This window comes from Mesocricetus auratus, unplaced genomic scaffold, assembly GCF_017639785.1.
Source record: "Mesocricetus auratus isolate SY011 unplaced genomic scaffold, BCM_Maur_2.0 Super-Scaffold_15014, whole genome shotgun sequence".
In the NCBI taxonomy this organism is placed as follows: Eukaryota; Metazoa; Chordata; class Mammalia; order Rodentia; family Cricetidae; genus Mesocricetus; species Mesocricetus auratus.
In genome coordinates, this window is record NW_024429186.1 from 32,159,102 (window position 1) to 32,266,506 (window position 107,405).

Genomic DNA, 107,405 nt, shown 5'->3' on the forward strand with positions numbered 1-107,405 from the left:
GGAGAAAAAGCTCAATGGTTAAGAACACCAATTGCTCTTCAGAGGATAGTTCAATTCTCAGGCATCTTGTAACTTCAGCTCCAGGGAATCTGAGGCCTCTGGCTCCAACAGATATCTGCACTAACATGTACATAACCACACACACACACACACACACACACACACACACACACACACACACACACACACACACACACACACACACACAGAATTTTATAAAGATGCAGCTATTTTTAAAATTGAGACAAAATAATTAAAATCTGTAAAAAAAAATTGAGACAAGCCGGGCGGTGGTGGCGCACGCCTTTAATCCCAGCACTCGGGAGGCAGAGGCAGGCGGATCTCTGTGAGTTCGAGGCCAGGCTGGACCGATAGCCTCCGAAACAATACAGAGAAACCCTGTCTCGTAAAAACAACAAAAAAAAGAGACAAAATGTCACTAAAAAAAATTCAAAAAGTGTGTTTAATTAACTGACAACAGAGAAAACCGGTAAAGACAGGCGTGTGAATTTTGTTGAGTAAGGATTAGAATCGAGGCGCTCCATAATCATCTGGCATCCGTTCAATGTTGTATCTGATCAGGAAGAAAGGAGACACTGTTAAGAAAGAGATATGGTACAGAACCCATCTGAGTTACCCCCACCCTTTACTTTTGAACCTTATCAGTGGTAACTCTTAGAGGGACCCCACAATGAGTGACTTATGTCAAAATGTTGACCATGTTATCTTTGTTCTTCAAAGCTATGGCATGGGCAAGGGGCAGCTAGGACTTGGGTCCAGGTGATCCTAAGTCAGCCCATATTTTTATCAATATACTGTACTCTCCCTAAAAAGAAAATTTCTACTTAAAAGAACAAGCTTGACCTAAAATGATGCTTTGTATAAAGCAATACATGTACTTCTAATAATCTTATTGTACCACTTTGATGTTTCCTTCCTAAATTCTATATCTTCTGCCCTTATTCTTGCTATTTTTGCCTCATTTCTTCCAAGTTAAATGTAAACAGGACAGTGTAATTTCTTTGAAATCCTCTATAACTTTACAACCTGCTCTCACTTTAACTGATGAGCAACTATGTGCCTCTAGTCACTTTCCAACAGCAACTTCTCACCTATGGTTAGAAATGTACATGATAGGAACTCCAGGGATCTTCCGGATTCTTCTTTTGAGGTCCCGGTCAACTGTGGCCACAATGTAACACTTGTGCTGAAAGAGAAGCCCACGGATGCTGACAAAGGACTCAGTGTAAATGCACACGCACCACTGAATAGTCCCTCGTTTTCACAGTAACTAGCAAAGGGAAGGATGCTAATACCTAGGAGACAGTTATGTCATAAAATATGTAAGCTACCAGGCCTCAGTGTGGTCTTATGAATCTTGAGGGGAAGAAAGAAGTATTTAAGCTGCAAATTGTTTTCTGTCTCACACATGGGAGGGATTACCACAGTTAAGGCAGACAATTCCTTAGTTTTGGGAAAATGCCCTGACAGACTCCATGCAAATGCCTTATATTGGAGGGCACTGATCTTCCTTGCTCTGCTCTTACGGCTCTTATGGCTGAGGTTCTGTAGTGGTGTAAGTAGGCAGGTCCGGGACCAGGAGAAGGACCTCTAAGATTCAAAACCCCAGATTAGCTTAACATTATCAGCTGGAAGCTATTTTGTTATAGTTTACTTCACATGCAAATCTCCACTGAGTTTTATAAACTTTTGCCCCTGTGGTGGCAGCTGTGATGTGGCTCCATCTACAGATCAAGTTGCTAAAGGCAGAGTAGTCATTGAATGATGATGGTCCTCCTTAGCAAGGACCTTGCTCTTCCTCTCTTCCTTCCTTCCCATGGGTCAGGCTCTTTTCTTTCTTTTTTCCTCAGCGCTGTGGCTGGGGATCGAATCCAGGCAGTACCCTACCACTGAGCTACAACTCCAACCTGAGAAAGGTTCTTATGTGAGCAGCCAATAGCAGATGCTCTGTGTTGTCTGACGAGCAGTTCAGAATGGAGGAATTAAAAAAGGAATGAATCCAGGGTATGAGAGAGACAGCACCCTGGAAAATTCTCAGATTTAAGCCAAAAAACATTTCTGGAGTTAGGTATGGTGAAGAGGAATATCACTCGTGCATGGGGTGGAAATGGAACCTTATTTAAGGTTCATAGGGTGGTAGGATGTGGTATATTATTATAGCTACATGAATTCATTTAAAACACATTACAGGGGCAGGTGGATCTTTGAGTTGGAAGCTACCCTGGTCTACAGAGTTCCAGGCAGCCAAGCCTGTTACACAGAGAAACCCTGTCTCAAAAAACAAAAACACATTACAGGGGATTTGTGGAATAAAGACCCAGTCATTGTCCCAAATCACATCCAAAGCTACTGCAGATGTTGGAAGTGTTTTTTTTTTGTTTAAGGTAGACTATCACTGTGTAGCCATGAGTGACCTAGAACTCACTATGTGGATCAGGCTGGCCTTCAACCTTGAACAGATACCAGTTTGCCTTTGCCTCCAATGGACAAGGTGATGAAATGTGAAACCAGATTTCCTTCCCAAGCACAGCTCCTCCCATTGTAGCTAAAGCATAATTGCTTAAATCTACTTTTTCCAGTAAATGGAATCTATGCTGCTTATGAACAACTGCTAAATATACATTTTCATGTTTAATATAGGTATATATTAAGAAAAACCCACCCCAAATACCTTACTGAGCTTGAATATTCAGAAGACACTAATTTGTGCCCCCCCTTTGGGAGAGTGTCTCATTGTATAGCTGGAATTGGCTTTGTAGACCAGATTGGACTTAAACTTACAGAGATTCACCTGTCTTTGCCTCTAAGTGCTGGAATGAAACACAAGTGTGACCTCACTGAACTAGTGTCTTTTTTCCTTACCACAAAAAAAAAAGTCATTTATTTTTGTGTGCATGTGTGTGTTTAGTGTCATGGGTATGCACCATTTGTGTGCAGGTATCTGAAGAAGCCAGAAGAGGGCACCAGAAATGGAATTACAGGAGGTTGTGAGTCACTGTTGTGAGTGCTGGCATCTGAACCTGGGTCCTCAGCAAGAGCAGCAGGAGCTCTCGAGCTTCAGCTCCAGCTTGCCACTCCCCCCTTTTCTTTTGGTCTTTTTCAAGAAAAGTTTCTCTGTGTAACTTTGGTTGTCCTGAAACTTGCTCTGTAGATCAGGTTAGCCTCAAACTCACAGAGATCCACCTGACTCTACCTCCCAAGTGCTGGGATTAAAGGTGCGCGCCATCACCACCCAGTTTTTGTTTTTTTTTAAAAGCACAAAGTATACACTTAAAAAGTGATGCTGATACCTGAGTGACTCTCTGTACCAAGCAGTCATCAGCATAGGTTCCTTTGTGTGTGCACGGCAGTCGGTCAAATCGTGGATCCTTGGCAATCCTGCAGGATTATAAATAACAGTGGCTTAAAGAAAACATTCTCCATCCAACTAGCAAAGCAAAGGCAACTTGATCTATGTGGGGATTATGAGGCACCCTCTCTCCTCTGAAGCTTAGTTTCTCACTTTATGAGGAAGGGAATTACAGTCAGGAGCTGATAGTGTTTGGGCTCATTTACCTAGCACCAAACTCGAGTGAAGGTGTAAGATCCAATAAAAAAGATAGATAGGGATGAGCTTTCCTGGAACTTTCTAGATTTGCATTTACATAGAAAGTGATTTGTAAAAAAACACACATTCCTTTTCAGCTGTCATTGTTACATGAGAACAAGCAGTGTGATGTGGAGAAGGAGTTACAGGCAATTGTGAGTGTCCAACATGGGTGGTAGGAACTGAGCTGAGGTCCTCCTGAAAAGCACCAAGTGTTCTACTGCTCAGCCATCTCTCCAGCCTCTTTTTATCCCTCCTACCTTCTTCCCACATTCCTTTCTATTTAAACTAACTGGCCAGGAAATCTTTGATTAACAATGAGATGAAGTGTTCTAAAATATCTTCAGTATACTGAGGTACAATAAATCTAGATTACACTCTTCCTACCTTAGTGCTACTCGATACTTCTGTCCCAATTTCTCAATTTCAGCCATCACACAATCAGTTATACAAGGGATACCTGCAAGGAATAAACAAAACACAGCATAAAAAATTTGTAACAGAACTTGTAAACATATTCTCTGATATATATATATATATATATATATTTTGGTTCCCCCTCCCCCCCCCCCCCGAGATAGGGTTTCTCTGTATTGTTTTGGAGGCTGTCCTGGAACTTGCTCTGTAGACCAGGCTGGCCTCGAACTCACAGAGATCCTCCTGCCTCTGCTTCCCCAGTGCTGGGATTAAAGGCGCGTGCCACCATCTGATTTATATTTAATTCAATCTGTAAAAAACCCTGTAGACCTCTGCAATGACAGCAGACTGAGTCCATTGAAATGAGCAGTAAGAACTAAAAGAGAGTTAGGTATGTGGCAAAGGTTTGTAATCCTAGCTACTCCAGATGCTGATGCAGAAGGATTAAAAGTCCAAGGCCTGCATGGACCAGGAGGAGGAGCTCAAGGCCATCCTGGGGCTCTGTGTGGCCTTGCAAAAACATCATGCTGAATGAAAGAAAACCATATAAGAGGTTGTATTTTTTTTTTTTTTGAGACAGGGTTTCTCTGTATTGTTTTGGAGGCTGTCCTAAAACTCGCTCAGTAGACCAGGCTTGGTCTCGAACTCACAGAGATCTGCCTGCCTCTGCCTCCCGAGTGCTGGGTTCTATTTTTAATGAAATGTCAAGAATAGCAAATCTATGCAGACAGAACTAGATTAATGGCACTTAGGGGTGGAGAAAATGAGGAGCACTGCCCACTTGGAATGTCATAACTTCCCTACTCATTGCAGGCCCCTACGCTTTCACTGTTTCGTGGATGTGAAATTAGTCTTCTTCAAACATATATTCCCTTCTAGTTCCACAACCATCTAATCTCACTGACCCAGTATTGCCATTCCATTTTCTTTTACATTTATTTTGGTTTTTCTCCCCCCCCCGTCTTTCAAAAGCATTACTACATGTTTAAAATTTTAAATTATATTCATTTATTTGTTGGGGGGAGGGTTCGGATCACGTGTTGCATTGCATGTGTGAAGGTCAGAAGACATCTTGAAGGAATCTATTCTCTCCTTCCAAAACATGGGCTCCTGGGCTCAAACTCAGGAGGCTTGGTGGAAAGTGCCTTTTACCTGATGAGTCATCTTACTGGCCCCACTACACTTATTGTTTAGTATCTTCTAAAAATATTTACTTAATGTGTATGAATGTTTTGCCTGCATATATGTACAATTATGCGCATGCCTGATGCCTCTGGAGGTTAGACAAGGATGTTGGATCTTCTGGAATTGGGGTTGCGGGTGGTTGTATGCCACCTTGTGGGCACTGGGAACTGAACCTGGTCCTCTGTGAGAGTAACAAGTGCTCTTAACTGCTGAGCCCACTCTCCAGCACAACCTGCCACACCCAGAAGTTTTATTTTTTTAAAGAATCATTTTCCTGAACAGCCCATCTCATAAATGGTAGACTTAAAATGTCTACCAACCATACTGAAAATGGGCTTGTCTGTTTAGTTATGAAACCCATGCAGAGAGGATTTAGTATAACTCTTAAGAGGCCTAGGATTTTTTGGTGTGGTGGCGCAGAGCTGGCGAGCAAACCCGGTGATCATACGCATCATGCAAATGTCACACAGAGCTCTATTCTAGCTCCTACTCCTGCCTTCCCTTTTGGCTGAAGCTTCTTTGGCTTTGTTTTTTATGTGTGTGGTACTGGGAATTAGACTTGGGGCACCACATATGCTGGCATCACTGGCTCTCAGCTCTGGGTGCAACAGTCTCAGTATCTTCTCCAGCATAGGACGCTGTGTGTGCACTGAAGACTCTGCTGTGTAGTCCTCACTCATCAGTTCTTAGCTTGAGCCCCTGGAAGCCTACTACAGTTCCACACTAGCACTTGCTGCTGCACCTACTCCACACTCCTGAAGCCCATAACCAAACCCTTCAAGCTTCAATCTTTTGTTTGAGACAGGGTTTTTCTGTGTAACAGCCCTGCTATCCTGGAACTCACTTTGTAGACCAGGCTGGCCTCAAACTCACAGAGATATTCCTTCCTACTTCTGCCTCCCGAGTGTTGGGATTAAAGGCTTCCTTCTCAGCTTAACATACCCCCCTAAGCATAATAATTTCTAGGTCTTCAGTTCATATTTATGTCTCCTGACTTACAGGGAAAAGCATCTGATACTCCTTCCTACTGAACATCCAGAGGCCACTATAGGGAAACGTGCCTGATGGCAGTTTTTGTGTCTCGGGGAATAGGGAGGCCTAAGGGAAAAGGAGAGGGATGGATGGATAGCTAATTACTGGAATACTGCAATAGTAAGAAATTACACATTCAATCTGGAGAAATGACTCAGAGGTTAACAGCACTGGCTGCTCTTTCAGAGGACCCTGGTTTGATTTCCAACATCTACATGGAGGTTCACAATGGGTTCTCCAGTTCCAGGAGATCCAATGCCTTTTTCTGGTTTCTGAGGGCATGAGGCACACATATAGTACACAAAAATACATGCAGACAAAACACCCATACATTAAAAAAAAGTTACACGTTATTTGATGTTTGCTGTCTTACATTGGCTTAGTTTGTAGTGACCTAAAACAATTATAATAATAAACATCAAAACCACTGATTTCAGGGTATGGTGGTGTACTCCTTTAGTCCCAGCATTCAGGAGGCAGAGGCAGGTGGACCTCTGAGTTCGAGGTCGGCCTGGTCTTTAGAGTGAGTTCCAGGACAGCCAAGAACACACAAAGAAAACCTGTCTCAAAACTCCTCCCCACCAAAGAAACACTGATCAACATAAAGACAAAATGAAAAAGTTGAGGTGAGGAATGGTGGTGGGCATCTTTAATTCCATCACTTAGGAGGCAGAGGCAGATGTTACTTGTGAGTAGTTCAAGGACAGCCTGGTCTACATAGTGACTTCCAGGACAGCAAAAATTACATAGGGAGACCCCCTCCCTCAGCAAAAAACAACAAAAAACCTTCAAATATTCTGAGAACTATGAAAATACAATCAATACTTGAAATGACCACGTGCTGTTAAAGAAGGCAGAACTAAGCCAGGCGTTGGTGGCGCACGCCTTTAATCCCAGCACTTGGAGAGGTAGAGGCAGGCGGCTCTCTGTGAGTTCGAGGCCAGTCTGGTCTACAGAGCAAGTTCCAGGGCAGCCTCCAAAACAATACAGAGAAACCCTGTCTTGTAAAACAAAACAAAACGGCAGAACTGCAGAGGTGGCTCAGCAGTTAGGATTACAACAATCTAACTCTAGTTGTAGGGGAATCCAACACCTAGATACATGGAAAACACTCATACACATAAAATAATAAATCTAAACAAACAGGCTTGCTCCTAGCAGCATTGCCAGCTTTCTATTTGTAAAAAAAGAGCGTAGTGCATACGTGAGGCTTAATAAGACAAATCAGTCATGTATGCCCGAAGTATCTTCTTGAAAAGGAGGTGCAAAATTTCCCTGATTCCAGCAATTTATTCTATATGGCAAAGAACCAGCATGAATGCCATTTGTCCCTTTAGCAGAACAAGAAACTTATGAATAAAAACCTACAAATCACAAAATGCAACAGATCTTGCTTTGTTTTTCAAGATAGGGTTTCTCAGCCGGGCGTTGGTGGCATACGCCTTTAATCCCAGCACTCGGGAGGCAGAGGCAGGCGGATCTCTGTGAGTTCCAGGCCAGCCTGGTCTATAGAGTGAGTTCCAGGACAGCCTCCAAAGCCACAGAGAAACCCTGTCTCGAAAAACCAAAAAAAAAAAAAAAAAAAAAGACAGGGTTTCTCTGTGTAGTTCCTCCTGTCCTGGAACTCACTTTGTAGACCAGGCTGGTCCTGAATTTAAGAGATTGCCTGCTTCTGCTGAGTGCTGGGATTAAAGGTGAGGGTCACCACCAGGCTTTTTTGGTTTGTTTGTTGAGACACCAGGTTGTTGTTTGAGTGTTGTTTTGCAGTGCTGGGATTCTGGGCTTCCCAGATGCTAACAAGTGCTTCACTGAACCACTGAGCTACCTCCCTAATCCAAAAAATATAACATACCTAACTATTAGGAGCTGTACTCTTGGATATGGTTTAAGTTTCCTTTTCTGGATTTATTGAAAATTAAACGGTCAGTAGTTCATACAGTAAATCCTCACTTCCCTCTTTTCATGTATTTGGATAAATATGATTATTCTGTGCAGATGCAACAGAAACATAAGTGTGTGATACTCACACTTGGCGTACAGACAGTCCATCATTGACTGCACTAAGTCCAGTTTGGCTTTAATGGAAAAGTTGATAAAGTTGGTATCAACAAGGATGTGGTAAGGTGGACCCAGCTGTGTATTGTACTGGAAGAACAAGCAGGAAGGATGCTGGGGGCTGGAAAGAGACAGAAAATAAGATCACAAACTAAAGTCTATATTCATAATTTTGATGTTAATGAAACCAAAGATGAAGTATCTGCTTTTCAAAGTTCATTATAGGCAATTGTCCTTTCCCCTTGTTCATTGCAAATAAGTTTAAAAGAAGTCAGGAAGCTGGGCGTTGGTGGCGCACGCCTATAATCCCAGCACTCGGGAGGCAGAGGCAGGCGGATCTCTGTGAGTTCGAGGCCAGCCTGGTCTACAGAGCGAGTTCCAGGACAGCCTCCAAAGCCACAGAGAAACCCTGTCTCGAAAAAAACCAAAAAAAAAAAAAAAAAAAAAAAAAAAGTCAGGAAAAGGGGCTGAAGAGGCTCAGCAGGTAAAAGCATGTACTACTACTCTTGTAGAGGACCCAAATTCAGTAGTACCCACATTGGGTGTTCATAACTGCTGAATTCCAGCTTTAGGAGATCCTCCGCCTCTAGCCTCCACAGACACCCAAACTCATGTGCACATGCCCACAGACAGACATACACATGCCCACACACAGACACACACCCACACCTAATTAAAAAAAGAAAGAAAAAAAAGAAATCTTTAAAAAAGAAAGTTAGGTTGGGCATTGGTGGCTCACACCTTTAATTCCAACACTCGGGATGCAGAGGCAGGCAGATATCTATGAATTTGAGGCCAGCCTCGTCTACAGAGCGAGTTCTGGGACAACCTTCAAAGCAATACAGAAAAATCCTGTCTCAACTACCCCCGTCAAAAAAGAAAGTAAGTTAACGGCATGTTAATTTCAGGCCCACTAAAAAGCCGTGACACACTTTAAAACACAATTATCCCAAACCTAGCTCTTGATCTGGAGGACAGTCACAGGGCACAAAGACACAAATGTAGCTATCAGGATTACTTAAATGCTACAGCAAGTTTGCCATTCTCAATATCCTAAAAGGTTGTATGGAATGTAAATGATTGTCTAGCACTGGGATTACATATTATAGCATAGCTTGTTGCTCATTTAAAAATCCATGATGTTCAAACACTGGTGTCTGAACCAGTATCTACCTGTGACAACATCGCCTCTGTGAACCCAGAGCAAAATATGAAAAATGAGGGAAAACTTTCGTGAAGTTAAATATACTCATTTTAAAGGGATGACCTTCATCCAGAATATATAACCTTACCAATTTTTGGCAATAAAGCCCCTCTTTTGTGAAAATACACTGAGGCAATTATTTATTTCCTTTAGGGAAAAGTTTACTGCTCCATGGGATTCAAAAACCTCGACAGTATTATATGCTCATTAATACAACTTTCATGCCGGGTGGTGTCCACCTTTAATCCCAGCTTTCTGGGGAGGGGGGCAGAGACAGGCAGATCTCTGTGAGTTCAAGGCCAGCCTGGGCTACAGACCGAGTTCCAGGACAGGATCCAGAACTACACACAGAGAAAACCTGTCTTGAAAAACAAACAAACAAACAAAAAACCAACCAACCAACCAACCACTTTCATTTGTACACGTCCCAAAATTACTGGTAAATAACTTATTAGTAAATCAATCAGCTCACGGAAAGCCTGGATTCTTAACAGGTTTAGGATCTCTTAGTTTTAATGGAGAACTTGAAGTTTTTTAATACTCACACTTCTCTTTCTTTCAGCGCACTGGGATCTTTCTTTTCTTTCTTTTTAGGTTTTAATCTATCCTTTTCTTTACTGCAAAAAAGTAAATTCAGAGAAGAGGAAAAATATAGTTAAAATTTCATCTGGAGGGGTTCAAGATTCAGCTCAGTGGTAGAGCACTTGCCTAGCAAGCACAAGCCTGGGGTCAGTCCTCAGCTCTGGAAAAAAAATTTCATCTAAGTTTCAACTTGATGGGGATGTTACTCGGTGATAGAGCACTGGACTAGTATGTCTGAGGCTCTCACCTCAAGTTCTATTCTAATGTCTCTTTTTCTATTTATTTACATTTTTCGATTTAGGGTTTCTCTGTGTAACAGCCCTGACTTTCTAAAACTCCCTCTGTAGACCAGGCTTGCCTCGAACTCAGAGGTCTGCTTGCTTCTGCCTCTGTCTGCATCCTGAGCAGGAAGTAGCCTGAAAATATCAAAATTAACCAATAAGGTCAATAAACTCAAAAAATAGTTAATGGGCAAATTCCAATTATACTATTAACTTTTTTTCTTAGTATTTCTCTTATCTAATTTCAAGAGAATAATGGGGGTTTATTATCATCAAAAGACACATACTGGTTTAAAAATGTCATAATGAAACTTATTATGTATAATAAATATATGCTAATAAAAACCTACTTTTAAGAGGCCATGAAGAGGTTGATATTAATCTTCTGAATATCCCAAACTGAACATGGTAGCCTTCACAGATTCAGGGAAGCAGGGGCAGACAGAGTTCTGAGTCTGAGGTCTGGTCTATATAGCAAGTTCCAGGCTAGCCAAGACTACATAGTGACAGCCTGTCTCAATAAGCAAAAAAAAAAAAACAAAAAAAACAAACAAAAAAAAAACCAAAATAACAAAAACAAAACAAGATCCAGATCACCACGTATAGGAGAGAAGTTTACCCACATTCTTATATTTTTGGTTGTGAGCCTATCCTTTAATGGCTGAGCTGTCCTTCCAGTCACACTCCCCCCCCATTCTTTATAAAGGCTTGAGACATAACAAACATATAAAATTGAACCCTGGCCGGGCGGTGGCGGCGCACGCCTTTAATTCCAGCACTCGGGAGGCAGAGGCAGGCGGATCTCTGTGAGTTCGAGGTCGGGCTGGACCGATAGCCTCCGAAACAATACAGAGAAATCCTGTCTCGTAAAAACCAAAAAAAAAAAAAATTTTTTTTTGAACCACAAAGAAATTATCACTGGGACATCATTCCTTAAAGATATACAATAATAATCCACATCGGAAGCTGAGAATAATAATTGTGAAGGCTTTCACGACCATTCTTTTGTTCTAAGACTCACAAACACAACAAAGGCCAGTTAATAAACAGTTCGCCCAGCCTTTACTGGGGAACTGGGAAACTGGTTAGTTTTTTATAATGGGAAATAATATCATTCTAGTTTCTTCTTCCAAAGCTTTGAATTCTTATAATTTATACAAATGGAACTATCTTAGAGTTTTCCCATCCTCCCTTTTAAACTTGGGTGTCAGGAATTGGAAACTGGAGGCAAGCATGGTGTGGCCCTACCGGCTTTTCAACAACGAAACCCCCCCTCCCTGCCCTCCAGAATGAGTGACTATAATGCCATGCAATAGGCAAAACAACAATAACAAATTTTACTACTTAGCCCATCGTGATTCCTGTATCTCTGATCACTTTCGGAAACCAGTTGATTCTGGCCACTTACAGTCTCTCATCTCTGAGACTGAGCATTCGCTTCATCGTCGCAAATTTCCTTGTTTTCTTTTGCTTCCCCTTGAGACGGAAATTTTCGAGTTAAAAGAGTTGGAAACACAGCACATCTTTTAAAGTTCCCTTCTATTTTTCTTGCCGCTTCTCCTTTCCACAAACACCACCCTCCTCCCCCAATCCTTAAAAACATAGGTCCCTTCAAGCTGAGACCAGAATGAAGCAAAAACAAAACACAAGGGAAGCTCGGAGGCTACATCTGGCCAACAGCTGGGCTCCCACACGTCTGCAAGGCGCTCTGACAAAGTTCCTTCTCCCACTCTCCTCACCATGTTCACGCCGCACTCCTGTTTCTTCCGGAATCACTCGCAGCGCGACACTTTGACGTCATCCATATACTGCTTCCGGCAAAGGCCAACCCGGAGGCGGAAGTCACTTTGGGAAACGGAAAACCTCCGAGCCGGCTCTGAAGCGCCGGTTGAGACCGATACTGGGGACTCTTGGGGGGCGGGTGGAGGGCAGGTTTTGTGCTGGATGCGGCCCCTGCCTCCCCGGACCCCAAAGCTAGGACTTGACTACGCTGCAGCTCCAGTTCGGGTAACGTTTCCCTTCACGCCCCAGCCGGAGGCAGAGCCTAGCCGACCCGCAGGCACCAGAGTTCCAGGAGGAGAGCGAGAGAGGATGGCGGGGTCGGAATCCTGGGCTGGCCCGTAGTTTGCAAATACATTCTGTTTATCCTCCGGCGCACCGGAGCTCTGTAGTCCAGCCCGGAGCCTCTGGTTATTGCTTGGTTTTCCTCGCTGACATAGTACCTCGTGAGGCTGGGTGGACGATTCTTGGGAAGAGAGGGATGTAACAGCGCTTGAGGACCACCCCCTCCCCATCGTGTGTGTGTGTATACACGCGTGTACCCATCGTGTGTGTGCGCGTGTGTACACGCGTGTGTACAAGCACGAGCGTGCGGGTGACATTCAGAGCAGAAGCCAGAAGAAGCTGGTTTTCTTTATCTTGCTCCCCAATTTTTTTTAAGACTGCCTCACCAAACCTGAAACACCCCCTCCCAACTCCCTGCGTTTTTGCTAGATTGATTGGTCAGAAAGTCCCAGGATACTCCCATCTCTGCCTCCTAGCACTGGGGTGACAAACACTCGCCAGTACACCTAGCTTGTTTTTGGATGCCCACATTCGGGCAATCACTTATTCACTGAGCCAGCTAGCCCAGTCGCGGCAAGCCTTCTGTAGATGATCAAGGAAAACAGGTGCATAAGCGTGTATGTGCAACGCCTCGAATATGGTGGGGAACCGTTGGTATTTGTTATGAAGCATTGACGGGAGAGGCAGGATTTGTGAGAATGGGAAAGATAACTTCTGACATGTTTGTTTTTGTTTTCTTTTTTGCTTTTAGAACCTGCTATGTATTCTAGTTATTCTTAAACATTTGGAGGGATTTCTTTTACCCCTTGAAAGTGTGAAAAGCCAGGGACAGTTTTCCTGAAAGTGGATGTGTGTGTGCACGTACACACACTTTGACATGCAGCTTATGAGACTTCTAGACCATGTAAACTTCATTTACTTGACACTTTGACCTTTGATGTACTGATGTTGAAGCTGTGACCTAGATGCTCAGAGGTCTGTTTGGCTCTGAAGCTCGTATTTTTCTTAGTGCATGGCGTTGACCTGGTGTTGCTGGCTTAAAAAGATGCTCAAAGTGTAACACCGCAAGACGGTGCGTTGGTAATTGAACCTCAGAGTTTGACTGGCTTCAGTTTAAACCCTCTCTTAGTTGCTAACTTGCAGTATTACTTTGAGCCATCAGTTGGTGCCTCTGGTCTGTAAAGCTAAGATAATCATCATAGTATGTGTTTTACAGGGATGTCAATATGATCAGTAAGTCCCTAGAAAGCTTACCATTAAAGTAACTTTTAGCCTGACAGGGGTGCAGGTCTTTAATCCCTGCACTGGGGAGGCAGAGGCAGGTGGGTCTCTGTGAGTTTGAGGCCAATCTGGTCTACAAAGTGAGTGCCAGGACAGCCAGGGCTGTTATACAGAGAAACCTAGTCTTGAAGAACAAAAATAAAAAAGGAAAAAGAAAAAGTAACTCTTTTAAGTGTTTTCAGTCATTTAATGTTGTGTTTTTCCAACTTGAAATGTTATGCACTTGCATGTTAATATATTTTACTGTTTTGAAACTTGAGCATATTGGTTAACCTCAGAAAACTTACAAAATTTTCAGGTCTTTATAATGGGTCATTTTGAGTTGGTTTGGGTATAGAACTGGTGTCCTGCCTTCTGATCTTTTAGGCATACATTGCGTTCAGATCTCTTTGTAGTTCACATATCTGTGGGCTGCAAATTTTTAGTGTTGAAGTAATTTTATTCCTCTTACTTTACCCCCAGGAAGTTCCTAATCTTTTCAGAGCAGTCTGCCTCTGCCTAGCTGTCATTCGTGGGTAGAGTTAGCAGCAGCCTCATTTTTTTAAAAATTGAAATATGTTAGTGATTAGGCATTTAGACTTTTAAGTAAACATGGTCAGTTATTTATTTTTAAACCTTTGGAGACTGATTGAAAGTTTATGTGTGTGCGCTTACGCTTGTGTGTGCTTGATTGAGAGTACTTGAAGGGAAAATTGCAGCTAGATAATTTGTAATTTCCATTTAAATGCAGGCACAGACAAAAACCCTTTCCTCTAAGTTTGAAATTCATTAACTGTCTTTTTTTTTCTTATTTCATTTTAAGGTGATTTAGTTTCTGTTCTGAGGACTTTCTGATCCCTTGATTGTTAATACTTGGTAGGGAGCTAAATTAGTGTAGGAACACTGTGGGGGTTGAGGACATAGTTAGAAGTGTTTCTGCTGCATTGTACTTTTGTCATGATCTGAGATTCTAAAAGCCTATCATTAAAGTCCTCAGCTATTATGTAGCATTCTTTGAGAGGGGTGAAAGTAGCATGGTTCTGTGTTGGATGGGAGCAGAAGTAATTACTTTTGACTACACGCTTGTGAGGAAATGAATTGTTTTAGCCCTCCTCAATGGTTCAGAGGGCTGCTGTGTATTTTCTGCATTACTAAAAAGAAAGACTCTGAAGCCGTTGGGTCCACTGTTTGATACTGGACTTGGATTTCATTCTACTCACTTACTGGCCTAAATACATTTTTTTTTTGTTGTTTTTGTTTTTTGAGACAGGGTTTCTCTGTGGCTTTTGGATGCTGTCCTGGAACTCACTTTGTAGACCAGGCTGGCCTCGAACTCACAGAGATCCACCTGCCTCTGCCTCCTGAGTGCTGGGATTAAAGGCGTGCGCCACCACCGCCCGGCCCTAAATACATTTTTAATAAAATTATGCCTAGTGGAAGAGCCCCCCCAGGCAGGGTTTCTCTGTGGTTTTGGAGGCTGTCCTGGAACTAGCTCTTTGTAGACCAGGCTAGTCTAGAACTCACAGAGATCCGACTACCTCTGCCTCCCCAGTGCTGGGATTAAATGTGTGCGCCACCAACGCCCGGCTGATTTCTAGTTTCATGCTACAGTTTTACACTTATCTTTATGATTCATATGTTGTTTCCCCAGCAAACATTTGCTGCTGTCAAACACTTTTTAATTTAACTTGACTGCCTTTAAACGAGGTAGCAAGACTGGATAGATGAGTGGAGGTTAAGAGCACCAGCTGCTGTTCCAGTGCCCGGAATGATTCCCAGTGCCCACGTCTGACAGCTCACGATTGCCTATAACTTTAGGTCTAGGGGATTTGATAACTTCTTCTGGCCTTCATGAACTCTCTGAGAGCATTTGCAAATGCACGCACGCACGCACGCGCGCGCGCGCACACACACACACACACACAGACAGAGAGACAGAGAGAGACAGAGAGACAGAGAGAGAGAGAAAACATACACATAAATAAAATTTAAAATAATACAGCTAATACAGCATGTTTTCCTAGATTTTGATATTGGGTTGGTTTATATGACACTTATTCACATGACATTTATTGAGAGACCATTCTGTCTTAGACAATATGCTAGTTATTTAAAAAAAAAACTCAGACTTCGTTGAAGAATGACTTGTAAATAGTTAAATAGTATGGGATATGGCCAACTAGAGGTATGTAAATTCAAATATTTTTGGAGAAACTACTGTACCTGTTCATCCTTCTGGAAGGGTCCTGGTTAGAGTACTGTTGTGTTGTATTTATTTATTACAGTCAACATACCCTATAACAATTTGAGTTTTATAATGTTAGTGAGTTATAGTATATTATTTCTCTCTTCCCCCTCCCTCCCTCCCTCCCTCCCTCCCTCCCTCCCTCCCTCCCTCCCTCCCTCTCTCTCTCTCTCTCTCTCTCTCTCTCTCTCTTTCTGACAAGGTCTGGTGTATCACTAACTGGCTAGGCAGCTGAGGATAACCTAGAACTTTGTTTTGAGACAGGGTCTCTCTACATAGCCCTGACTGGCCTGGAACTTCCAGAGATCTGCCTGCCCCTGCCTCCTATACTGGGATTAAAGATATGCTCTACTATGCCTGAATACCTAGAATTTCTTAATCCTCCTTCTTCAACCCCTGAGTGCTAGGACACAGGTGTGCACCATCACACCCAGCTCATGCATTGCTGAGGGCCAGACCTCATGCTGGGCAAGCAACTCTACTAACTGAGCTACAATTTATCTTTTTTTTTTTTTTTTGGTTTTTCGAGACAGGGTTTCTCTGTGGCTTTGGAGGCTGTCCTGGAACTCGCTTGGTAGTCCAGGCTGGTCTCGAATTTACAGAGATCCACCTGCCTCTGCCTCCCGAGTGCTGGGATTAAAGGCGTGCGCCACCAACGCCCGGCTACAATTTATCTTTTAAATAGCTCCAGCCATTGAGTATCTTAGGGTTAAATTTAAGCTATTGTTCGTTGGTGCCATTTTCTTAGAAAGGTTATTAAGTGTTGAGCATTCATTATTTTTTTATAATAACATTTCCAAACTTTTGAGGTGGTTTACATAGTGTACCGCATAAGTGTACATGTGTGTGCATCTATGTGTATTTTTTTTATTTAAGTTAGAAATAAGCTTGTTTCTCATGTCAATCCCAGCTCTCTCTCCCTCCCCTCCTCCCCCTATGTGTATGTTTACAACTAGTACATTTGTTTTAGTGCAGTTTGCCTGTTATTGCTGAAATGTTGATATTAATTGCTTTTTGTGTTCATTGTACTTTCTGGCCAGAGGTAAGATAATTATAATTTAATAATAAGCAACATTATTTTATGTAATGTGGTAATAGTATTTACTAGCTCTTAATAGTTAATACAAGTCCCTCAGTTTTCGTCAGAGATCTAGCCCATGTTATTTTAACCCTCGTCCATTTTGCCAAGTTCAAATGCAAGGATAACCTCTGACGTAAATGGTAAAGCTATTTGAAAGAGAAAGCAACTGAGACCTCCCAAGTGTGGAGCAGTTTTTCACATTTTGGTAAAGAAGGCAATGCTGATGGGCAAATAGGATGTAGAAGGGAGTAGAAAAATATGTACCAGAGTGTTTTCACCTACACTGCTTAAGTTAGAGTAGTGATTAAGGAAGTAGCATCAGACTTGTAAGGGTCAGTGAGGATGTAAAATTAGCCAACTCTATCTAAGATAAAAAAAATAGTGGAGTAATCAATCATTTTAACTTCATAGAAGAGTTTTTAAGAAATACAGAGTGTTCATATCTGCTTCTCATCCAGCTTTTTCTAATGTTAACTTCTTACATAACCATGGTACATCTGTCACATCTAAGAATTTAACATTGGTAGAATATTATCTGCTAAACGGCAGACTCTTGAATATCACAGAAATGTCAACTTACCCTCTTTTTCTATGTAGAATTCAACCCAGAATAGCAGATTGCAGTCAAACTGTGTAATTAAAAAAAACACAATAAAACATGGTCTCGTTATGTAGCCCTTGTTAGCCTGGACCTTGCTAGCTGTAGCTTCACAGCCGTCAGGAATTTTGTTTTGAGTGTGTGAGTACTGAGCTTCTTTTTCATATTAAGTTGGGCACGATGGCAAAGGGCTGTCATGCCTGAATTCAGAAGATGGAGACAGGAGGAGAAGGAGCTTCAGGTCATCCTTAGCTATGTGATGAGCTTGAGGCCAACCTGGGCTACATGAAACCCTGCTACCTCAAGTGAAAAAAACAACTAACCAAGCAAACAATAAAAAGATTGTTCTTCCTTTCAGTTGAAAACTGGGGAGGTCTAGAGAAATGGCTCAGTGGTTGAGAGCAACTGTTCTTGCAGGGGACCCAGGCTCTGTTCCCAGCGCCCACACAACAGCTCACAACTGCAGTTCCAGAAGACTTAATACTTGCTCCTGGCCTCCAAGGGCACCAGGTATACAGATAGACATATAGATTCATGCAGGCAACACACACGCATAAAATAAAAGTAAATACATACTTTTTTGATGTTTGTTTTGAGACTGTGTCTTACTGTGTAACCGTTCTGGAGCTAATTATGTAGACCAGTCTGATGTTGACCTCACAGAGGTCTGCCTGCCTCTGCCTCTGTTAGTGAAGTAGTGGAGGGCCAGCATATGGCTCAGCAGGTTGAAAGTGCTTGTGACACAGCCTGGCAACTTGAATGTGACCCCTGGAACCTATAGTGGAAAGAGAACCAACTCCTGAAAATGGGGCATATTCATACCTGTGCGCACGTGCACATACTAACACCCCCACACACACCCACACACACACAATACTAACAAGTAAATAAAATGTTACTTCAAAAAAAGAGTGAACTTGAAAGTAGTGAATGGATCATAATAGAGGCAGAAATTTTAGCTTTTAATGTGTGTGTAACAATTGTAGTTCTACCCCGCAGAGCTGCACACCTGGCCATTTGCCTGCCCTTTCATGCACAGTTAATGAAATAACAACTCCTAGACTTATTGGGGGAGACGGCTTGTCAGATTCAGAGAATTACTTTTGAAATGTTCCTGCTATAGCCAAGCTTCAGTAGTTCAGGGTTTGCTGAGCATAAAAGCTGCTGTGAGCTGGGAACATGGCAGCCTGGCCTCGCTCATTCTGTGGACCTACATGGAAAAGTTCATTTTATAGACAGAAAACCGTCAGGAGAAGAGGAAGTGGGAAATCGAATTCATACTTTTTTTCCCCTTAAAAAATACTAAAAACAAATTTGTTGTTGATTTAGACATATTGTCATCTCCAACATTTTTGGAAATTGTTAATCTTTCTGAGCTGGATGTGGTTCCAGAAAATGGTCCCAGCAAGTGTACTGGATGGGATATTGAAAGAGGAAGCCAGGAGAAATAAAGTCTGGCACTAGGTGTGGTGGTATATGCCTATAATCTCATTAAAGGCCGAAAGGAGGACCAAGAGTTAGAAGCAACTTGTGTTACAGAGTGTGACCATATCTCAAAAAGATGTGCTGCATTTTGAAATGGTTCATTTCTGGTCATGTGGAACTCAGCCACTTGTCAGTACAATACCATCAGTTGGAGAAGTTAAAAGGAATGAGAGAAGCCCATTTAGGAAATGTTTGAAGCTCTAAACAAAGGGATGTGTATATATTTTTTTTTGTTTTGTTTTGTTTTGTTCGAGACAGGGTTTCTCTGTATTGTTTTGGAGGCTGTCCTGGAACTCACTCGGTAGACCAGGCTTGGTCTCGAACTCACAGAGATCCGCCTGCCTCTGCCTCCCGAGTGCTGGGATTAAAGGTGTGCGCCACCACTGCCTGCAGGGATGTATATTTTAAATATGTATATGCATGTGTATCAGTGTAACTATATGTACATGTGAATACCATTGCCCAATGAAGCCAGGAGAGGGCATCAGATCCCCTTGAACTGGAGTTACAGGGGGAAGTGAGCTCCTAACCACACTTGGGTCCTCTGCAGGAGCAGCACTTAGCTTAACTGCTGAGCTCTCTCACCAGCACAACTTGTAAAGCTTTAGCACTTTGTCAGCTACCTCTAAAGTTCAAATACTGAGTTTGAGGTCTCAGTCTTTCTACATATCCTATTGGGCAAATGTTTCTTGAACTCCATTCTGTTTCCCATCACTGCTAGGATTTTTGCCACATTCTTTTAGGATTTCTAAAATATGGTTTCTTCCATGTCTTGACTTGTGTACATGCCATATGGACTCAAGGGGGAGAATTCCATCTAACGCAGTATCACATAGTGTCACTCTGTATTTGGGGAGATACTGCTTGGGTAGTTCCTTCTAGATAGTAATGGTTATATTCCATTTCTCTCCCTGTTCTGACGGGTGTCAGTGCCTAATGAAGTTCCCTTAACAGTCACATAGTTAGAGATGAAGGATGTTAGGCTAAGATTGAAAAGTATTATTTTTAGCCACGCATGATGGCACATTGTCTGAAATCCAGACAGTGTTCTCAACTGTGGATCATGACACCTGGTGTGTGTGTGTGGGGGGGTCAAATGACCTTTTTGCAGGGTTCACATATCAGATAGAAAACATATCAGATATTTCTATTATGATTCATAGCTACCAAAATTACATCAGTGAAAATAATTTTGTGGTTGGGGTCACAACAGCGTGAGGAACTGTATTAAAGGGTGGCAGCATCAGGAAGATTGAGAACCACTTCTGTAATCCTATCCTTTGGGGAGTAGATAAAGGAGAGTCAGGAGTTAAAGGGCTTGTCTCAGAAAATCATACAGACTGTAGAAGGCTCAGTTGGTAAAGCTTTTAGAACCTGAGTCCAGACCCTCAGCACTCATGTAAAAAGTTGGATGTGGCAAGAGAGGTCTCTGATTCCAGCCTCAAGGAGGCAGAGACAAGAGGGTAGTGAGGTTTGATGGCCAGCCAGTCTAGCAGAATCACTGAGTTTCAGGTTCGGAGAGAGAACTTGCCTGGTTGGGGTGGGGAGGTAAACAGCCACCAAGGAAGATGCCTGGCATTTGACCTCTGGCCTCCACAAGTACACGTGTCTAAACAACACACATGCATCACACAAAACAAAGAAGCAAAGTATATTTTCAGGCCTATCCTATAGGTCATTCTGTAATCTCCAGATTTGGGAGGTGGGGCTAGCAGACTGGAATTTGGAATCCAGCCTGGGCCATACCATGAGTTGCAGAACAGCCTGGGCTACCTTTCAAAACAAACTCAAAATAATTTCATTTATTTGGTTAAAGTGATGAATACCAAGAAAAAAATCCACACAGAGCCCCTGTGGGCTCATAATTTTAGAATGTTTTCTGGGCTTAGGGGGAAAGAATACGACAGGGGCAGAGACAGGCCAGCTCTCTGTTTTTCTTAGATGTCCTACAGTACAAAGAGAGCAGTGACAGTCATTGCTTGCTCTCTCCGTTTTGTTCTTTCCCTACTCTGTCTGCACAGGACTCAGTGATTAGCAAACCAGTCAAGTGAAGTGCATCCCAGCTATCTTTCCATGTCTGCTACTTACTTCATTTGACTCTGGGAAGCTGTCTTGTTTTAAAGAGAATGATGCAAAGAGAATCAAAATAGAATAAAGGGATGTAGAATTACTTTGGCTCTGTTCATCTCAACCTTTATAAGACCAAATTAACTAATGAGGAGTATGGCTTTCTTCGGCCTCTTACAGGTGGGAGTGACTTGAATTAGAGAGAATGATCTTTCAGAATCTTCTCTTTCCCACCAGACTGTGTCCCAGGTTGTGTGTTCCAGGTTCTAAAAGTCCTCCTCAGAAACAGATTCAGAGCTGCAGAGATTGGGGTTTATCTGAAGACAGGGCAGGCATGAAAACCTTGGCTCCATTTAGCTATGCCACTTACTAGGTGGAAGGGGAAATCTGGTAAGGCAAGTCTTTTCCAGATTCAGAAATAGACTCTAATTTGAGTAGTGTTTAGTAGTGTGGGAGGACTCTAAATGGAACAGAAAGATGTTAAACCCCAGTAATTATGAGATAAGTGGAGTGCAGGGTTTTAATAAGATCTTGTTAAAATTTTTGACAAGAGTTTTTTTTTCCCTTATGAAACTTTTAGATAAACTTTAGAAGAAAATAGAAAAAGTCTTTGTGATCTTGAGTTAGGCAAAGACTTTAAAATTGTAGAACCGAGCAAACAGCTGAAGAAATGGCTCAGTGGTTAAGAGCTCTTACTGTTTTTGCAGAGTTCAAGTCCTGCTACCTAGTCAGGCAGTTCATGTGTGTAACTGCATGCTTTTCTAGCTGTAGGTGGGAGTGAGAATACACACACACACACAAACATACATTCTCTCTCTCTCTCTCTCTCTCTCTCTCTCTCTCTCTCTCTCTCTCTCAAAATAAAAAGAAACAAACTATAGATGATAGATTGAATTTCATCCAAGTTGGAAATGTTTACTCTTTTTAAAGGTTCAGTTTCCTACAGGGGTGGTGGTGCATACCTTTAATCCCAGCAGGCAGAGGCAGGAAGATCTCTGTGAGTATGAGGGCAGCCTGGCCTACAGAATGAGTTCCAGGACAGCCAGGGCTACACAGAGAAACCATAAGTTCAGTTTCCATTGAGAAAATGAAAAGGAGAGCAGGAGAGATGGCTCCACAGTTAAGAGCGTGTACTTCTTTTCCAGAGGACCTGAGTTCAGTTCCTAGCACCTGTTGAGCAGCTCACAACAGCCTGGAATTCCAGGTCCATGGAATCTGACACCTTCTTCTGGCTGTCACAGGCACCACACACATAGCGCACACACAAATATATACACAAACTAAAAACAAAAAATAAAAATAAAGCAAAGAGCAAACCTCAGAAAATACTTGGCTTAGGGACTTACATGGAGAGTCAGTCTGTAAAGAGCAAAGCTCAGTGGTAAGAAGATAGCATTTGGACAGGTGTTTACCAGAGAAACTGCAATAGATAATACAGACCTGAAAAGGTGCTCAGAATTCTTAGCCCTGGGAAAAATGCAAATTAAGCCAGGTGTGATGGTGCACACTTTTAGTCCCAGCAATTAGGAGACAAAGGTAGGTGGATCTCTGTGAGTTCTAGGCCAGCCAAGGCTACATCTTGAAATCCAGAGGTTGGGGTGCTATGAGAATGATTAAAGTTAAAGCCATTGACAGTACCAAGTGTTGGTAGAAGCAGAGCATCTAGACCTCCCATGTGTCGCTCCAAATGTAAAGTACCATCTCCTTGGAGAGCAGTGTGGCAGTGTAAGTTGGAATTCTGCTTCCATGTGAATGAGCAGTTCCACTCCAGGGTCACTCATTCATCCTGTTGCTTCCTACCGAGAACACAGAGGATGCTCTAGCCTCTCCCTCCTCTGTGTCATGACTAGTCTGACTAGTCTCTAACCATTTCTCCTCTTCATCCTTTCTCCTTTAATTTTTTCTGTGGTGTGGGGATTGAATCTAGACCCTAATGCGTGTGAGATAGGTGCTCAGCCACTGAGCTATACCTCCAACCATCCCACTTTTTAGTCCTTCCTTCCTTCCTTCCTTCCTTCCTTCCTTCCTTCCTTCCTTCCTTCCTCCCTCCCTCCCTCCCTCCCTCCCTCCCTCCCTCCCTCCCTCCCACCTCCCTCCCTTTCTTCCTTTCTTTTTTGGTTTTTCAAGACAGGCTTTCTCTTGGCTGTCCTGGAACTTGCTTTGTAGACCAGGCCTGCCTCTGCCTCCCGAGTGCTGGGATTAAAGGCGTGTGCCACCACCGCCCGACTTAATATTTTCTTAAACTTTCTATTTTGAGACAGAATTTTACAAATTCAGACTGGCCTTGAAGCCTTGAACTTTTGATTCTTTTGTCTCTGCCTCCTGCCACCAGGCTCAGTTTACTTCTTGGGACTTAGGGAGAATGTAGGATCTTACTGTCCAGCTCACGGTGACCTCAGACTTGGATCCTCCTACCTCAGCCTCCCAAGTGCTGGGATTGCAGGAGTTGGAAGTCTGTCTTTTCATTTTTGTTTACCTACAGAGTTACTTCTCTTCAAATCTGTTATCCTTTCTTCTTTAGCGGAAAAAAAAGACCTTAAATTTTTTTCTTGTTGTTTAAAGTCCAAAAAAAAAGTGAAGTAGTATTTCTTTAAAATTTCAAATTAAATATATAGTTTGTGCTCTCGTTCTGCCCATCTTCCAGGTACTGCTCTCCCTGGCCTGGAAGTGGGGATTCTTTTATATACATCAGAGTTCCTGGTTAATATCATAGGCTTTTGAATCAAATTGTCCGACTCCTTCAGCTGTCAAGTAGGTGGCGTTAACAACACTATTTTAGCTCTGTGTGTCTCTGTTTCCTAATCTAACAGAGTTTATAATATATATGCTTTAACGAGGGATAGAATGCAGATGAGATACTCCACGTAGTACCTGGCCCACAGTAAGTTCTCAGCAAAGCATTCAGTGTTTTGGATGGTTGCTGATTGTTTCCGCATGGAATCTCTAGAAAACCAGCAAATCCCTTGGGTAGAGTGTAGCCATCTTCCTCACTGTCAGGAGCTGCTGTGGCCTGACATAAAGCACCGTCATCCTGGCAGCCCCGCAGCCAGCTGGGTCTGGGATGTCCATTCTTTCCCTCTAGTCCAAGGCTTGCTCTTCTAGAGCAGCTGGAGTTCTTTTCTCAGCATGTCTCCACTTAGCAACTGAGAAGGAGTAGTAACTAGTCCAGGACCAGTCAGTGATTAGATTCATGTTCTTCTCATTTGAGACTGTACTTAGAAGCAGACACCCGGTCCCTGGTGGCCTTTCTAAGTCCTCTGCTTTTATAATGATGAAATCTGTCATCAAGCATTTGGGCTTGGTGTTTTTAGCTGTCTCTAGGATATCACACACACACCACCCCTTACCTTTGCAAGTATTTACTCATTCTTTAAAAACGTTTCATTTTTAATTATGTGTTTATTTGTGTGTGTGTGTGTGTGTGTGTGTGTGTGTGTGTGTGTGTGTGTGTGGAGTGTCCTTGAAAAATGCGGAGTCAGAAATTCTGGAGTTGGAGTTATAGCAGGTCGTGAGCTGCTTGATTGGTTGCTAGAAACCAAACTTGGGTCCTCTGCAGGAACAGTATGCACTCTTGACCACTGAGCCCCTCACACTCCTTCTCAGGTAATCGACTGTATTGCCTCGGTTGTGAAGATATCTTCTGTTTCGTAAGGCCAGGTTACCTCTCCTTCCTTGTCCTCCTCATCTGTTCATTCCTGTCACCACGCATCAAATACATCAAGGTTAACAAAGCCCCCATCTTCCCCCTTCCCTGAGGAACCATTAGTTAATGGTTGCTAGCAAGGGGAGTCATTTTCTTCCCTGATATAGCCACGGGTAATTTGCCTGCACTTCAGTGGATAACCCCCTACTCACTCTCATGCAAGCAACCCTGATTAAATTCAGTGGGTCAGAGGTCAACCGCAACAAAAAGACTTAAGAATAGGAGAGGGGCTTCTCGCTGCAAGGAAGCAAGGATTCAGCAGGAATGGAGGGGACTGAGAGGATAGTAGGGGGTAAAAATGACCAAAATGCGTTCTAGGCATTTATGCACTTATCAGGTAATTTGATGGTTTTGTTTTGTTTTAAAACAAAAGTACTGCTGTCTTGCTTGGGCAACATGGCACGTTTTAGGTCAGTCTGAGTACATGGTAAAGGCACTTTCAAAAAAACCAATGGCAGAGAGTTAGTTTTATGTGGTTCTGTGGTAGGACCTTGGGTAAGTATGTCTGAGGCCTTGAGCTTGACTTTGAACACAAAATAGCAAAAAGAAAATAAAGGAAAAAAGAAATGAGGAAAAGGAAGTGGGAGAATCCTGTCTTGTTTATCTTGTGCCCTGGGACTTCAGCTTTTAGGGGGTAGTCTGGTGGATGGATGCCCAAGAAGTGTGCAATGAAGAGTGAGTCGTGTAGAGGAACCGAAGGTGTTGGTTGTCAGTGAATTCAACGCTGAAATGTTCCTGTAGTTTTAGAAGATACATGTAACCAGAGGGAAAATAAAGCTCTCTAGAGATGGGAAATGGCAGCAAATTAACATTTGAAATGCGGTAATGGGAGGTACCCTGAGTGCAGGAGAAGTGTGTGCTTTCCAGGCTTGTATGCACAAGAGCTTTCAGGACTATGGCAGAGGCAGCAGCTGGCAGCCCAGCACCAAGGAGCCTCTGGTCTTAAGTATAAATATGTGTGACTGTTTTGAACACACCCATGTTTTAGCATTAGAAATTCAGGGAACTTTTGTTCTTTGTACTTATCTGCATATTTAACTTGAAAATACTTTTTCCTCTCTGCTCACTTTCTCCACCAGTAAGAGAGTTGTTTCAAGACATATATTATTTGTGCTCTGGGTTTTGGCTTGTTCTGCGTGCCCCAGTGCCCAGATCTGAGAGATAAGGAATGGGGTTTAGTCTAGTATGGCAGCACACCAGCTTTCTGTAATTTGGGGGGTTGTCTACTCAGAAGAATTATGTCATGGAACAGAAGAGGGTGAGCTCATCTTGTTCTGATTGACTGGGCTGTTCCTGGAAGACTGCAGTCAGTTGGAGGCACCTCATTACAAGAGTGCTGGGGACCAGTTGGAGAGAGTTCACAGGAGACCCACAGGAATGCTTAAAAGACTGAAGAGGCTGACTGATGAGGAAAGAGTATAAATGAAAACCCTAGAACTTGGCTGAACCAAGACAGCAGAAGTATACAACTGTATAAATATTTCAAGAATATAAACTTGATTGGGGAGGGTAGCTCTTTATGGTGAGGTTTGGGATGGGGAGAAAAAAAGATCCAAGAAAAAAATTAAGGCAGCATAATTATAAACCACAGTTCAAAGCATTTGCTAGGATACTTTATTTCTGGCAATCTTCTTAGTTAGATCACTCTACCCTGTAGACCTGTCCCAGATGATTTTTTTTTTTTTTTTTTTTTTGGTTTTTCTAGACAGGGTTTCTCTGTAGCTTTGGAGGCTGTCCTGGAACTTGCTCTGTAGAGCAGGCTGGTCTCGAACTCACCGAGATCCGCCTGCCTCTGCCTCCCGAGTGCTGGGATCAAAGGTGTGTGCCACCAATGCCCGGGAATTTTTTTTAAACATTGGAAAATACATTTTTCTTACATTCTGCCTTGGTTTGTGGAATCCAGTCAGTGTTAATAGAACTTTTGCATGCTATCACTGTCTCTAAATGTACCTGAAGTGAACCTTAACCTGAGTGTTTTCTTGATTTCTTAGAATAGCATTTTGAGTTCTGGAAGAATGGCTCTGTGGTTAAGAGCACTTGCTGTTCTTGAAGAAGACCTAGGTTTGGCTCCCAGCACCCAGCTGATGTCTCACAACCATTCGTGATTCCAGTTCCAGGGGATCCAGTGCCCTCTCCTGGCCTTCATCAAGCACACATGAGGTGCACATACATACATGCAGATACATTCAAACTCATAAAACAAATAAATCTTTAAAAAATGTTTCAATAGAATTTTGAAGACAGACTGAGTCTTTAGTATCAAAATAATTTTAGGAACGGTAATGTGTTTGATTCTTCAGGTATATTGTATAAAAAAAATCCCCGTGCTTAGTCCTTTGGAAATGATTGGATAAAATTCCTAGTTGTCCTATGAATATAGACATGAAGCTTTTAAATCAGTTGAAGTTAAGAGTCAGGAATGGTTGGGAAGCGGGGACAGGAGGAGGATGAGTTCAGGCTAGCCTGTGTATTAAGGGCCTGATTACCAACCTTGAGAGGGAAAAAGAACTGAAATGAGAAACCTTTGCATAATTCTGTGAGTTTCCTAGCTCTTTTCCTAGAAAGGGGGGTGGGGCAGTAGAATGGGAAGAGAATAATTTTTATGCTATCTATGATTTGTTATAGGAATGTATTCATATTTACAAAAGGCAACTATGTAACTTTAAGATACGAGACTTTTGGGCTAGTTGTAGTAGCACAAGGTTGTAAGCACAGCTTTTGGGAATTGGGGTAAGAGGATTTTGAGTTCAGGGTCATTTATGTCTAGAGATCCTGTCTAAAAGTCAGGCATCTGTAGGCTTTACCCCAGTAGGTGAGATAATATATACATACATCTCTTCTGCAGCCACTTGGCTCTGCCTTGCTGTGCAAAAACTGGGTATATATAGGCTGGGTATGTGAATGAATGAAATTGGCCATCTTCATTTTGTTTGTATTTTAAAAGCAAAGACCAAACAGGTGAATTTGGTCTCTTGCACTTGAAAGTGTAGTCTCTAAGACCAGCAACACAAGGATTATTGTAAGCATGTTAGGTCATGGGGAATATTGGGGGCCTGCTCTTCAGTTGAGGTGGTGCTTCGAAACACTGAAGTGAGTATGCAGAACTCACTTGAGGGACTTGTAAGAGAGTACAGACCCTGAGAGCCCAGGGCTGAACAACTTATTAACAACGGAAGGCAAAGGTGGCTAAGACACACTATGAATCCTCAGGGAACTACCATTTCTTACCACTTTACTGTTATGTGAACAGATTACTATAATGCAGACTAATAAATGCTGTAATAGATATATCTTTGAGTATGAATATCACAGGAAGGAAGTGATTGATTCTGTCTACCATGGGTAGAGATCCCAGCAAAGTCCGGGAGCTGGGCCAGAAAGGGGCATCAGCTTAGACTGAGTCTTAAAGCTCAATAGAGGTGCTGAAACATTGGGATAAGCATATTCATAATAAGGACAGATTATATTAGAACTAGGAGTTACTTGGTTTAATAGCCAAGTAGCTCATCACAGAATTGAAGAGCCACTAAAACCATAATGATTAGAAATAAAACTTCAGGGGCTGGAGAGATGGCTCAGAGGTTAAGAGCACTGGCTGCTCTTCCAAAGGTCCTGAGTTCAATTCCCAACAGCCACATGGTGGCTCACAATCATCTATAATGAGATCTGGTGCCCTCTTCTGGCCTGCAGGCAGAACACTGTAAACTTCAATATGTTTTATCTTAACTTCTTTATGCCATTTCACTATTTAAGTAAAGGTAATTTAAACCCAACAAGGTGGTGTTTTCTTATAATGCCAGCCCTGGGAGGTGGGGGCAGGAGGGAAAGTTCAAAGTCCTCCTTGACTATATAGTGAGTTTGAGGCCAAGCTGGGCTACATGAGACCCTGTCTCCAAAAGAAAAAAAAAAAAAAAAACACAAAAGATAATTTGCTTATTCTTTAGCCTCCATTCCTTTAAAGAAAATAGGTTCCCCAAATAAAATGTTCTTCAGAAATAGAAACGTTTTATTCTTTTTGTTTTGTTAAAAATTTGGAAAACCGGGGGTTGGGGGGGATGGGGAGGTAGGGGGGTTGGGGGGTGGCTGGAAAGAAGGCTCAGTGGTTAAGAGTGTGTACTGCCTTTCCAGAGGACCTGAGTTCAGTCTCCAGTACCTGTGTTGGGCAGCTTACAGCTGTCTATAATCCAGCTCCACAGGATTTGACCTCCTCCTCTGACTTCTGCAGGCACCTGCACTTAAATAAAATATTAAAAAAGAATTTAATAAACCAGGCATAGTGGCACATATCTAAATCCCAGAGCTTGGGATGTATAGGCAAGAAAACCAGGAGATCAAGGCCATCCTTGGCTACATGCTGAGTTTAGGGCCACTCTGAGCTACATGACATTCTATCTCAGCAGTTCTCAACCTGTATGTGTGCACCCATGGACACCGGAAAAGGGTGTCAGATTCCCTGAATCTGGGGTTACAGGTGATTGTGAGCTGCCCAGTGTGGGTGCTGGGTGCTCAAGTTAGGTCTTCTGCAAGAGCAACAGTCATTCTTAATCACCGAGGAATATCTCCAGCAGCCCTTTTATGATCATTATGTAATTATATAATGCTGTTTCTAAGATGGGGCTTGTATGAGCAATGTGCTTGCTTTTTCATTTCACGTTTTATTTGTGAGCATTTCCCAATCTGATGTTTTGTTACTCAAAAGTTTCATTTTTAAATTATCATATAACATTCTATCATGAAGATCTTTAATAGTTTACATAACTATTCCCTTGTTTGTAGATCCTTTAAACTGGTTCCAATTGCTGGTTGACCCATGTTTTGGCTCATGTACTTGGCAAGTCCAATGCCATGTGTTAAAATGCATGCATATACTTACTCATTTTTAATTATAAAAGTCTGCCAACTTATTTGATCTGCTGGCCTTCAGTCCTTCTGTTCTGGTTTGTTTAGCACTTTGTATTTTCTCCCTTGGTTTCCCTTAGCAGAAGGATAGGAGAATGTTCACTAAAAATGTGGGCTCTGGGGCCAGACTGTCTGCTGCTGTTTGTGAGTAACTGAAAATGTACCTTGCTCTTTATGTCCTGGACTGTAAACTCAGGATAAATAGTCCTGCATCTGTGTCTAAAGAGAACTGTATCTGCATTGTGATAGGAAGTGCTGATAGTGGTTTGTGCCACTGGTGAGACTGTCTCTTCCCACTTACTAGCTAGTAGCCCGTTTTCATTTGCCTTATGGTAACTCGTTGTGTGTGTGTATACCCATAAACCCCCCTCTGCTACATCCAGTCCCTGAATGTCTTTGAGAGTTATGAACTGACTTTACTTTGTAACTTTAGTTTGAAAGTTGATGGATTTCTCCCTTCCCTTACTTATAGGAGCAGATTTTATAGCTCTTCACTCCCTTTTTTGGTGTTGAATTCATGGTCCTCCTTCTTTAGCCTCCCAAGTGCTGGGATTATAGGCATGCACTATGACACCTATCCAGATTTTAAAATTTTAGCAATAGTGTCATTTAAAAAAATGTACACTGGGGTTTTGCCTGCATGTATGTCTGTGTGAGGATGCCACATACCCTGGACCTGGAGTTACAGACAGGTGTGAGCTGCTATGTGGGAATTGAACTGGGTCCTTTGGAAGAGTAACCAGAGTGGCCAATTCTTTTTGTTTGTTTGTTTGGTTTTTGTTTTGGTTTTTGTTTTTTTTTTTTTTTTTTTTTTTTTTTTGGTTTTTACGAGACAGGATTTCTCTGTATTGTTTCGGAGGCTATCGGTCCAGCCCGGCCTTGAACTCACAAAGATCCTCTTGCCTCTGCCTCCCGAGTGCTGGGATTAAAGGCATGTGCCACCACCGCCTGGCTTTGTTTTGTTTTTTTTTTTCAGATAGGGTTTCTCTGTATTGTTTTGGAGGCTGTAAAAGTGTGCACCACCAACACCCGGCTAAAAATGTGTAGTCCTGACTGGCCTTGAACTCCAGATCCTCCTGCCTCTGCCTCCTTCAGCAAATCCTACTGCCCTGCACCACCAGAGCCGGTGTGGCCAATTCTTCTACCATGCCTTGGAACTGTGTGCATGGATGCAGAGGAGGCGGCCTGCACAGGCAGATAGCTTGGGTTCTAGAGCTCTGCTGCTGCTGCTGCTTTCTAGCTGAGTATTGAGTCAACTCCATGCTTCTGCTGGGTTTCCATTCAGTTCTCTCCCCATGCTTCCCACGCCGTGGCCCAGCCCCGTTAATCTGCAGCTGGGCACAAGGCTGTGATGAGTTTCTCTCAATCTGCCCCCAGCTTACCTCTGCTGAAAGACCAGCACTTGAAGTGCTGGAGCTTCTGGGGAGTGACATGCTTGTAGGCAGTGAGCTGCCCTTGTGGAGTTAGAGTTGTCTTCCCACTATGCGTGGACTTTCTGTTGGAAAGCATGGTCAGAATTTGCCGACACTGGTTACTTTTAGAGTACTTACTGCATGATGTTGCTGGGTTGCTTTTTTTGGGGGGGGGTGTCAGAGGAGGTTATGGAATCTCAGAAACAAAAACTTATTGCACTTACTCTTTTTTTCTTTATAGGAGGACCCTGGTACATCAGAACAGATGCATCTTTTGTGGTTGATTTCATCTTACACGAAAGAAGTCCAGGGATGATATATTCTTGGGTTGTATTTCTTCACCTCAGAATTCAACCACTTCAGTGCACAAACCCTGCCTCTTTGCTTACTGGGACACATATAACCTCAATGAACATCTGCTGGACAGGTCCTTTCTGCTGAATTTTTGGCTCTTTTTTTTTTTATTTTTCCCCCCACATGTAAGTTAGAAGACAAGTGAGTCAAAAGTTACCTGCTTTGGTGAATAACTTGTTTCTTAGAACATGGGCCCTCGCTTAAAGGTAAGTATCATTAAGTTCACTGTGTCAGAAACATAGGCAAGCACCTTTCTACAATGTCAGTTGACTGGAGAACAGTAGACTCATATTGCACAGTGGTTTTATTGGTAGTGATTTTCCCAGTGGTCCCTCTTTCCTTGATAGCTGACCAAAACAAACACAGGTTCTCTTACTCCAGTCTTAATTACTAATATTTACTCTCGGGTTACACATTACACATCATGGAGTAAACTCTCTCTTGACACACACACATGCACGCAAACACTCAAACACTCACACACTGGGTAGTTGGATAACAGGTTACAGAGTTAGGCGTCTTCCTCTTTATGAAATTCAGGTTAGAGAGTTGCTCCCTTTGCTCAGTACCTTTCCTGGTGTCCCTTATAAACTCCTGTGTTTCCTAATAAGACTCAAACCCACACACGTGGTACTGTAGTCTAATTTACCCTGATAAACTTATAGGGCAGCACACCCTATAAGAAGTACTTTGAATAAGTTATATATTGGACTGTGTTTGTGACTGGTGCTGAACAGATTGTTGTCTACATGTCCATCAAGGTACAGCCATCCTTCACCCTCAAAATGGAGTTAACTAGAGAGTTTCTTAGGCAGGCCACAGACTAGAAATTCCAATCACTTCTTCTTGTTTGTTTTTCAAGACAGGTTTCTCTGTGTCGCTTTGTAGATCAGGTGGCCTTGAACTCACAGAGATATGCCTGCCTCTGCCTCCTAAGTGCTGGGATTAAAGGTGTGCGCCACCATCACCCTCTGGAAAACCTCTTTTAAGAAATAATAATTTATTTAACTTTATTTTATGTGCATTGGTGTAAAGGTGTCAGATCCCCTGGAAGTGGAGTTACAGACAGTTGTGAGCTGCCGTGTGGGTGCTGGCTCTTAACTGCTGAGCCATCTCTCCAGCCCCGGAAAACCACTTTTGTACATGGAATAATGGGACAGGACACAACCTGATCTCAACACTGACGTAATGTATCATGCTGAGATTCAGCTACTGGGATGTGAAACATGGACCAGTGACCAGATCCTCAGCCTCTTCCAGAGATGCAGGGGTGCTAATGTGATTTGATTGGCTCTGCCAGAACAGTTTTTAATATAAAGGAACTGATTCTCCATTTTTGAAAAATGACACTTTTAGACCTGATCTTCAATGGCGGGGCTTAAATTTATTAACTATTGCAAACTTTAAAATATGTATGTGTGTCAGCATTTTAGCATTTCCTGAAGATAGGTGTTTCAGCATTTCCTCCCTTTGGTGTGAGCTGAAGTGCTCTGGCAATCAGTAACTTGCCCAGGCCCCTGCAGTCAGTACGTGATATTTCTACACTAGATAACCAGCACTGCATTCCTCTTTTGGTTGCCATGCATTATTTTTACTCAAAAGATAACAAAAAAGCTGTAGGAGTTTGTAGTTCTAATTTTAGCTTTGCTGCGAGATTCCTTACAGTTAGATTGGGGGACTTTTTTCTATTTTAATATTTATTTGTATTCTTAAATCTTTTCCCCCCAAATACTTGGCTCTTTCTGTAGCTTCATTCTTTTTATGATTCAGCATTATGAGTTCAAAGTTGGGGAATTCAGTTAGATGTGGATCTGTTACTTAAACCATTGTGGGAGAGTCTCAGCAAGTTTGCCTTCCTTTCTTCCTTTTTTCCTTCCTTCCTTTTTTTTTTTTTTTAAGACAGAGTTTCTCTGTGTAGCCTTGGCTGTCTGGAACTCGCTCTATAGACCAGCCTGGCCTTGAACTCACAGAGATCAAGTTGCCTTTGCCTCCTAAGTGCTGGGATTAAAGGCATGCGCCACCACTGCCCTGCTGTAAATTTACTTTTCTCAACCCAGTTTTTTGGTTGTTTATTTGCTTTACCTGTGAAATGAGATTAATAGTGTTTATCTTGTGATCATAGTTAGGGTACTTAGGATAAGATATGTAAAGCCCACTGGACAATGGCTAACCTGAGTACTTAGTGTTGGCGAAGCCCTCATTCACTGGGAAAAGTCCAACTTTTTGATATTCAACCTGGTCATCTACAGAGGCCATACTCTACAACTGTGCAGTTGAGGAAAAATCTTATAATGCTTAAGTAGATTAAAGGTTTTGTGCAGGACCAAATTCAGAGTTTCCTGGGCAGCTTGTGGCCCACAAGCTGCAGGCTGTGCATGCCTATGAGTTAAGAGTTTATCAGTGCTCCTGTTATTCCCTGAGTTTAAAGTGTCATCGTTTGTGAGACCTTATAAGGGCAAAGGTAATGTAGAGAGGACTGTCAACTAACTGAGAGAAGTAAGGTTTGACGAATGCTTACCACATTACTTCATGCTTGTTAGAGTGGGGAGGTTCCAGTATAGTTTGGATAGAGAGGGAGCTGTAGATACAGACTGTTGTACAAAAGTATCATGTATGAAAGAGAGCCCATGGCCTGCCTCGTGATCACGTGATATACTTACTGAACTGAATTAAATTAGTAAGTTGGTATCTAAAAGAGCTTAAATGAATATATTGGTTCAAGTGAATATACTGGTAATTAAATAGATGTTTTAAAACTGTATTGAGGCTAAATGTGGTGGCACATGCCTTTAATCCTAGTACTTAGGAGGCCGAGGCAGGTGGATCTCTGTGTGTTTGAGGCCACTGAGTAAGTTCCAGGACAGCAGGAGCTGTTACATAGAGAAACCTGTCTCAAAAAAAAAAAAAAAAAAAGAGGATTAATTTTGTCAGGTATTAGGTACTTTGAAATTAAAAATAAAACAAGAATAAAAGGATATAAATGCCATAAAACAAAATTTTTAAAGCTGAATACAAATTTAGAGGTAGGAAGAGTTCGTAAATTGAAAATTAGAGATTTTAGGGAGTAAGAGGATAGGATTTTTCCCTAGAGCTTGAGATTAAGAGATAGTCCATGGATGAAAACTGAAAATGGGATGATGTATAGACAGTGGACATGACTTTAAAATTTTTTTATTGGTATATATTAATTAAATGTGTATATGTGATACATTTTACGTATATTTGCAGGAGCATAGGTACTTTACCAGTGGCTATGTCACTTAAGAAAGTATCTCCTGAAATATCATCTGTTAACTACCTATAAATCCTCTGGAAGAAGTGGGGCCTCATGAGTTCATCCCTTCTCCATGATAGGATATTAGCAGACTCCTCCTATGCAGGTCTTGTACAGTAATCACAGCTCCTGTGAGTTCTAAAGTGCAGTGGTCAAGTCATGTCTGGAAGACTGTATCCTACCACTTGACTCTGTCTTTGGCTCTTAAGTTCTTTGGCCTTCTCTTCTGCAGTGCTCCTTGAGCCTTGAAGAGAGTGATACAGATGTCCCCTTTATTGGTGAACATTTAAGTCACTGTTCTGATCAATTTGACTAGCTATGAGTCTACAGTTACCCCTGCCCACAGCACATAGAAAGTTCTGTAATAAGCACAGGTGACAATAGCAGTAACCTGTGAATATAAACATAGTTATTTAGAAGGCAATTTAACAGACACATTGTGTCCATTTAGCTCAACAATGTAGTAGCTTCTTTGTTGGGGTCTGTGACCTCAGTCATAGGTTTTTGACCAAATTTACTATATCAGGAGATGACTCTTGAAAAGCTTGGAGACAGGACATTTCAGGGTGTGTATGTATGAGTATGAAGGATTTGATCTGGACAACATCCAGATCAGATGGTGAAGGGAAATGATGAATAAATATATGAGATGTGATTAAGGACAGCAGTGTAGGGTGTAGCAGGACAGAGAGAACCCCTGATAGTCAAGGAGACAGTGTGACATCATTGAAGAGGAAGGAGAAAGAGAGAAGATGTAGAGGATTGTAAGTTCAGAATGTGACCTTGGGGAAAACTTGGAGAAGGGTAAATATTTTAGGGAAGGTTTTGAGCTCTGATGTTAGAGCAGTCAATGTTTTCTAAAGGTCCTCCCAATGGGTGAGGAAATGACAGAGCTGTTGTCTTACTCATATGTTCTAAGAGGAGGAGAGTCATTTGGGAAGAAGTAGTCATTGGTACTGGGTTGTAAGTTGTGGAGGGGATTGTGATAAAGATGAAGAAATGACTTACTCGAAAGATCTAGGTGAAGTTAAAGCCAGTACTAATAATTTGAAAGATAAGTGGATGGGGAGAAATAATGACTGAGGGCTCAGAAAGGCAAAGGTGATTATTGGTGGTGTCATGAGTTGATGTTACGTTTTGTGCTATTCTCCAGTACCTGACACATTAAACACCCAGTATTTGTTGGCTGGCTTTCTTTAGTAAGTTTTTAACTTCTTATAAAGATTTCAATCATCCACATTAGAATAGTGTGAGGAGCTCTCTTGAAGGGTTAGATTTGTTGGTTCAATGAGAAACCATGTCCTCTGTAAGTGTTAATACATTTCTCCTTGAAGAGCATTGGGGTCAGTAGAGGATCCCTGAATTTCCTGTCATCTCTGAAGCAAAGGTGTTGTGATGCTAGTTCTAGAGCTAAGCACCATGAAGAAGCGTCATTACTATGGGGAGTTATACAAAGTTATCCTAAAGGAGATGACACAGAAAGCACTGACTCTTAACTTGTTACAGCAGCAGAAGTTGTGACGCTCACAGAGGTGGTACAGTTAGTTATAGGTTGGGCCCTGCCTTCAGGCACTGGCTTACTCTTATGCCAGCTGCCTCATGGATGGAAGGTGGTAGCTGTCGGAGGTGGGTAAGTTTCCGTGCCCTGCATCTCACTCAAACTGTAGGTTTTGTCCGAGGCTTGAGATGACAAGTCTGTCATCAGCCACATGGGCTTCACTTTTGTCAGATGCTTCCCCAAAGACTGGAAGTTTCATGTCCAGCTTTGCTGGGTGGTCACCAGTACCTCAGACTCCTAAACTCCCAGTTTAATACCATGGAATCATCTCATATAGCCTGAAAGGTGCAGAGCTGTTTGTAAGTGATATGCTGACAACTTTTCTACATAGAGTCCCCAGAGATGAGCTACTGTCTGGAAGGAGGCTCAGTGATTGTAGTCTCAAGCTTTGAGTCCCTATGTCATCTCTATAGTGGATCTTCTGGGAATACCCGAGACTGCATGTGCTGACCGTTCCAGTCTAGCTGCATGTTAGACCCTGGTCTATAGGATCCCTGTGAAAGTTGAGATGGCCTTTCCTTAAGTTACCCACTCTGTAGGTTCCATTTAATATGTTATTAACAACGGAATTGGGAGGGGGCATTTTCTGCCTCTATTATTTGTATATATACATGTTTAGTGTGTCCATACATATGTGTATAGGTGCCCTTGTATGCAGGTGAGGCCAGAAGTTGACATTGGGTATCTTTCTCAGTGGTTCTTCATTTTATTTTTTGAGACAGCATCTTTAATTGATCCTTGGAGCTTGATTTTGCTCTACTGACTGGCCAGCAAGCTCCGGGAACCCTCTCATGTCTGCGCTGCCACACCTGTATAACAGGGCTCTGGAGGACCAAACCTAAGTCTTTATGCATATGTAGCAGGCACTTGGCCAACTCTGTCTCATCTAGCTCCATGGGCTTTGGTTTGATACAGGGTCTTGAACTGTTGGCAGTCATCCTGTCTCTGCCTCCCAAGTTCTTGAGTCACTTCTCTCTCTTAAAAACATGAAGCACAATCAGATATAAAAGCACACAGGTGTTTGTTTTCTTTTCCTCTTTTAAAAGTTATTTTGTGACCTCCAAGATCCGAGTCTAGAAATCTTTATATTTCTTGTCACTAACTAGTAAGTGCTGGGTGCTGGTACAGAAATGGAGGGTAGTAGGGGAAGCAAGTTGAGTAACTGAAAATTTCCCCTCAAACTTAGTGGACCCCACTAAGGATGAAGGTATGTACCATCCTCTCTCCTTTTGTCCCATCCCCCATCGTCCCGAGTGCGGGGGGGCTCCTCGCATGCACGCACGTGCCTTCTGTCGAACTCATCTTCCTGAGGGCCCATTAGTTTGTGTGATTTGGTAATGTCAGGAATGGCTTCTTCTCTATACCCACTACTTATTACCAGGATGACCCAGAGTTCAACACCAGCATGTCAGTAATGTTTAAAAAATCTTCAATTTATCTAGCTTATCTAGCTGTTTCTACTTAGATGGATTACTTTCAGAGGGCAAATAACATTCAGGGAAAGCATTCCATTGTCTTCTTTCTTGCATTAATTAGCACCACTTTGCATGGAAGAAGGAAATTGTCTTGGGAACCAAGAGTCTGAGAAGATGAAAACTGATGTCATTTTGTAATTAGCTAAAGCAAGAGGCTGCTTGTGGTGTTCCGAGAGTGGCTGCTAGATTCTAACCTTTGTGGGGAGTGCTATGACCTTGCTTTGTCTGACACGTGGCACGAGCCCCTATCAAGCTTGGCAGAGAGAACAGGGATAGTAAGGTACTAAACTAGAGCTGGTTGGCTTAAGCCGTGTGTTCTACTTTCTCTCCTGCCTCTGAGGTGGCTTTAGGAGAGTTGGAGAGACACTGAACAGATTTTGTTTTGCAGTTGCAGCTGTGAACCTCGGCTGTCTGTTGGCATTGAAGAGACCTGATGTTTTACGTTATTGGTATGTGATAGAAAGTTCTTTTTCTTGTCTTTTGGTTTTTTTTGTCTAGTTCCTATTTGTTTACTTATCTCTCCTCCTCCTCCTCCTCTTCCTCCTCCTCCTCCTCCTTCTCCTCCTTGAAAATGGAGCTAGAAATATTTTCACTTGTGCCAGAATGTACCTTCACACAGTTGGCAGAGAAGTTCATTCATTTGGGAAATATTTATTGAGTAATTGCACTCTGTGCCAGACAGTGTTTACTGTAAAGTCCAAATCAAGGCAAAACCTGCCTTTAAGGAGTTCACAACATGAAGAGGGAGGTGGGCGAGTAGGAAGAAGTTAATAGATACAGAAGTTTGAGGGGTCCAAGTGAAGGAACCTCTAACTGATGGGGCTTGTGGAAGGATTTGCCAAGTGGACGAGAGAACAAAAGGCTTCCGAATAGAGAGAACCAAAAAGCACATTGTTTTGACTGCTCCTGTGATAGCAGCACAGGCAGGAAGGTGGAGGGGGCATTGTATAGAATGGGGTCAGCAGGCTTTTTGTAAAAGGCAGGAGAGCAAATATGTTCCCATTTGAAAAACATGCAGTATTCTTCCAAATACTCAGCTCTGCCTGGGCAGTGTGCAAGCAGCTTTGGTTTGTTTAGGACAGGGTGAGGCGATGTCCCAGCATAACTTTATTTACAGAAAACTGGCAGTGTGTGGGATTTACCTACTCCTGGTCTACAAATTTCTCTTTCCCCGGCCTCGTGTTTGTTTTTACAGTCTTGCAGACTCATCTTGACTTCCTTAAGCTTTGTGAGCTGACGAGTATGTTTCTCTGTTACATAGGTGGAATCACAGTGTCTGTGGTTGCATTCTTCTTCACAATTAAGTTCCTCTTTGAGCTTGCCGCACGTGTAGTCAGCTTTCTTCAAAATGAAGACCGTGAGCGCCGTGGGGACCGGACTATTTATGACTACGTGCGGGGAAATTACCTGGATCCCCGGTCCTGCAAAGTGTCCTGGGATTGGAAGGACCCCTATGAGGTGGGCCACAGCATGGCCTTCCGAGTGCATGTAAGGGAATGTTTCTGTCTCCATACCCATCATGGTTTCTGAGTCATTTGCTTTCCAGAGCCCAGTGCTGTCTTGGTGGTGTAGGCTGGATATTAATATTTTCCCTTGATTTTCAGTCCCTCCCAGGAACTTGGGAATTGTTAATATCTGAAGAGCCTTAAATTTTCCTATCCTTTGGTTTACTGGGTACATAGCTTTGAAGTGGAAAGCCTAATGTTAGTTTTTCAAATAAGAAAAGCAATATTGAGGCTGGTTGGATTTGCACTACTGTGACGCCAGTACATGGGAGGCTGATGCCTGAGGATCAAGTTCAAGGTCCTACTTGTCTACATAGGGATTTCAAAGCCATCCTAAGCTGTATGAAACTCTGACTCAAAGAATAAAAAGCCCCAAACAAACAACTTTAATTCCAGCACTCAGGAGGCAGAGGCGGGCAGGTCTCTGTGAGTTCCAGGCCAGCATGATCTATGTAGTTCTAGGGATATGTTGTTGACCTTGTCTTAAAATGAGGTGGGAGAGGGGACAATAAAAGGGAGGAAGGAAATGTGGGAGGAGAGGTTGTAGATCAGGAGTTAGTAACTCTGGCCTGAAAACCCAAGCAAGCCCCCGTTCTGTTTCTGTACATGCCACCTCCTGCTCCTCCCTTCTCTCGCTCCTTGTTCTTCGCTATTGTTGTTTGAGGCAGAGTCTCACTGTGTGCTCTGGCTGTCCTGGAACTCTCCCTGTAGGCCAGGCGAGCTTCAGACTCATAGAGATCTGTCTGCCTCTGCCTCCCGAGTGCTGGATAAAAGGTGTGCACTGCTCTGACTGTCAGGCATTGTAAATGCCTTTTAATTGGAACACAGCCGTATTCATTTATCCTTCAACTACTCTCTCATTTACATTCTTAGGATAGTTGTATATGGTCCCCAAAGCTATAGACATTTACTCTTTGGCATTTTAAAGAGAAACTTTACAACCCACCTTTTCCACTAGGTAGCTTTGAGTTTGGTGTGAGCCTGAACCTCTCAACCTTTGCCTGGTGCTTCTTCCTGCTGTGCTGCTGGCTAACTGCCCTACATTTGGGCCAGCATTGGTTGTATAACAGTGCTGGGAACACTGAGGAGGCAGCATTTGTTGTTCAGAAACCAAGTTGAAATTGGTGTGTTCTTAACTCAGTGCTGTATGCTGGCCTGTCCTCCCAACAGGCAAAGGACTCGCCCATGATTTAACGTTTTCTTGGTTGTATGTATGAATTAACCTCTCACTGTGTTCCTAAGGGCAAAGTTGAAAGGAGTAGGTAGGCACTGGGTTTACCAGTGAGACCTTGGCCAGCTGCTTCCCCTGCCCCATACTCATCAGGTGGGAAGTGGTTCTTCCTCATTTTCACTGATTGGTGCCCACCCCTCTCCTCCCGTTGCAGTTGTTCTATAAGAATGGACAGCCTTTCCCTGCACATCGGCCCGTGGGACTGCGAGTTCACATCTCTCACGTCGAACTAGCAGTGGAAATTCCAGTGACCCAGGAAGTACTCCAAGAGCCAAATTCCAACGTGGTCAAGGTGGCCTTCACTGTGCGCAAGGCTGGGCGTTACGAGATCACTGTGAAGCTTGGTGGATTAAATGTGGCCTATAGTCCCTACTATAAAATTTTTCAGCCTGGTAGGTTCTCGGTTCATTCATTGTTTCTCCCTTTACTTTCTTCTCTTTTCTGGTAGGGTGTGGTGGAATCTGGGGTCCCATGCCAAGCATGTGCTCTGCCACCCAACAGGATTCCAGTTTTTCCTTTTGTTCACCTGCCACAAAATTCAACAATTTAAAATGTAGTAGACTGTAAAATTCTTTGTTCAGCAAGTATCACTGCATTTAGTTTTAGAGGATTTTCATTTTGGCGCCAAGAAACCCCGAACTCCCAATTATAGCCACTAGTCTCTTGCTATGGAATCGCCTTCTCTGGATGTTTCTATCAGCATAATCATAAAATAGGAGGCCTTTTTTGACTTGTCTGACCTAATGTAATACTTTCAGGTTCATCTATGCTGTTTCATATTTAGTTCTTCATTTCTTTTTTTTTTTTTTTTTTGGAGGGGGGGTTTCGAGACAGGGTTTCTCTGTGGCTTTGGAGGCTGTCCTGGAACTTGCTCTTGTAGACCAGGCTGGTCTCGAACTCACAGAGATCCACCTGCCTCTGCCTCCTGAGTGCTGGGATTAAAAGTGTGCCACTGCCCGGCCTAGTTTTTCATTTCTTTTATTGACAAATAGTGTGCCATGTATTGTTTGTCTTTTTGTAAATTGTGTGCATCCGGGTCGTTTCTTCCCATTCTACGACTTGAATAACAAGAGTAAGACTACTGTGAACATTTTCATACAGTTCTTTTCTGTCTGTCTGTCTACCTACCTGCCTATCCTTCCATCTGCTTACTGTGTGGGGGACATATCTAGGCCACAGTGTGCGTGGCGGCAGGGGACAACTTGTAGAGTCAGTTCTTTCCTTCTGACACGTGGGCTCTGGGGTCACACTTAGGTCAGCAGGCTTGCAGTCAATGTCTTCTTTTCAAATAAGAAAAATAGTACTGCTCTTGCGGTCTTTTTGGCGTCTGCATATGGGCCTCTGTGTGGGCATGTTTTTATTTCTCTAGGAATAGAATTGCTGAGCAATCAATCTGACCGAGCTCTTAAGCGCCAAAGATACCAGAATAGAAAGGAGATACATTTTTCTGATTTTTAAAAAAGATCTTTTCAAGTAAAAGCATCTTGGCCCAAATCCACTGGTACTGTCAATATGTATTTTACTTCACTCTGAAGAGTGTCTGCCTTTATCTAGGCCTTCTCTCTCCTTCATGCTTTATGCCAGATAACAAATACTATGCCCACTGGCATTGAGGTCTAGGCTGTAATTTCTGTCTCTTGACTCTTTGTTCTACAACATGAGTGCTGAATGTGTTGGAGTCCTACCTGCACTTTATGCTCTTCTGGCATTTTTTTTAAAGATGTCATTAAATATTGGCTAGTTTGGTATTCATAAAAATGATAGGATCTTGACTGACTTCGGGAGTCACATCGTAATGATTGGAGTTTTAAGGAAGATTACTGAGTCTTGCTTCTGGTTCCCAGCTCTCTTTGTCTAGAGCAAAGGAAGACTGAACAGGCTGTCTCTGCATTGGGCAGCCTCCTTTGCCTAAATGCCTCCCTCAGACTCTTTCCTCTGTTTTTTAACCTTTCTGATAAATGTGTATTGAATGTGCATTTTCCAAGTGGTTAAGGCTGATAAACATAGTTCGTGTATTCATTTGACAACTATATATCCTCTTTGGTGAAATAGCTTTTCATGATATTTGCATATTTTAAATTAGAAATTTTTGGCTGTTTACTGTTATATTTTGAGAGCCTTTTAAGGTAAATCCTATGCTCTAGTTCCTTGTCAAACATTTAAAATCTGGCTTTTCTTTTCATCCTAATAGGATCTCCCATGGTATAAAACATTTTTAATACTGATAAAGTTTACTTCTATCTTTTTTCTTTCCTTTTGTGATTATGCCTTTGATTTCTAAGATGTCTGGCTAATTCCAGATCCTAAAGATTTTTCTCCATTTTTTTTTGTTTTTTTTCTGAAAGTTTTTTCCATTTCATTTTTTAAGTTAAAGCCATCCTCCATTTTTAGCTAATTTTTATATGTGAGATTTATGTTAGGTTTGTTTGTTTGTTTATTTTCTTGAAGCTCTCTGGTTGCCCAAGGACCATGTGTTAAGAGGGTTGTCTTTTCTTCATGGATAGGGCTTTGACACCTTTGTCAAAAATCAGCTGGGTACATGTGTGGCAGTCTGTTTGGATTTCTGTACTGTAACATTGGTTGATGTATCAGAGCCTTGATTACTGACTGTACCTGTTATATCGCCTACACTGGCTCATCCCCATTTATTCCTCTTTTTCAAAATTGCTTTAGCTGATTGCAGTTCCTTTTCCTTTCTATACAGATTTTGGTATAATACCTAATTTATGAGTATTTTCCTAAGATTTTAGTAAGAATTGTGTTAAACCTGTATTTCAGCGTGGGCAAGTTGGCACTTCCTCTGTGTTGAATCATTTAATTCACAAGCATGCAGTATTTTATTTATTTGCATGTCCTTATACCCATGCACAGGGGGTAGCACTTATTGGACTTAGTGGGTTAAAAAGGAGGACATGAAGTTGGGAGGGGCATGTGGTGGTGATGACTGGGGTAGGGTGGGGGGTATGGGTGGATATGACCAAAATATATTGTGTGCATGTATGAAATTCTTAAGAATAAATTCTGTATTTTTAAATCAATTTTCTTTGTTCACAGCATTAATAGTGCTCAATATACAGTTCTTATATGTATTTTGTTAGATTTATACTTCTTTCATGCCCTACAGTTTTGGTTTTGCCATTGTTCAGTGTTTATTTTTTATTTGTATATGTGGGTACATCGAAATTACGGGTCTGTATATAGAGATTAGAAGACAACACATCCTCTTAACAGCTTTGACAGCAATTTTTTTTCTCTCCTTCCACTTTGCATGTGTTCTGGGAATCAAACTTAGGTCCCATGCTTGCACGGCACACACCTTTACCTGCTAAACTGTCTCACTAGCCCTTGGCAGTCTTTCTCTATAGCCCTGGCTGTTCTGGAACTCCCTCTGTAGACTAGGCTGACATTAAACTCACAGAACTCTGCCTACCTCTGCCTCCTGAGTGCTGGGGATTAGGATATCACCATGCTTGGTTTCAGCACTCACTTTGAGGCCCCACCTCAAAGACTCTCTGGGAAGCTGTAGCACTGTATTTGTGTTTTTAGTTCTGTCTCCTTCAGATTCTTTTCTCATTTTGTTTGGTGCAGAAAGTGGTTAAAAATAACAAGAAAAATAAAAACACTCCCAGAAGCAACAACAGAAAGCAAGTCCCCAATGTTTGTTTTTGTGAATCTGTTTTCTTTCTTGGTCTTCATTGTCTTTCATTGTCTCTGTTTTAGGATTGGTGGTTCCTTCCAAGACCAAAATTGTGTGCCATTTTTCTACTCTTGTGTTGACCTGTGGTCAGCCACACACCCTGCAAATAGTGCCCCGAGATGAGTATGACAACCCGACCAACAATTCCACTTCCCTGAGAGATGAGCACAACTACAGTTTGTCCATTCATGAGGTAAGTGCCTTCTTCTCTTTTCCATGTGCAAGAAAGCCAGGGTCTCTCTGTTCTCCTCACTCCCAGCTCTTGTCTTCTCCCTGACTTCTGAGCCATCCATCTTGTCTTTATCTGGTGTGCCTGTCCGTGTGGGGAGTGTGAGGCATAGATTAGAGAAGCCATAGGAGAGCTCCTTGTGAAGCATGTGCAGTCACGCTTTGCTTCCTGTAGCTCGGTGCTCAAGAAGAAGAGAAGAATGAAGTCTCCTTTGAGAAGTCGGTGACATCCAACAGGCAGACATGCCAGGTGTTCCTGCGGCTCACCCTGCATTCTCGAGGTTGCTTCCATGCCTGCATTTCATACCAGAACCAACCCATCAATAATGGCGAATTTGACATTATTGTCCTCAGTGGTGAGTTGAAAGCTGTGAGTTCATCCTTCCCCAGCCATTTCTTCTGCTTTCTGACCCACTGTGGATGGAGGTTCTGCCCCACATAGTTCCACAGCCACTTTGCCCCAAATAAACACACAGAGACTTATCTCTCTCTTAATTTTTAACCCATTTCTATTAAACTATGTATTGCCGTGAGGTTGTGGCTTACCGGTAATGCTCCAGCATTTTGCTCCTTTTGACAGCTACATGGTGACCCCTTTCATGGCTTCTCTCTGTCTCCTCTCCCCAGAATTCTGCTAGTCTAGTAGCCCTGCCTATACGTCCTGCCTGGCTACTGGCCATTCAGTGTTTTATTCAGCAACCAGTAAGAGAAGCATATAAACAGAAGGACATCCCCCGTCACCCCACCCCACAAACATTTGTTATTTGAGCCATATTTACCTCATTGCCCTGTAGTACACTAAATGACCATCAGTAGGTTAGTTTGTCCTCTCTTGGTTCCTATTTCAAACCTAATTCTTTGTACTTCAGAGAATGAGAAGAATATTGTTGAACGCAATGTGTCCACCTCAGGAGTGAGCATCTACTTTGAGGCTTACCTTTACAATTCCAACAACTACACAAGCACACCGTGGCATCTTCCTCCCATGCACGTGAGCTCCTCTCAGCGCCGGCCCTCCACTGCTATTGAGGAGGACGATGAAGACTCGCCCTCTGAGTGCCATACCCCTGAGAAAGTGAAGAAGCCCAAGAAGGTGTACTGTTATGTGTCACCAAAGGTTGGTGCCCCTATTCTTGCCTTAAAATCCCCCACCTGAGTCTATGTATGTCTAGCATTTAGTGACAGACACCGTAAAGCGGCAGTCTAAGTGTCAGCGGGTTTCTGAGGAGGCTTCCTAACGTGGAACTGAAGGTTGTGTCTATCTGCTGCTGCAGGGATTTGCTTTGTGCAAGGGCAGATCTCTGCCAGAGTCTGACTGTCTCTCGGCACTGTTGAATACCTGAACATTCTACCCCGTTAATGCTCTGGGAAGACTGTCCAAGTGGAACGCTCAGGATTGTAGAGAGGCTACTTTTGACCCTTAAGAAGTCCTCAGTAGGATAAAAATCACTGTTGACCCCTTGTGCTATATTGAAACAATTTGACCTTTCATCCTGTGATAATGTGAAACCACGTTAAATGGTTGTCACTACCAGGCTTCAGGACTGTAAGAAAGAGCTTGGTAGAGACAGGAAGGTGAACTTCCCAAGCCTGGAGCTCAGGGCGCCTTGTTAGAGGTGTTCTTTTGAGTTTTCTTCATCCAGTCCTCACAAGAATGAAACTACTGGAACATCCTATTACATCCTTTAATCATAATCAAAGCTGAGTCCAAATTCCCTTGCGCTTTCTAATGTGCTTCTGTATGCCATCTTTATTTATACATCTCGCTGTCGTGTGAGTAGAGGGGTGGCATTAAGTCATGGGGGAAATGTAGGGGCTGGGGCGTAGTTCAGTGGTAGAACATGCATATAGCATGTAAGAGGGACAGTCCCAGGCACTGAGAAAAGGAAAAACAGGTGACACACATTCACATAACAGACTGAAAAAACAAACAAATCTTGCATTATCTTTCTTCTTTTATAAACAGCATAAGAAGAACCTCCCTTGTCCTCATAATTAGATGGACTTTTGTGTAAGATCCCCACTATGTTTCTCTCTGGCTCTTCTTCCCGTCTCCCCATCCATGCCAAGTCCTTAGTACCATCCAAATAGGAAGAAAAGGTCAGGCATAGCGGTTCATATCTACAATCCCAGCAGTCAGGAAGCTGAGTCAAGATCACTCTGTGACATCAAGGATAGCCTGGGCTGCCTTGTGAGTCCCAGTATAGCTTGAGCTAGGGAGTAAAAGCCCTCCCAAACCAAACCACAACAAACCATCATGGGCTTGGGGAGTCACTGAGCATTAGCAGGCAAGGCAGAGGGTCCTAGTTTTCCAAGGTGACATGTTCTGTACTCATAAAGTGAAGAGCTAATTGCATCCCAAAACGAGAGACCGAGCATTGAGATGGTATAGCACATGTCTGTGAATTGAAGTGTCAGATTTTAGTTTGCCTTCCACAGATAGCTTTATGTTTGTAGTGACTAAGTATCCTTTCGTTCTTATGAAAAATATAGACAAGACTTTGGTATTTGCCTTACAACACCCAAACAGGGTCCTCTTACTTATCACCAACGTCATTTTCTGTGTTGGTCCCCAGCAATTCTCAGTGAAGGAATTCTACCTGAAAATCATCCCCTGGCGCCTCTACACCTTCCGAGTATGCCCTGGGACAAAGGTGAGTTACCCTTTGGGTCTGCCTCAACTCCAGGATGGTTGGTCCTTCCTTTTTTCTGGAGAGCCTTCCTTGTTTCTGAACGTTCTATCTCTGTGCACAGATTCATTTCCAAAGAAAAAGTTATCCTTCATTACATGCAATGAGTCTATGTGCTACAGAAGTGGACACTTTACTAGTGGATACCAGGAGCAGTTCCCAATACTTTGCCAGGGTCTTTTGTCTTCAGTGGCACTTTCAAAGGACGTGACTTACTCTGCTCATGCTTGGGCTCCTGGTGCTGAAGCTCGTTCTATGAGAAGGATGTTTTCATATATTAAAAAATTGGTCTGTTTTGTTTTTGTAGTTGTTTTTTCTAAGTGTTCTGGGCCTAAATCTAAGCTTTACCCCAGAGGCTTGGATATGCTGTTTATAAAGATCACTTTCTCCAGGCATTTTGGAATAGTTGTTGCTGTCACTCCTATTTCCCTTCTTAAACTTTATGTTGGAAGGTCTGCAGTGTTGCCCAGGATCTTTGACTGGGCAGTTTCTATGACTCAAATAATTTCAATGAGAACTTGAAAAGGGACCAGCAGAATGACTCAAAGGGTGAAAGGACTTGTCAGCCAAACCTGACCACCCGAGTTGATCTCCAGAACCCTAATGTGGTGCACGTGATGGCAGTGCTTGTGTGGCAAGATGGAGGCACAGACAGAAGGATCACTTAAGCTCAGAGACCAAGCAGCCTGGAGTGTTCCGCAAGACAGAACCAACTCCTGAAAACCCCACCCATTCACAGCATGGGCACATACACTAAAAACAATAGAGACAACAGAAACCTATGAATTGTAGCACCTCAAGATAGGGCTGGTGAAATGGCTCAGCAGCTAAAAGTGCCAGCCTGGTAACCAGAGCCCCTTCCTCCAGACCAGGTGGTGAGGAAGAGAACAAGCTGTCCTCCAACCTCCATGTGCATGCTCCTGTACACATATAAATACATGCACACTAAGTACGTGTGTAAGTAACAGATCTACTCCTGTCGGGTACTTACTTACACAAAACAGTCTCACCTTGTTTTTGTTGTTTGTGTAGCAGAGTAGGCATGTGAAAAGCTCTGTTGGAATTAAGGGATTTATTGATAAAATTCCACCACTTTCTAAATTTTCTTTGTTAGTTTTCATATCTTGGCCCTGACCCTGTTCACAAGCTCCTCACACTGGTGGTGGATGATGGCATTCAGCCTCCTGTGGAGCTCAGCTGCAAGGAAAGGAACATCCTAGCTGCCACTTTCATCCGTTCCCTGCACAAGAACATCGGTAAGCGTGGGGAAGGCAGTGGATGGACCACGTGGGCATAGAGCTGGAGAGTGGTGTCCTCCGCATGTCTGTAATAAGTCGTAATGAACTTTGCTGCTCCTCAGGGGGATCTGAGACCTTTCAAGACAAGGTGAACTTTTTCCAGCGAGAGCTTCGGCAGGTACATATGAAGAGACCTCATTCCAAAGTCACCCTGAAGGTCAGCAGACACGCCTTGTTGGAATCGGTACGCCGAGTTTCATCTTTATATGCAAGTTCTCCAGCTAGGGACCGCTTCAGTATTTGGCTGTATCCTGCAGTGTGTCCTTTTAATGAAACATACATTTCTCCTTTAAACATATTGGAGATGGCTTGTTCTTCTCATTGTATACACTTTTATTCTACTGGGTTGGGCCACTGTGTTAGAAGCATGCCACAGAGGGGAGACCTGTGACACATCAGCTTTTAGTCTGTGCTCATGTAGTTGCTGGACAGTCACAGTCACAGGGATAGAAGTAGAGTGGTTAGAGAAGCAGCCTGTTAGTCATCCCTGGGGTAGCAGCTTCTGCTGGGTTAGAAGGAAGTAATGCTTGTTGTCACTCTACTCTGATAGACATGGGACACCTGTGAGTATTTGTCTCCACCACACAGACACTGGCATGGGTCTGATATTCTCTAAGAGTGAGAAGGCTTGATGCCTGTCTAGAAAGTATTTGTGATGTTTGGCTCTGGTAGTTATGCCTGGAAACCCCGTTTCTCAGCCATGCTCCATGTGGAATGGCTCTCTGTGTGGGCCTTGCCTTGTGGTGGATAAAGATATCTAGTGGTTAGTTTGTACTTTACTGGAAACCAAGACTCCTTAGCTCTTTTTTTTTTTCCCCGCTTATCACTTACTCAAATCTTTTTAATGAAAACTTTTTTGTAAGGGGTTTTCATTAATAAAATGAAGTTTATTTTAAAAAGAAGAAAGGACAAAAAAGCAATTTCAGCTATCAAATTCCAAATTTGATTTCAAATAAGGTGTGATTTGTTTGTTTGTTTCCTCCGGCGAGAAGTTGTCACAGTGTAGACCAGGCTGGCCTTGAACTTGCAGGCTTCCTCTTTCAGCCTCAAGTTTGCTGGGATCATAGGGATTTGCTTCTATGCTTAGATTATTTTTTTAAATATCCAATTTCTCCTGGAGATTTGTGTATTTAAATATAAGATGTCACTAAAGCTTACTTATATGCCATATGTCACCTGAACATAGTGGTTGTCTCAGGGGGCAGTGGTGGTGCTCGTGGGGGTTGGTCTTTAGTAGCTGGGGAGGCTAGCCAGTGTTCTGACAACTTCCTTCCTTTCTTTCTGTTTTAGTCTTTGAAGGCCACTAGGAACTTTTCCATCTCAGATTGGAGCAAGAACTTTGAAGTGGTTTTCCAGGATGAAGAAGGTTGGTTCTAAAGCTTCATTTTACCATTTTAACTCTCTTTCCTACTCCTACACTCCAAAAAAGCCCAAACCAGCCCCTCAACTCCCAAAAGACCCACCTTCTGTGAGTCAGGAAAGAACCTGGCTGCGTGGTGTGCTAGAGTGTGGAGGACAGAGACGGGCTGAGCTCGTAGAGTTCACACCAAAAGGACAAAGTAACCAATGCAGACCCTCAAGTGTACATTTCATGGGATCCCTGACCTTCTGTGTTTCTATCAGCTTAGTGGTCAGAATACCTTGAATTCTACAGAAAGAAGTGGGGTTCCAAAAATGTCCAGCCTGCAGGCGAGTTGCAGTGAAAGGACAGGTAGTGGAACAGAAGGAATGTGAGAGGGTTAAGAGATAACTAAATGGAGAAAAATAACAGGAGGTGGTGTACGCCAGCATCACTTTAACTTTCATTATACTTTTCAGCTTTGGATTGGGGAGGGCCTCGCCGGGAATGGTTTGAGCTAATCTGCAAAGCACTGTTTGATACCACCAGTCAGCTCTTCACCCGGTTCAGTGACACCAACCAAGCACTAGTGAGTCTGCCTTCCCCATGGGTGGGTGGAAAATGAAGCCACACACAGAGGTCACACAGCTGACCTGGGAGTCCTGACAGCTTGTGCTTTGCTCCTTATTTGCTGTTAGTAATGAGCTAATCAGGTTGCCCTCCCTTTTATTTGACTCCATTATTTAGCAAAAAAAAAAAAAAAAAAAAACCTGAGCGCTTGGATAAGAGCATTATATTGTAATGGCTATTTTACTCACTTATAATAATTAAGTTATTTTCTAGAGAAAGAAGCCTGAGGCAGTTGGTTTCTGAGTTAGGTCTGTGACTAGAGAGGTGTCAAAGTAGAGCACCCAACTGTGCTTGAAAAGGTTCTCGTTTAGGGACAGGCATCCTATCACCTGTACTCAGATCACCCTGGGACCACAAACTAACTAATCTAAGGTTCTTCAGCAGCCATTAGCCTCCAGTCACTTTAAATTACTTAGCTGTCTACTCTGTGATCCTTAAACTGAAATTTTATTCCCTTGGTATGGGGTATGAACCAGCTTTCTGCTACTGTAATAAATGTCTGAAACAGTCAAGCATATAAAAAGAAAATATTATCTCACTGCAGAGTTTTAGAGGTTCCTGCTTTGGGTCTGTGGTGAGGCAGCTCATCATAGTGGCAGAGTATGGCAAGATCATTCACCTCAGGGCTGGGGCATGAAAGGAGGAGAGAAGGACACCAGGCAGCTCTCTTCCAGGGCTTACCCCAGTAATCTGAGCCCTACCAATGGCGCTCTGGGCACCTTTGGGGGACATTCTAGGTCCAAATTGTAGTACGTACATCCCATTGGGAGGGAGGGGCTTTCCTGAATTAGGATGGATGAAAAATGGTCCAAGCCTTTCCATTTCTTTGACAGGTACATCCTAACCCTAATCGCCCGGCTCACCTGCGATTGAAGATGTATGAATTTGCAGGGCGGCTGGTGGGCAAGTGTTTGTATGAATCCTCTCTAGGAGGAGCCTATAAGCAATTGGTCCGTGCCCGTTTCACTCGGTCTTTCCTGGCCCAAATCATAGGACTACGTATGCATTACAAGGTAACATCTTAGGTGTGCATTTCCACTAAGACAGTCTGGCCGTTGGCTCTGAAATCTTCCCATATGAGCTGATTTTCTAAAGTTTTTTCCCCTTTTATTTATTTATTTTTTGATGAGATTTGTTTGTGCTTATTCTTTCTGTATGTGTGTTTTGCCTGCATGTTTGCACATGCACCAGAAGTGCCTCTGGTGCCCACAAACTCAGAAGAAGGTGTCGGCTCCCCTGGGACTGGAGGCACAGATGGTGGTCAGCCTGTGTGTGGGTACTGGGAACCGAACCCAGATCCTCTGAGAGAGCAGCCAGTGCTGAGCCATCTCTTCAGCCCCCTGAGCTGGTTACTTTAGAGTTGAAGATGTAAGGGTATCAAGCAGTTAAAACTTCATTCATGGCAAAAGAGTGTTCATGTGCTTCTGTGTCTTCCTTCCTCCTCAGTACTTTGAAACAGATGACCCAGAATTCTACAAGTCCAAAGTTTGCTTTATCCTCAACAACGACATGAGCGAGATGGAGCTGGTCTTTGCAGAAGAAAAATACAACAAATCAGGTCAACTGGATAAGGTGATAATGAAAACCAGAGCGTTTACGGGTTCCCACACCCTGGGCCCCTCTAAAGCAGTACCGGTAGGACTTTGTGCAGTGAAGGAGAGACTACAAAGAGCCGAGTGGCAAAGAAGTGTCATTGCACAGGCCGGTTTGGGAGGATGACTGTGCCAGTGATTAGCAGTTGGGATGTAGGTGGCTGATTGTAGTTTAACACAGTGTTTCTATGTTTTAAGACCCTTATGTTGTCCTTTTTTTGTTTTGTTTTTTGTTTTTTGTTTGTTTTTTTTTTTCTAGACAGAGTTTCTCTGTATTGTTTTGGAGGCTGTCCTGAAACTCGCTCTGTAGACCAGGCTGGCTTCGAACTCGCAGAGATCCGCCTGCCTCTGCCTCCCGAGTGCTGGGATTAAAGGCGTGCGCCACCAGTGCCGGGCCTTATGTTGTTCTTATTGGGGTTTTTGTTTGTTTTTTTGAGGCAGGGTCTCACAGTAGCTCAGGCTAGCCACCTGAGCGCTAAGATTACTGGCTAGATATATTTTTGTTGTGAATGAATATTTGTTGCATTTTGGAGGTATGCAGTGTCAAATGATAATAATGAAGCTAGTCATAATAATAATACATAATTAAACTTCACTAGGTATGATAGTACCACTGTGAAACTTGTTAACAATATGCAATTAGAAGGAAAGTAGCAATGTCTGAAAAGATGTGGCTGCTGGGTGTGGTTATACACGCCTTAATCCCAGCACTTAGGAGACAGAGGCAGGTAGATCTCTGTGAGTCTGAGGCCAGTCTGGTCTACAGAGAGAGACCCTGTCTCAAAACCAAACCAAACCAAACCAAACCAAACCAAACCAGAAAAACCAGAATTAAACAATACTGAAATGCTAGCAAAGCCCGTTTTCTGTCTTTGTACCAGTGAGGTCTGTACCTTGAGGTGGTGTGACAGAGTGGCAAGTGGTCAGAAGCTCAGTTACAGTCCTCGGCCTCCAGGACAACAGCAGGTTGTTTACCAGCAGGGTTCTCAGTAGATTAAGACAGTAGAGCTTTTTTCTATAGTATGGCTATTATATTACTGCGGAAATTGGGTGTGGTTTTTGTGAATAAGCATTTCTAGCTATGAACTAAGACATGTTACTGAGATTTATTGTTCACATCAATGCAAGTAAAATGTTGTAATCAGGGGCCAGGCGTTGTTGACACACGCCTTTAATCCCAGCACTCGGGAGGCAGAGGCAGGCAGATCTCTGTGTGTTTGAGACCAGCCTGGTCTACAAGAGCTAGTTCCAGGACAGCCTCCAAAACCACAGAAAAGCACTGTCTTGAAAAAACAAAACAAAACAAAAAAAATGTTGCAAGATCAGATTTTAAGATCTGGTGGAGGCATTCATTCATTTATGGAGACAACTCTGATTTCTATACACAGCATCTCCAGGGTAACTGTTTTAACTTCTTGGGACTTCCTCAAATGCCCCTCAGTTGTTGGTGTGTGTGTGTGTGTGTGTGTGTGTGTGTGTGTGTGTGTGTTTGTTGAGTGTGTGTGTGTGTGTGTACCAATTCAGCCACAACCTCTCCTTGTCTTTTGCCTCCTGTTTCAGATTGTAGAACTCATGACAGGTGGAGCTCAGACCCCAGTCACCAATGCAAATAAAATCTTCTATTTAAACTTGCTAGCTCAGTATCGACTGGCCAGTCAAGTGAAAGAGGAGGTGGAACATTTCCTAAAAGGTGGGACTTGTCTCCTTGTGCTTAAGATGTCAGTGTCACAGTTGTAGGTGTCCTTTAATTTGGATAATTTTGTTTCAGGTTTGAATGAGTTGGTTCCTGAGAATCTTTTGGCCATTTTTGATGAGAATGAACTTGAGGTAAGTGCTTAGGATTGGAACCTGTTTTGTTTTGTGGTATTTTTCATTTCCTTGTGTGGAGGGGGTACGCATATGCCCTTACTCTTGTGCAGGTCAGAGAGCCTCTTGTAGGTGTACTTTCCTTCCCACACACGAGTCTCTGAATGGACATGAGTGGTCAGGCGTGGCAGGTGACAATGCCTTTACCCTCTGAACCGTCTCACCAGCCCCAAGACTGCTGTTCTTGAGAGCACCTTCTGTCAGAGGTGGAAAGTCCTTTCTTTCTCTGGAGGTGGTGACAGGTTGACACAGAGTCTCACTATGTAGCCAGAAAGTCTTTTTTATTATGCAGGAGTTGAATTCCTTTTTAAATTTGTTATTTTATTATATGTGTATGAGTCTTTTATCTGCATGTATGTCTGTGTACCATGTTTGTGCCTGGTGCCTGCAAAAGCCAGAAGAGGATGTTGGATTCCCTGTAACTTGAGTTACAAGCAACAGTTGTGAGCTGCCATGTGGATGCTGGGAATTGAACCCAGGTCCTTTGGAAGAGCAGCCATTGCTCTTAGCCACTGAGCCATCTCTCCAATCCTGTATTCGCTTTTGTTACTCTTCTATTCATTGACCCTTTCTTCATCTTTTTTTTAAAATTATTTATTTATTATGTATACAGTCTTCTGCCCGGGCCAGAAGAGGGCACCAGGCTGCATTACAGATGGTTGTGAGCCACCATGTGGTTGCTGGGAATTGAACTCAGGGCCTCTGGAAGAGGAAACAGTGCTGTTAACCTCTGAGCCAACTCTCCAGCCCCCCTTTCTTCATCTTTTAAAAATTAGAATGTTGAAAGTCAGAAAGCGGCAAGTTTTTATGAAAAGTAGTAGTTAATATTTATCTACATTGATATTAATCAACTAGTAAGGAGTATTGGCCTCATGTGTAGTCTTCATAGTATCTTATGACATGTAAGGGGATTGTAGAATGTATTTGTTTGGGTGTATGTAAACTATAAATGTACTGAGATGACGGAGAAATAGCAATGAAGAAGACAAAGTCCCTTATGGGCTGTATACTGGTGAAAGAGACAGCCTATAAGATGTGGTTCTAGTTAGTTCAGACCATAACCACTGTGTGTGTCTGTTCACATATCTATATTATCACAGAACGTGTGAATGTGTATATGATATATATATATGTATGTATATATATATATATAATATGTTACTATTTCACATTTTGTGTCAGCCAAAAGTTAGCTATAAGATAGTAAATACCATTTTTTTTTTTTTTTTTGGTTTTTCGAGACAGGGTTTCTCTGTATTGTTTTCGATGCTGTCGGAGTAAATACCATTTTTATAGTTAGCTGAATTAAAGTCCTTACGAGTCGAGAACAAAACAAAGTCAGTTTGTCTTGACTCACTGTTGCTCCTCACAGATGATACATACAATAAAAGTTCTGACTTTTAACTTCCCATATATGTTAAGAGGAGTTTGTTTCTGCAGACTGTTTCCTGTTAGAAGTACTTTCACGGCACTCAGGAGGCAGAGGCAGGTAGATCTCTGAGTTCAAGGCCAGCCTGGTCTACAGAGGGAGTTCCTGGACAATCTCCAAAGCCACAGAGAAACCCTGTCTTGAAAAACAAAAACAAAACAAAAAAACAAAAACAAAAAAAAGAAAGTAAAATTTGTAAGGAAAAAAATTAGTATGTCAGGTGATGTGTAATTAATTCTTTTTCTTGTTATCTGAACTGTCAGAGAACAGTCAAAGCCTTCTGTTTTTTATCACGTTTTGTGCCATGAGATATAAAATCCAAACAATGAATTTTCAGTCTAAAATTTCTAGTAGGCCTCTGACCCAGTGCTGGTATTTTGGAGCACTGGAGCATTGATAGCATCATATAATGGAAAGTTGCAGTCTCTTACAGTTGTTCCCTAGCCTGCTCCTTTTTACTCATTAGCTTGGCATGGTCTTAAAGAAACCAAAACTTCCAGGTCTTACTTTGGCCTTTTTTTTTTTGTCTCTTTATTAAGATGTTTCATTCATTATAGCTATTGGATGGATACGCATAGCCTGCTAAGTAACATGTTGGATCGTGAACCAAATTAGGACATCATCAAGATGTTTAGGGCTCTGATGTCATTAATGTTTCTCTCTGTCTCTCTCTGTCTCTGTCTCTCTCTCTCTCCTCCCTCCCCCCCAATACTTTTCATTTATCTGTTTAAGTGGAAGCAGAGCTAAAGGGAAGTAGTATTCAGTCTACTGCTGGGCAGTGGTGGCGCACGCCCTTAGTCCCAGCACTCGGGAGGCAGAGGTAGGCCGATCTCTGTGAGTTCGAGACCAGCCTGGTCTACAAGAGCTAGTTCCAGGACAGCCTCCAAAGCCACAGAGAAACCCTGTCTCGAAAAAAAAAAAAAAAAGAAGAAGAAGAAAAGAAAAAGAAAAGTTCAATCCACTAAATGAGGATAGATCCTGAGAGAAAACCCTCAAAAACAGGACTTGGGATTTTCATCAGAGGGAAAGGACTTGCCTTTTCTCCTTGGCATTCCTATACTCACTTTTTTATTTCTTTAATTTTGACATTTAATTACTAAGAATCCATAGCAGTTCTTAGCTAGGCAGGCTCACCAGAAACACCTTTTTGGTTGTATAAGCTTATAACCCAGCTCTAGAGAACCTGATACAATAGACCTAGGGTGCAGCTATAAGCTGTCTGTCTTCCTTTTTAATTGAGTCTGTGATACAGGCACATCTAGGCCCACAACCCCCAGCAGCTCTCCCAGACCCCAGGGAAGACACTGCTGACCACCTGCTAAACCCCTTTAAACTTGTCCTTCAATCCCCCGGGCTACACCCTCACCCCTAGGCCCCATATCCCAGCACCCCTTTTTTTTTAAATGTCACACTGGTTAGGAATCATTGGCCTCACAGTTCATTCTGGCACTGTGACCTCACCTGCTGTCTTTCTCCTGGCAATGCTTTTACTCTGCATTCCATGTAAGTAGGTGGCTGACTACATAGTGTGTCTTTGTCCTTCTCTCTGTCTCTCTAGCTGCTGATGTGTGGGACTGGAGACATCAGTGTGTCTGACTTCAAAGCCCATGCTGTAGTGGTTGGTGGCTCCTGGCATTTCAGAGAAAAGGTAATGGGCTAAACTTTCTACAGTTGGATTGGTATCATCTTGTGAGGAAAGGATTTAGGAGAAAAAAGTAGAGGAGTCAAAGAAGTTGGCATGTTGACTGACCCAAAGGTGATGCATGCGGGGAAAACAGGTGGCTATGCAAGCTGAAAGGAGCTCAGGTCCCCAAAACCGGGGCAGAAAGTGGGAAACGCAAGTAAACGGAGCGAAGCAATCAGTTCGCTTTACCCTTCTGTCCCTGTGGCAGTGCACACTCTTGCAGAACTGTAAACGGGAGCACATGCCTACCCAGAGAATCCTGTTCCTTCCTTAAGGATCAAATCCTAGGATCAAATGGCGGCACACCGTGTCTGACCTGAGCCCTGTATTTCCTGCCAGGTCATGAGGTGGTTTTGGACTGTGGTTTCCAGTCTGACCCAGGAGGAATTGGCTCGGCTACTTCAGTTCACAACAGGCTCCTCTCAGCTTCCGCCTGGAGGCTTTGCAGCCCTCTGTCCCTCATTTCAGATCATCGCTGCTCCGACCCACAGCACTCTTCCTACTGCACACACATGGTAGGTGTCTGGCTACCCAAAGCATCCCTTGTGGGAGATTCACGTCCTAGCCTTTGCTCGTGTTTCTTGTAGTACGAATTAATCATTTTCCTCCTTGTTTTTCCAGTTTTAACCAACTGTGCCTCCCTACATATGACTCGTATGAAGAGGTGCACAGGATGCTGCAGCTGGCCATCAGTGAGGGTTGTGAGGGCTTTGGCATGCTCTGACCACTCCTCTGTCACCTGCTTGGCTCCCACACTCTCTAGAACATCTGGATACATGTTAACAAGTATAACCACTGACCTTAACACGCATAACCATTAGCCAGAGGATACTGCATGCTCCCTCGCGTCATCTACAAGCCTTGTTCTTACCTCACCCCCTCTGTGTCCACATTTACCGCAGGCCGCTTGGGCACATGGTACGTACCTGTCTGAGCTCCACTCAGTCATGAGACGAGGACCATGCTGCTGTCATTTCATTTGGTCCTTTGAAGATGTCTGTAGCTGGATCTGCCTCAGTGGCTGGGAGAGATGGATGACACGGAGGACTCGGTTCTGTTGGAAAGCGGGCATGCTGAGATCCTTACACCATGCCTTGTTCCAGCACCTTCTGCTCCTTGGAAATACCCTCCTTGATCTCACTACTTGACCAGACTGGCACATGACCCCTCCTCCTGGGCAACCCATCACCTCTTCTCATCAGTAGCCAGGAGGAGCACAGACAGAAGGTGACTCACAAGCCGTCGGATTTGTCCTCCCATGTAATGGCTGGCACAGGCCATGGCACCGAGGGGGCTGATCGTACAGAAGGATCTCTTGGTGACAACTGAAAAAGACGCTCCCTGTGGGCAGTTTTGAAAAGGATCTTCAATCTATGAAGAGTGTGCTAAGCTTTCGGTTGAGTCTGAGGCAGTGAGGAAAGCAGTCAGAAAAACGCGAAGGATGGCTGTGCTGTGGCCCCCAGTGCTGGCCGTGCTTCTCTTGGGGAAGGGCCGCGTCCAGGCATGTGGATGGCTTGAAGGCTACTGATGGCTCTTCTCTGAGCTGCCTGTTTGTGCTGAAGGATGCCTTGGCCTGACCACACCACTGACCTCCAACTTATGCAGTCCATTAAGAACTGTCTTTCGCATTCTTCTGGAGGAATTTGGGAGCAAAGGATGGAGATAGTGAACATAGCCTGCTGCCTCCATTTGGTGGTGGTCTCTGGCAGCACTGGGGCTGAACCGCCATCACAGGTCCTGGGTCAGGCCACTGGGTTAGGCATGGTGGAGACAGAGCAGCAGTAAATACCTAACAATTCCAGGTACTTGGCTTCATCAGCTACCAGGAAGGGGAACTGAGGAGGGAGGAAGCTACGTTGGGTTCACCATTATGTGGTGATGGAAGAGAACTTGTCAGTCTCTTGGAAGATGATAACATCTCTTTCTATTAGTGTTTGAGTGAAAACAACATTAAGACTCAAGATCAAATGGACTTTGCAGTTTCTGTCTTTAATAAGGCTTTGCTATAAACCACCATTTCTGATGGGGTACTCACTTAGAATATTATAAGCCATCTTTATTGCCAAAACCAGCAAGTACGCAGAATCCCGAGACAAGGCAGTTCTTGTGACAGTGCCTTGGCCTGGAAGCATGTCTGAGCCCTCCTGTTCCCAGGAATCACGAGACACAAGCCCTCCTGAGCTGCTAGAATTCCAGCCTGACCTCCTTTGCAGTCATCGTTTGTCCTTTCTTGGCGTGGGTGCTGACCTCACTTATCCTTGGGGTGTAAGACCTGGCACCAGGGCTTCTACACCCCAGGATCCTCCATGCCACATGGTCACTGCTCTCCTCAGGGACCAGGACAAGGTGCTGCTGCTTGCCCACACTTTTCCCATGAAACATGTACAAGATAGTTTACCCATTACCCTGCTGCCTCTCGGGCCTCCGTTGGGGCTTCCAGCTGGGGTATATATAGGCTGTCTTGGCTGTCTGGGGCAGTTGTTCCTGTCCTGGATTCTGCAGTCCCAGCTGCAGTACCCCTCTCAAGATTATACGGCAGTGGGGGGAGGTTTGAGTTTATACTCTTGGCTAGACCTGTCCTTTTATGCTCTAGTCATAGCACTTTTTCAAAGTCTCCGAGGCACTGTTGCAGCCCAGCCGGGGCAGTTCTATTCTAGGGTGGTCTTTAGGCACCAAAGTCTTTAACAAAAAACCCCTTTAGTACTGTGTGATTTTTCTATTCCAGTTTTCTCTCTCCTAACTATTGAGAAGCAGTTTTGCTCTCTTTTGCATTTTCTTTTACCTTTTTTTTTTTTCTAATACTGCTTGGGCACTAGCCAGTCCAGTGGGGAAGACATACAGAATGTGGGAGAGATAAAAGGAGATGTTATTCCCTGGGCAGTTTTCTATTCATATCCCTTATTTTGGCCAGTTCTTCTGTTAATGCTTTGTGACATAGGCACTTGGGAGGCCAGCTGCTCTCCTGGCTTTTGGCTTTTCAGTGTCCTTGAAGGAGACAAGTCATGAAATGAAAACCAAGAACAGTGTCGGCGTGGTTCTAGAAACTTGGCAGAGACTGAGCTCTCTGCACATTGTCAGGCAAGATCTGGACGTCTGCAACTGGAGATGTAAATAGTTTGTACAGTAAATAAAATGTCTACAAGAAGCGAGGGCTAGTGACTGTTTGAGTCGGGGTGGGGAGCAGAACTTAAATAGAAGAGGAGAAGGAAAATGTTTAGAGATGCTTTTAAATATTATCGATAATTCCCCTGGATGTGGGGAGCTGCCTGCGTGGATAGAGTGTGCAGTTGGGACCCTAGCTGATACTGCTTGCTACAGATAGCAACCCAATAGGAAAGCCTGAGAAGGAAACTAGTTTGATATGAACAAAGGGTATCTATTATAATCTTTACACTTTAATTTGTTGTTTTATATATCAGAAAGTCAATAGAGAAAAATTTCTAAATAAGTTAAAAGAGGGGGCTAGAGAGATTGCTCAGTGGTTAGGGATGCTTGCTGCTCTTACCGAGGACCTGGCCTTGGTTTGTGGCTCCTACAATGGGCAGCTTTTAACTGCCTACAACTTCAGTGTCTGTGGATCCAGGGACCCAGATATCTGCAGGCATCTGTACAGACATGGTGCACAGATGTACACATTTATAAAGAAAAGAAATCTTAGAAGTTAAAGCAAGGTGGACGAGGTAGTGCGTGCCTAAGTCCCAGCTGCTTGGGTGGCTAGGCTAGAGGGGCACTTGAGCCCAGGAGTTTGAGACCAGCCTGAGTGACACAGTGAGACTGTGATAGTACAACAGCCAAGCCCCAAACAAAACAGCAAAGGAAGTATGTGCTCGCTTTGGCAGCACATATACTCAAACAAAAAAAAGAGGACGTATACAAGGTTACATGTAAACACTGTTAGCACTCTGACAGCCTTCAGATTTTCATATAATTACATATTTAGTTGCCGTCATCCCCCACTTGCTGTTATTCTGATTGCACCGTCACGACTGGTTTTAAGAATCCTCTGAGACCATCTTGACCCCATGAGAATCTAGCCCAGACACCTGGTGCGGAGCCTGATTAATCATATCTTCTGAGACTGCTACAGTGGATACTCCTTGGTGTTCATGACTTGTTTGTGGCCTGGTCTGACATGATTGTGACTCTCTGTGATAGTCAGTGGGACATTATTAAGTGTCATATAAGTATGGTATTACTGGAGATGGCTCAGCAGTAAATTATCCCCAGATGTGTCAACTGGGCTGGTATTTCTGACTTACAAGCTTTTTTTTCTCCTTTTTGAGACAGGGTCTCCTTGTGTAGTCTAGTCTGGCCTAGAACTCACAGAGATTCTCCTGCTTCTACCTCCTGAAAGCTGGAATTAAAGGCATGTGCCACCATACTTGGCTCCAGAACTGTATTTGAGCATGGGTCTGTTTCTTTTTGGAACCCAAGTTTGACGTTTTGGCTTATCTCTTGAAGATTGGATTAGACAGAAAACCCAGGCATTGGACTTCCTGCTTGCCTGCCTCACCCTTACCTGGTGCTGGGTATGACAGGTGAACACCGTATATCTTGGTTTACCTACTAGTCACTGTGATCTGGGGTTGATGGAGGGGAGGCTCTACTCCAGGATGGAGACTTTTTTTTAAGAGGTGCAGCCAATAGTCATGGCTTTAAAATCTGCATGGAGAAAGTTTTATAGAACTGTGAGCTAATAATCTGGGAGAAGAGACTGCCAAGTTTCAGTTGAGCCCTGCATAAAGAACACAAGACACCCCTGAGGATGTAACCGAGGAGTGCAGGTCCTAAAATTACTTTTATCTCTACATTGGTAGAAAACCCTTAGTCACATGCAGATGGGATGATTCCGATGAGGTCAGACACAGTACTGTGATGTTTATCTCTGGTAACTGTCTGCCGTGAAAGGCTCATTTGAATACATCTCCTGTCTCTATGGAACAGCACCAACTGGTAAAGCCAAGTTCCTGGAGCACACTTCACTGAAAAGCATACAATTTCAAGAGCGCCAGATTAAGGGGAACTCTCCTTTCTCTGACACACCAATAACACCATGAGTCTACTGAGGCTATAGCATGGTCTGTCTTTGTAGGAAGTTCCTGTCCCTTCAGGCTGAAGTTGTCTTCACCTGCGCTGTTGGCTTGTCTGAGGGGGAACCTGAAGCTTTCTATGCTTTACAGGCTGAGTATTCCCTCTCTCCAGAACTCCCACTGCTGCCAAGACATTCCTCTGCCCATTAGCAGAGCCAGGGATATCAGGATTTACAAGCCAGCTGGAGGACGATGGCTCTTAAGCTACTTTGCAAAATGTTCTGTTATTGTGTAAGAAGAGTATGTGTCATCATTTTAGGGTCTCCCAAGTCCTAGGTCTGATTCTCACAGGTTGTCATCTAACCTCTGCTAAAGACTCTGCACCTCAAACCTGGTTTCGGTTCCATCACGAGTTTGTGGTCTCCTTCCCCCTTCAGCTCTGTGCATATGTGCATCTTGGCAAGCGTTTCTTGTACATGGGACACCAAAGAGAGCTTGCAACGCGGATAGAACATGCCTGTGTGTACATCCCTGTTTTGTGCCCTTCCCTGGAGGCTTAGGCACACAAGCTCAGGGCCACGTGTCTCCATGTTTTACATTCTGCTTTATTTTCACAGGGACAGGACTGTTTCCTTCTATGTGTTTGGAGACTATCATACAGCAAGGGCTGCAAGTGAAATGTCTAGTTCCTTTAACAAAGGGAAATTACTCTTCCCTACTGACTTTCAGAGAAGAAAGAACTCTTGTAAAGATGGACTCAAACAGACCCAAGGGGCGAGTTCTTGTAACATAAGTCGTCTATGGCCAGCCTGCTGATCCTGCACCGACTGGGAAAGGGAACTCCATGATCTTAGGGCCAGTTCTCCTTTAACCTGCTCCCCTAGACCTGGGTATTGACTTTGGCAGCAGAAAGCTGGCCAGTTGCCTGCAGCTCAGTGAATGAAATTAAAATCTTGAGTGAGTGGGAAAAGGGAATATTTTCAACATTAATAGCAATCAAACAAATGGGTGCTTACTTAGAATAATTGGGTTGGCAGAGGAAAGACAAAGCCATTTCCAGTGAACCCCAAAACACGAAGAAGTGAGTCAACGCTATGAAGAGACATGACACTGGTTCGTGGCTACCATAGGTGGAAACATTGAATTTCATTCCAGTTTTCCCTGAGCATTAGTCAAACCCAGGAAACAAGTCCCGAGTTCTCTGCCATGTGCTGTGACCAATTTTGTTCCTCTCTGGGAGCTGGTCAGATGTGGGCCATTCCCTCCACAGCTAGATGGAAGGGAATGAACCTGCCTCAAGAATACCAGGTGCCTGTGCTTCCTGTCCTAAAAGGATTTCTTCGAAGCCTTGTTCACGATAATACCAGCCTGTGTCTCCTCAGATCGTCCCTGCAATGGGGTTGAGACTGTGTTCTGTAGAGGGTACTTGGTGTCTTTCTCAGGGCAGCAAATGAACCCAGGATGGCTCATTTGTACCACTCTGGGGACTTTGTGGGAGGGGTCTCGAAACAGCCATCCATCTGCAGACTCAGAACCTTGAAAATTCTATTGTCTTGGCATCTCCCTCAAGTCTTCCAGACAGCCTCTTACACCAGGAACGAGCACAAATCTCTCTTGTCAGAGCATATCTTAAGTGTTGGTTTTAAAAATGTCACTGTGGATTAGCTATGGGGGGGGAAAAAGGAAGCAGAGCTCCAGCCCTGACTTTTGGGGTGAGACTGGGCTCGGGCTTGGCGCAGTGAGAAGGGGGGGGCAGGATAGTGGTTGGAGCAAGGGTAAGGAGAACTCTGGAGGCTGAGCCAGAGCCTCTGAGGACTGAGGCCCAGGAACGCCTGGCACAGGGGATAGCTGGGTATTTAACCAGGAACACTCTCTCGTTTTTCTCCAGCCTTGGCAGAAGGTCAAAGCAAGCAGTTCTAGAAGGGTCCACATCCTTCCTAGTGTCCCCACCCCGACTTCACTCATCATCCCAAACATCTGCTTCAAATTTGAGCCCTTGCCTCCCTGCCTGATTTTGAACTAAACCCTGAGGAGTGAGGGTGAGGAGAGTGTGTCTGCAGGTGTGGGGTGGGGGAGAAGAGAAGGGAGGTTCTGGGTGAATGAAGCCACCCTGAGTTCTCCCTTAGGTGGTAGGCGGGATCGGAAGTCATGTAGTTTTTAAAAGCACATACGCCTCCAAAATCTAGCCAGAAACTTGTCTCACTTTCTGGGTAAAGGGAGTGACCTGGAGGAAGGAATTGGGACTAGCCAGGGGAAGCCTGACCATGGCAGGAACAAGTTTCAAGGCAGCTCAGCCAGTCCAGAGGGAGCCAGTGCGGTGGTTAGTGCCCACAACAAGCAGTGAGGTGCTAACGGGGCATTAAACACCTCTGCCCCGCTTGAACCTGCAGTTGGGTGGCCAGGGAGGAAGCTGCCAGAGGAGCTGTCCGTTACAGCATCCTTAAAGGTCTCACGAGGCAGAAGCTGTACGTTTCTTTAGCACTTGCCCCGATTCTTAGTCCATTGCTAAGTTAACAGAAAAATACCTAAAGGAATAATTTCAGAACTCGTGTAATAATAGGAGACTTTAATGTGTGTTTATTCCACACATACCCTGTGAACTCTGTTCACCTTCACATCTGTTTATAAGCTGTATTTAGTATTTACATTTTACAGGGGACTGAGGCACAGAGGAGTGGTCTGTTGGAGGTCACGCGCCTAGTAGATGAATCTTGGTGTCAGGTTGGTTCCAACACCTCACCTCACACAAGCTCAAATGAGGTGGCTTGTGGGTAGAGAGCCAAGTTCAGAGAATCCTTGCAAGGGAGCAGCCAGAGTGCATGCTGTGCAATTCATCCTCCAAGCAAGGGGGGCAGATTGTGTGGGTCTGACTCCTGGGTCCCTAGGGAGCCAGCCTGTTGGGCATGTCCCCAGCCAATCCTGCTACTCTGTACCCCTGAAGCTGCCACTACCCATTCATGGCAGTACTTGTACATTCTACCGCTCCTACCAGGGCATCAAGCATCCCTCCATCTCTCCATCCCCGAATGTTTGGGGAAGATCCTTGGACCAGTGTCCAGCTCCAGGCTCTTGTGAGAATGGAGGAAAAGCAAAAGGACAAGTGCTGGCCAAGCCGTGGGCTGGCATTTCAAAGCAAGGGTAGAAGCCAAGTTCATCACTTGGCTGGAAACGTGGGCGCCTCCATGACATACCAGCTCACCCTGGCAACCATACCGGCAATGACAGGACACAGGCCTTTTCCAGTTGTCTTAGAACTGTGCCAGAGCCGTTTTTATGTTGAAGCAGCCTCTTTCCACTAAGACAAGATGTGCCAGACAGAGAGGTCTGGGAGGCCTCTCTGGTGGGGTCCAAGATCCTTCGACAGTGACTGGAAGCATGGCCAGGTACCGGTGAACAAGCTAAGTTCATGGCTTATACTACATACTCCTTGAGGAATGGTCCTCACCTTGAACTGGCCATCCTCAACATCTAACCCCAGCTTGTGTCAGAAGATATGAGGGTTAGAAAATTCACAAAAGAGAGTGTCTTGACATAACCGTTGAAAAAGGTAGGTACAGCCAGGCGGTGGTGGAGCACACCTTTAATCCCAGCACTCGGGAGGCAGAGGCAGGCAGATCGCTGTGAGTTCAAGGCCGGGCTGGACTGACAGCCTCCAAAACAATACAGAGAAACCCTGTCTCGTAAAACAAAACAAAACAAAAAAACAACAAAAAATAGGTACAGCTCATATGGTAGCTCATGCCTGCAATGCCAGTCAGCATTTGGGAGGCAGGTGCAGGAGAATCACTCTGAGTCGAGGTCAGCCTGGGATACAGAGTGGATTCTAGGTCAGCCTGAACCCCATAGTAAGTCTATCTCAACCCAAAGGGGATGGGGTAGGCATTATCATTTTTATTATTGTGTGTGTGTGTGTGTGTGATGCACATATGTGTGTGCATGTAGGTCAACGTCAGTTCTTTGCTATTGCTCTCCATCTTATTCTTTGAGACAAGGTCTCTCATTGAACCTGGAGCTCAGCATTTTGGCTAGATGGGCTGACCAGTGAGCCTCCACAACCTCTTCCCTTCTTTCCAGAAATGGAGTTACAGACACATACTGGTGCATTCAATTTTATGTGGGAGCCAGGAATCCAAATCTAGGTCCTTATTCTTGAGCAGCAAGCTCTTTGCCTGCTGAGCCATCTCCCCAGCCTCCTATATTACTCTTGTGGTGTTAAGGATCAAACCAAGAGTCTTGAAACTCCCAGCGAATGTTCCACTAGTGAGTTACACTGTAGCCCCTGCCCTCTTTAAAAAATTCCTTACAATGGTAAAGCCAATATCCACAACTTTCTTAGACTGTGTTGAGTTTTAACTGGGGATAAGTAACCACTATTACACAGACAGCTTAGTCTCTCATTTACCTAGAAAAGATTGCTTCTAACATGTACTACAATGTACAGTGCAGAGGGAGCTTGAAACTCGAATGAAGTAATGGTAGTGAGGAATGTTCTGTAACCCACGGAAGAGTCTATAGACACCAGCATTGCTCTCCCACTTCTGACTTCTGCTGGCCTCCAGCCCTGGCCTGTCCTAGACAGAGCTAATTGATTTTGTCCTTCTCTTCCATTCAACAAAGATAAACCTGGAATTCTTCTTTTTTTTTTTTTAGAAGACACTTTGAAAACAAAACTGTCAGGATCACTTAAAAACATATAAAAGAAGGAACGGTTGGGCCTGTGGGTGCCAGATACCCCCTGCCATTAAGACCAACATCAGAAGCCAAGTTCATTGTTAGCCATAACCATGGTGACCGTTTCCAATCCCTCTTCAGCCTCATGTGGATGTGCTGTAGGGGCCACAATTGAGGCGGACCAAGGGAAGAAGAGCCCTGAACAGAACAGCCATACTTCTTTTTTACATTTGGGGTGTGCAAAAATTCTTGGACCTTAAAATGCCATGTGTGCAAAACTCACAGTAAATCCAGCAACCAGAGCCAATTTCCTAGGAAGCTTTTGACTCTTATGTTCAGGGACCCTTGTTCACACAAGTTGCTCCCAAAGTCATAATTTTTTTTTCTGAGACTGGGTTTTTCTGTATAGCCCAGGCTGTTCTGGAACTTGAGGTTAGCCTGGAGCCCACAGAGATCTATCTCCCTCTGCCTCCTGAGTTTTGGGATTAAAGGTGTGCACACCACCACCTGGCAAGGTTATATATTTTATATTATTTGCTAATAGTTGAGAAAAGAATTGAAGTTCTCTGATTGCACTTTGATTTCTACTCTGTCATCCCTGCCTCTGTGTTAGGTGGTGATGGATGGCTCTGATATTTGGGAACTGAAGGAATCTGAATTAGGCATGTTTTCAAGTGGGCCTGCTATGACATGTATTTGGTTACATCCGACACTGGAATAATGGGGATGAGAAGAGAAGCAAGGGTTGAAATATAGGGAGACTCAAGCCTGACAAAGTCTTCCAAGCATCAGGTGATCAAAGCATAGTAAGATTTTAGGTTGTCTCAAGCCTCTATAAATTTTGAAAGTCATCTTTATGGGAGGGAAATCAAAATTGCCAAGGATGAATGTTATACTGCCCTTTGGTATCCCGTGCCAGTCCCTGGAGGGAGGATACAGAATCCAGAGGCCAATAGCTCAGGCAGTTGCCTGAACTGAGGGCAGACTGGCATCTGCCAGGGCCATGCTGTCAGCCTCTATGGCCTTTGCCTGCACAGGAAGCAAAGATGTCCATAGAGTTAGATGGACAATGTATTGTGACTAATTCCACAGAGGCTTGGGAGGCCTGTCCTTGGCTGTAGGACAGCTCTACAGGAAGAAGGGGTCACATAGCTTAGGGGACACCTCCTAAGGTTTACATAGTATTTCCCAGTGTCCTAAATTGTGTTCCCCAGACGAAGATTTAGGAACAAGGGTTTGTGTGAAAGTGACAGTTTCTTAGGAATCTTCCCAGGGGCGGGGGCGGGGCTGGGGAGGAGAAGAAGATCAAGCAAGGGTACAGTGTTACCAGAGCTGTGGAGGGGACATGGCTCTGTCTGCAGGGAGTTCTGGAGACTAGGCATCTATCCCTTATTCCCATAGTCCCTGGGGGCTGCCTATTGGGGTTCAGGGAAGTAACCTCGCAAGCACCTGCCTGTCTTCTCTGCAGGTCACCCAAGCAGAATCAAACAGCCAAAGGCAGGCCACTGACAAAGATGCAATGCAGGCTCTTGGAAGTGAACTGTATCCTGCAATAACTTGGGGACCTGGGGACAGGTTAGCAGAGAACTCGGCCTCTGCCATCTGCCATCCTATGTACTAATGGTTTTAGCTGGGTCCTATGACTACCTCCCACTCTACTGGGTGAAGAAACTGAATCTCAGAGACAGCTGCTGTGACCTGTCTGACTTCCCCTTGGCTGCAAAGGCTCTCCCATACCTCCTCTGACTGTGGCCCAAGTGTCAGCGCCCTGTCCATCTTCATGAGCAGAGAGAGTGGTTGCTGGTTTACTTGCCACTCAAAGCCACGGCCTGGAATAGTGTGAGGCACATGTGCAATGGATGTTCAGTGCCGGAAGGATTCCAGAGCCAAGCTTAGGTACCACGCTGAGTGCCAAGCTCCTAAGGCTACATCTTATGATATGATACAGCCCATTTCTGGGGACCATGAAGTGCCCACGGGCTCTGAAGCAACTGCTTGCTGGAGGGGGAGAACACCCTTGAGCAGAGCCCTGGGGAGTGCCAGGGAGAGGCCCCAGCTGTGTTCTGACAGCCTCCTCATTCACACCACAGAAGCCTCTGTGAAATGTCCCTCTACACGGTTTCAGTCTTCTGGGAATGGCAACATCCTATTTTTAGATGGTCTTAAGTATGTCTCTCAAGTTCTTCTCCAAAGTTGAGTAGCACTCAAGAAAGAGTTCAAAAATCAAATTTTGAGATGGCTGGTGGCCCCTGGAATGCGCTAGAAATGCTCTTGAGGTCTTGTCTGAGAACTCAAGAGGGTTTGCAGAACATAAAGAAAAACAAGCCCAGTATCAATTGGATGAAGTATGTATGCTGTGTACACGTCAAGGAGCAAGCGTGTGCCTCTGGAGGCTGCCTGGGGCCTTGCAGAGGAAGGGTTGCTTCAGAGCAGCAGAGTATACAAAATGTGCTTCTTCCTGTCCTGCCTGCCCTTCACCTGGGCCTGTGCCCTTGGGACATAGTGACCACAGTACCCAGCGGTGCTACCTCTCTGTAGTGCTGCAAAAGGTTGGACCCAAGCCAGGATGGGGAGAGCAGTGTCCCAGGGAGCAGGAACCTAAGGATGGAGAGCTGGGACAGTGCCGGGACTCCTGCAGGCTTCGGAGCTCCAGGCTGGTTGCCACCTGCCCTCCCCAACTCAGACTAAATATCCAGCCCTGAGGGTAAGTGAGAAATTCTTGGCCTCAGCCCGCCCAGGCCTAGCTGGCTTGAACCGGCTTCCTTCAGGGAACTGGGGTTGCTGTCTGCCCTTGGCCGGTTCTTCCTGTTCCTCACTCCAGGGATTCAAGCTGATTGGCAGATTTATCCAAGCATGGAGGGTAGGGGCAGAAGCCTTGGGAAGTGGCCAGGACACAGGAGGGAGAGGCAAAGACTGGGGACAGAGAGAATGTCTGAGAGAGAGAGACAGAGCAAGAGAGGCAAGTGACATCAAGAGACAGGGCAAGAGGGGGACAGAGGAGAGGGCAGGAAGAGCAGACATGTCTCCTAAGGATGCAAGCAAAAGAATGTTTTATCCTGCGTGGGAGGTGAGAAGGAGCGGGTGGCAGCTGGGCTCCCACAGTTTCTAGGCACAGTCTTGCCATCAGTGTTCCACAGCAGAAGGCCTGATCTAAAAGGTGGGCCTAAGGCGCTGGAGCGGGGCTTGCAACATCCCCACATCTGCTTCCCATCTGCATCCTCTCTCGGTGGATTTGCATCCCAGGCCTTCCTGCCAGAGCACAATCCATTCAAAACAAAACGTGGCTTTTCATTTGTAGCTGCAAATCCATGCAGTCACCCGAAGCTCTCTTGGGTTGTCTGAGGTCTCATCGGCTCCAGGCAATGCCAGTGTAGAGCCAGGCATGGGAATCGGTGGTGCAGAGAAAAGGAAAATCTTTGTGGGAGGACAGAGTCCCCGTGGCCCTGGCCTGCAGAGGACTTGGAGCCCCTGCTGGGAGGCATCTCAGGTTCGCTGGACCTCCCAGATCCTGCCCAGCAGTATGCTGGTGACTCAACCTCCTGGCCCTTCCTCCATCTGGGGAGTGGGATATGAGAACGGACCACTCATCTGCCATGACTGGTCATGTCAAAGTATGATGCGCACTGTCCTTGGGAAATGCTGTGGACGAGTACAGAACTAGCCTGGCTTTGTTTGGTTTTGTTTTTTATGGAAACCCAAGTTGAGAGACCTGGGATTCTTGTGTCCCTCCTGGCATTCTGTCATGACAGCTGCCCGTCCTTCTCCTCCCTCTGCTCCTTCCCTGAGCTGGTTCACCTTCTGCTACTCTACCTGAGTCCTATTACTCCCTTCCTCTGTATTCTACCCATTATTCACTCATTTCACCATTTACCCAACCATTCATTTATTCAGCCATAATTTCTTCCTTGTTTACTGGGTACCATGCTAGGCTTATAGTCAGTCCAAAAAGGCAAGTCTCACAATAAAAGAAGTTGGAAAACAGCACAAGAGATGTCAACAATCAGTGTATGAGTAAGTGATTTGGACACTGAATTTCTTAGCCCTGGGGGAGGGAGGTGGGAATATTCCCAAAGGATGAGGGAGTTTGGGTTCTCCTGGTCTATCCTTGGGAGATAGCTTTCTAGTTGGGTACAAACATCCTTGAATCTCCCCAGGCCTAGTTGCAGGAGATCTCAGAGACAGGAGGTGATGGTACCTCCTTTTAGAGTGGGAGCCTCCTGAGGTTGGGGGAAGCATTCTCCTATTGGCTGATTGAGAGCAGGCATGGTCCCTCAGCCCTCTGAAGAACAGAAGTCAAGGCCACAAGAGGCCAAACTCAGGGCTGGGAATTCATTCTGACCAGCCTGGGAGGAAGTGGCTTGGGCAGAGGAGCTTGGGAAAGCAGGAGAGAAGTCAAGGGTGGACTGTGAACTATATAGTGCATGTATGTGTGTGTGTGTGTGTGTGTGTGTGTGTGCATGGTGTATGTGTATAGGGTATGTGTGTATGTGTGCATGGTGTGTTTTGTGTGTGTGTAGGATATGTGTGTATGTGTGCGTGGTGTATGTGGTGTGTGTGTGGTATGCGTGTATGTGTGTGGTGTGCTATATATAAGGGTGTGCTATGTATGAGAGTGTGTGTGTAGGGTATGTGTATATGTGTGCATGGTGTATGTGTGTGGTGTGTGTGTAGGGTATGTGTGTGTGTGTGGTGTATGTGTCATGTGTGTGGTGTATATGTGTGTTGTGCGTGCGTATGTGTGGTGTGTGGTGTGTAGGGGTATGGGTGTGCTGTGTATGTGTGTGCTGTGTATGTGGTGTGTGTGTGTGTACTGCGTATGGGTATGAAATGTGTGGTGTGTGGTGTGTGGGGGTATGTGTGTGCTGTGTATGTGGTGTGTGTGTGTGTGTGCTGTGTATGGGTGTGAAATGTGTGGGGTGCACTTGTGACCACAGCATGAAACTATGAAGCACTGAGAACAGTAACAACTCTAGTATCAGTTTTCTAAAGGTTGAAGTAAGTTCACAATTCCCGCATAAGGAGGAATTTATTGGCTTGTATAACTGAAAAGCAGACCATAGAACAGATTTCAGGCCTCATTTCATAGTGAACTGGCCTCGTCCTCCTATACGCCTGTCTCAGCCTCCTGATTGCTGGTTACAGGCATAGGCAAATACCTCCATGCCCACTTGCAGACATATTCTTGACTTAGGGGCTTGGGCTTGGCCAGCAGCACTCCTCCCTTCACTCTGGCTCCACAGCAGTGATGCTGGCTTTGTTCTTCAGGCTGAACTCACATGCTCCTTACCGAGAGGAACCAGGAAGCAAGTCTTGATGATGCTGACTGGGGCTTGGGTCCTTGCCCATAGCATAATGCGGTGCTTTGATTGACTAAAGCCTGAATTAGATTCTTGACAAAAATCACGGTTATTCTATCTCCCTCCTCCCTCTGCTGTCTTAAAAAGTAGCTAGATATGATGGTGCACACCTTTAATCCCAGCACTCTGTGAGTTCGAGACCAGCCTGGTCTACAAGAGCTAGTTCCAGGACAGCCTCCAAAGCCACAGAGAAACCTTGTCTCAACCCCCCACCAAAAAAAAAAAAAAAAAAACAGAACAGCCAGGACTATAGACAGAGACCCTGTCTCAAAAGGGGGGTGGGTGCTTTTAGGGTTAGATTATTGCTATTCCAGAAAGGTGCAGAGGGTGTGCTCTCACTATGTGAAAACAGTGTCATCTCCTTTGTTCATTGCTGAAACCTTAGGACTCAGTGTTGTATGTTACAGTGTGGATACTTGACAGTTATTACTGGATGTAATCAACAGTACAGGCTAATGCTAGGAATGCCACACTACTCCGGGAATGGTTATTAGTTGTTTATCGGTACCACAGAATGTCCTAAGCAATTTACACATTTAAAAGCCAGTTATTATCCAGGTCGATGAGAATTGCTTATGTCATCACTTTTGGAGAACTGAGGTACAGGGAGGTCAAACAGTGGGGAATCTGGCTCTGCTACTTGAACTAGTAAGCACTCGAACACTACTTGGTAGGTGTAGACAGTCCATGTCGAGGATTTCAGGACAAATCAAATTTCCAGCCCTCACTTTCCACGGGAACATGGCTTTTGTCTTCAGGGTAGAAGTCTTCCTAGCCTTCCTTGATGCTCCGGGAGCAGTGGGGGCCAGAGGCTCTCTGAGGATCTGACATGGGTTCTTCCCAGCTGAGTCATCTACAGCTTCCAAGCTGGGGACTGGTGGAAGATGATCTATATACTATCTACTTTTTCATCTTCCATCTGTTCATCAGAACTTTACTCAAGATGAGACTGGAAGTAAACAAGGAAGTTCCCAGCAAAGGGTGGGGCATGTTGTGGAGTCTCAGCAACAGACTTACAATTTAAGCAGCAAAATAAAGTAACGGCAATGGTACATCAGATTATAAGCCACGGGATTAAACAAATGTCCACAAGACATTACTGAAATAAATAATGAAGTTTTAGAATGAAGAAGAAAAAACTGCCTGTTTACTAGAATCCCAGTTAATAAACATAACCGGGATTGGGGAAATTTAAAATCACCATTAGACAAACACACCAGCAATATGGCTGTAGGAAACATCTACCAGAAGTGGATACTAGGCTCAGTGGGGAAAGGTTTAAGTGGAATCAATGTCACTGCAGACTCCCCAGACATCTCCTCTGAGATGTTTGTTAAAGAGACAAAAGTAATGGTTTATTAATGGCTTATTAAGCAGACAACAATCTTAACCAAATGATCAAGGTTACTATCCCTGATATTAAGACATACTGACATCGTGTACCTTTAAGAGAAGAGTCTAGCACCAAACAAACAAACAAAAACCAAAAACAAGAACAAAAAGCATAACCTCAGTCTGATAAAAAGAAAACAGCGGACACACCCAAGCAGAAGGACAAACTGCCAAGTGTCTGAAGAGTCATCACTGAAAGAGTCAAGGTCGTAAAAGACAAGGATGGGACAGCTGAGGAACCTCAGGAACCATCGGATTGTAGGACGTTAGAGACTCAACAGCTAAAAGTCAGAATGTTCTAGAGTAGAAACAAAGACCAACAGGGGAGTTGGTGACACTGGGAAAAGATCTGTAGTGTAGCTAACAGTCTCACGCCTACATTAACTTCCTGCTGCTCATCTGTCAGTTGTACCATGGTCACACAAGCTGCTAATATTTGGAGAGGCTGGGTGGTGTGTATGAGAATGCCCTGGGGTAATTTTTACAACTTTTCACTAAGTCTCCAGTTAGTTCAAAATCAGGTGAAAGAAATCACGCTGGGCGAGCGCTTACTTCCTCTTGAACACATGAGATATAAACGCTGAGTGTTTAGACAGCCAATCCGGATTAGCCCTGCTTTCAAGTGTTGCTCAGAACTAAGCGTTAAAGCATTCAAACCACCAGGGATCATGTTCATACACAAATTGTGATCCAGTGAGAAAACACCTGAGAGTCTGTGTTTCTCACACATGTCTGCTGCAGGTCCACAGACCACATGGTGAGTAACAGTGGCACCGTCTGTGGTAGGATTGCAAATTTTGCACATGCATAGCCACCAAAAAAAAAAAAAAGTGCCAAGAACTGTGTGTGGAGAGCTGTGAGCACCAGTTGCTGAAGCCTGGGCTCTCACCTGGATTCCTTAGCAGCTCTGGGAACTCCAGACTTTGAATGTTTTCTGGCATCAGCCCTGGGTCTCAGAAGTGTTGGCCAGTTCTCTCTAGTTTGCCTCTGGGCTGCAGCCTGTCTACCCTGGGCCAAACTGGGACTAAGTGAAAAGGGACAGGTGCAGAGTTACAGACATACTCAGAAATTCCACCTGTGCCTGTGACACCAAGACCTAGGCCTGGGGAACACCCATATTCCCCTTCAGACCTCAGCCCGCCAGCAGCGGCCCAGCCTTCCCTGGAGTCTTCACTTGAGCGGCTTCCAGGCAAGAAGTGAGGGTGATGACATGCTGCTCCCCAGAGATCCTCTATGGCTCTCTGGGATGTGAACATGTCCACAGACACGGAGCCAGACAACCCAGAAGGGCAAAGTTATTTCTACTAATTAGTATCTACATACGTGCGAAAGTGGTCATAAAGCTCAGACCCGCTGGCACATCACCAGTCACTGAAGCCATGCTCTGTAGTGACATGTTTTTGTTCCAAGTGCTTGTGACATCCCTTCATCATCCAACACTCCGCACAGTCACAGGGTTCTCATAGCATCCTCTCCTCGTACCATCTCAGTGCATCTGAGGTCACTGTGGGTTTTAATCCCAGGAAGAGCAGTAGAGGCCATCAGGGTCCCTGCAGATGATCACCTCACTGAGACTTAGTGGATGGGTTGTCACATATACTCACAAAAGCGTACAGTGTAGCAAGATGCACATATTGATGAGTGGGCAGCCAAGGGTCTGGCTGGCCAGATTTTGATCATATAAGTGAGGTCGCATGATGGAGTTACAGAAGGTTGGCTGGACCTCCAAGAATGCTTGCCACATGCCAGGTGTGTCTTATTTGACCTTTCAACTGTGTCTGCTCTGATTGTGTGGCGGGGAGGGGAGACCGACACTGCTGTCAGCTGCCCATCCTTGGATGACATTCTGTCCCATCCACCAGTGACTGTGGCTTCTGCGAGATCAAAGCTGCTGCCTATAATTACTGAGGACTAATATAGTCTTGAGGCTCCTGGGCCCCTCTGTGTCCATTCCTGCCAGGGTACCAGACACAACCTCATTAAGGCCAGTCTTGTAGTTCATATGGAGCCAGCTGGACCCTGGCCAGCCCTGCCCAGTGCCTCCTAGGGATCCCTTCGCTGTTCATTTTGACACTGATTCTGGAGATGTGATGAAGCTCCCACCCCCTTAGGCCCTTGACATACTGAGTGCTCTCCTGGGTAGACCAGTTAGCCAAGGACATGCCTCAAAGGAGAAGCAAGCCCTCATGGTCTAGGTAGGGAACATCTTCTGACGTTCCATGGTTGGGTTGTAGTAGATACAAGTATCATTTTCTACCCTAAAACATTTTTATTTTTCCTTTGCTCTTAATTTTTTATGTGTATATGAGTGTTTTACTTGTATGCCTATCTATGTATCCCATGCCTGCTGGTACACAAGGAGGTCAGACAAAGGCATGAGGTCCCCTGCAACTGGAGTTACAGACAGTTGCAAGTCACCATGAGGGTGATGGGAACTGAACCTGGGTCCCCTGTGAGAGCAGAAGTGCTCTTAGCTGCTGAGCCATCTCTTAGCCCCTCTTTTGCTTCTTTTGGCCTCCTTCCAGGGTACGATAGTATACATTCCCCCCAACCACACTCCCCACCACCCCCAGCACAATGCCATCTCCCTCCCTCATTTGATCTTCAGTGTCTCTTGTCCATCCTCACAGACAGCAGGGCAGAGCAGGGCAGATGGTGTGCAGGTTTTGGATTGACTGTTTGGCCTCAAACCCTAGCCCTGTGACTGAGGAGATGCACGTCCTTGCTGTGTCCTTATTTCCTATTTTCTGAACCCAGTTTCATCTTTGGTAAGTGGGAGAGAGAACAGAAAGAATTTCTGTTTTGTGGAATTGCTATCGGGATTAGAAGAGACAGCTCATGAACTCAGTAACTATTCCTAACCAGTAACTACTGATATCAGCTCCACTTAAGATTTCACTGTATGCGGCATATACTAAGAGAGCCAGGGGACTTGCTGATTGGGTGAAGAAAGGGTCCTCTAGGTGATGAGCAGGTTAACACATTGACTGTTGACTGTGCACCAGGCCCTGCCATCTCAGGCATTGGGAACTCGGTTACTAGAATGTGAAAACGTGAGGGAACCAGAAACGAAGGACAAGAGGAAATACATGGCGTTTGATTTCCTTGTTTTCTCCTGGCTGGCGGCTGTGAGGACCAGAAGATGAACTGCAGGAAGAAAAGCACATGCTGTCTCCTGGAGAAAATCTAACCATCAGACGGGCCATAGTGCTGGCCTGGGCTCTTCCACTGGGACCCGGGCAGCCCACTCACTTTTCTCTGTTCACAGACGTGAATTCTAGAGCAAGGCCTGTCACTGGTTCTCACCACTTCTTTCATTTAGGGGTTGAGAGCAGTCACAAGTCAGGTGTAATGGCAGACAGGAGGCTCAAGCAGGAGGATTCAAGTTTGAGGCCAGCCTGGGCTACATTGCAACACCGTACCAGGGGTAGGGATGCAGGTCAGGAATAGAATACTTGTGGAACACAAACAGGGGTTTACTCACTAGCACTGCAAAGACAGAGAGGAAGAGGGAGGGAGAGAGACAGGGAGAGAGAGCTGCAGGTCTGACCCCTAGTCAGTTTGAGCTGACAGGGTAGCCTAGTATCTCCAAGCACCAGTTTCCACATCTGTGAAGTAACAAAGGATAATAGTTCAGATCTCATATCCCTGAGGGTGAAAGAAAATGACATATATTAAATATATTAAGGGCCCAAAGGGCTGGGAAGGAAGCTCAGATGATAAAGTATTTGCCTTACAGGTGTAGGATCTGAGTTCAATCCCTACCGCCAGCATTAAAACACACACACACACACACACACACACACACACACACACACACGTTAAGAAGTACAACCAGGGTCTGACAAGATAGCTCAGGGTTAACAACACTTACTGCTCTTCCTGAGGACATGGGTTCAATTCCCAGTACCCACATGGCAGTTCACAACTGTCTATAACTCTCGTTCTAGGGGATCTGACACCCTCATACAGATATACATGCTAGCAAAACACCAATGTACATAAAATAAGAATAAATAAATCATTTAAAAAGAGAAGTACAACCGGTGACTCATTTTCCTAATCCTAGGACCCTAATATTACATTCATATTAAATATACATAATTTGTGTGTGCATGTATCTGCTTTGTAGTATAACTTTCCTGAGTATCTCAGACTGTCCTGAAACTCATTTCAAAGCCCAGGTGGACCTTGAACTTGCCATCATCCTTTTGTCTCAACCTCCCATGTCCTAAGATTTTAGAAGTGCATTGCCATGTCTAGCTTTTTATACTTTTATTTTGTTCTGTTTCTTCTACCTTTCTAGAAGCTTATTTTAAGCATTTTAAGTGTGTGTGTGTGTGTGAGTGTGTGTGTGTGTGAGTGTGCATGCCAGTCATAATGAGGCCAGAGGAGATGTCCAGCTCTATAACCCTCCACCTTATTCTCCTCTACAGGGTCTCTCATGAATCTGAAGCTAGGCTGGTGACCAGCAACACCCAGTAATCCTGTTTTTGTCCCTTCTTCCAGTCCTAGGATTACAGGCCTGTGGCCACACCCAGCTTTTAATGTGGATACTGGGGATTTGAACTCAGGTCTTCATGTGTGTGCAACAAGAACTCTTGCCCTCTAGGCCATCTCTCCAGCTCTTCTAGTTAAGTTTCTTTTGAAAAATTCTGGTCAGGTAGTGGTGGCTCACACCTTTGAATCCAGCACTTGGGAGGCAGAGGCACAAGCAGGTAGATCTCTATGAGTTTGGGGCCAGCCTGGTTTCCAGATTGAGTTCCAGAATAGCTGGACCTACGCAGAGAAACTCTGTCTCAAAAAATCAAAAGAAAAAAATTCTGATCATGCCTCACTGAATTATAGGAAAATGAGTCTATCCATTTTGTACCCAGCTGCCATATGGGAAAAGTGCCTCAGTGAAGAAAAACTGGGAAATAAGCTATTTGGGACAGTGGTAAATGGTTACTTCGTTCTTTTATCATCCATGCGTGTTACCTTTCTGTCTTGTTTTCTTAGCAAACCATAAACTTCTTGGTTAGTATCCTCCGATGCCCCAGTGTCCTCTGTAAACTAGGAATAACAAAACAAACAAGGGTAACAGTTTCATCAGGTAGTTGTGGGGATTCAATGAGGTAATACACATAAGTGCAGAGCTCCAAAGCCTGGCCAAGAGTGTGTTCAACAGACATTCACATTCACTGTTTGATGGTGTCCAGAATGCTGGCCACATTGCAGGACAAGTGTCCAGGTTTCTGAATCCCGGCTTCCACTCCCAGGAGCTGTTGTATGATGACTCCCTGCAGTCCACCAAATCCAGTCCTCCTCTGCCAACTCTGTGAGGTTGAAGGTAGCTGCAGCTGTCTGCTTGCAGACTCTGAATTAATTCTGGCCCTTGGCATCAGTGTGGACGAGCCAGGCAGCAGCCATGATAATGAGGAAAACAGCAGCTCGGCTATGGTTGCCAGAGGCCCCAGAGCACAGGACACCAGCCGTCCCTCAGAGAAGCAGCTGTCTGCCCAGGCTCTTGGCTCAAATACCTTGTGAAATTTGACTTCCTCTCTCCTTTCTCCTTTAATGGAGAACGACCTTCTCAGCCCAGATCCTCAATGCCCACTATCTAGTGAGACCTTTAACTTAGTAATGGGACTGAGAACTTTTAGAAGCCCCAGAACCAAGTATTCCATTTTAAAATTCAAAGGTTGCCTCTATGGTCCCTATTTTCCTTCCTACCCCCACATACTGTTAGGAGTAACCATGGTGACACAAAATTTAACTTTATTTCCTCATCCAATTGTTTCTGCACTCCTAAGTATCCCTTTGTATCCTTGGGTCATTGGGTTCAGGACCCTCTGCAGTTACCAAAAGCCCAAGATACCCAATCCCTTCTATTAGATGGCCCTAGGACCTACTTGAAATCACCTCTGGATTCCTTACAGTGCCTAATACAAGGTAAATGTTAATTAAGCAATGTTTATACTGAATTATTAAGGAGCAATGACACTGGGGGAAGTTTGACATATTCAATCCAGATGCAATTTTCAGTCTGTGGATAGTCGAATCCGAGGATGTTGGATCTGTGGATACAGAAAGCCAACGGTAGCTTTATGCATCCCAGTTTTAGAGAAAAGGAAGCGATCTCAGAGAGTCCAGGAGCTTTGCTGAGAGGGAGCCGCTAGACCTAATTCAAGGCTTCTGATACCTGCCCAGGTAGGTGTTCTGAACCTTCTTCCCCTGGGGGGACGAAAGGGGGGGGCGGCAGGTGCTCCATGCTCAGAGCTGTGTGCCAGGTTATGCCTGTGCGCCGCGGGCTAGCCTTGACTGAGAAAAACAGCCTTCCAGAACCTCAGAGACTTTGTGCTGCTCTTTGTGATCTGGCATTTGCCTCTGGGTCCTCGATCTTTAGAACTTTTCTTCTGGGCAGACCTGCTGGGCCCTCAAATGTTTGCAGGCTGAGAAGGGGTCTGCAATGCCTGTTCCAGCTGTCTCTAGTCTGGGGTTCCGTACCTGTTGTCTCCAGGCTGGTAGCTGCCTTTGGCTCCTGCCCCAGGAGCTGCAGACAGGCCAGTTAGGGGTCTCCAGAGAGGCCAGACCCTGGGCCAGTTAGAAGAGGACCACCTGGGCTTGGGTCAGAAGATTCCAGCCCCTTCTGGAAGACTGACAGAGCCTTAGCTCAGAATCCTGCCTTGATAGCCCTTTCTCCTTAGTGGATTTCTACTTCCTGGGACTGACGTTGTTGATATATCCCAGGCCCTCTTCCCCAGGCGCCTTATGCTTTTACCCTGGCTTTGAGGTCCAGCTGAACTACTCTGTTCTCCAGCCTGGCTGTCCTGATAGCTAAGCAGTAGCCATGGTTATCAGGAGGCGCCGCTGCTCCTTGAAGCTTGGGAAAATACCCTGCACTTGACCTTGACCCCCTGGGTGAAGAGGAATGTTAAAGCTGGAGCTTGAATAGGGACTGCTGACCTGGCAGGCTGCCTGTCTGTGCCTTGGGGTGAGTAGTGGGGATGGGCAGGGGTGGAGGAGGTCAGTGAGTCTCCCAGCATAGGACTTCAGGGGATAGCATCTCATCTTGGGTTTCCTCTCCCGTGCCACAGCTTTGGGTGGCTGTTGAGACTGTTCCTGTCATTCATGGACTGCTAAGATGTGTAGCATCCTGGGAACTTGTCCTGACATCGCATTGTCTCTGATGAGGCTGGTGAACTGCCCAGGCTTAAACAGAGCAGCACTGGTGAAGTGCAGGAATCTTGTCTACAAATCCTAAGGGTAGACTGGAAAGATACAGTTGCTCTTGCGGTTGTTACTCTTGCAGAAGACGCAGATTCAATTCCCAGCATCCACACAGCAGCTCACAACCGTCTGTAACTCCAATTTCAGGGATCCAGCACCCATTTCTGACTTCCTTGGGCACCAGGCACATATGTGGTGCACAGACAGGCGTGTAGACAAAACACTTATAAAATAAAATAAATATCTAAAAAATGTTAATGGCAAGCAGGCCTGCGGCAGAGGTTTTCAGGTTTGTATTTTTGTTATTCCTGAGACAGAGTCTTGGTCTACAGTTCAGGTTGGCCTCAAACTTGTTGTCTCCTTCCTTAGCACCCCCAGTATGTACCTCACACAAGGTATAGCTCTGGAATGGTGAATTTTAAAGCTATAATCTACTAAGCCTAGTTCCACCAAGGTGCCTCAAAAACTGCTTAGCGGTGAAGGGCCAGGAGGTCATGGTGGGCCCCTTTGCAGCCACAGGAGTTCTCAGAGTTCCCACATTTCCTGTTTCCTTTCTTGATCTGGGCTATAAGACCCCATGTCCCTCCAGCGTCACCCCACACAATCCGCTTGTTTTGCCCAGGGCATGTACTTACCACAGTGCCTTCCTACCAGGGATTTTCCTCCTAATCTCTCTTGCCTGGCTCATTCGTGTCTTTTTTTTGTGGTACCCTGCAGATCTTAGCTCAGGTGTCTCTCTTTGCCTTGCCTAAACCCAAGTCTACTGTGGGTCACGTGACTAGTTGCTTGTGTCTCTTTCCTACCTCTGCTTCCCTTGGAAGTTGAACTAGTTATCTGAGAACTCTCCTCGGCTGTCTCCTCTACTGGATTGTAGGGCTCACGAGGGCAAGGACTGGGGCTGGACTGCATCCTTCCAACACAACCTCTGGCCCACAGTAGGCCCTTAGTAAATGTTGGTTGAGCCTGGTGGTGGTGGCACACACCTCTGATCCCAGACTTGGGAGGCAGAGGGTGAGGTGAATCTCTGTGAGTTGGAGGCCATCCTAGTTTACAGAGAGCTCCAGGACAGCCATGGCTGCACAGGGAAACCCTGTCTTGAAAAACAAAAACAAGAAACAACAGCAACAAATGTTGGTTGAGTGTTGGAACACTGAACAAAGGTTTTTGCTGCCAAAGTAGAAAGGCCTGAAATCATGACTTCTCAGGTCCATTCTGGTTCTGCATTCATATCAAAACAAAAAGCAAACAAACGAACACACTTGCTTCTACCACCAACAGATTGCAGGTGTCCCTAACTCCCATTAAAATCACTCCAGGTCTTCTTTTGTTGTGGTGGTTATTGTTGTTTTGTTTTGTGTTTTGAGATAGGGTCTCTTCATGTAATCCTAGCTGTCCTGGAGCTTGCTATGTAGACTAGACTGACCTCAAACTCACAGAGATGCCCCTACCTCTGCCTCCCAAGTCCTTGGATTAAAGGTGTGCATTACCACTGGTCTTAACTTCTGAGATACTTAGAAGAGAGTGATGTGGACAGCAACAGGAAGAAAAAAATCAAACTATCCCCCCAAAGACCACCCAGTCTCCCCTCTATGCCTGGAGAAATAGTTGTGAAGCAGGGCAGGACCCACCCTTCAGATGTCCTCTGAGTCTCAGGGGTTTTCCTGGTCATGGGACAGACCTATCTCACATTCACTGAGCTACCTTGCAGGCAATGGGTGGGCAACTGTCAGGCCAAGTGACCATGGCTCTCAGGCCAGCTGTTTCCTTGCTTTCAAATCAGTGGCTGACCCTGTGTTGTCCCCAGCCTGTTCCAAGCAGCCTGGAAGACTTCCAAGCATGTCTTTTACAGGCCAGATGTGCATCCACTGGCTGTGAATTCCTGCCTGGAGAACAGGTGGGTGGTAATTATTCTAGCAGAAGCTGACCGTGACTGGAAGCTAACGGGACAATTCTATCAAGCTGTCAAGAACAAAAACAGTATTCCTTTTCTGAATTTGCTCTTTTAGAGGGAGAGAGCAATACAATCCAGGGCTAGAGCAAGAGTCTTGGCCCTTGTGGCAGATTCTGGAGAGTCCTGGAAAGTCTCATACCCCACCCCTCTCATCTCCCTCCTCTGTCAATTGAGATCCCATGTGTAGTGAACATCTGTTGTGTACATGTGCCCAGCACTCCTTCTCCTTCTTTGGGGAACAGAAAACCAGTTTTCCTTTGGGGAACTCCACCTCCCCAATTCCATACATTCCTAGTGGTGTTGCAGGCCATGGGATGCTCCTGTCCCTCCACTCCCAAAGGGTGGACCCTGCATTCATCAGACTTTGCTGAGAACTTTGAATCTGGGTGGGAGTCACTCTGAACCATTGAAGATTAGAACCATCCAAAGACAGATGGCTTATGGTTGCCTGCCACCAGAGTCCCGGAGCCACCCTGGTCTCTAGTGTTCCCAGGCCTCGAGGAGTGTCGTCTTTAGGACTCTGCATCTCTCCAGCAAATTCTTTTTTTTAAAGATTTATTTATTTATTTATTTATTTATTATGTATACAGTGTTCTGCCTACATATATCCCTGCACACCAGAAGAGGGCACCAAATCTCATTACAGGTGGTTGTGAGTCACTATGTGGTTGCTGGGAATTGAACTCAGGACCTCTGGAAGACCAGCCAATGCTCTTAACCACTGAGCCATCTCTCCAGCCTTCTCCAGCCAATTCTTATCCCTCCATTGAGCTCTCCCGAGCCAGCTTCTGTAACTTGCAGCCAAAGCGGCCAGCCTCACACTCCTGGTATTCCAGCTTCCATGCCCTGCTCTTCTCTTTCTCACAGCTTGTCTGTGAATCACTTTGGCTCTCTATACCCCCAAGCCCTCCAGTTGCCTGCCCATTATTCACATCCCTCACCTCGAGAAATCATCTTCATCTGTTGGTAAATAAGAACTTCTTTGCTCTTCTGGGGATAGTAACAGGGAAAAGGTAAAAGATACCCCAGGTACTCTGAAACAAGTACAGGCCACTTCTCCATGGATACATCAGTCCCTTGTGTACAGTGGGAATTGCTTGGTCCCAGAACAGGATATTCAGAGCTGTTTACGCCTTTCCTTCAAGTGCTATCCCTTGATACTCGTTAAGCTTTGCTCTCAGTGGAGCTACTGCCTTCAAAATTCTATTTCAGAGGGTTGAGGAGATGGCTCACTGGTTAAGACCACTGGTTCTTCTGTGCAATCATGGTGCACACCTTTAATCCCAGCACTGGGAGGAAGAGGCAGGTAGATCTCTGAGTTCAAGGTCAGCCTGGTCTACAGAGAGAGTTCCAGGACAGCCAGGGCTACACAGAGAAACCCTGTGTTGAAAAAAATGTTTTTTAAGAACACTGGTTCCAGAGGACCTGGGCTTGATTCCCAGCAACCATATGGTGGCTCACAACCATCTATAACTTCAGTTCCAGGGGTTCCGATGCCCTCTTCTGACCACCAGATGTTGGTGTACGTGCACATGGAACACCAACATACACACAGTCAAAACACCCATACACATAAATAAAAATAAGTACAAAGAAGTAGGGGAGTGGGTGGTTGATCCTATTCCATTCAATGGAGCACCTACAGTGTATAAGGTCCTAAGCCAGATGTCTGAGATAACTGATATGCTTTGAATTCTAGTTCAGTCTCATTATCCTTTTGGTGTTGGGGTTTGAACTCAGTCAGGGTTTCATCATTGCTGAGCACACACCCTACTGTGGAGTTACCCTAGTTTTACCCCTAGTTTTGTTGAATAAACGGACCCTCCTTGCCATGCCTCCTACTCCACTGAATGCTATGGGAGAACTAAGCCACCCTTCGACGGTAAAGGAGGGAGGAAGGGCTTGCAGCTCACATCCATGACACACAGAGGTAGGATTCAAGAAAGCCAGGAATTTAGACAGCAACTGTGCTCAGCCCCAGGGACTCCTTGGGCCAGGTCTTTCTGGGGGAGCTGCAAATTGGATGATTCCATTAAAATGTTTATCTGTATCAGGGTCAAATCACAAGAGAGAATCTAATTGGGCCAGCTTGGGCTATGTGCCTTGTGGAAAGTACAGTAATTGGCTATTCATCAAAAGACCTAGAAAACAGAAGGGCATGAAGGAAAAGGAATGGTCGTATGAGAATCAAAGGAGGGATGGTTGGCAGATGGACACAGCCCAGGGTCGTCACAGACTAAGAGTAACACCCCAGCCTGCTGAGTGCTTTGCTGCATGTATGGGGTTATTCTCATAGCGACCACAGGCTAAGCCAGGGGCTGTAATCAATGAAATCTGTGACTTCCAGAGAGCTAAGTCCCCTCAGGTTACAGCTGGATGAACTGAGGCCCCAGGTTGGAAGGCAGCCGAAGCCTAGGTTCTTTGTGTCTCTGGTCACAGCCTCAGTTCTAACCCACATCGGCCTGAAATAGTGTCAGACAGAAGGTCAGACTGGCCCCATAGGCTCTGCTTCTGGTAGGAGTTTGCCATACAAGAAAGCAGTGTGGGGGTAAAAGTTCAAGAGGAAGCCATTGGGAGGGTCACCCCACGTGTAAGAGGGTAATGGGCATGCACCATAGATCTTTATCAAACTGCCCTAGCTGCACCCTATAAAGGGAGGTAAAGCCTATATATAGCACTCTGTCCAGGGTCCAACAGAAACGCCAGTCTGAGGCTTTGGACTTTGGGCTCCAAAGGAAGAAAACACCCGTAGGTGATCTGCTCTTACACAAACACAAGCTGGTCCTAGATCTTTGTTTGGGGTTGGGTCCAGCCCTTGGCTCTGTGAGATTGTCTGGATTGTCGCTGGGTCTCCCAAAGCTTTCCCCATGGTCTGGGGCAGTCATCACAGAGGATGCCAGGCTCTGGCTTGCTTTCTTCCCTGGGCTCTTTTCCATCAGCCCTGGCCAGAGCCCTGTAGATCCAGACAATCCCCTGTCCTTCTTGGTGTTTACAGTCTGCAAATACCTGTGGCCATCTGTACTGTCCTGGTGGGGCGGGAGGACCCATCCCTTCTGTCGGTCATTAAACCCAGCCTTTGCTCCTGTTCGTCTTATCTCTCCTCATGGCCTGCCTGGGGCTGCAGCTGACAGTTTCCCTGGGGCTTCTCCTCTCCCTAAGGGTGCCCAGGACCACTGCAACTCCCGGGCCTTTCTGACTGTAACAGAGTCCCTTGACATCTGATCCCTACTCCCAGGAGGTCTATCTCAGACTCCTCTGAGCAAACCTCATCTCCTAAGTTCCAGCTTCTGCTGAGGATGCCAGATATGTGTGTGTGTGTGTGTGTGTGTGTGTGTGTGTGTGTGTGTGTGTGTGCGTGCGTGCGTGTGTGTGTGTGTGCGTGTGTGTGTGTGTGTGTGTGTGTGTCTGTGTGTCTGTGTGGGCAAATGAGCTCTGTTGCCAATCTTCTGTCTTCTGTCCTGCTGGCACCGAGAAGACCTTTCCTCTGCTGGCCTTCGCACGCTGGGCAGTGTCCACCTGCTTTCAGCACATGACTGCAGGTGTGACATGGGCTAGACCTGTCTCCTTTCTGACACTAAGCTCATGACTCCGCTCTACTTGGGTTGGTCACTTACCATGACTTGCACAACTCGGCACACAGATACAGCCTCCTGGCACCACTCTGCTGATATCTTCCTCTCCCTGAGCTTTGCCTACTCTGGTTCTCTGTCTGGGGTCTTTTTTAGCCAACGTGAGCCAGGATGGAAGTCCACAGACAGGCTTTGGACAGGATGAGCAGAAAGTGAGTGAACCTCCTAAGTCTGGACGACTTCTCAAGCCATCATACCCGCCCTTTGTCTTTTGGGGAAACATTAAAATCATCCTAGATTAACAAGAGCTCAAACAGGCGTTTTAAATACATCTGCCTTCACCTCACCTGGAACAAGGAGACATCACGAACTTTTTAACCATGAGCACCTCTTACTACCCTCACTCCCCTCACACACTCAGCCGACAATCCTCTATGAACGAAATATTTTCCATTCAGTTTCAGACAACACACCTTAGCGTTACCCTTAGCGAACACAAGCAAACCACCTGGAGACGATGTCTGGGTAAACATGGAAGCCTGGTAAAGTGCCCCAGTGCCTCCTTTTGTCTCTGGGTTGAGGGGATTCTGGGCCTTTCTTCTTGGGTTCCATACATTGCCCATCCTGGCTACTGCATCACACCTTGCCTTTGGGGTTGTCCCAAGTTTCCTGACTCCCGTCTGGAACTCCGGGGCTGAGTGGAGCGTTACAATCTGTCTGTGGGCTGTGAAATCACTGAAGTGAGTCATGACCAGCATTAAAATGCAAAACAGAAGAGAGGTAATAGAAAACATGAGAATGCCTCCCACTGAACAAGGGTGCCTCATTTCGGTTATTATATGTCCCTGTGCATCCAGCCGTGTTGTAAGATGGGCTTCCTGCTGTGAGTTGCGGTTAGACGTTTGAAAAACACGGCTTGCAGCCGGCCTGTGCTGATGCTGATGTTTGTGTATGAGACGGTTAGTGTTCACTGTCAACCTGACAAGGTCTGGAATCAACCACTTTGGGATTATTTAGGTTAGTTTTGGTTTGGAGAGCTCCTGCAACGGATTATCTTGATTAGGTTATGGGAGGTGGGAGGACCTGCCTTAAAGGAGGTCAGCATTATTCCCTGGGCTTGGTTCCTGGACTGCATAGAATGGAATATGAGCACCAGCATTTATATTCCTTGCTTCCTGACTTCAGATGCAAAGTGACCAGCTGCCGCAAGCTCCTGCCACATGGCTCTCCTACCTTCAAACTAGGAGCCAAAAATCAATCCTTTCTCCTTTAAGTTGCCTTTGTCTAAATATATGGTCGCGGAAAAGGAAGAGTAGCTAACACAGTGGCAGTGGCAATGCCGTCATCTCTGACTCCTTGGGTCCTGGGACCCCTTGAGGAAATTGTGGAGAAGGCAAAATGGAACAGCCCGTCCACTGGGAGCCGTGTGGGTGACTGGTGGGGAAGGATGCTGGTTCCACGACTCCTGAAGTCTTTCTTCTTTTAAGGTTCTGCCGAGGCCCCACATTTATGCTTACGGAGGAAGAATCTGTAAAATTCTGGAACTCCATAAATGGCAGTAGCCAGGTCCTTGAAGCTTATATGAACACAAGCAAGAACAGACTTGTAAGTGCTGGGGATTGGACCCCTGGCCTCAAGCGTGTTAGACAAGCATTCTGCCACTAAATCGCACACCTAGTCTTGGTTTGTTTTCTGTTGTGTCTTTTTGTTTGTTTGTTTGTTTGTTTGTTTTTAGCTGGGTCTCACAATAGCCCTGGCTGGCTTGGAATTCACTATGTAGCCCAGGCTAGCCTCCAACTCTCAAAGATGCACCTTCCCCTGCCTCCTGAGTGCTGGAAGTAAAGGCATGTGCCACCACACTTGGCCTTAGAGGTTGTCAACCTGTTCTGACCAATGTAAACACAGAACAAAGGAGTCCCTCTCTTGCCCAGCAGTCCTACAAACACTTGGGTATAGTCAGAATCTGCTCATAGTTTTCTTCTCTGGCCTCTCAGTTCTTTCTCTGGGTTGTACTTATCTCCACTTGTCCATCTCCCCTTAGACATGTCTCAGTTATTATATGTTATTGTTATAGTATAGGAGTGTAAAACTTCCATTGCATCCAAATAGTTTGGAGAACAATGTCACTCTCTGTGTTCTTAAACCTGAAGGCAATAAAAGAAAGTACTACATCCCATAGAAGGTGTCATTGTTATTATTTATTTATTTATTTATTTATTTGGTTTTTACAAGACAGGGTTTCTCTGTATTGTTTTGGAGGCTGTCGGTCCAGCCCCGCCTCGAACTCACAGAGATCTGCCTGCCTCTGCCTCCTGAGTGCTGGAACATTGCTATTTTTTAAAGAGATAAGATCTCACTATATAGACCATGTTGGCCTTGAACTCACAGGGATCTGCCTGCTTCTGCCCTGGTGTGCTGGGATTAAAGGCGTTCGCCACCATGCCCAGCTGCTAGTTTATTTTTTAACCACTGGTTAACTAGGCTTTCTCTTTTCAGCAGTCTCTGTAACCCTCATCCCTCCCCCTCCTCCAATTTCATGTTATTTCACTTGACTGACTATCAAAGCAAGCGTCTCCTTCATTACTGACCTCTTTGGAGCAAGATGCAACACTTCACTTATCTTTATTGACTCTCAATTTATCTAGTTCAGTTCATATCTTATTTCTAGCATCCAATCTTATCATTTATTCCTTCAGCTCTATGTCATGTGAAAACTTGAGAAAAATGCTTTTTCTGATCCCCAGTTGTGAGAAGACTTCTGCTGGTCACTGCCCCAACTCACACATGAGCACAGATCTCAGTGACCTCCATCCATCCATCATCATGCGAGATGGATATCTGACAGCTATGCATCATCTAAATGTATTACCAAGGGCCTCACATTGCTTCAGACTGTCCATGTCAAGTATCATCCAAATAGCATTCAACTATGGCAACAATTTGCTGACCCCTACTGAAAAAGGAAGCGATAGATCTGGGAAGAAGGTGGTTCCAAGGGTAAAATGTTTATCTCACATCATAAGTTCCCAGATTTGATCCCCAGCACCCATGTTAAGACGCTAGGTGTGGTGGTACATGCTTCCAGTGTGGAAGAGGAGACAGGAGGACCCTCAGGCTTGCTGCCAGTCAGTCTAGCCAAATGAAAGTAAAAGAAACAGAGTAGGGTGCGGTGTTGATTTTCACAAGCCTGGCTCTGGTGGACGTTGGATGCTTCCTCCTCACTCTCTTTTCCATCTTCTCCTGGCCAAGACCTCCCAGCCCAGCTTAGAGAGTTCTTCTCCAGAGTCTTCCCCGGCCAGTAATCCTATATTCTTAGCCAAGGGTGAGCCTTGAACTCATGCACTAAGTAGTCGTTGTCTTCCTTCTACCCTGCAAGCACAGGGGAAGGGAGAGGACAGGGGAGGAAATGGAAGATGGACAGGGATTATCCTCAACCTTATTCTTCAACATGCCCACTAAAAGGGTGCTTAAGAAACAATGGCAAGGGGGCTGGAGAGATGGCTCGGTGGTTAAGAGCACTGACTATTCTTCCAGAGGACCCAGGTTCAATTCCCAGCACACATGTGACAGCTCACAACTGTCTGTAACTCCAGTTTCAGTGGATCTGGTACCTTTATACCAATGCACATAAAATAAAGTTAAAAAATATTAAAAAAAAACAATGGCATGGGGTACTACCTGTGCTTCCCATTGGCTATGGAGCTTACCTGTCTGTGGAGCCAGGCTGTGAGGGAAGCTGCAGACTGTGCACATTGCCAAAGGCATGACACAATGTCAACAGCACGAGCTGGTGAGATTGCAGAGGGACCTGCGGCCAAGCAAGAGTGAGACTTGCACAGGAGCCTGAGGCTGAGTGCCCAGAGGGGCCAAGTGCAAGCGTGGAGCATTGGGACTGTGTTTAGAAGGGAGAGGTATCTGGGAACAGGCTAAAGAAGAAAGGGACACAGTCTGGGTGTCGGGCCACCCCATAGCACTGGCAGCTCTTCCCATTTCTGTAAAACCGGGGAGTCCTCTGTGGGGCAGGCTGTTTGCAAGCAGGGTCGGGGGTTGCTTTAAGCATAGCAAGCTCCCTGACTTTGTGTCCACCGATGTTTACTTGGATGACTTTGGGCAAGTTGATGGAAATTTAAGGACACCTGCTTCTTCCCCCTAGTGCTGACTCAGACAGGCAAAGTGGAACAAATACAACAGATCTTTACATAATTAAACAAATGCAGCACAAACAAATGTAACACATCTTTACATCGTTAACAAATGCAGCATAAGCAGTTAAAGTAATATTCTGTAGCATAAATAAATGTAACACATCTTTACATAGTTAAATATTCCACAACAGGAAATTGCTAGAGTTAAGAGCTTACCAGAAACACTCCCTCATCAACCCTAACCTTGCATGGTTAGCAGTTTTCAGGAGACCTGGAAAACTGTATTAATTCCCTGGTTGCTGTGCTCACCATGTCGTTGTGACTTAAACACCCAAGAAAACAACTTCAAGAAGGGAAGGTTCATTTTGTCTCACAGTTTCAGATGGTTCTGCCGGGGTCATTGGTCCCATGGACTTAAGCAGATCATGGTGGTGGCTGGAACAGATGACAGAAGAGGTTCACTACTTCATAGTGGGCTGGAAGACAAGAGAAAGGGGTAGGGTGGAAAGGGACCAGGGGCAGTAGGTACAACCTCCATGGCATGCTTCTAGGAACCTACTTCCAGCTGGACACCACCTCCTAAAGTTTCCACAACTTTCCCAAATAGTGCCACCCCCTGGGGACCAGGTGTCCAGTACATGAGCCTATGGGGAAAATTCATATTCAAACTGTAACACTATTGCACAGGGAGTGAAGACACCCTAGCTATCTGTCTCCACTGCCTAGCATGGTGCCTGGCCCTCAGAGACTCTGTGGAGTAAGAGGGAGAGCATTGTGAGCCTAGTCAAATGAGGGGAGCTTCAGACAGAAGCAGATGTGCAGGGACATCTCAGCATGCCTGAGGGAACTATTAAGACAGGATGCTATGGGCACAAGCTTTCAACAGCATGACAGGAGCAGGCAGTGTCCGTGGCGAGATTCTCCCTGGAGAACCAGAAATGGGGCTGCTTCTCCTCTGTCACCATGGACCCTTCCCTGCCTCTTGATGGCTAGAAGAGAGGGACGCTGACAGCTTATCTCCGTGTGTCCTCCATGGCCCTTCACCCCCTTGTCCAGCAGCTTTGGGACACGCACTCACCATCAGAGAGATTCCCAGGCCCTGAGGCCCCACTGTGACGTGCTCAGCGCCTCCTGGCCTCCTGTGCCAGGAAGGACAAATCGCTCCCAGCTTTCCCTGGGAGTTGAAAGAGAAAAAGCTGAAAGGCTTGGGGTTAGGAGACCCTAATTAAAGGGCTGGGTGCTGCCAAAATCAGCCATGGGGCCTTGGACAAGCTTGTCTCCCTCTTTTGGGCCTCAGTTTCCTGAACCATAAATTAACAGCTTTGGCTGCTTGGTCTCCTGAGGAAGTTCCCCCTGCAGGCAGGCACGTTCTCTGAACCCTTCAGTTCTTGGCTCCATAGCCCTTGTCTGTCTGCTCCTCAAAAATAAATTTTTGTGTTGACAGGGATTTTAATTTGTATATATAGAAAAAGCTGAGTCCCAGGGACGGGGGAGGGCAGGTCAGGGAGACCATTAGAGGCACATGCATTACCAGACCAAGGACGTTTGCTGCCTGTAACCATCTTACTATAGCCTGGATTACCTGGAACAGAAGAATCCTTTGCTCTCAAGTTGCCCAAGTATTCTGCATGATTGGCATGAGGTGTGATGGCCTTTAGTCTTCTTCGGAGCATCAGCTCAGGGCCATGTACCTTTCAAGCCAACCTCGAGGGCCAACTAATCTAGACCAAACCCAAGTCCGGAGACCCATGCTCCAGCCTTCTCTGTTACTGACTAGTCAGGAATTCTACTTCTCTGGTTTTATTGTTCTCTGGTTCTATGACCGATCCTGGAATGTAACCTCTAGAAAACAGAGACTTGCCTGCTGTATCTGAATTCCAGGTTGGGACTTTCAAAGCCTTGACTCCTAAGTCAAATTCTCAAAGAAAACATATGAGTCATCCCACAATGTCTGTATTGAGTCAGACCATAGAAGTCTTAGGTCACCAGTCAATGAAGAGGCTGCATTCAGGGTGGTGGCTCATACCTGGTCCAGTCCCTTGTGGTCTGGGCTGTTGTGTTACTAGCAATATTTTCTAGGAGCTGTGTATAGAAAGACATTCATTTAGTCTCTGGTTTATTGGTGAGGAATCTGGCTCAGGAGTCACTTAGCTCATGCTGTGATGCTGGTAAATGATCGTGCTGAGATTAGCTCTGTGTTCTTTCTCCCCTCGGGTGCCAGCCGCTGTGAACTGGAATGTACAGGGTGTAGTGAAGAGCACTGAGAGGTTTGGTGGAGACAGCAAACTTTCTAGAAGGAAGGAGCACTCCAGGAAATTTTTGAAAGAGGTGGCCTTTGAGATAAAGAGCAGGGATGGTGAAACATGGCAGGTGAAAGAAATTATGTGTGCTCAGATATTTGGATGGGCTGGGGGGAGGAATGGGGAGAAGATTTTGAGTAAGCGGATGTACTGAGTTTGAGCATAAATAGAAGAGAAAGGTCTGATATGAGACAGGCTTATGGGCCAGCCCCAGTAAAAGGTTTGGGCTTGATTAATGAAGTAGTGGGGGTGGGGCATTGAAGGATGTTGAGCAAGGGGAGTGACATAATCAGAACTCTGCATCCAGAAATGTATGGAGAGTTAATTACAAGTCTATTTCTCTTGGAAGACACAGAGCGTTGTCTTCAGGCAGAGGTGAGGAGGTCGGAAGGGGGATCCTGAGGAAACGCTGGTTGGCACTGCCACCTTCAGACTGAGACCATAGGGGGAGGGAGAAAGGAGTGAGCAGCCCTCAGGGCTTCAGGGCTGGACTTTGTGGGGTACAGAGGAGGGGGTGGAGCCAAGGACGGTTCCCTCCTCCTTGGCAACCAGCATTAGCTGGCCTGAAGTCTGGTCTCCGAGGCAGCACAGTGAGCATGCCTCTGCTGTCTGTGTGAGTTCCTGAGGGGTGAGATCTTTAATTTTTGTCTGCTGAGCCCAGATGGGCAAGAGGCCAGCCTGTGTTACAACCTCCTCAAGGCCCCTTGGCCAAGGCACTCAGACCAGAGTGGACAGAAACAGGGGATGAGTCACGGGGATCGGCTGGGCCAGTGGGCTCTGGCTGCACCCCTCCCCTCCCCCTCAGCCTGGTGTCTGTGGTCTTTCCTGGGGACTTGCAGGATCCAGGTCTGTCCCTAAGGGTTTGAGGCCCTAGAGACCAAGAGCCAACTTCTTGACTGTCTTAACTCTTGAGCTGTCTCCCCTCAAGGGAGCAGGCAGCACCCTTTTCCCTGTACTAGAAGAATAGAATGAATGGCGAGGCTCCTGGTGGCCTCCACAGAGGAAGAGCCATAGCTGCCCCTTTTCTCTGTTCAGACAAGCCTCACCCCTCAGGGTGTGAGGGTGTCACTGTCCCAGCAGGAGGCCAAGATGGGAATAGACTGGGAGGCCTTAATGACAGCCAAGGACAGCTGCTCCCTCTCAGTCTTGTCCTCAGATTCCTCACAGACACCTCAGAAGTCTGCAGAGGTCTGCTCCCCCCTCAGTCCTTATAATTTTCTTCCTGGAGATTTAGAATCACTCGTTGTAGCTCTCACTGCACCTCGGGGGAGCACATAAGTCCTGTGGTCTCAGGGGATGGATGAAAAGGAGGCCTCCAGATACCCGTGGGATTCAGATTTGGAGCCTCTGCTGAAGAAACAGCACCTCAGCTGGCCATGGTGGTGCGTGAGTTTAACACCAGCACTCAGCCGGACGGTGGTCCCAGCACTCGGGAGGCAGAGGCAAGTAGAGCTCTGCATGTTCAAGGCCAGCCTGGTCTATATGGTGAGTTTCAGGACAGTCAGGGGTACACAGTGAGACCCTATCTCAAACAAATAAAAAACAAGACAACAACAAAATCACCAAGAAGGAGGAGGGGGACATTGATGTGCTCCAAATCCCGGGAATTCTAGAAGATTCTACTCTAGTTAGAGGCTGAAGGCATTTGTAAGTAGGAAATGACATCTTGGCTTTAGGGCTAAATGCACGGAGACTTCAGACCAGTTCACCCTTGTGCCAGAGCCTGGGAATGAAGGGAGCAGAGTGGAGCCAGTTATTTTGAAGAGCCGCCCATTTCACATCTTTGCAGGACACCCTGGAGCGAGCACAGTGTGCTAGGGTGGAAAAATTATGGACTTTGGACTTCTTAGATGAATCCTGGCTGGAGTCCTAGCCTGTGAGACCTTGAACAAGATGCTTTCCCCCTCTGGGTTTGTGTTGGAGATTGCAATGCCTGCCTCATAGCTGCACAGGCATTCCACTTGTATCTCTCCTGTCCCCAAAGAGAAAAGGATGATGGGCCCCAAACAGTGCGGCAAGCCACTTGAAGGAGGCTGAATGTGACCACCTTCCTTCTCCTTGGTGGGTGGGATCAGGGTCTCTGAGACTCACCATGATGGCTTTGGTCTGCTTGGACACAAAGTATCCTAGCTGATCAGCAGCAGGCTTGACAGGAGACCTTACTTGGGACTAACAGAAGTTCTGGGGCCATGAGTATCCTTACTGTACCCCAAATGCTGAGGGCTTCCTTCCACCTCCCAGAGAGTCGTGACTGGAGGCTGTCTCCCTGCCCATGGAAGCTGGTACAGATACAGTGTCTGTGTCTAGATAAACCAGGAGAGAGTTGCTTTGTAGCTGCTTAGGCTGTGACTGTGGCTAAGTCACCTTACCTCCCTCACTTCCTCACATACTGCAGTGGAAAGTAACACTCCCTTCACAAAATTAGCATGAAAGACGAATGAGAAAATGAATGTGAGGCATTCAGCACAGAGCCAGGTACTTTCTGAGTGTTACTACACAGCACAGCAGTCATCAGTGCCCTCCCAATGACAGAGCATAATTTTCCCTGAAGGAGGGAATAGCAGGAAAGGGCATCATTATCTCCATTTCCAGATGAGAAGCTCTGAACTGAGCTCCATTCACAGAAGGCAGCCTTTCCAGAACGTTCTACAGTGTTAGTCCAGGTTACTTGACCTCTGCGTGGGCATTCACTCTATGGCTGCCTCTGCTAAGCCAGCATACCATACTCACTGGGAAGGACAGGCACTGGCAGATCAGATCCAATGGTTGTGAGTTTGTGGGGATGCCAGGCTGTGATGTCTGAGTCAGAGGGGTCCTGATAACTTACCACTGTGGGCAGAGAAGTCATCAAAAAGGAGACACCAAAACTTGAGATGGACCATGCAGGAGTCTCAGCTGCCTGGTGTCTGACCTCTCTGCAAGACTGGGGGCCCAATCACCCTTCTTCAAGCCCTCCTGACTTCCAATTAACCAGGAAGTATGTTATTTGTTCTGAGCAGGGGAACAGGCTCTCCTGGGGAGCGGAATTCAGGGCTGGAGGTCCAGTGACTTCCAAGGAAGAAAAATCTTTGGAATTCTGTGGGGAGTCTGGGTCTTAGCGATGCGGTCCTTGGTTTTGGTCCTTATTTACCAAATTAGTTCAGGTTCTGGTAGCTCTCTGGCTGCCAGCACCACTCCAGCAAGACATGGGAAAGCAATTAGGTGACCCCGTGTGTCCAGCAGACTGCCATCCCCTGTCCTGACTAATGTTGACCCCTTAGAAGTAACTCTTCAAGGCTTTCCGGAGACTCTCCCTCCACATATTCCACAGATGTCCGAGCTGGCTTAACAGCATTCTCCTGCCTCATCAGTGACAGGGAAGTGATGCATGGTGAGTCAGGGGCCTTGCTGGGAACAGTTAACCCCTTCTCTAACTGGGCAGACAGGATTCGGGGGAGCATAATGTTCTGATCACTGTAACTCTTTTGGTAATTAAATCGTGAGTGGCAGGCCTGAGGGAGGCATTTGAGACTATGCACTGGAGATCTTTAGAGGTCACAACAGAGAGGAGTGTCCTGCTTAGTTGTGATGGCCGCTCTGGAAGGATTATATGGCCTTAAAAGTTTGGACTTAAGGTAAACCAGATTTGAATCTTGTATCTGCCTCTTATCAACAAATTGTGTGATCTTGGGCAAGCAAGGTGCTATCCCCAACCTCAGTGTTCTTCTTTGTGTTTGTGGAAATCATAATCATGATACCCTAGAGGTTGGCTTCATGAGTCATCTGGGTAGCACAATTAACGCAGTACCTGGACCATACTAAGTGTCACAAAGTTTGACAGCTTGAAACAGCAAAATGAAGTAGGACTCTACCGGAACTCAAATGCTGATGGGAGAAGGAGAAGGGACTTTTGAAAAGCCCTATCGTGAGGTCCCAACAGTTACGGGGGTGGTAGTGGGGGGGGCACGCGGAAGGCAAAGTAGGAGGGACAGGAGGATGAAGCTCAGATGGGCAGCAGATGCCAAGCCTTGGAGTAGATTATTGGGGCTGTGGGCCCCAGGAGAACAGGGTGGGGATTTCCAAGGACCACTTGTACTCACCGAGGAGTGGGAGGGGCGCCGGGTGGTGAGGGAAGCGTGTCTGCTGAGGCTTTTGGCTGAAGCAAGCAGTGAGAGGCTGAATGGGCGGCAGACTTCCAAAAATCCAGGCTGGGGAGACGAAGCAGTAATAATGACTTGGATACACAGGAGGAAAAAATAGCTCAGGGACAAGAGGACGCCAAGGTTTCTGGCCTTGAGACGCTCTTGGGGGTGTGAGGTGAGCACCGGGGGATGGAGAGGAGGTCCCCGAAGGCACTGGGCAGGTAGAAGGCGGAAGCATGGATTGAAGAGATGGACACCCATTCCAACCAGGAAGAGGCAGCATGGGCAGCATCGCTGTGCAGGGGTAGAACTGAGCATTCTGGGCTGGAGGTGGCATGCATCTCCAAGGGCAGTAACCACGAGAGTTTGCACCAGGAACTGCCTGCCACCAAGAGCTCAAGCATTTCCTCTCTTCAAATAAGCTTAGCGACACCAGTCCTCCCCGGTTGGTGGGGCATTCTGTCATCCACCCCTGAGCCGCCACCAAGGTGTATTTCTTGACTGCCCACCAGATTCTTGCTCTATTTTACAGGAGACAGAGAACAACATATCAGCTCATTTGGAGATGGAGTAGCGGGGGATATAAGACGAGAAATAATTTTGTAGACTGTTGAGCAGGACTCTTCCCGTAGCTTTAGCATGTCTGCTGAAGCTGGGCTGAGGAGATGGCTCAGTAGGTGAAGTTCTTGCCTGCAAACAGGAGGACCTGAGTCCGATCCCCAGAACCCAGGTTCAATAAAAAATAAATAAATAAAGCCAGACATGGTAGCATGTGTTTGCTAATCCCAGTACTAGGAAGGCCAGGACAAGTGGCACTCTGTGGCTGGTTGGACAGCCAGCCTAGCCAATTAGTAAGCACACCGAGACCAGTGAGAGGTTTTTGTCTCCAAAAAAAGAAAAAGAACAAGAAACCAAATAAAAACCCAAGATGGATGGCCCCTGAGGAATGACACCCAAGGGTGACATCTGGTCACTGCACATATGTGCACTTCATCAGGAATATGTACGCACGCACGCACACACACACACACACACACACACACACACACACACACACACACAGTGTCCACTGATGTGGCAGAGCCTAAAACATAGAACAACAAGGCATTCTACAGAGAAGGATTCAGTTAGTGGCTGGGGAGAGAACACACTGGCGCCTTAGCAGACAGGGCTGAGGGTTCCCCGAGGACGCCCCTAATGCAAGCTGTGTGTAGCGGGGACATCACCAGAAGAGGAGACCGCTATGACTCCTCCCAACTGTCCTTTTCCTACCTGGACAATCACTCACCGTTACAGAGACCCCATGTGCCAAGGCACAGCAAGAAAGCTCTTGGGAGATCCCAGCATAAACCTTGAGGACTGAGCACGTACATGTATGAAGAGACTTGTGTGCAGTTCCTGATGGAGAATTGTGGCTGTGGTGGTCTACATGGTGGGGAAGTAAGTGGTCTCCTTACCACTGCTTAGCCTGGCAGGGAGTGTCTTTTAGACAAGAGATGCAGATCTTTTGGAGGTTGATTAGACTCTACTTTGCTATGGCAATGCAGGGTGGAAGCCTCCCCTGGCCCAGCACACAAATGCACAATGCTTAAGCACCAGCTAAGTAAGACTTAGTTGCTCTTTCTCTGACACTTCCTGTGGAACCTTGACCTAGAAGAGTTGTAGTGTAAGAAGAGAGTCTGAAGAAAAGGCCCCACACCACTCTCCCCACTACAGGGCCTACATCTTATTGGTGGGGAGGTGGAGCGGAGAGGAGAGGATTGAATTACATACATTGATTAAACTGGATGAGTCTTTGACCTGCATAAGAGCAGGCTCTTTAGTGTCTAGAAGTTGATCTTAGTTACAAAGACTGTTTTGCTTTATTTTGTTTTGTTTTCGTTTTTTGAGACAGGGTTTCTCTGTATTGTTTTGGAGGCTGTCCTGGAACTCGCTCTGTAGACCAGGCTGGCCTCGAACTCACAGAGATCGGCCTGCCTCTGCCTCCTGAGTGCTGGGATTAAAGGCGTGCGCCACCAACGCCTGGCACAAAGACTGTTCTTGCATCTGGTAAGAATAGGCAAGGACTGTGCTGAGGTGTTAGGAGTAGAGAAGAATGGGGCTGGAGAGATGGCTCAGTGGTGACGAGCACTTGCTGCTCTTCCAGAGGCCTGGAGCTCAGTTCCCAGAGCCACACTGGGTGGCTCACAACCACCTGTGACTCCAGCCTCAGGGGATCCAACCCCGCTGGCCTTCAGCACCCCTGCATTTGAGTGCACGTGCCTCTGTGTAGACATACACACCTACACATAATTGAAAGTAATTCTTTTGTTGTTGTTGTTTTTGAGACAGGCTCTCTCTCTAACGCCCTAGCTGTCCTGGAACTCACTCTGTAGATCAGGCTGGCCTCAAACTCACAGAGATCCACCTGCCTCTGCCTCCCCAGTGCTGGTATTAAAGGTGTGCGCCACCACTGCCCAGCTAATTAAAAGTAATTTAAAAATCCTTTAAAAAGAAATGGATAAGGAAAGCTCACTATTATGTGGTGGGAGACAGAGAAATATAGCTGACTGTCCTCCATCAGGTTCTGCCTTTCTAAATAGCCAGCTGCACGGAGTCAGCAGACAGTAAGATACTTCCAGCTCTGGAAAGCTGTGAACATAAAGTGAGGTGATGTGTGAGCAGTGGTGACTCAGGGTGTAAAGGCTGTTCTAGACCAGGGGTCCAGGGATGTGTGAGCAGTGGTGACTCAGGGTGTAAAGGCTGTTCTAGACCAGGGGTCCAGGGATGTGTGAGCAGTGGTGACTCAGGGTGTAAAGGCTGTTCTAGCCAGGGGTCCAGGGATGTGTGAGCAGTGGTGATTCTGAGGTGTAAAGGCTGTTCTAGACCAGGGGTCCAGGGATGTGTGAGCAGTGGTGACTCAGGGTGTAAAGGCTGTTCTAGACTAGGGATCCAGGGATGTGTGAGCAGTGGTGACTCAGGGTGTAAAGGCTGTTCTAGACTAGGGGTCCAGGGATGTGTGAGCAGTGGTGACTCAGGGTGTAAAGGCTGTTCTAGACCAGGGGTCCAGGGATGTGTGAGCAGTGGTGACTCAGGGTGTAAAGGCTGTTCTAGACTAGGGGTCCAGGGATGGGGTTACAGTTTGGTGCCGAAATTTCTTGCTAAAGGATATGTGTCCAAAGGCTTGGTGACTAGTTTGTAACACAATTAGAGGGTGATGGGACCTCGGGGAAGTGGGGAGTAGGGGAAGGACGTTAGATCATCGGAGACATGCTCTCCGAGGGACAGTTGGGACCTTGGCCTCTCATTTTCTCTCTTTGCTTCCAAGATGCCATGAGGTTCTCCTCTTCCTTCGCCTTCCTTCAGCACAAGCCCCAAAGCTAATCAGCTGAGGGCAGAAACAGTGAGCTGCAGGAAATGATTTCTCTTATGTGGGTAACCTTGAATATTTCCTCACAGGCCAGAGAAGCTGAGCAGCACACATGGCCGCTCCAGGGGGTGATGCTTGCACTGAGAGGTGAGATGAAGAGCCTGTCCAGAAGACCTCTTGGCGATGAATGCTCCAGGTAGAGGGAGGGGGCGCGGCGGTGGACTGTTTGCAGATGCTGCCAGGTGTCTACTGGGCAGGGATAAGCTCTGATGGGCCAGAGAGCCAGCCGGGTGTGGCGGGTTCTGTAGGCCAATGCCAAGTTTTGAGGCTTCCTTCTCCAGTTAGACATTACTTCGGCTTCCGGGAAGGGAGACACTGGGCATGGGATGCTCTTTCATTATGCCTCCCTAGGAGATAGTAGACTGTGGAAACATTTTCAGGAAAGCCACGTTTGAACCTGCCAAAGGCCTTTAGGCTTTGGGGCAGTGGACATGGGTGAGAAAGATTGCTGATTAGAGAGGGCACTCAGAAGGGAGGCAACCAACATCCCTGTCCCCTCAATACAGGATGGAAGAACCCAGCTCAGCAGGGACGACTCATTCAGTTTCCCTAGGGGAAATCCCCCAAGGCATGAGGGGCTGTGACAGGAGTCCAGGGAGGGGAATGTGAGCCAAAGGCCATAGGCCTGTTTGTTTATTTCCCTCCTTGGAAATCCTATTCTTCAGTCACCTTTTCGAGAGGCTCCATGCCTACCGTTGTGAAAAGAGAATACCTCTTCCAGAGGTAGCCATCATCACCACAAGCCCAGGCCAAGCCTTGACGCCACAGGAAGCTGATTAAGATCAAGGAACTGAGGCGGCTGGCAGAGCCTGTCTCTACAAGGCACGATTGCCAAGGATTGAGGCCAGTTCCACTAGAGGGCGCGCGCCCCCAGTTGACCTTTCCCATTAGGCGTCCGGCTTCTGGCTGCTGCCCCAGGGACACCTGCATTCTTGTCTAGCGCCCCCAGCGGCCAGGGGATAAAGCGACGGGACCAGGAGCACATGCCTCAGACTCTGTCCCCATTACTCTGGTCTGGGTACCTTCCTAGCTTCCTTCAGGCCTGAGAAGCAGCCTTGTTCCAGGTCCGAGTCCGTGAGGTCAGGAGCAAAAAATGCATCCAGGGCAGGCTTGCTCAGGACAGGAGACCGGCGGCTCAGGTGCGCTTGTCCAGTCAGACGCCATCTGTCCTTCCAGTCCCCGGGTCTGCCCTGCGTTGCCCGCAGCTCCTCACGGGTTAATCCCCTCGCCGCCCGCTCGCTTCTTGGTGCCAAAGTGGGTGTTGCTGGAATTCCTGTCTCCCGTAATAAGGGGGCCGAGCTGTCCCTCCGAGGAGGGGGCATGGCGTGGATAAAAGAGACGAAAAAGCAGGGGGCGGTTTCCAAAAATAAAACCCTCCGGTTCCCCTTCAGACGGCTGCAGTGCGGGGAGCGGGCGCGAAGGTGCAGTGGACACCGGCTCCGTGCGCAGCCCAGGCAGCTCAAGACATACAGTCCTAGCCTGGGAACCCCCGGGTCCCCAGACCTGCTGCTTCAGTGCCCCCTAGACGGGTAGGGGCAAGCGGCTAGGAGGGTCCGTGGAGCAAACGGTGGAGGGCATCTCCCCGCGAGGTCTCCGGTGCCCACAGCTCTGCGGCTACCCTGGCGCCATGAGGGCTCCGACCACCTCCCGCTGCTCCGGACGCTTCCTGCGGATGCGTTGGAGAGGCTTGCTGCCAGTCGCCCTGGCTCTCTTGATGGGGACAGGTCATGCCCAAAGGGACTCCGCGGGGAGATACGAACCAGCTAGCAGGGATGCGAATCGGTTGTGGCGCCCCGTGGGCAGCCACCCCGTAGCTGCTGCAGCCAAGGTGTACAGTCTGTTCCGGGAGCCTGATGCTCCGGTCTCTGGCTTGTCGCCCTCGGAGTGGAACCAACCCGGCCAGGGGAGCCCCAGGAGGCCCGCCGAGGCTGAGGCCGAGGCCAGGAGGCCATCCCGTGCTCAACAGCTGCGTCGAGTCCAGCCACCTGTGCAGACCCGAAGAAGCAGTCCCCGGGGCCAGCAACATCCAGCAGCCCGGGCTGCGCCTTCTGTCGCGCGCCGGGTGACCCTGCAGCGACCCGCGGCTGCACGGCAAGGGCGGCTCACCGGGTGAGCATTGTAGAGGGAATGGTGGGGAGGCCAAGGGATGCAGGGGTGCGGAGGGTCATGCTTTCACTGGCAGAGGGACAGAGGAGACTCATTGTCCCTTCGTCCTCAGAACTGTAGAGAAACCACTCCGAGGTTCCAAACCTGGGACTCAGACAGAACCAGCTTTCAAAAAGATTTTGGAAAAATAAATCTGTTCTTTCCCTTCCTTGGACAACAGCTCACTCGGAACCCCGACGTTAAGTTGTGTATTTCTAGCTCATTCTGAGATGGGCTCAGTGGCTGGCAGCACTGCCAGGATCTGAGAGGCCATGGGGAGCAGGCTGCTGGGTGGGCGCTCTGGGTTCTTGAGGCCCGGAGAAGGTAAAGCTGGCTCAGGGAGCCAGTAGATGGAGGATCTGGGCGGGGGAGCGGGAACACCAGGGCGCGAAGACAGATGCATCTCCAGGAAGGGGCTGGCAGGGAAGCCAGCGCGCCGAGACAAGTGTATAGTCCGGTCTCAGGGCTGCTGGGACACGCAGAGAGCTTAGGCATGGGCTTAGCTCTTTGGAGAGGAAAGCCGCCCCGACGCTGTGTGAGAGGCTGGGTTTGTGTGTGCCGGGAGTCAGCGTTATTTGTACATTTTGTACGGCTAAGCCTCCCTCCAACTCTTCAACTAATTATTTTGCCCCACTCGCTGCGGGCCCAGGACTCTATTATCATGGAAGGCGGCTTCCCTCCCCCGCCCCAACAAAGCCCTGCCCAGAGTTACAATGGTGGGGATCTTGCCTGGGTATCCAGGTGTCTCTGGAATGGGGGCACAGTTGTCTGGCAGTGCTGATCTGGGTCAGGTGCCACTGGTAAGTCTAGGAGGGGCTTCGGTAGCCGTTGGCTTGAGCCGCAGGTAGCAGTCCCAGTGCTTGTACCCCTAGTTGTACTACGGAAGGTCTTCTGCTGGACCTTGTACATACTGTTCTCTTGGGCTGCAGCGCTCCTCTCTCGTATTTCAGCCGAGTTCACTGTGTCCCGTTCCTTCTCCGCCCTCGGCCCACTTTATACTTCCGTATAGCATTCTTTTATATATTTCTATTTCTGCTTATGTGCTCACTTACACGAGTTCTATGAAAGCAGGGTTTTGTTCTCTTCTGTGTTCCCATCAGATCAGCGCCTGCACGTAGCTGGCCTTCCCTGTGTGTAAGTGGACTCCCTGCTGCCCTTAGGAGGCCTGGCCTAAGATCTGCAGGGCACAGCTCACATGCTTCCAAGTGGGTCCAGCTTAGGACCATTCAAGGAGAGTTAATGGGGCACCTGCCTTGTTTCACCATTCTCCGTTTTTCCTGACTTGAGCAAGCAATTGCATGATTACATATTGCTGAGCACGGGAAAGGAGGCAGGACTCTGCTGGAGCGGCAACTCAGTTACTTAAGATCAAGTTGGAGGCACGAGCAGTATGTGCTGGTGGATGCGTTTCCAAAAGGGCTGGGAGTGTTTGTTAAGTATGATGGAGCTAGCTGTGCAGTGCAGTGGAGAAGCTCAGAGAAGATACTGCAACCTAAGGCCCCCGGGGCTCAGAAGAAGACACTGTGACCTAGCACCCCCGGGGCTCAGGAGAAAGCAGGTGAGGAAGGAGACTACGGCCCCTGGAGACGACCCTGTCAGGCTGGCTTAACACCACCTCAGAGCAAGGGCTTTTCACAGTTGGCACTTGCCCAGGGGCAAGAATGAAACCCTGGTATAGGGGAGCCAGGGGCTTAGGCTAGAGATGAAGTTTGGGTTGTCATAGGGGAGTTTTTACTGTGGGCATTTAAGTGTGTGTGTGTGTGTGTGTGTGTGTGTGTGTGTGTGTGTGTGTGTGTGTTGGAAGGTGCTGTTAGAGGTCATACAGTGAAGCAAAGCAGGTGTGTAAGCAGCTGGGTGCCTCCCACAGGCACTTGCTATACATGCACAGATGCACACCTGTGCTTGAGTTGGCTCCTCAGTTTTGTCTACTTCACATTTGGTAGATAATGAGTTCCTTCAGCATACCATTCAGCCTCTGGAGAGGGCCTGAATGATAAAGTTACTCCTTAATTTCCTCAATCCATGTCCATTCTGGCCGTTGTAGGAAAGTCAGAGGCCAAGTGCCATCTGCTGGTGGAATGTAGAACTGCACACCATTGCTAGTTGAGGTTTTTTTTTTTTTTTTTTTTGAGACAGGGTTTCTCTGTGGCTTTGGAGGCTGTCCTGGAACTAGCTCTTGTAGACCAGGCTGGTCTCGAACTCACAGAGATCCATCTGCCTCTGTCTCCCGAGTGCTGGAATTAAAGGCGTGCGCCACCACTGCCCGGCGAGACTTTTTTTTTTAATTAATTAACTCCTTCAATATGCACTATGTTGAACCCTGGGAGTATAGCAGTGGAAAAGACAGATAAGCCCTGTCCTTGTGGAATTTTTGATGTAGTGTGTATTTTTTAAAAAAACATGTGCCAGGAACTTTGCTAAATGTCTGAGGTGAGCAGTGTAGCTATGTAATACAGTCTACAAGGGACTTATTAAACCATTGTTTACCAGTGCTCAGTATTTTTTGAACCAGCCTCATAGCAGATGATCTTCATATTTCCTATGTATTCCCTTATTTTCTCTCCTTCCACTAGTGGGTCCCGGGGATTGAACTCGGGCTGTAAGGCTTGATGGCAAGTGCTTTGATCTAATGAGCCACCTTGCCAGCTTTTTTTCTCCATCAATACATTTTAAAATTTTATTTATTTATTATCTATACAATGTCTGTCTGTATGCTCACAGGCAGAAGGGGGTGCCAGATCTCATTACAGATGGTTGTGAGCGACCACGTGGTTGCTGGGAATTGAACTCAGATCCTCTGGAAGAGCAGCCAGTGCTCTTAACCTCTGAGCCATCTCTCCAGCCCCCATCAATGCATTAGTAAAGTAACAGAATTCCATATTATATATTTTGAAATAAATTGTGAAATTTTAGATGAATGCTGAAAGGCATTGGGAATAACAGTACTCATGAGTTATTTTACTTTTGTTTTTTTTTTAAGTTGAAATTTCTTTTATACATTTGCCTCCCTCTTTCTGCAGTTAATTACCCTTTGGATTAAATATTTCCAATGTGTGTTTTATACTATTACAAAAGATGTAAATATCCATAAAATATACAATATTGTATTTTTTCACATTTTAAACTTATATATTTGCATATTTTAAACTTAGACAAATGATAGCATATTGTATTACTCTACAATGTTTTTCCTTCTCATTAGGTATTTGAGACTTAACTATGATAATATACACTCAAGTTTATTCATTTTAACTGTTGTATATTGTTCCTTTGTCTAAATATACCACAGTTTATTTATCCATTCTCCTGTTTCTGGATGTTTAGATAAATTACATCTTTTTATCATTACAAACAAAGCCTGACTCATTTTTCTGCATAAATAAATCCATAATGAAAAGGAAACTTTGTATCATTATTACAAGTTAAAAGTAGCATTATTTGTCAAGACGAGCAAAGAAATGTAGGAAAATTTGAGATTAAAAAAAGGGGCCTTTTCAGTTTTGGCCAGGCACCATGCATTGTTCTAGAAGCTTGTGGCCTGTTCTTTCTATGGAGAATTAGATTGGTTGTGTTCAGGACAGGACCAAGCTTGAGGACCTACCTTAGATGGAGAACTGCTCACCTGCCCAAGTAGGTTACAAAAATCATGGAACAAGAAATCAGTTCCTTGCCACGTGAGTCGCTACTACTGAGTCTGCTGGCCATGCAACCCTAACATCCCCTTTCCTACCCTCGGCATTGCTCAGCACACTTCCAAGTGACTAAAGGAGCACTTAATGTATACTGTGTGTTAGGCACAGTGTCAGCCTACAGAGGCAGAGAGAGAAAGGAAAGAACCTTTGAGACACCCAAGGCAGAGAGGGACTCCAGTGGCATGAGCCACCACTTCTAAACGCTGGCATTGGGTGCAGGGGAAGTCAGACACTTGTCAGAGGAGCCTTACACGAGGGACGTAATGTCTGATCTGGAAGTCTGGGGTTATGCGTCTCATCTAGCAAACGTAAGGCAGATGCTCTCCTGGCTGGGCCTGCGGTGTCATCAGAGGTGTCAACTGAGTATCTGAATCTCTTTTAAGTACCCTTCCAGCTCCATCTTGTCCCTTCTGCTGACGGTCTTTGATTCTGGACAACTCTACTCTGGCCTGGCATCCCTCAGGACTCCTCTGTAGACAGGCAAGGCAGACCTGACTATTGACCTCCTTCTCTTAGCTGTAAAGTTATATCCTGAGGGTATCTGGGGTGATGGTGGCTCAGGGGGCCTCTTTGTCAGGATTTGTTCCCAGCCAAGTAGGTTCTTTGGTCTGTGCTGGGTTCCCACAGGCGCTGGTTTCAAGAAAACTCCCAGGGCATGCAGCCTGTTTTCTCTCAAAGACCTTCCAGCCCGCAAAGAGATTTGTCACTGCCACAAGGGGTAGCGACTTCCAACTGAGTAGACTGTTTTCCCCTTCTACCTCGGTATATGCTGGAAAGCCCTGGGGTTGAGAGGGGCAGCTCTCTCGCCTGGCGACTTGGGACTTGGTTGGGAGGAGAACTTTATGGAATCAGAATGGTTCTGGAGGAAGTGGCCAGCAAGACAAAGCTCTTGGCTAGTGGGACATTCTGAAAGCTCCCTGGGAGGCCCCACAACATTGGGCCCAAGGGCCCGGAATGGGGCTCAGCCTTTGCAGGCTTTAGGAATTTATTTTGAATTCTTTGTATGACTCCCTCAACCGCGCAAGCTTTGGGGTCCACTCAAATGTCAAACAAATTCCTAAGTGGCACCAGATGCTCATCATCTTGGCCCCAAGGATCCCAGGAATGGCCACCCACTCCAGCCTCTGGCCCCCAAACCTCTCCCTCCTACTCAACCCTGTTTAATTGCTGCTCCTTATGACTGGGTTAGGGAGTCAGAGCCAGCTTTGCCTTCTCCGGGACACTCCTTCTTGGGGCGTTTCCCTTGTCTGGTTGTCAGGGGTCTGCAGATGGAGAGCTTAGGCTCGAGAACCTAGTGGTGCTGGTGGCAATCACTAGACTCCTGAGGACAACATTTGGACAAGTGTCCTACCGGGACCAAAAGTTAAGGTCACATGAAGATGTC

General features: G+C 45.7%; 3 protein-coding genes across 13 annotated transcripts in view; 2 read left to right on the forward strand and 1 right to left on the reverse strand.

Annotated features, from left to right (window-relative positions):
* Nucleotides 1-445: 445 nt before the first annotated feature.
* Fcf1 (FCF1 rRNA-processing protein) lies at nucleotides 446-12,212 on the reverse strand. 2 transcript variants are annotated; one of them, XM_040742754.1, is made up of 8 exons: nucleotides 12,103-12,212; nucleotides 11,772-11,839; nucleotides 10,046-10,117; nucleotides 8,269-8,417; nucleotides 3,995-4,067; nucleotides 3,312-3,399; nucleotides 1,113-1,207; nucleotides 446-574 (listed from the first exon to the last, which is right to left on the reverse strand). In XM_040742754.1, the coding sequence occupies exons 1-8, from the start codon at nucleotides 12,103-12,105 to the stop codon at nucleotides 526-528; spliced, it is 597 nt and encodes a 198-aa protein (XP_040598688.1). In that variant the 5' UTR covers nucleotides 12,106-12,212; the 3' UTR covers nucleotides 446-525. The 2 variants fall into 2 exon arrangements, with proteins under 2 accessions (XP_040598688.1, XP_040598689.1); XM_040742755.1 differs by lacking the exon at nucleotides 10,046-10,117.
* An 8-nt stretch (nucleotides 12,213-12,220) lies between these two features.
* On the forward strand, nucleotides 12,221-60,172 carry Arel1 (apoptosis resistant E3 ubiquitin protein ligase 1). 3 transcript variants are annotated; one of them, XM_040742752.1, is made up of 21 exons: nucleotides 12,221-12,370; nucleotides 31,419-31,737; nucleotides 37,550-37,570; nucleotides 38,227-38,287; nucleotides 39,100-39,326; nucleotides 40,729-40,966; nucleotides 44,295-44,464; nucleotides 44,675-44,855; nucleotides 45,369-45,616; nucleotides 47,076-47,153; nucleotides 48,304-48,445; nucleotides 48,550-48,671; nucleotides 49,778-49,853; nucleotides 50,306-50,415; nucleotides 51,290-51,469; nucleotides 51,903-52,028; nucleotides 53,609-53,738; nucleotides 53,817-53,875; nucleotides 56,902-56,991; nucleotides 57,367-57,542; nucleotides 57,649-60,172. In XM_040742752.1, the coding sequence occupies exons 4-21, from the start codon at nucleotides 38,272-38,274 to the stop codon at nucleotides 57,749-57,751; spliced, it is 2,472 nt and encodes an 823-aa protein (XP_040598686.1). In that variant the 5' UTR covers nucleotides 12,221-12,370; nucleotides 31,419-31,737; nucleotides 37,550-37,570; nucleotides 38,227-38,271; the 3' UTR covers nucleotides 57,752-60,172. The 3 variants fall into 3 exon arrangements, with proteins under 3 accessions (XP_040598686.1, XP_040598687.1, XP_040598685.1); XM_040742753.1 differs by lacking the exon at nucleotides 37,550-37,570 and having other exon boundaries at nucleotides 39,100-39,296; XM_040742751.1 differs by lacking the exon at nucleotides 37,550-37,570 and having other exon boundaries at nucleotides 12,222-12,370.
* A 33,933-nt stretch (nucleotides 60,173-94,105) lies between these two features.
* Ltbp2 (latent transforming growth factor beta binding protein 2) overlaps nucleotides 94,106-107,405 on the forward strand; it is a 98,884-nt gene continuing 85,584 nt past the window's right edge. The window contains exons 1-2 of one of the 8 annotated variants that reach the window (XM_040742759.1): nucleotides 94,106-94,139; nucleotides 100,214-100,320. In XM_040742759.1, the coding sequence (XP_040598693.1) occupies nucleotides 94,113-94,139; nucleotides 100,214-100,320 (134 nt within the window). In that variant the 5' untranslated portion in view covers nucleotides 94,106-94,112. Of the gene's footprint in view, nucleotides 94,140-100,213; nucleotides 100,321-101,267; nucleotides 102,294-107,405 lie in introns of those variants that run through there. The other 7 variants (XM_040742760.1, XM_040742756.1, XM_040742758.1 and 4 more) reach the window with 7 other exon arrangements.

Excerpts from the sequence above, each read along its gene's own strand:
- Arel1 (XM_040742752.1), top strand. Across the intron at positions 40,967-44,294 it reads CTATAAAATTTTTCAGCCTG|GATTGGTGGTTCCTTCCAAG; the intron begins GTAGGTTCTCGG and ends TCTCTGTTTTAG. Across the intron at positions 51,470-51,902 it reads GACTACGTATGCATTACAAG|TACTTTGAAACAGATGACCC; the intron begins GTAACATCTTAG and ends CTTCCTCCTCAG.
- Fcf1 (XM_040742754.1), bottom strand. Across the intron at positions 3,400-3,994 it reads AAGTATCGAGTAGCACTAAG|GATTGCCAAGGATCCACGAT; the intron begins GTAGGAAGAGTG and ends ATAATCCTGCAG. Across the intron at positions 575-1,112 it reads ATGTACATTTCTAACCATAG|ATACAACATTGAACGGATGC; the intron begins GTGAGAAGTTGC and ends CTTCCTGATCAG.